The 122,418-nt window shown below is 44.2% G+C and overlaps 5 protein-coding genes and 5 non-coding genes across 16 annotated transcripts; 7 read left to right on the top strand and 3 right to left on the bottom strand.

The window, feature by feature from the left end:
- Window positions 1-741: 741 nt before the first annotated feature.
- On the top strand, window positions 742-16,770 carry LOC109865696 (cytoplasmic phosphatidylinositol transfer protein 1-like; the record flags this gene model as incomplete). Its single annotated transcript, XM_031799619.1, has 7 exons — window positions 742-910; window positions 1,414-1,421; window positions 2,205-2,276; window positions 5,724-5,822; window positions 9,123-9,278; window positions 9,377-9,440; window positions 11,393-16,770. Coding segments are annotated over 7 exons (921 nt in total), but the record flags the coding sequence as incomplete, so codon positions are not given.
- Window positions 16,771-19,796: 3,026 nt separating this feature from the next.
- On the top strand, window positions 19,797-30,523 carry LOC109865879 (nucleolar protein 11-like). The gene is made up of 18 exons (XM_020454370.2): window positions 19,797-20,004; window positions 20,452-20,565; window positions 20,704-20,760; window positions 21,010-21,158; window positions 23,243-23,300; window positions 23,473-23,614; window positions 24,274-24,474; window positions 24,764-24,840; window positions 24,979-25,102; window positions 25,449-25,543; window positions 25,650-25,715; window positions 25,898-26,082; window positions 27,558-27,683; window positions 28,091-28,321; window positions 28,527-28,605; window positions 28,836-28,928; window positions 29,030-29,137; window positions 29,681-30,523. The coding sequence occupies exons 1-18, from the start codon at window positions 19,858-19,860 to the stop codon at window positions 29,792-29,794; spliced, it is 2,166 nt and encodes a 721-aa protein (XP_020309959.1). The 5' UTR covers window positions 19,797-19,857; the 3' UTR covers window positions 29,795-30,523.
- Window positions 30,524-32,661: 2,138 nt separating this feature from the next.
- On the bottom strand, window positions 32,662-32,743 carry trnas-aga (transfer RNA serine (anticodon AGA)). The gene has a single exon. It is a non-coding gene; the product is annotated as a tRNA-Ser (tRNA).
- An 841-nt stretch (window positions 32,744-33,584) lies between these two features.
- Window positions 33,585-88,913, top strand: LOC109865269 (nucleosome-remodeling factor subunit BPTF). 7 transcript variants are annotated; one of them, XR_004204500.1, is made up of 33 exons: window positions 33,585-34,526; window positions 36,769-37,591; window positions 43,307-43,527; window positions 50,043-50,288; window positions 50,814-51,005; window positions 51,514-51,863; window positions 52,993-53,211; window positions 53,670-53,818; window positions 54,753-54,884; window positions 61,861-61,990; window positions 62,528-62,663; window positions 63,020-63,343; window positions 63,592-65,497; window positions 66,481-66,605; window positions 72,613-72,765; window positions 72,982-73,132; window positions 73,414-73,453; window positions 73,536-73,761; window positions 74,047-74,190; window positions 76,870-77,000; window positions 77,338-77,452; window positions 77,651-77,862; window positions 78,237-78,462; window positions 78,753-79,333; window positions 80,092-80,174; window positions 81,142-81,367; window positions 81,517-81,785; window positions 82,325-82,498; window positions 83,120-83,312; window positions 83,705-83,789; window positions 84,786-84,972; window positions 85,557-85,948; window positions 86,578-88,908. XR_004204500.1 is itself a non-coding variant. In XM_031799614.1 (32 exons), the coding sequence occupies exons 1-32, from the start codon at window positions 34,013-34,015 to the stop codon at window positions 86,612-86,614; spliced, it is 8,697 nt and encodes a 2,898-aa protein (XP_031655474.1). In that variant the 5' UTR covers window positions 33,585-34,012; the 3' UTR covers window positions 86,615-88,913. The 7 variants fall into 7 exon arrangements, 6 of the variants coding, with proteins under 6 accessions (XP_031655474.1, XP_031655473.1, XP_031655475.1 ...); XM_031799614.1 differs by lacking the exon at window positions 85,557-85,948 and having other exon boundaries at window positions 73,539-73,761; window positions 86,578-88,913; XM_031799613.1 differs by lacking the exon at window positions 85,557-85,948 and having other exon boundaries at window positions 86,578-88,913.
- A 1,446-nt stretch (window positions 88,914-90,359) lies between these two features.
- Window positions 90,360-99,108, bottom strand: LOC109865268 (uncharacterized). The gene is made up of 5 exons (XM_020453371.2): window positions 99,026-99,108; window positions 96,310-96,930; window positions 95,809-95,895; window positions 95,254-95,445; window positions 90,360-93,744 (listed from the first exon to the last, which is right to left on the bottom strand). The coding sequence occupies exons 1-5, from the start codon at window positions 99,087-99,089 to the stop codon at window positions 93,557-93,559; spliced, it is 1,152 nt and encodes a 383-aa protein (XP_020308960.2). The 5' UTR covers window positions 99,090-99,108; the 3' UTR covers window positions 90,360-93,556.
- Window positions 99,109-100,946: 1,838 nt separating this feature from the next.
- trnar-ccg (transfer RNA arginine (anticodon CCG)) lies at window positions 100,947-101,019 on the bottom strand. The gene has a single exon. It is a non-coding gene; the product is annotated as a tRNA-Arg (tRNA).
- Window positions 101,020-101,280: 261 nt separating this feature from the next.
- LOC109865692 (importin subunit alpha-1) lies at window positions 101,281-107,391 on the top strand. The gene is made up of 11 exons (XM_020454067.2): window positions 101,281-101,378; window positions 101,689-101,805; window positions 101,887-102,027; window positions 102,496-102,584; window positions 102,693-102,961; window positions 103,370-103,464; window positions 104,802-105,065; window positions 105,342-105,575; window positions 106,158-106,340; window positions 106,742-106,891; window positions 107,189-107,391. Exons 2-11 carry the CDS (start codon window positions 101,740-101,742, stop codon window positions 107,276-107,278), a joined length of 1,581 nt encoding a protein of 526 aa, XP_020309656.1. The 5' UTR covers window positions 101,281-101,378; window positions 101,689-101,739; the 3' UTR covers window positions 107,279-107,391.
- LOC116355571 (small nucleolar RNA SNORA71) lies at window positions 102,995-103,120 on the top strand. Its single transcript, XR_004204579.1, has one exon. It is a non-coding gene; the product is annotated as a small nucleolar RNA SNORA71 (small nucleolar RNA).
- LOC116355590 (small nucleolar RNA SNORA84) lies at window positions 105,126-105,260 on the top strand. Its single transcript, XR_004204596.1, has one exon. It is a non-coding gene; the product is annotated as a small nucleolar RNA SNORA84 (small nucleolar RNA).
- Window positions 106,499-106,633, top strand: LOC116355591 (small nucleolar RNA SNORA84). The gene has a single exon (XR_004204597.1). It is a non-coding gene; the product is annotated as a small nucleolar RNA SNORA84 (small nucleolar RNA).
- Window positions 107,392-122,418: the final 15,027 nt, after the last annotated feature.

Here is a 122,418-nt window from a genome sequence, read left to right as displayed (position 1 = left end):
TTTGGGGGACAGGCTGTGAATAGTCGGCCTGTCAACATTTCTTTGGCGTTTTGTTTCTTTTCATATCAGCTGTCAGTCATGTAGCTGACTTCTCTATCGATGTGTGATCAAAGAAAATTGAATTTCTACGGCTTTTATTAGAGATTGGAGGCTTACATGCACTCTCTCTCTCACACACACACACCAATCTCTATGCCACAACGTGGACACTCACTAGAGCCTTTGAGTGAATGTCCCCTTCAGCCTTCCCTGCCAAGGCTTGTGTGTTTCGGTGCAACTGCGTGAAAAAGAGAGCTCAACCTCTCCCACCGAACCTTGCTGTTGTAATAAAAAACACAAACCCATTGAGGCAGTGTCGTGAGGGTATAGACGGCTCTGGTAAGTGCTGCTGTCTCTCGACATCTTTTTCAATAGTTTAATTTTCAAGCTTCTTTTGTAACACGCCCACTCACCTTGAGAAGGAAACAAGGAAGGAAGAGAAACCACTCCAACTTTAGAAATGATGGCTCCAATTAATCAGACATGATGCATCTCTTCTCCTCTCTTGCTTTTAATTTCTCCTCTCTCTTCCATCTCTCTCTCATCTCTCCTTCTCTCTCCTCTCTCCTTATCCCTCTCTCTCTCTCCATCTCTTCTCCTCTCTTGCTTTTAATTTCTCCTCTCTCTTCCATCTCTCTCTCATCTCTCCTTCTCTCTCCTCTCTCCTTATCCCTCTCTCTCTCTCTCCATCTCTTCTCCTCTTGCTTTTCATTTCTCCTCTCTCTCTCTCTTCTCCTCTCTTGCTTTTCATTTCTCCTCTCTCTCTATCTATCCATCTACAGTAAATTGCCCAGCTGGGCTCGAGCAGTGGTGCCCAACATCTTCTACGTAACAGAGAAGGCCTGGAACTACTACCCCTACACCATCACAGGTGAGCGCACGCTCAACACCGCTCAACCAGGATCCATTCATACCATGCACCAGTAATGCTTGTGTTAGGTCAGAAATGAACTCTGACCACGTATCGACCATAACCCTAGCGGAAATGCACCGGGCTAACCTCAACCTAATCTAGTTACTGTGGCACTGAGCTCATAGCATGGCCAGGCTAGCTACTTATAATGTAGTGTGCACACAGACCACCCCCCAAAAAAGTTATAAGAGAACATTCTGGCAACGTTTCTGTCCGGTTCCCATTTGGTTTTGAAATAACTATTATTCTCGTAACGTTATTAGACCGTTAGGTCAGCACCATTTCCCAGAAAAGCTTCTTCAAAAGACCGTGGAAAAGGTTCAGCAAGCGTTTCCCCGGATGTGTGAGCTGGGTTGTTTCTGCGTTGCTACCGTGTTGTCGCGTCATTGAAAAGCCCTAAACTGTGTTGTGTTTTCTCCCCTCTCTGCTTCCACGCGTCCCTCCTGCGCCTGCCTCTCTAGAGTACACAGTAAGTATCTCTTCCTTTTGATTGGTCACAGAGCTGTGAAGAGAGCCACCGCAGTCCAGTAATGGGCGGGGCGTCCGGACTCATTCAATGCAGCAACATGGACAGATTGTAATTGTAATGTTTTTAATATTGTATAACTGCCTGGATTTTGCTGTAACCCAGGAAGAGTAGCTGCTGCCTTGGGGATCCATAATACATACAAATGATGCTTTATACACTGGTAGTTCACAGAAAGCGGTAAGAACCAACATCGGTTTCAACCCATTATAAAACTCTACCGAAGCTGTGTTTTAATGTCTGAGAAGGGTTGAAGACCGATGACCGTCTGCCACCTGTTACATAATGTCTGAAACTTCTAAAGCCTTTGAGCTGTGGCATTTTCAAATCCTCTGAAAGTGATAAATGCCACCACACTGAGTCATATGGCTTAATATAGAGAGGAGGAGAGCAGCAGCGAGGAGAGGATGGAGGGGGAAGGGGGGTGGAGGGGAGACATGGCTTTGACAGTGACAGAGCCCGTTTCAGGCGCAATAAAAGGCTGTGTGAGTCATGGGGGGGGGGGGACACGAGCATACTCCCATACGTTCATCTTCCCTTTTTCTGAACAAAGAACCAAACGTATCAGTTGGTGGGGACATTGGTACAAGAAGTCTAGAGACTAAATGTCTATGCCACACAAACCATTCTGAAACTAAACACCAATTTCAGGTGAAAGCTGTTGTTTTTCCACCATTTTCAAGTATCTCACCTGAGACATTTTTTTCTGTTGGTTTTGTTTTGCAGTGTTCTTTCTTGCCCAAGTTCTCCATTCACATAGAGACGAAATACGAGGACAACAAAGGCAGCAATGACAACGTGAGTGAAGACCGTGTGTGTGTGTTGCTCTGAGGCCTTCAGTATGATAAAGTCATTCCATAATAGGGGCCTTATGGCCCCTCAGTGTCTGCCAAGTGCAGCTCTGCTAATTGAAGAGGCCATTTCATGTATACTCTGTCCTTCTCTCTACCAATTCACAAACTCCTTTCTCTACAGAACAATATCTCGACTATTATGTAAGTGTGTGTGTGTGTGTGTGTGTGTGTGTGTGTGTGTGTGTGTGTGTGTGTGTGTGTGTAAGGAGTTGTCAGTCTTGGCCTTAGAAAAATCCACTCAATGTCGTAAGAGAGAGTAGGCGGGCATCAACCTGTCTGGTCATTTATCGTGTGTGAGACCCACTTCCATGGACAGACGATGTTAGTGAAAGCCCTGCAGGTGTAAAAAGAGAGGATGTTATATCAGACTGAATGTAAAGGAGAGGATGTTAGGCAGACTGAATGTAAAGGAGAGGATGTTAGGCAGACTGAATGTAAAGGAGAGGATGTTATATCAGACTGAATGTAAAGGAGAGGATGTTAGGCAGACTGCATGTAAAGGAGAGGATGTTAGGCAGACTGAATGTAAAAGGATAGGATGTTATATCCGACTGAATGTAAAGGAGAGGATGTTAGGCAGACTGAATGTAAAGGAGAGGCTGTTAGGCAGACTGAATGTAAAGGAGTGGATGTTAGGCAGACTGAATGTAAAAGGAGAGGATGTTAGGCAGACTGAATGTAAAAGGAGAGGATGTTAGGCAGACTGAATGTAAAAGGAGAGGATGTTAGGCAGACTGAATGTAAAGGAGAGGATGTTAGGCAGACTGAATGTAAAAGGCAGACACTCTGGTCTCTACATCTGTAATCCGACCCCAGCCTACCTCTCGTCTCTAACAACTGCTGGCCAGTGTCCCTGTGCGTGCACACACACTTGCACACATACACGCTTGGAGTCATATCACACATGCGCACATATGAAGTACACATTTGGTGTCGCGTACAGACACACAGACGTATGTGTTTGCACGCACAAGTTCCACTAAAAGCTCCCATGTGACTCTTTCCACGGACATGCAGCTTCAGGGCTGACCAGCAGCACAAGCTCTGCATCTTTTACAACACTGTATAATCTGGTCCGAATTTCAGAATCTTCTCTGCCAAGATGCTGTACGTTGTGAAATAATATGCAGCCATGTGTTTCTGTGCTCACGGTGTTAGGAAAGATAATGTCAGGTTGTAAAAAATGTGTTTTCGCGCTCACAGTCCCGTTTCCTGACCGAGAAGGGGTTGAATGTCTGTTTGGATTCAGTTTGTGTTTGTGTGCGTGCCTGTGTGTACATCCATACACGTGTGAATGAAGTGCGTCTGTGTGAATGACAGTGTGTGAATGAAGTAGTGTTTGTGTGTGAGCAGACTGCATATTCTGTCTGAATGAATGGAGGGTGTGGTTAGAGGATGTGATTGACAATTCCACTGTCGTATCAGGTAGCAGACTGTGACAGGGCAGGGCTGCCGTTAGGCTTGGAGAAGAGCCACTGCTTTAAATACTGTTCCTAATGGTTTATGGTTGTCATTATCTCTCTCTTTCTCCTTGAGACTTCACCATTAGACAGTTGCATAGTTTCTTTCTCTCCCTCTTACTTGCTCATTTTCATTCATTCTTGCACACTCTCTTTCTTCCCTCCACCTCCCTTGTCCTTTCTCCCTCTTTCTTCTCCCCTCTACCCAACCTTCCTCCTCTACCCAACCTTCCTCCTCTACCCAACCTTCCTCCTCTACCCAACCTTCCTCCTCTACCCAACCTTCCTCCTCTACCCATAGGCAATCATTACCAACCCATAGGGTATCATTACCAACCCATAGGGCAATCATTACCAACCCATAGGGCATCATTACCAACCCATAGGGCATCATTACTAACCCATAGGGCATCATTACTAACCCATAGGGCATCTTTACTAACCCATAGGGCATCATTACTAACCCATAGGGCATCATTACTAACCCATAGGGCATCATTACCAACCCATAGGGCATCATTACCAACCCATAGGGCATCATTACCAACCCATAGGGCATCATTACTAACCCATAGGGCATCATTACTAACCCATAGGGCATCTTTACCAACCCATAGGGCATCATTACTAACCCATAGGGCATCATTACCAACCCATAGGGCATCATTACCAACCCATAGGGCATCATTACTAACCCATAGGGCATCATTACTAACCCATAGGGCATCATTACTAACCCATAGGGCATCATTACTAACCCATAGGGCATCTTGAAGTTTTGGCATTGGAGACTAGTCCAAATATAGCACATGAATTGAACCAAAAAAATCTACTGATCATATTGCTTCCAAATATGATATTTAGTTTGTTAAGTCATACATAATTTGACAGTTTTCTTTATGTAGTTATTATTCCTCAATAAGGTAGAAATATATTATAAATGTGGCACCATCACAGCCACGTTGTTCCCGATGGACTCTGATTCATAATCATATTTGGCAGCAAGGCCATATGTAGCTACAATACCCACCCACAGCTACGAGCGTGAAGCCCATCTCTCTTCGGTTGTGATCACTGGTGTGAAGCTCTTATTTCTTGACATTCGTACACTAGTTATCCATATACTCGGCAACTTCCAATACATCCGCCGCTAGCTGGAAGCATGATGTGGAACATAGACGTTGAAACACACTTTGAAATGTTGCACTCTGCCCTGTCTGAGCATTCGTTCACTCATCCCCTTAGGCCTAGCGTACTGGAGTATTCCTCTCTTATAACTGAGCCTAGCTCTGTCTCACACGCACTCTCTCACTCACACACACCTCTAGCTCCTAAGATGGAAACAGAGAGTGGCTAATTGGTGTCTGTTTGCCCTGTGGCTATATATGAGGTGTCTGTCTGTCTGTGTGTCTGTCTGTCTGTGTGTCTGTCGGTCTGTGTACAGTGGATGTCAATCAACACCAAGCTTAGAGCGCTCCCTTCTGGCTGCGTTGCACAATGACATGTCCCTGCAGTAGCCTAGTGGAGCAGCTAAGGTAAAGTGGTCCGTAATCTAATACCTAAGATCAGGGCCTGTATGTATCACGCATCTCAGAGTAGTAGTGCTGATCTAGGATCAGGTCTCCCCGTCCATGTAATCTTATTCATAATGATCTAAAAGGCTAAACTGTTCCTGGATCAGCACTCTTACTATGAGATGCTTAGTGAATATGGGCAAGGATAAATCAAATCAAATATCTGACCCTGTGGATATTCTGACCACTCTGGCTGAAGTAGAATGGACAATGACTAGCTTCCGTCAAATAACACAAAGATTTTGGAGGCATAATCAATATCAGTGAGCCGTGTAGTTTTGTGAAGAGAGGATGTTGTTGATGCCTGAAGTCATAGATCACTAACTGTACCTCTGGGGAATTTTTGTTTGTTTTCAGATCTTCTCAGACAGTGAAAATAAAGACCAGGAAAGGGAAGTGTGTTTTGTGGATATCGCCTATGACGAGATCCCTGAGAGATACTATAAAGAGTCTGAGGTGAGTCTGTCGTGTGTGTGTGTGTGTGTGTGGTTTTTAGAGGTAATGGGGGGATATTACGGGTTATTGCAGCCGAGGCAGGCTGTCTCTCGGTAGTCAAACACTGGTACTTGTAGTCTTATTATTGGTCTGAAAATAGAACCAGCAACATAATTCAGACATGACAGTGGATACAAGGACATTTACCGACACTCAGTAATACTCAAAGATACAATGATACGACAGACGGACACCATTTCAGTCTTTCAGTCTATTTAGAGGTCGACGATTAATCGGCATGGCCGATTTTAATTAGGGCCGATTTTCAAGTTTTCATAACAATCGGTAATCAGCTTTTTTGGACACCGATTGCATTGCATTCCACGAGGAAACTGCAGGCTGACCACATGTTACGCGAGTGCAGCAAGAAGCCAAGGTAAGTTGCTAACTAGCGTTTAACTTAACTTATAAAAAAAACAATCAATCCTCACATAATCACTAGTTAACTACACATGGTTGATGATATTACTGGGTTAACTAGCGTCTCCTGCATTGCGTAAAATCGATGTGGTGCCTGATAATCTCTCGTCGAATCACAGCCTACTAACAAAAGCGCATTCGTGAAGAAAGCACAATCATAGCACGAATGTACGGTTGAAGTGGGAAGTTTTACGTACACCTCGGCCAAATACATTTAAACTCAGTGTTTCACAATTCCTGACTTTTAATCCTAGTAACAATTCCCTGTCTTAGGTCTGTTAGGATTACCACTTCATTTTAAGAATGTGAAATGTCAGAATAATAGTAGAGATAATGATTTATTTCAGATTTTATTTATTTCATCACATTCCCAGTGGGTCAGAAGTTTACATACACTCAATTATTATTTGGGTAGCATTGCCTTTCAATTGTTTAACTTGGGTCAAATGTTTCGGATAGCCTTCCACAAGCTTCCCACAATAAGTTGGGTGAATTTTGGTACATTCCTCCTGACAGAGCTGGTGTAACTGAGTCAGGTTTGTAGGCCTCCTTGGTCATGCACACTTTTTCAGTTCTGCCCACAATATTTCTATAGGATTGAGGTCAGAGCTTTGTGATGGCCACTCAATATCTTGACTTTGTTGTCCTTAAGCCATTTTGCCACAACTTTGTAAGTATGCTTTTTCAGTTCTGGTCATTTTGGTTTTGGTCATTGTCCATTTGGAAGACCCATTTGCGACCTAAACTTGAACTTCCTGAGTGATGTCTTGAGATGTTGCTTCAACATATCCACATAATTTTCCTCCCTCATGATGCCATCTGTTTTGTGAAGTGCACCAGTCCCTCCTGCAGCAAAGCACCCCCACAACATGATGCTGCCCCCAGATGCTGCTGGAAGTGGTGTTGGAGGGCAAGTAGGAGGCACTCTTTCCTCTGGTCTGAAAAAAATATCCCATGCCCCAGGACACTGCACTGTGTAGGGTGCCGTCTTTCGGATGGGACGCTAAACGGGTGTCCTGACTCTCTGAGGTCATTAAAGATCCCATGGCACTTATCGTAAGAGGTAGGGGTGTTAACCCCGGTGTCCTGGCTAAATTCCCAATCTGGCCCTCAAACCATCCCCAGTTTTCAATTGGCTCATTCATCCCCCTCCTCTCCCCTGTAACTATTCCCCAGGTCGTTGCTGCAAATGAGAACGTGTTCTCAGTCAACGTACCTGGTAAAATAACGGAGAAATAAATCAAAGAAAAAATTAGCAGAAGCTTCCAAAGTCATGACATCATTTTCTGGAATTTTCCAAGCTGTTTAAAGGCACAGTCAACTTAGTGTATGTAAACCTCTGACCCACTGGAATTGTGTCAAATAATCTGTCTGTAAACAATTGTTGGAAAAATGACTTGTGTCATGCACAAAGTAGATGTCCTAACCGCCTAGCCATAACTAGTTTGTTAATATGACATTTGTGGAGTGGTTGAAAAACCTATTTTAATGACTCCAACCTAAGTGTATGTAAACATCCTGTAACAGCAATATTTAGACTTAGGGTTGCCACCCGTTCGATAAAATACGGAACGGTTCCGTATTTCACTGAAAGAATAAACGTTTTGTTTTCAAATTGATCGTTTCCGGATTTGACCATATTAATGACCAAAGGCTCATATTTCTGTGTTTATTATAATTAAGTCTATTATTCGATATTTGATAGAGCACTCTGACTGAGCGGTGGTAGGCAGCAGCAGGCTCGTAAGCATTCATTCAAACTTTACTGCGTTTGCCAGCAGCTCTTAGCAATGCTTGAATCACAGCTCTGTTTGACTTCAAGCCTATCAACTCCTGAGATTAGGCTGGCAATACTAAAGTGCCTATTAGAACATCCAATAGTCAAAGGTATAGAGAGAAATAGTCGATGCGTCATAATTCCTATAATAACTACAAGCTAAAACGTCTTACCTGGGAATATTGAAGACTCATGTTAAAAGGAACCACCAGCTTTCATATGTTCTCATGTTCTGAGCAAGGATCTTAAACGTTAGCTTTTTTTACATGGCACATATTGCACTTTTACTTCTCCAACACTGTGTTTTTGCATTATTTAAACCAAATTGAGCATGTTTAATTGTTTATTTGGGACTAGATTTTATTTACGTATTATATTAAGTTAAAATAGGTGTTCATTGTTCATTCAGTATTGTTGTAATTGTCATTATTACAAATATATATTTAATCATTATCGGCTTTTTTTGGTCCTCCAATAATTGTTATTAGTATTGAAAAATCATAATTGGTCGACTTATAATTGGTTTTGCCCTAGTCATCCAAATATCAAACTATTTTATTGGGTTGGAATTTGATTCAAATAAGTTTAAATTTAGTTATATTCCCGAATTGAGTTTGTATTGCAGGTAAACCCACGATAGACTCCGCAATACAGCTCTGACCAGATCATGCTAAGCTAACTTTAGCGTCACCTTCTAATTCTCTCCCCATACACCTCTTCCATATCTAATTTTCAGTGTTAGAAATTAGCATGTTAGCATATAGCATCTGTATAAGTATAGTTAGACTGTTGAATATAGTAGATGCAGTAAGCGGTGGTTGAATGATAAATTGCCTCAGCCCCTGAGATTTAGGGAAACATTTCTGGAGGGAAGCATTCCTATTTAACGTTAGCTTTCTATTTGTAGCTTTCCCATAATGCATTTCTCTCAGGGCGCAGAGGTTTGGATTAATTACGGAGATCTACGTTTGTGTGAGTGCGTGTGTGTGTGTGTGTGTGTGTGTGTGTGTGTGCGTACATTCATGTGTGTGTGTGTGTGTGTGTGTGTGTGTCCACACCAACAGGACCTGCGGTACTTCAAGTCAGAGAAGACGTCGAGGGGCATGCTGCAGGAGGGCTGGAGGGACACCCAGGAGCCCATCATGTGCTCCTACAAGCTGGTCACCGTCAAGTTTGAGGTGTGGGGCCTGCAGACGCGCGTGGAGCAGTTTGTACACAAGGTCGGAGGTCACTCACACACACATAGCAGCCACTTAATTTTTGTAGAACTGCTCTGAGATCAGTGTTCTCTGACCCCCTCTATTGTCTCTCCCTACAGGTGGTGCGTGATGTGCTGCTCCTAGGCCACAGGCAGGCTTTTGCCTGGGTGGATGAGTGGATCGGTAGGTCGACAAGCACTGCTCAATTGGTCCTCTCACTAACTAGTCACTGGGTAGTGTTCAGTAGGGCAATTCATTTTTTTTATGTGTTGAAAGTTAAATGGAATGAGTGCTACTTATTGGACAAGACTAGGTAGTCCCTTCCAGTTTTTCTTCTGTACCAAATGAACATGGCCCAAGTTAAACACTGGGACCTATGAAGTCACTCTTTCCTTCAAATGTCATCAATAAGATTTGACTCCGTTTGGGAGCTACGTTGTTACTGTTGATGCCGTCTCGAATCTACTGTCTGTATCATTGTGTGTTTATAGAACTAAATAAGGCATGTGAAATCCTAAACAACATCCAACTCCCCATCACTGCATCTAACCCTGCTCCATCATATGCGCTGGCTGACCTCTCTGATATCAATAACCCAACTTAGAACACATACCCTAGAGGGCAGATTCAAAGCCCAGTCATGGACTAAGAAGGAAGCTCAATTGGCATAATCCGTGTCTGGGAAAATCGCCCCGAGAAGTACTGTCATGTCCAGGATTGATCTGTGTTCACTAGCTCACTACTTCAGTCATACACAGACAACACCTGGACTGCAGTTCCTTCCATGTTTGTCTGTAAAACCAATTCTGTATTGGTGTTCAATCAAACAGTGTCCCTCCTTGTACACTGGTCTGTTTCTTCTTGCGTCCGAAATATTTTTCATTCTTGTTGGCATCTAGACTTGTACGATGTCTATAGTGAACACAAATGGCTGACTTTGATACAATTTCCTCAAGAGAATAGCAGTTGCTGAACGTATCGGGCGATATCACACAAGATATTGCACTCGTTGAATCATGACAGTTGTGTGTATGTGGGTCGTGACTGCATGGCAATGAGAGCAGTAGCAGTGATACTAGCAGGACTCTGATTAGCGCTCAGCTTTTTCCATGGCTGCAGGGTAAGTCCAAAACAAGCCATTACTGCTGTAATGGGACACCGCTACTCACTCTCTCCCTTCTCCTCTACTCCTGGGGGGGGGGGGGAATAACTTTCCCTCCTATGCACTATTTAGGATGATTCCCCCTCACCCAAATCCTCCTGATGTATTTGGGATGACCTTGCCTAGGACTGTTCTTTGGGAATGTCATTTTTTTCCGGTGATGTTCCCAACCCTTCACGTCTGACTCTGAGGGTTCTGGATCATTGACTCTCCCTCTCCTTTCCCTTCTCCCTCTATCCCTCCCTTTCTCCCTCTTCATCTTCATAACCCAGCTTTGGCCTGACTAGCTTTCTCCTCTCGACACCAACTCTTTTCGGTCGTGGGAAGCTAGCTCTGCCCTCTCCACCTCCTATTGATTGTGCTTGAACTTCGACCTTTCGGCCCCTCCCAAAAGCACTAATCCACCACCCAGCGCTCTCTACTCACCCACGGCGTGCCCCTCCTCACTTAACCCCTCCTCTACCTTCGTCTTGAGTGTCCTAACGGGAAGACGCCAACATCTCCACCTCCCTCCTCCCCTCTTTGCAGATATGAACTTGGATGACGTGCGGGAATACGAGAAAAGTATGCATGAACAAACCAACATTAAAGTTTGCCATGAGCAGCAAGAGCATTCCACAAACTCCCCATCACTGGATGACATAGAGATTCATGACAAAGCCAGCGTATGTGTCGTTTCATTTCCTCTTGTTCTGTTTCATATTGATGTGTTCTGTTGTTCATGTCGACGTGACTCGGGAGGTAACCAATCACAATTCTGAAATAAGTGGTTCTTGCGAGCTTTATAGTTATAGTTTTCTAGTTTCTATATCGGGAAAACATGAGGTAAAAAATATTCACAACTTGAGAAAAATAAAAAGTGACTTTTGATTATGACATAACGTAGTGTGACGGCAGACTAAGATTAGAAAGAAGCGTTAGAACGCTTTGGAGTGCTGTCTCCCCCCCCCCCTCATTCTCTCTCTCTGTGCAGACATGACGATGGATGAGGTGAGAGAGTATGAGCGCACCATCCAGGAAGCCACCAATGAGAAGATCGGGATTTTCCCCCCGTCGATCTCCATCAGCGAGATGCCCCTGTCCTCCTGCACCCTCTCCGGCCCCGCCAGCGCCCCCACCACCCCCCTCTGCACTGACGCGCCTGAGTTCCTCTCCGTCCCCAAGGACAGAGCCCGCAAGAAGTCCGCCCCTGAGACCCTCACCCTGCCCGACACCGCTGCCCAGAACCAGAGTGGAGTCCCCCAAGGCTCTATGCTGGTGCCGCTTCCAAATCACTCCCCCTGGCCCTCCTCTGACTCTGACCAGGCTGAGTTAGGGGGGGAATAGGAGGAACGGGATGTTCTTTCCCCCATATGCCCTGCCACCTCATTGTCTTAGTAGCCCAGCAAGACTAGCCTCTACACCCCAGTGCCCAGTCCTCCAGGCCCAACTAACCATATTGCAGAGGTCAGTGCTTCTTACACATATCTCCAGAGGTCAAAGGTCTAACCACTAGTTTCCAATCTCCTACATCCTCAACAGAAGTCTGTTTTGTCAGCCTTCAAATGGATGGCTTCCTGAGATCTAGCCAATCAGCTGTCTGATCTACTGTAACAACCACCCAAGCTGTCCATCAAGAGAACATATCCACAAGGGGTTTTGTGTGCTGTCCTCAATTAGCGATCCTTGCATTCAACATAAAATATGTTATTGACAAAATGCCAGATGGATTTATTTTTAATTTTTTAATCCGGTCAGCTGATAAACCTTATGTAAATATAGCTGCCATAACAACATGAAAATAGAGAGACAATGATATTAATATTGTAATATTGTTTTGTTCACTTGAGTGAATGAACATCTTTTCAAAGAATTCTCAAATATCAAATTATAATTTTGACCTTGAAATAAATCAACTTTTAAATTAACAAAATGGAAGTAGAAGTACTGTAGTATACTTAGTTTTATTACTACAATGATTCACTAAAAAGATACCACCTTTAACCTGGACGGAGGAGAGACCATTCAAAACTGAACCCAGATCTGTGTGTGTTCATGTCTCTCCACTCCACACTCCAATTGAAACAGGTGGAAGGTCAGTACAACCACAGAAAGAGATCCCGTCTCAGGTCTCCAGAGTTCTGCTTCGGCCCTCTTTAGGAAGGGCAGGGAACATAACCATTCTCTCCCTGCTTTAAAACACAATTTTTATACCTGCATCTATACTCACCTGTCTACTTAACTAGCCTTTGGAACGTTTACACAACATTAGATAAGCCATGATAAAATACATATTGGGCATAAAGTTTGACATTGGAGAGTGATGCATTCAGTTTAATCAAATTGGTATAGCAACAGAACAGATATGACTAGGAAAAATGCTGTAAATGTACAGTTGATGTCGGAAGTTTACATACACCTTAGCTAAATACATTTGAACTCAGTTTTACACAATTCCTGACATTTGAATCCTAGTAAAAAATCCCTGTTAGTATTTGGTAGTATTACCGTTAAATGGTTTAACTTGGGTCAAACGTTTCAGGTAGCCTTCCACAACCTTCCCACAATAAGTTGGGTGAATTTTGGCCCATTCCTCCTGACAGAGCTGGTGTAACTGAGTCTGGTAGGCCTCCTTGCTCGCACACGCTTTTTCAGTTCTGCCCAAAAATGTTCTATAGGATTGAGGTCAGGGCTTTGTGATAGCCACTCCAATACCTTGACTTTGTTTTCTTTAAGCCATTTTGCCACAACTTTGGAAGGATGCTTGGGGTCATTGTCCATTTGGAAGACCCATTTGCAACCAAGCTTTTAACTTCCTGACTGATGTCTTGAGATGTTGCTTCAATATATCCACATAATTTTCCTCCCTCATGATGCCATCTGTTTTGAAGTGCACCAGTCCCTCCTGCAGCGGCCTTTCAGGTTATGTTGATATTGGACTTGTTTTACTGTGCATATAGATACATTTGTACCTGCTTCCTCCAGCATCTTCACAGGGTCCTTTGCTGTTCTTCTGGGATTGATTTGCACTTTTCACACCAAAGTACGTTCATCTCAAGGAGACAGAACGCATCTCCTTCCTGAGCGGTATGATAGCTGCGTGGTCCCATGGTGTTTATACTTGTACAGATGAACGTGGTACCTTCAGGCGGTTGGAAATGGCTCCCAAGGATGAACCAGACTTGTGGAGGTCTACAAATTTCTTTCTGAGGTCTTGGCTAATTTCTTTTGATTTTCCCATGATGTCAAGCAAAGAGGCGCTGAGTTTAATGGTAGGCCTTGAAATACATCCACAGGTACACCTCCAGTTGACTCAAATGATGTCAATTAGCCTATCAGAAGCTTCTAAAGCCATGACATCATTTTCTGGAGTTTTCCAAGCTGTTTAAAGGCTCAGTCAACTTTGTGTATGTAAACTTCTGACCCACTGGAATTGTGATACTGAATTAAGTAAAATAATCTATCTGTAATCAATTGTAGGAAAAATTACTTGTGTCATGCACAAAGTAGATGTCCTAACCGACTTGCCATAACTATAGTTTGTTAACAAGAAATTTGTGGAGTGGTTGAAAAATGAGTTTTAATGACTCCAACCTAAGTGTATGTAAACTTCTGACTTCAACTATAAGTGAACATTGAGCACAGTGGAAATTCCATGCTTGCGCAGGGCACTTGCTTCAACCTGGCCTTATTGTATGTGCTTGATTATCTTTGCATTGTGTTTTTAGAAATGCCGATAATGTTGCTTGCCAATGTTGGTACTGTACCCGTTTTGGTGGGCTCAAAGTTATTTTGAAGCAACAACGTTAGCGGCGGCCATCTTGTTTTCCCCTGCTCTAGCCTCATCAGGAACTTTTGGGGGGGAGGAAGAAACATTGAGGACAGAAGGTTTGTCTTTGTGTAATGCCCTAGCTACTATTTTATACAATCACATAGATGCATAAAGGGGTCTCCATATGCCGCATGAAACATTCAAACATGTATACATATGTAAAGTATTTGTGTACATAAATGGCAGGATATATTGTTGATGCGAAATGGTGGAGAAAGCACATGTGACGTTGTCCTAGGCTCTGTAGTGTAACCGTTGTATAGTAAAGCAGAGTTTTAGCGGAGACTGAAACGGAGCATGTTCTGAGAATACAACTCTCTTCTCAGTGCCTCTGCATGCAAAAGTCTATATTGTCTCGTCTGTATACAACATCCAAAACATTTAAAATAAAGGGAAGAAACGTCCCATTTTATTGTAATGTTAAAGGGCAATTCCACCACTTTTCAACCTCATGTTCGTTATCTCCAGCACAATACCAGTGTCTACACGTGTGAAAATGGTGCATTTCTACGTTTCGTAGAAAAAATATGAAGTGACAAAGTTCTACCCGATGACGTCAACCATTTTGAAAACTATGATTTTCAAACACTGACATTCGCGGTGACGTGGAGCAAGAAAATAGCCTCCCTCTGGCTAGAAACTCGTAGGTTTTGAAAATAGCCTCCTCTGGCTAGAAACTCGTAGGTTTTGAAAGTAGCCTCCCTCTGGCTAGAAACTCGTAGGTTTTGAAAATAGCCTCCCTCTGGCTAGAAACTCGTAGGTTTTGAAAATAGCCTCCCTCTGGCTAGAAACTTTTAATCCTACCCTGTGATGTCACCGAGAAGCATTTCTTTAGGACACTTCTTCCTGTCTTTGCAACCACAGATCACAGAAACATGCCGTTTTCACATATCTAGACACCGGTATGGTGCCGGAGATCATGAATATGAGTTTGAAAAATGGTGGATTTGCCCTTTTTAAGCCTAATTTTCAATTTATTGCAATGTCAAAACATTGATTTGAAATACAGCTTCATGTTAGTTATTTTCATCAAAATGTACAAGATATTGAGAGAAATAGCTGACGTTTGTCGTACCTGTTGACCATTGTTTTGTCCTAAAAGACATTACATTACATATGTGGGCATTTGCATTTTGTGATGAGAAAACGAAATGAGCTGTTAACAAATGTACTGACTGTTATATCTCTGTTTTTAGGGTTTTGTTGGACCAAAGTTATACAAGCCTACTTGTTTGTCAGATATAGACCACTCTACAGTGTCTAAGCCCAAAATGTCTCCTCTTTACACAAGACGCTCACTATCATTCTAAACTGTACTTGTCTTTGCCGTTAAATTTCCTGTAGGATACATGTGTTAAATGATATTGACTATCAGGAATAAAAAATAGATACAGGGATATGTTTGAGTGCCAGTAAGCTAATGCCTATATCAAAACAAATGCAAAATGACAAGTATATTATTTTTCAGAGTGAAGGACTAGGTTTTGTAAATAGTGAACTCTTTCATTTTCAGTTGCGTGCTCCACATAAATTCACGGAGACCTTTTGAGTGAGTTTATGTCGAGCACGAAACGTATGTGGAGCATGGAACCGAAAATGAAAGAGTTCACTATTTCTAAAACCTAGTCCTTCACTCGGGAAAAATAACCAACTCTTGATATTATACTTGTCGTTTTGCATTCGTTTTGAGAGTACAAAAGTTTGGTTTGAATCTGTAACATTTTACGGTGCAATGTCCCATTGTTAGTATTCTTTATCGAGCTGTTGAAAAATCCACAGGAGAAAAGACCATTGTAACTACATGGTGTACATTACAACCCTATGAGCAAAATACTTTTTTTTTAAATGTCCTTTTTGGTTGAAAGTTCTTTGAAAAAATACGTATTTTTCAACATATTGTGCTCACTGTGAAAAGATTTACTTTGAATTTGCGACCTCCCCATTGTAGTGTGCCTCAAACGTTCCGGTTGCTTTTGGTGATCCTACAGCTCTTTGACATAATGAAACATTATCTATGAAAACAATATTTCAATCAATATTTTTTGCTTTTTATCGGGGTGACTGTGTTATACTTTTTGAATTTATACATTGCATCTTGACTCGGAGGTTGGTTTTCTGTTATAATTCTCACAACTGCTGTAGTTTTGATTTGGTGGTTTGCTGTATTTCAAATGGCATCTGTTCATTCTAAGAAAAGGACCAAGCTTTTCGTTGTGTCCCTCCTGATGCGGCTTGCCAGGATGTCGCGCTGTCTCCCTAGCTCTGGTCCGGGTTGTCACTGCTGCTTCCTGACACTGAGCCTCCTGAGCAGGACGAGCGTTAGCAATCCACACTAACACCCTGGACCAGAGCTTACTCTCTCCCTATCTGAAGTGCCATCCTTGTTCGGCTACTGGAAGTCGCTCTGGGTTCTTCCACTGATTTATATGTTATATTTTTACTGCCCTCCTTGAAGTATATTTGGTTCTCCGTTGTAATTATTGTTTCACTTTTTTTTTCTTAATTCTTGTATTAAATAAAGTTTACTTGCTACTACACTTTGCCATTGTCGGTTGTCAGATGTGGTGCCTTTTTTGAACGTTTGTGTGTGTATGTGCTCGCAGGGGTTGGTGGGTGATTGCATGTGGGTTTGTGTGTGAGAAAGTGAAAGATAAAGAGCAAGGGGAATTAACATTTTGATATATATACACTACATGACTAAAAGTATGTGGACACCTGCTTGTCAAACATCTCGTTCCAAAATCATGGGCATTAATATGGAGTTGGTTCCCCCCCCCCCCCCCCCCCCCCTTGCTGCTATAACAGCCTCCACTCTTCTATTGGAAAGCCTTCCTAGATGTTGGAACATCGCTGCGGGGACTTGCTTCCATTCAGCCACAAGAGCATTAGTCAAGTCACTGATGTTGGGCGACTAGGCCTGGTTCGCAATCGGCGTTCCAATTGAGCCCAAATGTGTAATATAGGGTTGAGGTCAGGGCTCTGTGCAGGCCAGTTAAGTTCTTCCACAACAATCTCGACAAACCATTTATGTATGAACCTCGCTTTATGCACAGGGGCATTGTCATGCTGAAACAGGAAAGGTCCTTCCCCAAACTGTTGCCACAAAGTTGGAAGCACAGAATCGTCTAGACTGTTATTGTGTGCTGTAGCGTTAATATTTCCCTTCACTGGAACTAAGGGGCCTAGCCCGAACCATGAAAAACAGCCCCAGGCCATTATTCCTCCTCCACCAAACTTTACAGTTGGCACTATGCATTGGGGCAGGTGGCGTTCTCCTGGCATCCACCAAACCCAGATTTGTCTGTCAGACTGCCAGATGGTGAAGCATGATTCATCACTCCAGAGAACGTATCCACTGCTCCAGAGTCCAATGGCGGCGAGCTTCACACCGCTCCAGCCGACGCTTGGCATTGCGCATGGTAATCTTAGGCTTGTGTGTGGTTGCTCTGCCATGGAAACCCGTTTCATGAAGTTCCCGACGAACAGTTCTTGTGCTGACGTTGATTGCATAGGCAATTTGGAAATCAAATGTAATTTTATCAGTCACGTGCTGAATACAACAGGTACAGTGAAATGCTTACTTATGAGCCCCTAACAAAATATGCAGTTTTATAAAAAACGGATAAGAAATCAAAGTAAAAAGTAATTAAAGAGCAGCAGTAAAATAACAATAGCGAGACCACATACAGGGGGGTACCGGTACAGAGTCAATGTGCGGCGGCACTGGTTGAGGTAATATGTACATGTAGGAAGAGTTAGTAAAGTGACTTTGCATAGATAACAACAGTGTAGCAGCGGTGTAAAGGGGGGGGGGGGCAATGCAAATAACCCGGGGAGCCATTTGATTAGGTGTTCATGAGTCTTATGGCTTGGGTGTAGAAGCTGTTTCGAAGCCTCTTGAACCTAGACTTGGCGCTCCGGTACTCAGTCGTGAGTGTTGCAACCAAGGACAGACGATTTTTATGCGCTAAGTGCTTCAGCACTCTGCTGTCCCATTCTGTGAGCTTGTGTGGCCTACCACTTCGCGGCTGAGCCGTTGTTGCACCTAGGCATTTCCACTTCACAATAATAGCATTTTCAGTTGACCGGGGCAGCTCTAGCATAGCAGAAATGTTATGAACTGACTTGTTGGAAAGGTGGCATCCTATGATGGTGCCACATTGAAAGTCAGTGAGCTCTTAAGTACCGCCATTCTTCTGCTAATGTTTGTCTATGATTGCATGGCTGTGTGCCCGACTTTATACATGTGGCTGAAATAGACGAATCCGTTAATTTGAAGGGGTGTCCACATACTCTATGTATATATACAGTGGGGCAAAAAACGATTTAGTCAGCCACCAATTGTGCAAGTTCTCCCACTTAAAAAGATGAGAGAGGCCTTTAATTTTCATCATAGGTACACTGCAACTATGACAGACAAAATGAGGAAAGAAAATCACATTGTAGGATTTAATGAAATTATTTGCAAATTATGGTGGAAAATAAGTATTTGGTCAATAACAAAAGTTTATCTCAATACTTTGTTATATACCCTTTGTTGGCAATGACAGGGGTCAAACGTTTTCTGTAAGTCTTCACAAGGTTTTCACACACTGTTGCTGGTATTTTGGCCCATTCCTTCATGCAGATCTCCTCTAGAGCATTGATGTTTTGGGGCTGTTGCTGTGCAACACGGACTTTCAACTCCCTCCAAAGATTTTCTATGGGGTTGAGATCTGGAGACTGGCTAGGCCACTCCAGGACCTTGAAATGCTTCTTACGAAGCCACTCACTCGTTGCCCGGGCGGTGTGTTTGGGATCATTGTCGTGCTGAAAGACCCAGCCATGCTTAATCTTCAATGCCCTTGCTGATGGAAGGAGGTTTTCACTCAAAAATCTCACGATACATGGCCCCATTCATTCTTTCCTTTGCACGGATCAGTCGTCCTGGTCCCTTTACAGAAAAACAGCCCCAAAGCATGATGTTTCCACCCCCATGCTTCACAGTAGGTACAGTGTTCTTTGGATGCAACTCAGCATTCTTTGTCCTCCAAACACGACGAGTTGAGTTTTTACCAAAAAGTTCTATTTTGGTTTCATCTGACCATATGACATTCTCCCAATCTTCTTCTGGATCATCCAAATGCTCTCTAGCAAACTTCAGACGGGCCTGGACATGTACTGGCTTAAGCAGGGGGACACGTCTGGCACTGCAGGATTTGAGTCCCTGGCGGCGTAGTGTGTTACTGATGGTAGGCTTTGTTACTTTGGTCCCAGCTCTCTGCAGGTCATTCACTAGGTCCCCCCGTGTGGTTCTGGGATTTTTGCTCACCGTTCTTGTGATCATTTTGACCCCACGGGGTGAGATCTTGCGTGGAGCCCCAGATCGAGGGAGATTATCAGTGGTCTTGTATGTCTTCCATTTCCTAATAATTGCTCCCACAGTTGATTTCTTTAAACCAAGATGCTTACCTATTGCAGATTCAGTCTTCCCACCCTGGTGCAGGTCTACAATATGAAATACCATAACCTAGTCACAGGGGGGCACTGTCTTATTTTACTGCAGTTTCCCATTTTAAAACACTGCACTCTATGGTAGCCATGGGTAAGTCTCGCGAGGTTTGCTCTTTTCATTTTCTTCATCCAGCATGGCGGCGCTGTATGAGGAATTCACGTTGTGCGGACTTGTACAAACTCAAAATGCTTCAGATTCGCCAATTCAGGGAATTGAACGGGATGGAGACAGTGACCATGCCGTCGTCACCGATTCCACGAGATCTGTCACTTTATACAAGGTAATGTGGACCAATATACGTGGCTGAAATGTTGAACCAGCTCAGCTGATGGGGACACTCGTGTCCATTGCAGTGGGGGGGGATCCGAAGCGTTTCAAAATATAGCTAGCTACATATAACAATTTCTCCCTCTCTTACCAGTATTGCAATGGTGTTCATCAACTATCTAGCAACACATTGCGTATTCAGACGGTTTCCTTGAATCACTCGACATGCACATTAGGTGGACGTTAGCACACGTACTGTTCTTTCAATGAGAACAGTACTACTAGATAGCTGCTTGGCGTGGGTTTGTTTGGTTAGCTGACGTTGGTGCCACTGTCAAAAAGGTAGTCACGCAAGTCTTGTATTTGAATATGAACGTAACTTACCGCAATAATATGACAAAGGTTGTGTTTGTGTTGTAAAATGCATGTGTTGTTTACTTATGAGGTGCTGTGTTGACAGGTTTCAGACCAGAAGCCTTTGGGCAGCTGGACGGTGAAACAGGGACAGTTGTTGACTTGTCCTGCAGTGTTCAACTTTCAGACCAAGGAGTATGTAGTGGTCTCCGACAACAAGGTAACACTTGTGGACACTTTCCACCAACATAGAAACTGAACACATTTTAAAACATCTGGACTTGACAATTGGACTTGATTCTTTAAATAAAGTGGTTGTCTTCATGTTGTTCATGGTGAATAAATGTTTACTCACTAGGTCATCAGAGTTTGGAAAGATGAAGACCTCAATTTAGACAAAGCATTTAAAGCAACTGTAAGTATGAGCTCCCTCTCACACACGCATACAATTTCAACCTCTTCTGCTTTGACTTTGTCAATATGGTGACATACTCTGCAAATTGCACAGTAACACGAACTGTGCCTGTGAGAAGTCATTGTACCATAATTTAATCAAATTATGCCATTTCCTTTTTTATCTCAGGCTTTCCTCTGGCTTTGCGGTCACTTCCCGATGTCTCGCAGTTATTGTTCTTAACTAGCTCTGTGTCTGCATGTCTCTTAGGTGACTGCTGATGTATGGCGGGTCCACTCTGCCCCAGGGGGAGAGCCTGTGGTGCTTTTTCAGAGAGGCGCAGTCAGATTCCTGGACTCCCTCCTCTCCGCCCCCCAACAGCCCATAGAGGATGTCCTGTCAGAGGAGGAGGTCATAAGGTCAGACAATGGACACTAGTCTGGATCCATAACCTTCGTGTTGGTTGGCTTTAGTCCCACCACTATAGAGGCTGGTTGACGTATTGGATATAAATACGATATGGATGTAAAAATATATACAGGTGAAGTCGGAAGTTTACATACACTTAGGTTGGAGTCATTAAAACTAATTTTTCAACCACTCCACAAATTTCTTGTTAACAAACTATAGTTATGGCAAGTCGGTTAGGACATCTACTTTGTGCATGACACAAGTAATTTTTCCAACAATTGTTTACAGACAGATTATTTGACACAATTCCAGTGGGTCAGAAGTTTACATATACTAAGTTGACTGTGCCTTTTAACAGCTTGGAAAATTCCAGAAAATGATGTCATGGCTTCTGATAGGCTAATTGACATCATCTGAGTCAATTGGAGGTGTACCTGTGGATGTATTTCAAGGCCTACTTTCAAACTCAGTGCCTCTTTGCTTGACATCATGGGAAAATCAAAAGAAATCAGACAAGACCTCAGAAAGAAATTTGTAGACCTCCACAAGGTTCTGGTTCATTCTTAGGATTAATTTCCAAATGCCTGAAGGTACCACGTTCATCTGTACAAACAATAGTACGCAAGTATAAACACCATGGGACCATGCAGCCGTCATACGGCTCAGGAAGGAGACGCGTTCTGTCTCCTGGAGATGGTGCAAATCAATTCCAGAACAACAGCAAAGGACCTTGTTAAGATGCTGGACGAAACAGGTACAAAAGTATCTATATCCACAGTAAAACGAGTCCTATATCGACAAAACCTGAAAGGTCGCTCAGCAAGGAAGAAGCCACCAAAACCGCCATAAAAAAGCCAGACTACGGTTTGCAACTGCACATGGGGACAAAGATTGTACTTTTTGGAGAAATGTCTTCTGGTTTGATGAAACAAAAATACCACTGTTTGGTCATGATGACCGTTGTTAAGTTTGGAGGAAAAAGGGGGGGCCTGCAAGCCAAAGAACACCATCCCAACCGTGAAGCACGTGGGTGGCAGCATCATGTTGTGAGAGTGCTTTGCTGCAGAGGGACTGGTGCACTTCACAAAACAGATGGCATCATGAGGGAGGAAAATTATGTGGATATATTGAAGCAACATCTCAAGACATCAGTCAGGAAGTTAAAAGCTTGGTTGCAAATGGGTCTTCCAAATGGACAATGACCCCAAGCATCCTTCCAAAGTTGTGGCAAAATGGCTTAAAGAAAACAAAGTCAAGGTATTGGAGTGGCTATCACAAAGCCCTGACCTCAATCCTATAGAACATTTTTGGGCAGAACTGAAAAAGCGTGTGCGAGCAAGGAGGCCTAGAAACCAGACTCAGTTATACCAGCTCTGTCAGGAGGAATGGGCCAAAATTCACCCAACTTATTGTGGGAAGCTTGTGGAAGGCTACCCGACACGTTTGACCCAAGTTAAAACAATTTAAAGGCAATGCTACCAAATACTAATTGAGTGTATGTAAACTTCTGACCCACTTTCATGTGATGAAAGAAATAAAAGGTGAAATAAATCATTATCTCTACTATTATTCTGACATTTCACATTCTTAAAAATAAAGTTGTAATCCTAACTGACCTAAAACAGGGAATTTTTACTAGGATTAAATGTCAGGAATTGTGAAAAGCTGATTTTTAAATGTATTTGGCTAAGGTGTATGTAAAACTTCCGACATTTAATTGTTTTATTTTAACCTTTTTTTTTATTTTACCAGGCAAGTCAGTTAAGAACAAATTCTTATTTTCAATGACGGCCTAGGAACAGTGGGTTAACTGCCTGTTCAGGGGCAGAACGACAGATTTGTACCTTGTCAGCTCGGGGATTTGAACTTGATACCTTTCGGTTACTAGTCCAACGCTCTAACCACTAGGCTACCCTGCCGCCCCATCAACTGAACATTGTTTTTTAAAAACTTGCACCCATATTTATTTACATTGAGTCAGCGACTATGATAATTCTGTCCACATTGCTATCAATACTTGGCTCATTTGAGTAAACAATCGTTTTTTGTGTGAGATGCACACAGTTGACAATGTCCTTGTGTTGCCCCCTAGGTGGAGCACCAACATCGTGGCAGAGGAACAGCACTTTGTCCTCTTCACGACAGAGCAGGTAGAATATCCTTTCCTCGCGGTACACCAGTACGCTGAATAGCCGTGTACTCAGTGACCTGCCACGTGCAGGCATAAACGCAGTGCCATCTGCAGCACGCAATGTTTTGTGCAAGTATGAATTCTGTGCCACAATGTCGTGTTTAACACAGCTTCCCTGTTGTCCATCACAGAAAGGGGAGTGCTGCCTGTATGTGCAGAGGCTCAACCCCAACACCCTACAGAAGTATAGGCTGGAGAGAGAAGACTCTGGAGCTTCCCCATTGAGTTTCTCTGCCTCTCTCCGGGACAAACACCTCAACCTGCTCTACCTGTGTGAGTACGGCCGTCACTTCCCTGCCAAAGTAAATGTGTTAGAAATGTTCAAGTAGTAATGTTCATTCAGCTTCCAAGGTGCATTACGCGGAAATCTTTCTGGCATTTCCTGGTTAAGATTCTAATAGTTAGCCTATTTTCAGTTTGTGACAAAACAAGCGATATATAGTGTGGAGAATCAATGTACCATCTCAAATGCAGTGAAATATCTTTTCAACAACCAAAAATCTTGTGTTTTCAGCTGTTTGAAACTGGTGTGCAAAACCGAAAGTAAAAGACGGGAAAAATAAACTTAAGAACCGAATGCATAGAAATAGCGCACATAGAACATATGTACCACTTAAACTTGCTTTCAAAAGCGTGACAGATCTATAACTCTCATTTCTATGTGAGTTTGATCGAGTAGCCCAATAGGTTACATATTACAGCTTTAATGGTGTTTTTTTCCCCACTCAGATAATACTGTTGAAATGGTACTGCATTTGATATCAATGAAGCACTTAACAAACAATGAAACGCAGTTGTCGGACATCGTAGCTACAGCCTCATGATAGTATTTAGTGTTTTAATGAGAAACTTGCGCTCTCAGTGATGTGCTGGTGACATAAGGCTATGATTGACCTGACTTGCATCTCTGTCTTCTATCTCGCTCTCTCCAGACCCTAACGGCTGTGTGTACCAGAGTGTGGTGGCGGCGCGGGGGTATGTGGGGCTGGAGGGGGTGCAGGCCCTGCCTCGCAGCCTGCGCCTGAGGCTGGCCGTGGGGGAGGGAGAGCTGGGAGCTGCCTCGGCAGTGGCCCTGGACGAAGCTCATGTGGCTGTGGTGGGGGTGCCCCATCCCTCCGCCAGAACTGGCAAAGGTAAATATCAGGGTTGGGATCAATGCCATGTCATTTCAGGAGCTCAACAGAAATGTCTATTTTCCTCATGCCGAAAAGTGGAGTTGTAGTTTACTTCATGAATTGATTGAATCATGATTCTCACACACATTCGCCCAATCCAGCATCAACCCCCTAGATACGTACTTTTCAAAGTTCTGATTTGACGCTTGTAAACAACATGGTGATATCTTCCCTGTGTTTGCTTGGGAGCTTTCACCACACTGCTGACATCCATCCAATCCTTTTTATTCTTTTTTTTCAATTTCAGATTTCCTCTGCATCTGGAATACTAATTTCCAGACTCTTCAGGCTGGTAAGGAGATGGCGGGAAGAATCCATGGACAGGTAGGAATACTCAGAAATTGGAGTTTTTTTTTTTTTTGCCTCACAAACTTCAACCAAATGACTCTATGCTTGTATCTTGTACTAAAGACCCACTTCACTCCTATTTATATCAATGATCATTCCTTCATTTCCCCTCAGGTCTGGTGTTATTTAGGGAAGCTGTTTGTCCCTCATGGCAAGGCCCTCTCCGTCATTCCCTACGATTGTCAGAAGTCCTCTCTGGCCTCGGCCCTGGGGAAACTACGACACACTGGGATCGCAGGTAACGCGGCACTTCCTCAGTAAAACAGTCACCCGAGTGGCGTTAGTCGTCCTTGACAGTGCCTGGTTGAATCTAAAACAGCACCCTAATTCCCTATACAGTGCACTGCTTTTAATACAAGTCCTAGTGTTCCTGCTCAAAAGTAGTGAATCGGAGGCCATTTCAGATGAAGCTATATCACTCCTGTTTACACGTCATTGCATACGTTTCCCTCACCTTTCCCTCACCTATCGAATGTACTGAATCTGTACATTACTGTTTTGAAATTGCGTCTGAATAGCATCCCTTGAAATGTAATCTTAAACAGTTTAGTGAATTGGATTTTATTTAATTTGCGGCTTTGTAGTGTCCAAATCGTCGGTGGCTGTGCCCTCTTGGAACACCCTACTCCATGGGGATCAGCCACAGGGGCCCACCAAAATAGTGGAGACCAGGAAGAGTGTAAGTTAACCTGCCTTCCAGAATTGATTGATCCTAACCCAAGTACTTTACCACCGGAATGGATTCATGTTAATTTTCCTGTTCTGATTGGTCCTCCTCTGTACAGAAGCTGAGTCGGAAGAGCCAATCAGCGCAAGCCCTCACAGTGGACCAAGTACTGGAGCTCATCAAGGTATTTTAGATCTGCTATTCATTTTGCTCTTCTGTTTTGATAGTCTCAAACGGGTATTGATGTTGTACGTTGAGTGAATGACAAATGACCTGTCCCTTTCATAGCGTATTTCTATCAAATGTAATTGTTCTCAAGGAAATGTTAAGTTGGGTGTTAACTGTGTTCAACCTCAACCCCACCAGACTGGTCCAGTGGATGAGGTCCAGAGGGAGGTGGAGGCCCTGGTCTCCAGAGGCGATGCCCAGGACCTGCAGCTCTCGGTGGGCCAGCTGGCCTGCCACCTGGTGGCCCGAAGCCAGGCCGAGACAGCCTTCTACACTCCCGTGGCCCTGGCACAGCTGGTGCAAACACAGTTTCTTTGCCACAGGTGAGGGTGGCATTGAGTTGACTGGACCTCCTACGGGAGTATCGGTCCTTTGGACAGGGAGGTTATCAGGATGATGGGCTATGTTGGGTGCATGGAAAGTGAATGTGAACAGGGTCGTCAGCTCGTAGTAGTGTTGGTGCCATCCACTTGTTGGGAAAACTACTGCTCCTTATTGTACCGTGGGAAAACTACGGCTCCTTATTGTACCGTGGGAAAACTACGGCTCCTTATTGTACCGTGGGAAAACTACGGCTCCTTATTGTACCGTGGGAAAACTACGGCTCCTTATTGTACCGTGGGAAAACTACGTCTCCTTATTGTACCGTGGGAAAACTACGGCTCCTTATTGTACCGTGGGAAAACTACGGCTCCTTATTGTACCGTGGGAAAACTACGGCTCCTTATTGTACCGTGGGAAAACTACGGCTCCTTATTGTACCGTGGGAAAACTACGGCTCCTTATTGTACCGTGGGAAAGCTACGGCTCCTTATTGTACCGTGGGAAAACCACGGCTCCTTATTGTACCGTGGGAAAACTACGTCTCCTTATTGTACCGTGGGAAAACTACGGCTCCTTATTGTACCGTGGGAAAACTACGGCTCCTTATTGTACCGTGGACAGTTGGCCTTTGCGAAGGCAGAAGTTGCCATACATTTTTTTTGTCAAAATGGTACCACCTATTACAAGTCAAAAGTTGGTTGGTTGATTAAACTGTCACTCCAAAATGTTGCCCCTAATACAGTTGAATGGCAGATGCCTTCTATCTATTTTGATGGCCTAGCCAATGGCTTGTCTTAGCTAGATGTATCTCCCCAGAGACCACAAAAACAAAAAATCATGATAGGATCTTTTTTTCTCTCTCTTCAGTGTTAACCTTTCCATTCCAACAAAAGCTGAAGAGATTAAAACAGAACATCACTGAAAAGAATAATGTAATTCGAATAATTGTTGTAATTATTTTATAAATCCTTTGGTGTAGAAGGTCTGTTGTTCCCCACTGTGTTTGAGTTAGTAATCATTTCTTGACTGGCTCTATTCCCTCAGCATGCATTTTTTAACATCTGAATGAATAAAGAATCCATATGATGTTCTGAAATATGAACACAGAAGTACTGGACATGTTGAGCTCTTATTATGGTGGTGATTTGACGAAATTACAATCATGGTCTTGAATTTGACTTTTTTGTTGCTCGGTCTAGACTCGGACCGCTTGTCACCCTGCCGGTCTCAGTCTTGACAAAGTCCCCCCCCCATCCGGTTTTGGTATTTTTTTCTCCGGGCTTGGACTTGAATCGGTCTCGCTTTAGGTGGTCTCGAATGATGATAGGTGAAGACATTGTGGTGGGTGGGTACCTATCCAGTTTCCGCACCCATCAGCAGCAATGAAGGAAAGAATACTAGGATACTAGTATTTTCACACAGACTGTTGAGTCCCTTGGTTTGGTTCTGACCTGTTCTGTGTGTCTTTCTGCAGCGTGTGTCCCGGCCTCCTGCTGCTGTCCCTGGAGCACAAGGACTACTTCCTGTGTCAGCTGTGCCTGCAGCTCTTCCCAGACATCCCTGAGGTGGTCACGTGTGCCTGCCTCAAAACCTTCATCAGGTCAGTCTAACTCGATAGTGTATGGGGGGCGTCTTTTGTGACAACGTTGTGAATAAGATTAATTCTGGTGAAGCTCAGGCTAGTGTTTCCTACCAGTGCAGGAGCTTGGTTATGTATTTGTTGGCCTAATTGTTGTCCTCTCTTTTGATGCTTGAAGTTTCTATTCATTGTATACAATGCATATTTTTTTCCACCACATTGTAAACCAAGCGGTCTCTTTGTGGCTGTGTGTTGCTTTTAAATGATGCTTATTTTGAAGTACTTTATTTCTAGAACTTGTTTTGTTTGAACCATTTCCAATGCTTCCAAGTCTTGTTCCTGCAAATACAATAGTTTGTCAACTCATATAAATAGCCTGAAGTCAGGATCGTTGTTGTAACGGCCATGTGTCACTCTCCTTCCTCAAGTGTGCCAGACGGTGACGTGGAGATGGTCAGTCTGGAGCCAGACAGCGTGTCCTTCATGGAGGGCCTGGTGGCGGCAGGGGCCCGGGGGGGCCAACAGAACGGTTTCAGCCCGCCTCTGTTTGAGGAGGACAGCTGTGACGCCAACCACCAGCCCAAACCTCCCCAGGATAAGAAGAACCACACACTGCAGCTAGAGGCCTGCCCCGTGGGTCTACACAAGGCTGTGCTACTGTATCCTTTTCTAGTCTGGACAACCATCTCCCTAAACACTATTCCATTGCAAGACTACAGTAATATCTGCTTATGTTATTAGTGATTGAACAGTGTATTTGATAGACATACATTGACACACAGAATCATCAATAATCATCACTAGTCCATAGAAATGACTCTTAAACCTGTGTGGAGGTGTTATAACTTAACTGTGCTGCCATAGTAATGAGGTCCTGCAGACACCGTACAGTGACAACTTCCTGCTCCCCCACCTGAAGGACCTCGACACTCAGCAGGTTATTGTGAGTAGATACCTGTGTCCCATCTCCTTGACAATATGCCATCGTTGGGATCAATTCCATTTCATTCAAGTCGATTCAGGAAGTAAATTCCAATTCCAGTCTTCCTCGTTGAAGAAAAGTAAAATGTGAATTTCTTCTTCTATTTACTACCAATTTATGAATTGCAGTTAGCTATGAGGATGCATTGAAAGACTGATGGTTGCATCCTTCTGTTTCCTTTCCTCTCCTAGCTCTTTCTTCAGTACCTCCAGTTTGTCTATTTGAAATATTCCCAAGACGTCTACACACAAACGCCAGGTTTGAGATCGCCCACGATGACACAGGTTGGTACATGGAAGCATGAAAGTTATACAAGAGGTGAATGCATATAATGACATTTTATAGCATTTAACTTAATGTGTGTGTTCTGAATTTCCTTTTCTAGATCATTGACTGGGTGTGCTTGTTGTTGGATGCTCATTTCACAGTCTTGGTCATGGCTCCTGATGCCAAAGGATTGTTGTCTAATCTCCAAAGCTTTGTCAAGTCCCAGGTATATGCTTTCTCTTTGGTCCAAATTATATTTGAGCATTTTTGTCATAATGTGTTTTTATTGCCGTGAGAATAAAACCCGTTGAGGCACCCAGGGAGGAATGTTTACCTCTCCAGTGGTTCAAACTGGAAAAGCAAGTGTTGCAATTATAAATGCTAGCCGTTTTGTCAGAACTTCACAAAGGTAGACTCTTTTTATGATTATTTTTTTAACCTTTTATTTAACTAGGCAAGTCAGTTAAGAACAAATTCTTATTTTCACGTTGCTACATCGACGATATTAGGATGAGCACGATCCAAGACTTTGCTGACACACAGAGTATCTGCGCATGTGGTTTGCTCCACGCTTCTAAAACGTGCTAGCTACGTGACCAACCCAGCTGAGGAGTTTACACACGCGCTTCAACGCTCTTATTTGTTGCGGAAATTGACACACTACTGCAATTTACTTTGTGCATCTACTTCATCTCACCGACGCACATGCTGTATATTGTTCTTTGTTATAAGGTTTCATTTAACATCTATCCCCATCTACCCATTCCAGGTGAAACTATTCTCTGAACTGGGGAAGATTGAGAGCAGCCTTCAAGAGCTCCACAAAATGAAGCTGTCCAAGGACATCAGCCAGTACTCCATAGAAGTCATTGAGCTGTTTTAGGCTATATTTACAGATAATTTCTAATCGAACTTTGCCGTTGACCTTCTCTCCCCATTTCTCTTGGTCAGTTGCATCGTTGTGTTCCACTTTGTATTTGGGCCACGGGCCATTGCAAGACTACAGTAAAGGGCCATGGTTCAACTGCTGTTCAACTGCTGTATCATACCTACGTACTGTAGATGCCTACACTGGTCCCAGATCTGCTTGTGCTTTCATCGATGACCATAGGAGTTGGCTGTGCAGCGCCCAAACAGATCTGGGATCAGTCTAGTAGATTTTCAGGTGTGTAGAGCAAATAATTCTCTAGTTCTGAACTGTGGCATTGCCGAGGCCTCGGTCCCTATAGCCATGCGATTTGTCTGTATAATCTGAGGGTGGTGTGGTAGAAATATTTGCTAATATGAATTATGTAAACAATATAGTCCCATGATATTGCGACATGGCATAGATATTTTTAACCTATGGAACATACTGCCCCTTTATAGGAATATACAAATACCTGACATGTCTAAAAATGGGAATCAAACCTTCCATATGGTTGACAATCTTGTGGTTAAATGTTGTTGTATTTCCTGAAGGCTATTTGGACTGTGAATAACTCTGCATCTCCCAATCACATTGTAGTGTAGCACCATGTTTTCTATAGATACATTTTGTGTTGCATTCTAACAAAGTAAATTCTGAATTCATGACAGTATTTGTATTAAAAATACCCTATGCACAAAATGACCCTTGTCTTTGTCCCATCATGAATGGTTATATGTATGTCTAAGGTAAGATAACATGGTACCATATACAAAAGTATTGTGGACACCCCTTCAAATTAGTGGATTTGGCTATTTCAGCCATACTTGCTGGCAGGGAGGGGTACAAGTTAGATCTTAAAAGTGGGGGTAGCATATCAGATAAGGTCTCCAAACAGCCTACCTGAACGCTCGGAGGCGTCTGTATGGTCCTAAAGCACACTTAATTTGTTTTGTATCACATGCCATTGATAAAACTAGGGGGGACAAAAATACAATTTCAGAATGTGGGTCCCACCGTCCCCAGTGAAAGTTGTGCCCCTGATGACCCGTGTATAGGAACGAGCCACAGCCATGCAATCGCCATTGGCAGTAGAATGACCTTACTGAAGAGCTCACTGACTTTTAATGTGGCACAGTCATAAGATGCCACCTTCCCAACAAGTCAATTTGTCAAATGTATGCCCTGATAGAGCTGCCCCGGTTAACTGTAAGTGCTGTTATTGTAAAGTGGAAACATCTAGGAGCAACAATGGCTTAGCCACAAAGTGGTAGGCCGCAGCCTCAGAACAGGACCGCTGAAGTGGGTAAAAAATAAGCTGTCCTCTGTTTTAACACTGACTACCAAGTTCCAAATTGCCTCTGGAAGAAACGTCAGCACAAGAATTGTTCGTTGGGAGCTTCATGAAATTGGGTTCCATGGCCTAACAGTCGCACACAAGCCAAAGATCACCATGCCCAATGTCAAGCATCGGCTGGAGTGGTGTAAAGCTTGCTGCTATTGGTCTCTGGAGCAGTGGAAACGTGTTCTCTGGAATGATGAATCACATTTCACCATCTGGCAGTCCATGGACAAATCTGGATTTGGCGGATGCCAGGAGAACACTACCTGCACCAATGAATAGTGCCAACAGTAAAGTTTGGTGGAGGAGGAATAATGGTCTGGGGCTGTTTTTCATGGTTTCGGGCTAGGCTAGTTCCAGTGAAGGGAAATCTTAAAGCTACATAGTAAATCAAATCATATTTGTCACGTGCCAAATACAACCTTACAGTGAAATGCTTACCTACAAGCCCTTAACTGACAATACACTTTAAAGAAATAAGTGATAAGTAAAAAATAACAAAGTAACAAATAATTAAAGAGCAGCAGTAAAATAACAATAGTGTGGCTGAATACAGGGGGTACCAGTACAGAGTCAATGTATGGGGGCACCGGTTAGTCGAGGTAATTGAGGTAATATGTGCATCTAGAGTTAAAGTGACTGAATAGAAAATCAACAGAGAGTAGCAGCAGCATAATAGTCTGGGTAGCCATTTGATTAGCTGTTCAGGAGTCTTATGGCTTGGGGGTAGAAGCTGTTAGGAAGTCATTTGGACCTAGACTTGGTGCTCCGGCACCACTTGCCGTGCGGTAAGCAGAGAGAACAGTCTATGAATACAATGACATTCTAGACTATTCTGTGCTTTCAACTTTGTGGCAACAGTTTGGGGAAGGCCCTTTCCTGTTTCACCACGGAAATGCCCCCGTGCACAGAACAAGGTCCATACAGAAATGGTTTGTCGAGATCGGTGTGGAAGAACTTGACTGGCCTGCGCAGCACCCTGACCTCGAGCCCATCGAACACCTTTGGGATCACTTGGAACGCAGACTCCGAGCCAGGCCTAATCGTCCAACATCAGTGCCCAATCTCACTTATGCTCTTGTGGCTGAATGGATGCAGGTCACCGCAGCAATGTTCTAACATTGTGGAAAGCCTTCCCAGAAGAGTGGAGGCTGTTATAGCAGCAAATGGGGGACAAACTCCATGTTAATGCTCATGCTTTTGGAATGAGATGTTCAAAAAGAAGGTGTCCACATACCTTTGGTCATGTAGTGTATTTAATTTAGATATCCACATCAATATTTTTTGCAATACTGCTCAAGGCTACGTGGAACATGCAAACAGAAAATGAAGTATTTATTTTTTAACACTGTGTTGTACCGCCTTTTACATGACGACAGTAGGTAATGTCAAGATATTAATTACATTCAAATGGACGTAACGAATGTATAGAAGAAAGATGTAGGCATTGGAAGTACTGCCCTTTAGAGGGAAACTTCCAATTTACATCATCAAAAGACATCGTTGTCGGCAGGATTCGAACCTGCGCGGGAAGATCCCAATGGATTTCTAGTCCATCGCCTTAACCACTCGGCCACGACAACTTGATGTTTTTTACATTCAAAGACTCCCAATTTAACCCATATCCATGTTAATCCTGCTACTATTTATCGTTTTTAAGAGTGTCAGCTATTTTTTGAACGACCATTCACTTTGCCGACTGCTTCTATTAACAATGTAGCTATAACATCGAAATAATTAGACGTCTGCCTGCTGGAGTTAATACAGCAATGTGCTTGTTTTAAAGAGAAAAGCCTTGGCATAGATAAACTACAGAGAGCAGGCACCAGTACACTATACGTAGTAGGCCTGATCTAAATAGGTTACATTGAGAGCATACATAATGTAGCTAGGCCCTATCATAAGAGAGGGATTTAGGAAACATTGTCGCAACAAAGAGAAAAAAAGAAACAATGCTGCACCACAACTGCTACATTGGTAGGTTATGTCACCATCATTCATGGTGATGGAACTATTCTGATGCTCTTCGTTCTGATCCAGAATGTTGAATGACCTCTTCATAATGTCCGCTGTTTGCGTCAATAAGTAAACACAATATTTGAATATTTTTTCCCGATCCTATTTTTTAAATAAAGGCATTATCCAATGCAATGCAATACACAATATATTATGAGTATTTTTTGCCATTTAAATAAGTTTATTGAATAACTCCACTCTGCATTAGCAAAATTACAAATGGAGTCTCTTTGATAATAGCAACACATCAACTACCAATACCTACATGACTCAAATGTTGACATATAGTGAACTTATCCCTAATATGTGCTGGAACTCTGGAACTGACTTAATAACAACTTGGTTTCAAGATTCTGATCTTTCCCGTGTCCCGACTACGTATGCTGGTCTACATTCTGGCTAGAATGACGACGTCAGCTGCAAATGGACAATGCTGTTACATTGTAATTAAATCCATGTTTTCTTGATTTGTGTGACTTGACATGACAAGTGAACGTAAATAAACAATCGTGGGGGCATCACGTTCGCATGGATAACACATTTTATGAACTAAATGCGTCGACTGTAGAATAGTAGTCACGTGACCTCCGTACAGGGCCTGTTGTCTGTTTTCAGCGGAGGGAGAGATCCGAAGAAAAATGGCGACTGCAGGCGACCTAAAGCGGGAAGCCGGCCATTCTATTTGAACTTTCTACTAAAAATTGAGCCCGGGGCTTGGTGGGGCTAATTGAGACTATCGCGACGTTGGTTAGGGTTTCCGAGGGTGCCCGTTTTTTCGGGTTTGCGTGGACTAGTCGCGCGCTAAAATTGAAATAAAAAATAATACATCTGCTACAATGCGAGGGAGAAGAGGAAGGCCGCCTAAACAGGCAGCGGAGATGCAGGAGGTTTCCCCTGGGCCAGTTCGCGGTTCGAGAGGGAGAGGGAGAGGGAGAGGTAGCCGTGGTAGGGGAAGGGGCCGAGGACGTGGCCGCGGACGAGGCTCGGTGGTGGATACCGGTGATACAGAAATTCATCGGAGAGAGAACTACCATTCGTCCAGGGGCCGGAGGAAAGTTGGAGCAGCGACGACATCGCGGGGCAGAGGAAGAGGCAGGGGTTCGAGAGGTGGTCGGGGGAGACGGCCACTGTGCAAGGTGGTCTACGATGACAATAGCGACGAGGAAGAGGATAATATTAGTTTGAGGTCGGAGGAAGACGAACTTTTACACGAGAATCCCTCAGACTACGAAGAGGAGGCCGTGGGCAATGAGTCCGATTTTCTGGAAGAATTACCAGATGAGGATGATGCTAGCTACTGTACAGAGAGCAGCTTTCGGAGCCATGATAGCACGCACGGCAGCACTCCAGGTACGTTTGCTTGCAATTTAGAAGCATTTTTTTTCAAATGCTTTTAAAGTGTTACAGTTCTTATTTAGCACATTTGGTAAGCAATGTGCATTGTTCAAAATGGAGATTGCACTCATAAACAGGCCTTTGTTTAGGAGCTCTGGTGATCGTTTGCTAGTTCCCGCACAGTGAACACTACTGTCGCCTCGCATGTTTTCTGTTATAAAAAATCAGCAACTTTAGGCAAAAATGAACACGCATTTGACAATGGGGATTATTGTCAAACGGAATTGTTCATTTGCATAATTGCACCATTTTGCATAAAACATTATTTGCTGAGGCGTTAGTTCAAGATGAACATTTAGCTACTTTCCATTCATTAATTTAGCAATATCTGTTAACATATATGCGTCAACAAGCATGCCATGCTGCACTATCTGGCTACAAAATTTCACGTGAAGATTTATACCATTTGATCATTTTGTCGCGTTGTCTTGCATGGCATGAATATACCTTTTAAACAGTTCCTGTAGTAGATGTAAACAATAAATGCGCAGTTTAATCAACCAGTTGTAATTGATCCCCCTTCCCTTAATTTAAACCTTTTTTTCCTTTAGAAAGGCAAGTGTTTGCGATATATTTCGCGAGATTGTGGTCAAATCAGCTTGACAGGGACATAATCGCCAAGGCCCTTTGTTTTGAAAAGAGGCGCTCTAATTTCACCTGTTGCAGCTTTAACTCGTTATAATATCACGTAGTAAATTGTACGGTAACCATAGCAAAGCCAATCTATCAGTGTAAACGAGCAAGAGCAATGGCAAACTTATTTGAAAAATAATTGAACTGTAAAGAACAATAGTTTTGTTCTTGCATAATGTCTAACCATTTGTGTAAGTGACGTTGATGTCATTCATGTACTTTGGTCTTCGCATAAACAATTTTCAAGCCATTTGTGGATTATTAAGGAACCATTTTGTAATTCAATGCATAATTATATTTCCATAAAATTCTAGATTTATTGATATGGTATTCATCCTAAAATGTCTGCGTATTATTCATAAGTTGCCCCACATCTCATAAGCACAGATGTGTACAGCCTAGACAACATTGGTATTTCTTGAATCATAATTCTCTCTCTCCATTGCACCCCAGTGACTGATTAGGCCAATAACCTCCTACCCCAAATAGGCTCGCTTACCATGCGAATATGGCTGAATTGTGCAAAGAGTGGTTTATGTGCCTTTCGTATGACCTATAATCACACACACTCATTTTAGCACACTGAGTCACAAATACATGCTTACACATAGATAGAGACTCTGTGCATAGGGCCGAAGGAAAACGAAGGCAGAGGGTTTTGTACACAGCCCTGACTGGGGCCACACAGCTCAGGGGAGTGGTGCTTGTTAGTTATTTTCATGTCACCTCGTCTATGCCTACACCCTGTCTAATGTTTGAAATTTAATTTAAAACTATTAGTATGTTAGTTGTTATACCTAACTACTCCAGCTGATATCAGAGTGTGTGGATCCATGTTTCAGATTCTGAACTTGATCTGGGCCCATATTCATAAAAAGTGCTGATCTAGTATCAGTTTAGCCTTTTCGATCGTAATGAATAAGATTACATGGACAGGGGGAGCTGACCCTAGATCAGCACCCATATTCTGGCCCAGGGTCAGGTCATGCCGTCGATGAAGGAAGGCCAAATTCTCCACTGCACGGTGTATACTCATGTACCAGGTGCTAGGTTAGCTTATTTAAATTTTTAAGACTTGATAAAAAAAAAAATGTGCTGAGTAAATCTAAAGTTCTCTTTCCAAAGGGAGAAATTCTGTTTATAGAAAAGATTCAGACTTGATATACACAGTGGGATTTATGGAAGGGTAAAAAATACAAGTTGGTTATAACCAATAGGCTATACTTAAAAGTTGATACAAGGAAAGTAATGCACACATTCAGAGCTGTTATTCATAAACAGTAACAAAATAATTACACACTCAAATGTGTTGAATAAGAATCCCTGCCTGTTTGATAGAAACATCGACAGCAGTTATGGTTGATAGGAATTGTGCTGCCTGCTTTGGCTCATTCGGTATGTATCTAGCTTTGTCTTTGTTTCTTCACCTGCCTTTGTTGTGTTTCTCAGAGTCCAGCACTTAGTATTGAAGGGCCTTTTTTCTTGACCCCATTTTGTCTCTTGATTGATTTAAATTCTTTACATAATTTATCACTCTCTCTCTCTCCATCCCTCTCTGTCTCAGGCCGGAGGGGCAGACGCCCACACCGGCCGCGCTCGCCCATCTTCGAGGCCAAGGAGGTGCCCCCCCTTGAGCTGCCCAAGTCCTCAGAGGACCTTTTGGTGCCGGCCAGTCAGCTCCTCAACATCTCGGCCGTCTATGAGGTGCTGCGCAACTTCGGCTCGGTCCTGCGCCTCTCGCCGTTCCGCTTTGAGGACTTTTGTGCGGCGCTGGCGGGCCAGGAGCAGTGCACCCTGCTGGCTGAGACCCACACTGCCCTGCTCAAGGCCATTCTGCGCGAGGAGGACACATCCAACACCACGTTCGGTCCTGCCGACCTCAAGGACAGCGTCAACTCCACGCTCTACTTCATCGACGGCATGACCTGGCCCGAGATGGTGCGCGCCTACTGCGAGAGCGACCCAGAGTACCGCCAGGTGCTCCCTTTACTGGAGGGCGAGGAGTACCCCTACGAGCCCCTCGAGAGCAAAATTAAGGTCCTTCAATTTCTCGTGGACCAGTTCCTGGCCACCAACCTGGCTAGAGAAGAGTTGATGTCGGAGGGGGTGGTGGCGTATGACGACCACTGCAGGGTGTGCCACCGGCTGGGGGACCTCCTCTGCTGTGAGACGTGCTCGGCCGTCTACCACCTGGAGTGCGTAAAGCCGCCACTGGTGGAGGTACCCGAGGACGAGTGGCAGTGCGAGGTGTGCGTAGCACACAAGGTGCCCGGCGTGGTGGACTGTGTGACGGAGGCACAGAAGAGCCGACCATACATCCGCCAGCTGCCAATCGGCTATGACCGCCACCGCCGCAAGTACTGGTTCCTGGACCGCCGCATTGTGGTGTAAGTAGACAACAACAAACAGACGTTCACTCACTTCAAAATTATACTCAACAAAAATATAAACGCAACATGCTAGAATTTTACTGAGTTACAGTTCATGTAAGGAAATCAGTCAATTTAAATAAATTCATTCGGCCCTAATCTATTGAGATCAAGACGAGTTTTTCCCCACAAAAGGGCTTTGTTACAGACAGAAATACTCCTCAGTTTCATCAGCTGTCTGGGTGACTGGTCTCAGACGATCCCGCAGGTGAAGAAGCCAAATGTGGAGGTCCTGGGCTGGCGTGGTTACAATGATCTGAGGTTGTGAGGCCAGTTGGACGTACTGGCAAATTCTCTAAAATGACTTTGGAGGTGGCTTATGGTCGAGAAATTAGCATTAAATTCTCTGTCAACAGCTTTGGGGGACATTCCTGCAGTTAGCATGACAATTGCACACTCCCTCAAAACTGGAGACCTCTGTTGCATTGTGTTGTGTGACACAACTTCACATTTTAGAGGCCTTTTTATTGTTCCCAGCACAAGGTACACCTGTGTAATTACCATGCCATTTAATCAGCTTCTTGATATGCTACACCTGTCAAGTGGATGGATTATCTTGGCAAAGGAGACATGCTCACTAATAGGGATATAAACAAATTTGTGCACAATATTTGATAGAAATAAGCTATTTGTGGGTATGGAACATTTCTGAGATCTTTTATTTCAGGTCATGAAACATAAAACTAACACTTTATATGTGGGAGATTTAGTTCCCGGTTTCAACTGTACCGAGCAAATGGCAGAAAGTGTCTATGTTTCAGCGTGGTAATGCACGGCCCCGTGTCGCAAGGATCTGTACACAATTCCTGGAAGCTGAAAATGTCCCAGCCTGCATACTCACCAGACATGTCACCCATTTGAGCATGTTTGGGATACTCTGAATCGACGTATACGTCAGTTTGTTCCAGTTCCAACCAATATCCATTAACTTCACACAGCCATTGAAGAGGAGTGTTGATCACACCAGATACTGACTGGCTTTCTGATCCACGCCACTACCTTTTGTTTTGAAGGTGTCTTTGACCAACAGATGCATGTCTGTATTCCCAGTCATGTGACATCAATAGATTAGGGCCTTTCAACCGCCCCGAGAGGAATCCCGTTGACAGTTCTGTAGGGCCTTTCAATTGACTGATATACTTATGAACTGTAACTCAGTATAATCTTAGAAATTGTTGCATGTTGCATTCATATCTTCCGTGTAATAAATGGTTATTACAATTTCCTATTCTACATGGCAGATAATTATGTCTCTTCTAGACAATACATTAATATCTGAATATTCTGTAATGTTATCTCTCCATGGACATCTCTTCTCAAGCAATTGATTAGTTTGATCAGGTGTGATAGGACCAAAATATGCAATTGCTACGGGCCTTGGAGGAACGGATTGGGAAACACGGGGTTATGTGATAGCGTGGAGGGATGGGATGATGGGCTAGGGCTGTTGTCTCACCTGTGGCTGTTGTGCAGGACCGGGCCTGGTCTATAATTTCCCTGCCTACCGACGCCTTCTCAGTCTTTGAAAGGATGCTGTTGTGTGAACTGTTTGCTGTCCTGACACTAGGAGGAACATAAAAACCGTTGTCGTCACACTGTGAAATGAAGACCACGAAACTAAACTGAGTATAGTGTCCAAACTCCTTTTTAAACAAAAAGGATGAGTGTTGAAGGCCACTTCTAATGGCTACCCCGGTCTTTCTATCGAAAGGTCCTTTGGAGGACCATTTTTACCTAAACCAGTGTTTCTTAGGTAGCCTAGCGGTTAGAGGGTTGGGCCAGTAACTGAAGTGTCCCTGATTTGAATACCCGAGCCGACAAGGGGAAAAATCTGTCTGTGCCCTTGAGCAAGGCACTTAACCCTAATTTGCTCCAGGGGTGCTGACCTGCTATGGTTGACCCTTTACCTGGTCCTGGGGACATTTTTGTTTTTGGCCTTGCGCTACACAGCTGATTAAAAGGATCAACTCATTAAGCTTTGAGGATATCAATCAGGTGTGTAGTGCTAAGGCAAAAACGAAAATGTGCAGATTGGGCCAGGATCGATTCGTCTTGCTACCTTATAGGCAAGCAACAGGGACTTACATTTGATGGACACTGCTGATGGGAGCCAGTGGAGAGTGGGAAGGAGTTTTTTTTTATACAGTCTGGTAGGAGGCCACAATGGAGTTGTTAACTGTGACAGATGTCTTGGAGCAGGCAGGCCTTTCCAGGGAGGAAGAGCATCAGCTTTTGTCAATGTTGCCGGCGATGTCTGGTGAGGACCTGCCTTAGAACAGGCCTACAAGCCCTCAGTCCGGCCTCCCTCAGCCTATTGCGGACAGTCTGAGCACTGATGGAGGGATTGTGCGTAGAGGTCGACCGATTAATCGGAATGGACGATTAATTGAGGACGATTTCAAGTTTTCATAACATTCGGAAATCGGTATTTCTGGACACCGATTTGGCTGTTTTTTGTTGTTGTTTTTTTTACACCATTATTTAATCTTTATTTAACTAGGCAAGTCAGTTAAGAACACGTTCTTATTTTCAATGACGGCCTAGGAACAGTGGGTTAACTGCCTCGTTCAGGGGCAGAACGACAGATTTTCACCTTGTCAGCTCGGGGGATCCAATCTTGCAACCCTACAGTTAACTAGTCCAACGCTATAACCACCTGCCTCTCGTTGCACCCCACAAGGAGACTGCCTGTTACGTGAATGTAGTAAGCCAAAGTAAATTGCTAGCTAGCATTAAACTTATCTTATAAAAAACAATCAATCATAATCACTAGTTAACTACACATGGTTGATGATATTACTAGATATTATCTAGCGTGTTCTGTGTTGCATATAATCTGACTGAGCATACAAGTATCTGACTTGAGTGGTGGTAGGCAGCAGCAGGCTCGTAAGCATTCATTCAAACAGCACTTTCGTGCGTTTTGCCAGCAGCTCTTTGTTGTGTGTCAAGCATTGCACCGTTTATGACTTCAAGCCTATCAACTCCCGAGATGAGGCTGGTGTAACTGATGTGAAATGGCTAGATAGTTAGCGGGGTGCGCGCTAATAGCGTTTCAAACGTCACTCGCTCTGAGACTTGGCGTGGTTGTTCCCCTTGCTCTGCATGGGTAGCGCTACTTCGATGGTGGCTGTTGTGTTCCTGGTTCGAGCCCAGGAAGGAGCGAGGAGAGGGACGGAAGCTATACTGTTACACTGGCCATACTAAAGTGCCTATAAGAACATCCAATAGTCAAAGGCTAATGAAATACAAATGGTATAGAGGGAAATAGTCCTATAATTTCTATAATAACTACAAGCTAAAACTTCTTACCTGGGAAAATTGAAGACTCATGTTAAAAGGAACCACCAGCTTTCATATGTTCTCATGTTCTGAGCAAGGAACTTAAATGTTAGCTTTCTTACATGGCACATATTGCACTTCTTCTCCAACATTTTGTTTTTGCATTATTTAAACCAAATTGAACATGTTTCATTATTTATTTGAGGCTAAATAGATTTTATTGATGTATTATATTAAGTTAAAATAAGTGTTCATTCAGTATTGTTGTAATTGTCATTATTACAAATAAATAAATAAAATTGTCCGATTAATCGGTATCGGATTTTTTTGGTCCTCCAATAATCGGTATCGGCATTGAAAATCTTAATCGGTCGACCTCTAATTGTGTGTCCCTGGTGTAACTCGGGCAGTTGTTGTTGCCATCCTGTACCTGTCCCGCACGTGTGATGTTCGGATGTACCGATCTGTGTGCAGGTGTTTGTTACACGTGGTCTGCCACTGCGAGGACGATCAGCTGTCTGTCATGTCTCTCTATAGCGCTGTCTTAGGCGTCTCACAGTACGGACATTGCAATTTATTGCCCTGGCCACATCTGCAGTCCTCTTGCCTCCTTGCAGCATGCCTAAGGCACGTTCACGCAGATGAGCAGGGACCCTGGGAATCTTTCTTTTGGTGTTTGTCAGAGTCAGTAGAAAGAGCTATTTAGTGTCCTAAGTTTTCATAACTGTGACCTTAATTGCCTACCGTTTGTAAGCTGTTAGTGTCTTAACGACCGTTCCACAGGTGCATGTTCATACATTTTTTATGGTTCATTGAACAAGCATGGGAAACAGTGTTTAAACCCTTTACAATGAAGATCTGTGAAGTTATTTAGATATTTGCAAATTATCTTTGAAAGACCGGGTCCTGAAAAAGGTCAGTTTTCTTTATTTTTTGCTGGGTTTATTAAAAAAGTTATTGTTACTTATTTATTCATGTGTACAGTGTCAATTTCAATCAGGCACCGACGTTATCCACCTAAGAAACACTGATAACCCTGAATCCAAATTGAAGCAGAAGCGTGAGCAGTTGTCAAACGCGATCATGTTCAAGCTGGGAGCTTTGTTTACATGACAGGTGGCAATGATTGATTTTTATTGAAACGTTTACATGAATATTTGAGTCATTTAGCAGACGCTTTCATCCAGAGCGACTTACATCACTTGTTTAGCTTCTCTGGTAAGGTATAGGAAGGCCAATGCCCTCACTTGTTTGAAGGATAAAGACAATGTAAACACACAAATGTTACTAAGTGATAGCATATGCGCCAGCAATTAAGCACTAGTCACAGATGGTGTGGTAGCAGACTCCTTTAACCTGAGAGGAGTGTCACACACTCATGTACACACACACACCTGAACAGAGGGATTCGGAGTTAGCCTTCACTGTCTCATTGCCGCTCCCACTCAAGAAAGTGTCTTTCACCTGGTACAGCGTAATCGATCTACACCATCCCCATAGAGAGAGAATGTGTGTGTCTCGAGTGGGTGGTTGCATCCTAAGAGGATGCTGACTAGATTGTTGGAATACTGCCTAAGGCCAGTGAGACCCAGGCCTAGATCGTGCTGTGCACAAAACTGTCAAATGTGTAGTTTTGTTGATATTTGATGTGGGCCTATGTCTTATGCATGCCTAGTGCTCAAAGGTGTTATACTCTAATTTCCCTATAATCAGGTTTCCCAAGATTGCAGCTAAGTCGATGTTGAAACTTAAAAGCACATTTCCACCACTTCTCAACCTCCAGCACAATACCAGTGTGGACATACAGTGTATGTGAAAACGGTGCATATCTACGTTCTACCTGATGACGTAACCAAAAGTTGGAACGTTTTAAAAACTGGGATTTTCAAACACTATGAGATTCACGGTGACGTGGAGCAAGAAAATAGCTTCCCCTCTGGCTAGAAACTCGTTGCAGGTTTTGAAAAGCTTTTTTTTTTTGACCTTTTATTTCAGCAATCACAGAAACATGCCGTTTTCACATATCTAGACACCGGTATGGTGCTTTAGATAATGAGTTTGTAAAGTGGCGGAATGACACTTTTTAAGGAGAACTGGCACCATAGACGAGACGTGTATTAAATAGTTGTCAGTACTATGTCCTTACAATGGACAATTTACTATAGGTGTCTGCTTAAATGTTCTTCATTCTACTGCTTGTCATTTGATGATGGCATCAATTAATCAAAGACATCGATCTTTCTCCATCCTCTCTTTCTCTCTTATTCTCTCCCTCCGTCTCCCTACTCTCATGTTCTCTCTTTCCCCTCCATCTCCATCTTATCCCTCTCCCCTCCTCCTTTTTCTCTCCACCACCCTCCACCGGTGTCTCGCTCCCTTCCTCCACCCCAGTGAGGAGGACGGCGAGCAGGAGGACAAGACCATCTGGTACTACAGCACCAAGGTGCAGCTGGCTGAGCTGATTGACTGCCTGGACAAGGGCTACTGGGAGGCCGATCTGTACGCCACGCTGGAGGAGATCAGGGACGAGGTGCACACGCACATGGACATCACAGAGGAGCTCACCAATAAGGCCCGCGGCGTCAACAAGTGCTTCCTCACCGCCGCCAACGGTAAGAGATGTTGGATACGTTCAGATAGGGCATGTTTGTTCTCCGTGACCTATATCTATCTGACATGTAGAATACAAATCTCTATTAAGGACATTTCTGCAACGTTTACCTACGGAACACAGTACACTGGGGGTGTTGCACACACAGGTTTTGGGATTTTTTTTCATATTTTATTCTAGGACTGGTATTGTCATTTACAGTCATTTCAGAAGAATGTTTTAGCAGTTGTTTGCGTAGTTATTTACTATTAAACTACCGGTCTTACACACTTACAACGTGCCTGTTGAATGCACCTCTCTGTATGCTGTTAGAGCATTTATAAGTTAGTTATCTATCATAGTACACACCCTATTGTTTCCTTCCTTTTGAAGTCTATCATTGTGTTACTGTCATTGGAAGGGTGAAAGCTTTGCATTGAATCTATTGAGACCCCAGGGATTTCTGAGCACATTTTGGTAGGGTAAAGCTGTTATGTATTTGTTTTTCCATTGTAAAGTAAGTTTGGGCTTTTTCTTCAAATAAGACTGTTTTGTGTGTGTCCTAAATGGCACCCTATTCCCGATGTAGTGCACTACTTTTGACCAGGCCCCGTGGGACTCTGGTCAAAAGAAGTGCACTATAAAGAGAATAGGGTGCCATTTGGGATGCACACTTAGTCAAGAGCGGGTACTTCCAGTAAGGAGTGTTTGACTCTGATAAAATCAATGATTAGTTTGTCTGTTTCCATCAGTCATTGGTTGTTTGTCTGTTTCCGTCAGTCATTGGTTGTTTGGCTGTTTCCGTCAGTCATTGGTTGTTTGGCTGTTTCCGTCAGTCATTGGTTGTTTGGCTGTTTCCGTCAGTCATTGGTTGTTTGGCTGTTTCCGTCAGTCATTGGTTGTTTGGCTGTTTCCGTCAGTCATTGGTTGTTTGGCTGTTTCCGTCAGTCATTGGTTGTTTGGCTGTTTCCGTCAGTCATTGGTTGTTTGGCTGTTTCCGTCAGTCATTGGTTGTTTGGCTGTTTCCGTCAGTCATTGGTTGTTTGGCTGTTTCCGTCAGTCATTGGTTGTTTGGCTGTTTCCGTCAGTCATTGGTTGTTTGGCTGTTTCCGTCAGTCATTGGTTGTTTGGCTGTTTCCGTCAGTCATTGGTTGTTTTGGCTGTTTCCGTCAGTCATTGGTTGTTTGGCTGTTTCCGTCAGTCATTGGTTGTTTGGCTGTTTCCGTCAGTCATTGGTTGTTTGGCTGTTTCCGTCAGTCATTGGTTGTTTGGCTGTTTCCGTCAGTCATTGGTTTTGCCTCTTGATAATGTTCAGAGGTTTTGAGAGAACTGCTCGTCTACTGCTCTCTTCCTCTTTCAGTTATTCCCCTATGGTGAATGAATGGTGTTAAGAGATGAGCAAACACTTACTCTGGGTGTGTCCCAAAATGGCAAATGTAGTGCTCTACTTTTGACCAGGGCCCATAGGGTGCCTTTTGGGATGCTGTATTCTCTGTCTCTTGATGTGTGTGATATTCATCATCTGCATCATTTTCTCTGTTCGGTTAGTTCCAACGAGGCTGCCGATTTGACTCCTGCCCACGGCTGCACTTCACAATGTTGTCGGTCTCTAAGTTGGTAATGTGAGGGCACTGAACAGCACGGCAGCATACACACGCACACACACATTTCAGATCCATGGTATTGGGTGTGTATGGGTTTTACATTTATGACTCGTGCAAGTTGTGCACATTAGCATTTTGTGTGTGTGTGTGTCTGTACGTTTGCATATGTTAGGAGGGATATGCACATGCACATCATGTAAGGCTATAGATATAGTAGTCCATATACAGTGGGGCAAAAAAGTATTTAGTCAGCCACCAATTGTGCAAGTTCTCCCACTTAAAAAGATGAGAGAGGCCTGTAATTTTCATCATAGGTACACTTCAACTATGACAGACAAAATTAGAAAAAAAATCCTGAAAATCCCATTGTAGGATTTTTAATGAATTTATTTGCAAATTATGGTGGAAAATAAGTATTTGGTCACCTACAAACAAGCAAGACTTCTGGCTCTCACAGACCTGTAACTTCTTCTTTAAGAGGCTCCTCTGTCCTCCACTCGTTACCTGTATTAATGGCACCTGTTTGAACTTGTTATCAGTATAAAAGACACCTGTCCACAACCTCAAACAGTCACACTCCAAACTCCACTATGGCCAAGACCAAAGAGCTGTCAAAGGACACCAGAAACAAAATTGTAGAACAGCACCAGGCTGGGAAGACTGAATCTGCAATAGGTAAGCAGCTTGGTTTGAAGAAATCAACTGTGGGAGCAATTATTAGGAAATGGAAGACATACAAGACCACTGATAATCTCCCTCAATCTGGGGCTCCACGCAAGATCTCACCCCGTGGGGTCAAAATGATCACAAGAACCAAGAACCAAGAAGAAAAATCCCAGAACCACACGGGGGGACCTAGTGAATGGCCTGCAGAGAGCTGGGACCAAAGTAACAAAGCCTACCATCAGCAAGGGCATTGAAGATGAAACGTGGCTGGGTCTTTCAGCATAACAATGATCCCAAACACACCGCCCGGGCAACGAAGGAGTGGCTTCGTAAGAAGCATTTCAAGGTCCTGGAGTGGCCTAGCCAGTCTCCAGATCTCAACCCCATAGAAAATCTTTGGAGGGAGTTGAAAGTCCGTGTTGCCCAGCAACAGCCCCAAAACATTACTGCTCTAGAGGAGATCTGCATGAAGGAATGGGCCAAAATACCAGCAACAGTGTGTGAAAACCTTATGAAGACTTACAGAAAACGTTTGACCTCTGTCATTGCCAACAAAGGGTATATAAGTATTGAGATAAACTTTTGTTATTGACCAAATACTTATTTTCCACCATAATTTGCAAATAAATTCATTAAAAATCCTAAAATGTGATTTTTTTTTACAGGCCTCTCTCATCTTTTTAAGTGGGAGAACTTGCACAATTGGTGGCTGACTAAATACTTTTTTGCCCCACTGTATGGTAGTGCTGTTGGTCATTTATTTGTTTTTTAAACAACTAATTGACCATGTCAGTTCAATTATTTGAATTCTATTTCGTTCTGTTTTTTTCTGTGAGCTCAATGTGCACATGTAAGGTTTTGTAGTTATTTTCTTAGTCAACCTTGTGTGCTGTTTCGTTGGGTTCTTGAACGTAGCCCAGTCTTTCATTTTTGATAATTGATTTCATCTGTGTTAGTTACTCACCTGGTCTCATCAGCTCCTTATTTAGTTCAGTTCCTTCTGTTTGTGCCTTTGTGAGGTATTGTTCGTTTTGACTCTACTATGCCTTTTTCTTAGCTCGTTTTGAGAACCAGTTATAGCCTTCAGTCCTAGTTTTGATTCACCTGCCTATTTGCCTACCTGTGTATGTCTACTGCCTGCCTGTGACCACGATTCCTGCCTTCTGCGAATGCGAAATAAACACCTGCCGCGCCCTGCGCGTGAATCTACACCCTTTTCTCCCTAAGTATTCATTACAGCACATTGCGCTGCAGTTTCTCCAGAGATAAATCACACCATGCCCAAACTGTGCGCTGTAGTAGGGAGTTGTAGTTTCCAACAGGTCAATAATAATAATAGTTTCCAATAATTAACTACGTTGACCATAATCCATTGCACGACTACTTCTGTCCGGTCTGTTTCTTTTACCTGTGCTACGGAAGAGACAGAAGACTGTGCGATCAAGAGGGGATACATAGAGAGCCGTTTCTTCGAGGTATCTCTACCTGAAAATACATGATCTAAGTGATTGATATTGGTATTCAGCAGTCATAAAAGTATGCCTTTATTTACTTTGAAGAATTACTAAAATAATACATTTGTCAGGTATAGGTAGCAGCTTTATAGAGATGAGATGATGACTTTGAATTAAATAATACATTTGTGAAATAAAACAAATGTAATCTACACAACTGAAATATTTGAGTAAAGTAATGTGAACAACGAATGGTTAATTTGTGATGGGCAGTCACTACCAATGTGGGACTTTTATTCATAGTTTTATTATCTGTTTTTTTATTTTTTTTTATTTTACCTTTATTTAACTAGGCAAGTCAGTTAAGAACAAATTCTTATTTACAATGACGGCCTAGGAACAGTGGGTTAACTGCCTGTTCAGGCAGAAAGACAGTTTTATACCTTGTCAGCTCAGGGGTTTGAACTTGCAACCTTCCGGATACTAGTCCAACGCCTCTAACCACTAGGCTACCCTGCCGCCCCTGTTATAGCATTCAACCCACAGTGCATTGAATGTTTTAAAAAATCATTGAAACCGATATCTGAAATCGTAGTTATTTTTTGGTAATCGAACTGAAACGACCTCAAAAAGCACTAATTGCTCAGCACTAATGTATGTGACTATCATACCGCTGTCCCTCTCCCCCTGCCTCTGTCAGATTATCATAGTGGATTTACCCATGTCTTCCCAAAGCAAAATCCTAAATATTTCCACACCCCTCATATTTGGGTAAGTAGGCCCTAATCAGTGGGGCAGTGGCGGGTTGGCTGGCTGGTTGTGTTTAAGTGCCTCTATCGCCTCCTGTGCTGACTTGGCCTGGCTTTAGGCTCTGGGGACGGTGGCACTGCTCCAGCAGGCTTCACTGGGACGAGGTCCAAGATGGCAGGACTGAATGCCTCTGAGGCAGAGAGAGGTGGAAAGAGGGAGAGATGGTCAGATAGAGACTCAATGGTCATTGTTTGGGGGGGGTTGAGGAACAGTGGAAGAATATGGAGGCAAAAGGTCAAGAAAGGGGAGGGAAGGGATGGAGTGACAGAGAGAGAGGAGAGATAAAAGTGACAAAGAAAGCGAGGGAGTTGGAAGACGAGGGACATGGCTGTGCCGGGTGTCCTCCTGTCTTCTATACGTAGCCAAGTTACCCAGGACAGTCCGGCTGAGCCAAAGGTCCCTGGTTCTGAGCGTGTGAGGGGCTCCATTGTCTAACACCAGAGACCCTGCCAATGACTCCTCCTCTGCCCCGTCTGTCTCGCCTCTAATCTATCTCTCTCTTTATCCTGCTCGCTCTCTTTCTCTCTCTGCCCCTCTCTCTCTCATATCTCCTTCTCCCTCAATCTCTCTCCCCCTCGCCCCCCCCCAGTTAAGTGAATAATACTCAGTCATGTTGAAGGGCCATAGGAACCAGTACCCATTCCATGACATAACTTTACTCTCCAGTCCCAGTTTGGCTGGGCTCCAAACTGTTACCTCCTCTCCTTCATGACAACTGATCTGATTAAAGAACAAATGGGATGGTCGAATGTGATAGGGTGTTAAGGCTATCCAATCCTTTTACCTATAAGTGGCCTCGAGGGTGACGCCAATACTTGTGATGGACTTCGGATACAGACTGAGATCCAGTTCTCTGTTGGTGTGCCTTCCATTGAGAATGAATGGTTTGAAATCTCACCAGTGAGTCTACTTACGACCCGCTCCTGCACACACACTGTGGAAATCACATGATGTCTGAAAGAGCCTTTAAACCATTTTCTCTCTCACACCCACGTAGACAAACACCACACACACACACACTGGCATCAGGAAAGCGATGACAGATCCCAGATTGAGCCCCCTAGGAAGACACTTCAGGCTGCTGTCAAGGCTTCTCCACCGCCCACACACACACACACGCTCCGGCGACATATGACAGAGGAAGTAGGCTATCGTTGATGCCTGAAACAACACATTTTTCTTTGTCACCATCCCACTCCCCCGAAATATGAAATCACCAGCTTTGTCACAGAGTCCAATTTCAATTACTCCCCATGTGGTCCTGCCATAGAGGGGAAGTCGCACATGAATACAGGCTCTGTTTCTTTGTTCTACCACATTGAGCAGTTGTATAAACCGTGACAAGTTCTCGCTATGCGGCTATCATTTCAGATAAGTGTCATTTTGAGGCGGTGTTCAATTCCAAGCACAGGTGGGTGCTATAAGGTGCTCGTTGGCCATTCCTATAGTATAGCCCAGAGAGATGCACTGTTAGTGGCTGGCTTTCAAGCACAGGTGTGAATGTTTGATGCGTCTGGCAGAATTGCGCCGTGGTCAAATCAGAAGATGTATCGATTTCAGAGTGCTCTGTTAGTGCGGGATAAAGCTTTAGCGAATGCATAGGCTGACTGACTCTATACACACACACACACACACACCATCGCTTGCTGGCAAGAATACGAAGAATGCTCTGAGTTAGAACTGTTTTATGGGCTAGTCAATAAAACCGTAGTTTATGCTCAAGACCGTATGAGACAGTCGAGGTGTAGCTCAGGGGTGCGTAACGCAGCACCTGGATTTCTGCAGTCCTGCTGGTTTCAGTTTCTACACGACTAATCACCGTAACTCTGTGTTGTCCTTGATCGTGTTTGTCTACACACAGCTAGTTATTTGATCTTTTTTGGGGGGCTGAGCGTTTTTAAGGATGTTTAGTTTTCCCACAATTAAAGATTTAGACATGCATAATATGTATTTTAACGATCTAATCAATGAAATGCATCAATCCATCGGTGTCCCTTCTCCAGAGGAGATCCTGAACCGGCTGAGGGCCAAGCAGGAGCAGGAGCTGGAGGAGATGAAGCGCCGGGCGGCGGAGGAGAGAGAGAAGGCGGAGGCGCAGGGAACTCTCCGGAAGGAGGAGGAGACTGAGGGGGCGGAGCCAAAGGAGAAGACTGACGACCTAGAGAAGAAGGGAGAGGAGGAGGGAGCAGGGGAGGGTAAAGCTGAGAAGGACAAGGACAAGGCGACCAAAGAGGGGACTACCATCACAGGTAAGAGACACACACACACACACACACACTATCTAACTACAGCTACCGCTACATCGTGGTCCTACAGGCTTTACGGGCTGTTTGATATTACTGCGTTTTGATATAGAGCAATGTAGACCTAATGAATTATTGATCCGTTTCCCACTGCGCTTTCCTCTTTCTTAGCCAATTAGGAATCCCTTGTGTTGCGCTGTCAACCCATCGGAGACCACTTTGTCAACTTAAAACAATGCCTTCAGCAATACTGCAATACTGCTGATAACCCCTCCGTTGCACCAAGTTTTACGCAATGCCTACTAGTCTCATTACAATACAGCATCACGCTGGAGGTGCTTGTTGCGCATATTCCACACAGTCTGATACATACACTTTGACCAACTCTGTTTGAAATGTGTAATTTTTTGGTCTGACATCTTGGCAACACAAGTTCCAAGATAATTTACGTTCTAGCGAGAATGCAGTTAAAATGTTTTCAACATGTAGCATAGTTTGCCAAACTCTGAATATCTGCTTCTCTGATTGAAGCCGAGCTGGCTCCTTCTACTGGTGACTGCTCCATCCCTGAGGGGTGTAAGCCTGATCTCCCGGCTCCACAACCCACCCTCCCGGCAACAGAGGTCCCCAGCCCTGCCGTGGGGGGGCAAGACCTCCCTACCGGGGCCCGAGAGCCTGGGGACGAGGCCAAAACCAACATCAAGGGCATGCAGGAGGCTGAAGGTACCAAGGGGGTGGTGTCTCTGTGAACTTTGAACCCCATTCATGATCCCCTTCCATTCAATTCCTGTGCCTGGGTTGTTCCTCCCCACACATCCCGCCTCCCCCATGTCGGACCGCTCTACCATTGGTCGCTGTCCCTCTTGCATCCCTCATTTCATGGCTGTGTGAGGGCACTACAGGAATAATTTCCGGACTCCCTGGTGCTTATCGTTCAATTGGGTCGAGGCATGTAGCTGGATCGACATGCATGATTGTGTGGGATGTGGACTCATTTTGACATATGACTTCGACGTCTGAAAATAACAGTCAAACTTTGATTTTGCCGTATCCCTTTAAAGCATGATTTTATATAGTGACTTATGTTGTGATTTTGCCGTATAACATCCCTTTAAAGCATGATTTTATATAGTGACTTATGTTGTGATTTTGCCGTATAACATCCCTTTAAAGCATGATTTTATATAGTGACTTATGTTGTAATTTTTTTTTAATGTATTTGTGGTTTTAGAGAAGGCACGTTCTGAGTCTAGCTCTCCCAGGGGAGAGGGGGTCCCCAGCCTGAGCCAGCCCGCTCATCCCAGTGGTGAGGAGAATAGTAACAGCAGCACCATTGCCAGGGAGGCCCCCAGGGTCCCGGAAGAGCCCGACCTGGCTGACAGGTCCTCTCAGTCCTCTATCAACAGCCAGGACGACCAGGGGGTGAACGGCGATGCCGGTGGAAAGCGGTCGGCAGTCACGCCGGGCGGCCGCATGGTGACCCGCCTGCGTAACCCGGAGAGTAAGCTGAGCCAGCTGAAGAGCAAGAAGGTGGAGGAAGCCGTGAATGAGGCCAACAAGGGCTACAAGGAGGGCAAAGAGGTGATCACTATTAATCTACAAAAAATACTGATTAGCTGTTGGATTCCTAGCTATCCTTAGGTTGTTGCCCGGTGTACCAAACTTTTTTCGTAATCGTGGGCCAAATAAAAATCTAATTGATTTATATAGCCCTTCTTACATCAGCTGATATATCAAAGTGCTGTACAGAAACTCAGCCTTAAACCCCAAACAGCAAGCAATGCAGGTGTAGAAGCACAATGGCTAGGAAAAACTCCCTAGAAAGGCCAGAACTTAGGAAGAAACCTAGAGAGGAACCAGGCTATGAGGGGTGGCCAATCCTCTTCTGGCTGTGCCGGATGGAGATTATAACAGAACATGGCCAAGATGTTCAAATGTTCATAAATGACCGGCAGGGTCAAATAATAATAATCACAGTAGTTGTCGAGGGTGCAACAAGTCAGCACCTCAGGAGTAAATGTCAGTTGGCTTTTCATAGCCGATCATTGAGAGTATCTCTACCGCTCCTTCTGTCTCTAGAGAGTTGAAAACAGCAGGTCTGGTAGCACTTCCGGTGAACAGGTCACGGCTCCATAGCCGCAGGCAGAACAGTTGAAACTGGAGCAGCAGCACGGCCAGGTGGACTGGGGACAGCAAGGAGTCATCAGGCCAGGTAGTCCTGAGGCATGGTCCTAGGGCTCAGGTTTTCCAAGAGAGAGAGAGAGGGCGAGAAAGAAAGAAAGAAAGAGAGAGCATACTTAAATTCACACAGGACACCGGATAAGACAGGAGAAATACTCCAGATATAACAGACTGACCCTAGCCCCCCGACACAAACTACTGCAGCATAAATACTGGAGGCTGAGACAGGAGGGGTCAGGAGACACTGTGGCCCCATCCGATGATACCCCCGGACAGGGCCAAACAGGCATGATATTACTCCACCCACTTTGCCAAAGCACAGCCCCCACACCACTAGAGGGATATCTTCAACCACCAACTTACCATCCTGAGACAAGGCCGAGTATAGCCCACAAAGATCTCCGCCACGGCACAACCTAAGATATCTAAAAATATCATGCATTTATTTCAATCCAAGTGTCGCTCGTCTGTTATCAAAATATAATGTATTTGAATAACCTTTGATTTGACCCCCCTCTCCTCACTCCAGGTGCTGGTGGTGACCCCGGCGGGCGACGTGTCGCGTCTCAGCACCCGCAGCCTAACAAGCAAGGAGGTGGTGATGAAGGGCACACTCAGCCACTTCTTCAAGCTGGGCCAGGAGGGCAAGTACCGCGTCTACCACAACCAATACAGCGGAAATACGCTAGCCCTCAACAAGCCCCAGCACCGGGAGGACCTGGACAAGCGGCGACACCTCTCGCACAAGGTAAACTTTAAGATAAAACTTATTTTAAGATAACTTTAGCTTGCACACACCTGAAGGAGTCAACAAAAACTTGAACAAATAAACACTTGCGATAAGTTTTAAGTTCAACTTTTTAAAGGGATACTTTGAGATGAATTAATAAGGGCAATGAAGCCCTTTATCTACTTCCCTAGAGTCCGATTAACTTGTGGATAGCTTTTATGCCTCCGCGTCCACTATAAAGGAAGTTTGAGGTAGTGCTAACTATCCAATGCTAACTAGCGTTAGCGCAATGACTGGAAGTCTACAGGATAGCAATTGCGCTAGTTAGCAACTTTCTTCAAACCTCACGCAGAGACATAAGAATGGTATTCATGAGTTTGTAAAGCATTTTTAAGTTTGTTTTAGATGTACAGTGCTTTGTGATTTCCCCATGTAATGAAAAGCTCTCTACATATAAAACATATTTTATTATCCAGTTTTGCATGACGCCGGCAGGCGACTTCAAGTGGAACGGCTCCATCCACGGCTCCAAAGTGCTGACCATCTCCACGCTGCGCCTCACCATCATCCAGCTGGAGACCAACGTGCCCGCACCCTTCATGCACCCCAACTGGGCCTCACACAGGTACGGATGGAATGTGGGCTCTGTGTGTGTTTGAGATCCTAGTTCAGATCAAAATGTTTTTAACCCATAAGAGTCTAAGCTAGGGGTGGGTTCTACTAAGCTATTTGATTTAGAATTTTAAGACCCCTTGAAGTATCACAAAAAAGTGGAATGATTATATTTTTTTGCCTTACTGCTATTAGCCCATACAAACGCTTTGAATAGCAGATTCACTATATTGAACAACAGTCCCCCCCAAAAAATGAAAAGTGTCTGTCCTATACCTGAGAGAGAGAAGAAAGATCAGGAAACATACATTTTTTTGGACATGTATTTAAAAAAGATGCTCAAAGATGCTCGTGGGGGTCGGAGAGCAACATGGAGAACACCATCGTGTTTGTGAGAGTCATCTTTCTATAGTTTTGTAGGCCAAACCGTTTGGAATGCTACGGACGATTTTGTGAGAAGACCGATTTTCGGGGAAGGCTCGTGGTCTGACAAACACCGCTCTAGCTCTTTCACCGCAGATGCGGAAGTGCAACATAGGCGGATTAGGTGAATTGAGACTGATCCGATGCATAAAAAACTATCTCTAGCTTAAACAGAGTTTTTCATTTTTTCGTTGTTGTATTATGCTAATTGGATTTATGCAGGGGGCGTGGACATCGACCGTAGGGGGTTAAGTGTTCGTTTAACCATTGTGTGCTCTTCCTCGTCGGGGGAGGGGGCACAGGCTATTATTTAGATACTAATTTGTAACATAATTTGGTGATAACGTGTTTGTTTTTACATGTTCAATGAAGTTAGCGTGCGCTGCTCTTGTTCAGTTCTGACCCCAGCAGTCCCAGGTGACAGATGAAGTCACACTGTTGTGATTTGATGTCACCATGCTTCCACATGATGATGAATAACACCATTGTCTGACTCCCTTTGGCTTTGTTTTGGTTTTCATCAGGAACAACTGGATTAAGGCGGTGCAGATGTGCAGTAAAGCCAGGGAGTTTGCCCTGGCCATGGCCATCTTGGAGTGTGCCATCAAACCTGTGGCCCTGCTCCCTGTCTGGAAGGACTCTCTGGGACACACTAGGCGAGTAGACTCAGAGCACACGCACACACAGTCACGTCTTTCACTTTAATCTGGCATCAAGTCATCAAGGGAACCTAATTTACTGTGTTATGCCATCCTTACATTAACACTTCAAATAATTCCTTAATACCATTTAATCATACAAGTCTGCAGCCACTTCAAAGTCTGACTTCTTAGAACAAGTGCAAACCCTAGACCAGTGGCAGCTGCTGAATACCCAGGGTGGGGTGGTTGGAGATGTGAACAAAGTAGCAGAAATATAATGCCAAGTTCTCAAACTATCTGTAGTTTCTTTGAATAGATGTATATAAAGAAATCTGTACAACAGCATAAATACACCTATTTTACTTTTGCATGTAAAAATAATAATAAATGACCACTGTTAAAGTTTATGTTTTAAGTATCCCTATATTTCTGTTATTACGGCTCTATCACTCTGTTATTAGTGCGCCTGCGCAGGAGTCTTGTTGACGAACCTGGCCTGAATGCAATGGCAACTATGTATTGTGCTAAAACGGTTGAGTAAACGTTGTTAAACTGGAACCTTGTCGTTGTCATTTTGAATTAACATTGGCAGCAGAGGATGGTTAATAACTACAATGTGCCACCTTGCTTCGACGATAACAGGTCGCATGAAAGTGGGACTATGAACTTGGAATCTGGACACGGGTTACTAATCTGGACAAGAAAAAGCAAGCACTTGAGGTGGTATTATCGCTCGGAGGATGAGCGAGAGATACAGCACTGGAAATATCTGTTGAGAATTTGAATAAGGATGATGGTACGGGAACTTTGATTAGAGCGCTGGATTCTGTGTTTCTTAAAGATGCGAAATAACGTGCCTACGAGACATTCAAACGTTGACAGTGTTACTAGAGACATTTCGGTTGCAATGACGGACTACGTAACGTTAATTGATTTCGAACAGAGGTACAATAGGATGCGCATGTACGAGATGGTTCTCCAGGATGCAGTGTTAGCTTTCAAGTTGATAGATACTGCCTGTTAGCTTTCAAGTTGATAGATACTGCCTGTCTGGACAGTTGGCTTTTGACTGCTTGTACAGTGCTGACTTTTGCGTCAATGAAGTCGGCACTAAAAATAAATGTGGGTGAAAAGACGTCTATCGTGCCAATAACAGATGGAATGCGAGTGAGTGACGCAGCATATTATACTGAGCAGGAGAGAAAAGGCGCCAAAAAGTCACGTTCTCACGACAACCAGATGAGGGCGCCATTGCCCGGTACAAATCCACTGGACAGATATGGAAGGAGATTAAAATGTGCTTTTTGTCAATGTACTTACCGTTTGGTTAAAGACTGTCCTCATAAAATGAACAAGTTAAACTAACAGAGGAAAATGTAAACGCAGAGATAGAGCTGTGTAACATTACACTGTTTTCAAACCAATCTTCTTCATAGTTGAATCCTTAGGATCTGCTATGATTGATACTGCGTGTACACACACAGTGTGTGGTGCAAAATGGCTTGATAGCTATGTCAGTGAACTAAATATGAAATAAGTACAAACTATGATTGACACACTAAGCAACCGAGCTTTCAAATTTGGAGATGGGAGAATCGTCCATTCTACCAAGAGAGTTAGGATACTGGCAAAATTGGTCAGACTAAGTCACATTGAAATAGGTGGTCCCTACTATTAAAAACTCAATGCACAATGTTCATGGTTACAGCCCATACCAACTAGTGTTGGGGCAGAACCCTGATCTTCCCTCTGTACTGGTTGACAAGCCACCAGCACTAGGGACCAGTGTGAGTGCATGGGTGGGACAGCACCTTTCAGCACTACATACAGAAAGAAAAGCTTTCACTGAAGCAGAGTGTTCAGAGAGAATTCACAGGACTCTGCATTAACCTCTTCAACCCACGGATGAGAAGTATGAGACTGGAAACAAAGTGCACGACAAACGAGTTGACTGTCAAGAGTGGAAAGGACCGGGAGTAGTCATTGGCTAAGATGGTGTGGTGATAATTGTGAGGCACCATTGTCAGGGTGTATCACTCAAGATTGCGGAAAGTAAATGATCAACAAGATGGAGGGGCTGTTGCTGAGAATCAGCCTCCTACTGAAAATGACCACAAGGACACATTAACAGACACAAACCTACCAGATGTTGCATCCAAGGATATGGCCTCTAGTGATGCACCGATATGACATTTTTGGCCGATACCGATATCCAATATTTTCCTTGACAAAAACCCCAATATCGATAATCAATATTTAACATTTTAGCAGCCTTTTAAGCATTCTAGTACAGTTAAAAGTTAACACACACATGGATGCAGGGGTCTAAGGCATGGCATCTCAGTGCAAGAGGCATCACTACAGTCCCTGGTTCGAGTCCAGGCTGTATCACATCCAGCTGTGATTGGGAGTCCCATAGGATGGTGCACAGTTGGCCCAGCGTTGGCCGGGGTATGCTGTCATTGTAAATAATAATTTGTTCTTAACTGACTTGCCTAGTTAAATAAAGATTACACACACACACACTGCCAAAAAAGTTATTTTGTTAGGGTATTCTAGTGGTTAGAGCGTTGGACTAGTAACCGGAAGGTTGCAAGTTCAAATCCCCGAGCTGACAAGGTACAAATCTGTCGTTCTGCCCCTGAACAGGCAGTTAACTGTTCCTAGGCCGTCATTGAAAATAAGAATTTGTTCTTAACTGACTTGCCTAGTTAAATAAAGGTTAAAAAAATAAAAATTCATTTGTTTCGTTCTCATCCAGGATTTCTATGGAATGCAGTTTGGGTCTTTACGTGTCAAATATGCTTGACAATCAGGACCTGAATATGGCTGCACGTCATATAATAATTTAACATGTTCATACATTTTTGACATAGTTATTACACATTGATTACACTTTCACTTGTATTTCTTGTCACAACGATTCATCGATACGTATGCTATGATGCTGGTGAAGTTGTCTGGCGCACTTACAGTGCTGGTCTTCTTTTTTTTTTTTTAAGCTAGCCACAATAGTAGACTGCGGTTAGCCTTCAAAATAAAAGTATGGCATAATTCTACTATTACTATTCATTTGCATCACTGTCAATCACCTACTTTTATTTTGAGGGCAAACCGCAAATTCCACTATTGTGCCTAATCCTTATTGCTTCATAACACATAACCAAGTCCGGTTGAGCCTCACTAGCCAGATGAAGCTTGCTGGCTGCTTATAAAGTTAGCTTTGGGCAACAGGGTTAAGTAGCTGGCTAGCTATTTATTTTCATGAACTGAAGTTCAATTTCAGTGTGGCAACCTAGCTAATACTTACTCACAAGGATTCCAAAATCATTGCAAAGAATAATGAATATGACTGCAGTTTCCACTGGTCATTGTTTTCAGGCTGGTTGTATTGGTGCTAGCTAGGTACCAAGCTAAAGCTAGCTACCCCAAAAGTTGCGGTCGTACAAATGATGCTTTATTACCAACGTGGTATTGTAAACACATCGTTCGTGGGCCGTGTTTGCTTGTTTGCAGACATGTTTGTACAGCTTTAACAGTGCTACTGTATATTTCTTGACACGCAAAGACCCAAACGACGTTCCATGGTATGTATGTCTTGAAGCTAATAGCAGTGACGCTATTACTGTGTAACTCTGATCGGGTCAAACTTGGTCGACTCGTTGACTGCTCGATCCACACAGCAAACATTGTGGGCTAGGTTATGAATGCTGTGTTGCATGTTTAGCGCTAACTTTACATGGCGTCATTAAGACATGTACATACGTTATATAGGTATGCACATCAGCTTTCACATCGGTTTTGCACATCAGCGTTCAACTAGACATCAGCTGATACCGATGTTGGCATTTTTAGCTAATGTTCACCGATATATCGTGCATCCCTAATGGTCATTGAAACTGATACAGGAAATGGAGCATAGACCTTAAACCATGACACAGGTAAATACTATTGAGAGTTCAAATGAGGAAAACATTCAACAGCTACAATGGTTAAGAGAACATGGTTGTTCCAATCTGAAAACTGGACAAACTGTTAAATACATGGACAGAGAAAGTGGTATTCCACATACAGCAACCATCATTGGACGAGCAGGAAAAGCCAAAGGAAAACACCAGAACTGGTACAACTTGCAGTACTCTGAACCAGCTACACTTTCTGGTACAACAGGGTCAGCTGACCTGTCACTTTTTAATAAGCTGAACCAATGGAAAATCGAGAAACAAAGGACGTGTCTTTTGACGCAGCTAAACTAGATGAGCCCTGTAATTGGAGGAAAAATGTAGTGTTTGTGGAAGTCAAAGACATTGGCCAAGAATGTGTCTCAGAAAAGATGGGTGTGTACCCTTAAAGAATCCTTAACTGGAATAGTGCCTAAAGCACGTCTAGTGGCTAGAGGTTTTGAGGAGCTGGCTGCTAAAGAACTCCCAAAAGACTCACCAACATATGCGCCTCGGAGTCAGTCAGATTGCTGATGTCAGTGATCTGAGAGAAAAAATGGAAACTTCATTCCATAGACATCAAATCTGCATTTTTGAAGGGAATAGAGCTGTCAAGGGACATTCACATCCGACCTCCGCCTGAAGCTAACAGCGAAGGAACACTGGAGGGAAAAAAAGGTTTATGTATGGCCTGGCAGATGCATCCCTACTGGTACAATGTCAAGGCAGCAATGCTGAGTACAGGTAGAAAAATGTCACAAGTGGATCCTGCAGTCTTCTTATTGGCTTGATCAAGATTGCAATGTGACTGGAGTACTTGCCTGTCATGTTGATGACTTTATCTGGGGTGGCTCACAGACCTCTGCTACAACTGTGATTCCATACCTCAAAGCTGTTTTCCAGGTCGGCCACAAAGGAGCAGCTTGCTGGCTGTCTGATTTAAAAAGGGAACATCCAGTCTTTTTTATTGAACCTTTATTTAACTAGGCAAGTCAGTTAAGAACACATTCTTATTTACAATGGCGGCCTAGGAACAGTAGGTTAACTGCCTTGTTCAGGGGCAGAACGACAGACTTTCAGTTACAGGTCCAAAGATCTAACCAAGATCTGCCACGCCAACGGCGGCAGGTAGCCTGTGCTCCTAAAGGCACTCAGTAATGGAAAGTGGCACCTTGAGTTATACAAATAATTTTGTCACACAACCCATCTGTAATGGGTAACTTAAATAATAGTTGTGACGTTTAGGCACTCAGTAATGGAAAGTGGCAGCTTGAGTTATACAAATCATTTTGTCACACAACCCATCTGTAATGGGTAACTTAAATAATAGTTGTGATGTTTAATTATGTTTTTGATGTTTTATTCTTTAAAGGAAAGTGGGGGATTGTTAAATTCATGTTTTAAGTATCCCTATATTTCTGTTAATTACAGTGCTATCACTCCGTTATTAATGCGCCTGCGCAGTAGTCTTGTTGATGAACCCGGCCTGAGTGCAATGGCAACTATGTATTGTGCTGAAACGGTTGAGTAAACGTTGTTAAACTGGAACCTTGTCGTTTTGAACAGATTAAATTATTCTGTTTAGAACGAGCAGCCAGCTCACAAAGTGCACCAGGAAGAACGCAACAAGCATGCAGATGCAATAAGTGAAAACGCTATGTTACTGGGGATAAGTAGCTAACATAATGTCTCAAAGCATAGTGCGCTAGGCAGTTAACTTTTTGATTTGGAAATAACTTCATATTTTCAGAATTAGTCAGATATTCGTTTTGAAAGAATTGACATTGGCATGGGAGCTAGCAAACTGCTAGCTAGCTGCTTATCAAACTCATTCATTTTACCCCAAAAATCAACCAACTGTTTATCAATGTTTTAAAAAATTACTGTAGCTGTCTGTTTACTGGAGCTGTATTAATTAATTTGCTCATGCTTTGTGATACATGCGGTTTTATGCTTCTTCTTTTTTGTCCGCACATGTTTCCCTGTCACCTTCAGTACAACCTGATGATCACTGTGGGGGGAAACAATGCAATTGGCCAGCCACTGTCGTGCTTTTTTTGAGAAGGTTCTAGCTAGTGTATCCCTCTGTCCTTGGACTCTTGTTGGATAAACTTCTCCGGTTTATCAAGTCCCAGGCTCCCATGACTGTTAGGAATTACAATTAGCTTTTTGCTTTAGCGCAATCTGTACCTGATTTTAGTGCCAATCTAGCCTCGCGTGGGGAAGGAAGCCGTCTTTCGCGAGACATTTCAACTGTGTATCGGTGATTCGTTACATCCCCAGTGGGCCTCCCGAGTGGTGCACCGGTCTAAGGCACTGCTAGAGGCGTCACTACAGACCCGGGATCGATTCCTGGCTGTAAATAAGAATCAAATCTGGACTTGCCTGGTTAAATATAAAGTAAAAAATAGTATGAAGCAATGCATTCAGTATGCATTTAAAGTGATATGCGTGTATTAACATTGCCACACAGTGCCTTCCAAATGTAATCCTATTCCCTATATAGTACACTACAAAAGTAGTGCGCTACATAGGGAATAGTGAGCTACATAGGGAATAGTGCGCCACATGGAACGTTGCCCTGCTCTAGCAGCTCCTCTGTCCCCTCCCGTCCCTCACACTAAGACCAGTTTACCCAGAGGTGACTGGCAGCAGATAAAATGGCCCACCCCCGTTGCCCTGCTCTAGCAGCTCCTCTGTCCCCTCCCGTCCCTTACACTAAGACCAGTTTACCCAGAGGTGACTAGCAGCAGATAAAAGGGCCCACCCCCGGCATGTAGCACATTATTTATACACTAGGGGGAAACACTGCTACCTGTTCTACTGATGGGTAAAGACCCCAGTCCTCCTCCTCTTAAGACTTGATTATGTTATAGTAAGGGTGGGTGTGCAGAGTCAGTCAAGGGGCTCGCATCATTTGTGTGTGTGTGTGTTGCTTGGGGCCTTGCCAAGAGCAACGAGGGAGTTTACCCTCCTCTTGAAGGAAGCCGCTTTTGAACTGACCGTGTTTTGACTTTCTCTCTCGTCCCCCTTTCTGTGCCACCATGCAGGCTACACCGTATGACGTCCATGGAGCGGGAGGAGAAGGAGAAGGTGAAGAAGAGGGAGAAGAAGCTGGAGGACGAGGAGACCATGCAGCAGGCCACCTGGGTCAAGTACACCTTCCCCATCAAGCACCAGGTATCACACACACACACAATCACAAACACCCGACACAGACACACTCACTCAGACACCCACACACACACTTAAGGGCTGCTACACATGCACAGACACATACACCCTTTTCATTTGGCCCTTGTTTACCGACCGAGCCCGGGCCCTTTTAAGTCGAAGCGCTACCACTCTATTTATGACCGGGGCCGTTCACCATCACCCCTAATCGCCAGGACGTGTTTAATTGCAACTTCCTGCCTCCCAGAATGGCGAACGGTGCTAAAAAGCCCTTTGATGAGGCGTGAGTGTCCGTGAGCTCCGGGGGAAGTGTCAACTTTCACATAGTGGCCCTACTAGATGTGTTTACTTAATGGGTGTGAATACCCTCTGGCCCTCTCATTTCTCTTCCCTTTCTCCTCACTACTGTCCTCTTCCTTTATAGCTCGCTCCCCGCTTCTCTCTCTGCTGCCCGATTTCTTCTTCCCTTTGTATCCTCCCCCCTCTCTCTCCTTTTCACTTTTGTCATTCCGCTCTTTCCGCCTCTCTCTCTCCCGTGTGAAGGTGTGGAAGCAGAAGGGAGAGGAGTATCGCGTGACGGGCTGGGGCGGCTGGAGTTGGATCAGCAAGACGCATGTGCACCGCTTCCTGACCAAGCTGCCTGGCAACACCAACGCCAACTACCGCGCCGAGCTGGAAGGTCAGCAGGAGCGTTCTTGTTTGTGTCCTCTTCATAGAGATAGATAGAGCTCTCATCTTTGTATCTGTGCCTTTATGGCATCTGTGACAGCACTGGCAATGTCAATGTCAAAAAACTAAATATATCCAAATAGAGATCTTTATCCATCGCTATGATTTGGTTTGAAAGAAATCAAGGAATTCAGTGGACAAATGTACCCGTAGCTGTCAAACACCTCTTATTTCCTAATTGCCAAAAGTTGTGATAAATGTACGATTCAATTATTAAGTCACATGGGATAACGTCCCCTGTGAAATTGACTACTAATATAAATGTGGCTATGATAACTAAAACATGTATGTTTTCTTCCATTGCAGCTGCCAGACGTGGCGAGAAATGCAACCTGCTGGACTTGGGCCCAAGGCCAAGGTTGTTCAAAACAACTGTAGTTTCAGAACCCCAGGGAAGCAGAAGACCCGTAGAGAAAGATGGGGGTGCAACCACCACCACCACTGTCACCCCAGAGCCCTCAGCAGACCGCCTGTCAGGAGAGCAGACCAAGGAAAAGTCAGAGGAGGGAAAGAAAGACGAGAGTGACGGGCCAGCGAAGGTGAAGATGCAAGACTCCGCTGCAGAGGAGGCTGCTGACAAGTTGGAGTTGGACCCAAGCCTCTCAGACTCAGGACAAGACGATGAAAAAGGTTAGCGCTTTTATAGACGGTCATTGACTCCCTTGTTGATAGTTAGCGAAGTTAAAGCTAAATAAATGCATGCTATATCAGTCACACGTATTATTGAATCAATCAGATCTTATACTGCTCTACATGCCAATGTGAAGGGAGGCTCATATATTTACAAACTTGGGCACTAAGCTTCTTCGCCATTGTTCTGACAAGAGAGGATAAGAAAAACGATCCAGTAACTTGTGTCCATTTTGTTTTTCTCTCAGGGACCTGCAGCAGCCCGGGGACCGAGACTGAGACGACGTGCGTGAGGCAGGAGCTCGGTGAGGGGAATGTAAGGCCCTTCAACTACGACGTGGTGGACGTGGCCCAGGGCTTCCTGACGCGTGTGGCCTACGAGAAGAAGGTCAAGGCCTCCAAGCTGGACGGTCTGCTGGAGCGGCGCGTCAAGCAGCACGCCCTGGAGGAGAAGCAGAGGGCTCAGGGCTCTCTGGCCAAGCCTACCTCAGCGAAGACCACCCCGGCCCTGCCGCAGTCCCCACTCCAGCCCCAAACCCCGACCCAGGCCCAGAGTCCCACAGTGAAATTGGAGTTCAGCACCCCTTCGGTGCCACCTGCGCTTGCTCCGTTGTCAGTCAAAGGGGAGGTGCAGGCGGGCACTTCAAAGACCGCTGAGGGGTTCCCTCACCCAGCCAAAGAGCCTGCAGCTGAAGCATTCCCTAGGACACAAAACCAAATGACCCCCCAGAAACAGGAGGGAGACCTCCCTGAGAGGACTATAGGGCCCACAGGGGCCGGTTCAGGGAGGGAAGGCCTTAAAAGGCCCAGCAGCACAGCGGAACCAATGGAAACTCAGGGTTCAGGTGGGATCCACTACTCTGGCAGACCATCAGAGTCTACCAGCGACATGCCCGCTTCCACCGAGGGTGCAGGACCTGAAGTGGCCATTTTTAAACCCCACTCCACAACAATTCCTCCAAGCAGTATAACCCAGGAGAGCAGCCATAGTGCAGCTACCGTTCCTAAACCCCCCCAGAAAAGCACAGACAAGAACGGGAAGGGGCCCGAGGAGAGGCAGGGCAACGGACAGAGCAGCACTGAGGCCATCGCCACTGGGTCCCAGCCCTCCTCTCTACCTCAGATCAATGGAAATGACAGCATGGAGGCTAAAGCCTTGATCAACTCTTTACCAACTCCAAACGAGCCCTCCAACGCTCACACTAACAGCTCTGAGGTCAAAGTGAACAGCCTAGGCAAGGCGGAGGGAGAGGGTCAAGTAGTCTCGCCCCTAAAGCCCTTGCTCAACGGCAATGTGGCCCCTGTAGCCGAGATGACCGGGCCTGACAGCACGGAACCAAGGCCAGCTCTAAGGGTAGAGGTGGAGAGCAAGGTCATAGTGTCGGTGCAGGACTGCCAGCCCCCGGTGAAGGTGGCCAGGCTGGAAAACAACATGGAGGCGCTCGGATCTACGACCACCCAGCAGCTCAACAAAACCCAGCCCATGGAAGTTAAGCCTGATGCTGCCACGCCCAACAAAATGTCCCCCTCGTCGGTGCGCTCTGCGGAGGAGAGCAGCAACAGTGGGGTGGGATCCCTCTGTAAGACCATACTCACCCAGGTAACCACCACAACAACCACCACGGTATCCACAGAGTCTCGGCTAATGGCGGGGGTCTCAAGCTCTTCGGGGACGACGCCCGCGCCTATTGTCTCAACCACCGAGAGCAGCGCGGTGTCCACGCTCACCACCATGACCAAAACCACTGTGACCAAAATGCGCTCACCCACGCCCGACAGCCAATCGGATGAGAGCCAGAGCGAAACGGTGACCGAGTACAAGACCACGCTCTTCGCCGCCCGCAAGGAGTCCTCTCGTTCAACCTCCTCTGTTTCGGGGGTCGTGACCTCGTCGACCTCCACCAAGGGCCGCGTTCGCCTCCTCAAGTTCTCGCGCACCAAGAAGACGCGCTCGGGAACCGCCTTGCCATCCTACCGCAAGTTTGTTACTAAGAGCCAGCGTAAGAGCATCTTTGTCCTGCCCAACAACGACCTGAAGAAGCTGGCACGGCGGGGTGGCATCCGTGAGGTGTCCATCTTCAGTTACAATGCCAAGCCGGCCCAGGACATCTGGCCCTACCCCTCGCCCAGACCCACCTATGGCATCACATGGAGGTGAGAACACAGTTTTTGAGATTTCTCATTGGCGTCCCTGTTTTCAACGGGTTAGCGCTTCAACTAACTGCCATTATTTGATATGATTAAGGCCCTGAGTTTTGCCAGACTACCTGGCTAGAGAGAACTCAGGGCTTTAAATATATGGGTTTTCTAGTGCTCCATCTGATTTATGATTAGCGTTAGTTTCAGCCTTGCGCTCCATCAACTCTGAGCTATGATACAGTCACTGCACCACAATAACTGGGACCTCTCGAGAATTAATGCTCCGGCGAACGATATTCACGTCTTGTCCTGTTGATTTTGTCGGTTATGCCTTCTGTTTGCCGTTAGTGGGTTTGGCCCCTGTGACTCTGTCGTGGCTCTCGCAGAGAGACCTCAGGTTATTTTGACCACTGCCTTTTTACTGCTAGACGTGAATCATACTGGCGGTCTGCAAGTGTCAGGATATTCGCGTTGCGCATTAACCACTCGGAGGATGTTTTCCCTGCCTGCGGTCAGTCAGTCACACTGGACAAGGAGGAATGGCTTTCCCTTTCTACATCCCAAATGGCACCCTGTTCCCTATATAGTGCACTACTTTTGACCAGGGCCCTATGGCATACTATGGTATAGTAGTGCACTCTATAGGGATTAGAGTGCCTTTTGGGATGCACTCCTTTACTGTCCCAATATGTGTTTTTGTTTAAAAAAATTAAACATTTGTTCAACCTTTTTAAATGGCCAATTGAGGAAGCTTTGGAAGCATTACCAAAGAGACAGGTTCATAGCCAACCTCGGCAACAAGGAACTAACACGGTCATTTTACCTGGCTGCCAGGGTTGACTTATGAATTTTATGAACTCTGTGTGTGTGTGTGTGTACGTGCTCTTTTCCATGTACCTTTACGGTAGCAGACACAGGCTACGTGTGTTGGTGACCCCAGTTGTCTTTGCGCGTGCGTATATGTGTGTGTGTGGTAACCTGTTTGCCTCTCTCTGCAGGTACCGTCTCCAGACAGTGAAGTCCCTGGCAGGGGTCAGTCTGATGCTGAGGCTACTGTGGGCCTGTCTGAGGTGGGACGACATGGCCGTCAAGCCCTCCGCCGCTGTAGGCACCACGCGCACAGGTAGACCATCCTTTCTCTGCATGTATCTCAACACCCACCCACCCATATGCACTACCATTCAAAAGTTTGGTGTCACTTAGAAATGTCCTTGTTTTTGAAAGAAAATCACTTTTTTTGGTCCATTTAAATAACATTAAATTGATCAGAAATACAAGTGTAGAAATTGTTAATATTGTAAATGACTATTGTAGCTGGAAACGGCAGATTTTTAATGGAATATCTACATTGGCGTACAGAGGCTCATTATCAGCAACCATCACTCCTGTGTTCCAATGGCACGTTGAGTTAGCTAATCCAAGTTTATCATTTTAAAAGGCTAATTGATCATTAGAAAACACTTTTGCAATTATGTTAGCACAGCTGAAAACTGTTGTTCTGATTAAAGGACATTTCTAAGTGACCCCAAACTTTTGAACGGTAGTGTACATTGTAGGGGAAGTGCACAAGCTTGATGTAGTCATTGCGTGCTAAGAATATGGGACCAATTACCAAACTTTTTACGACACATATGAGTGCATTTGTCCAAATAGTTATGACACCTTTTTGGGGGGGGATTAGATACATAAAGGGCTTTAATTTAATGATACAGTGTCTTCAGAAAGTGTTCACACCCCTTGACAGTTTCCACATTTTGTTGTGTTACAGCCTGCATTTTTAAAATGATTCAATTTAGATTTTTTTTTTGCTGGCCTACACACAATACCCCATGATGTCAAAGTGAAATGATGTTTTTCAACATTTTTACAAATTAAACAAAATATTGTTGAAATGTCTTGAGTGAATAAGTATTTATCCCCTTTGATATTGTAACCTAAATAAGTTCAGGAGTAAAAATGTGCTGCCCATTCATTTGTAGCTCAAACAGTTCGGTTGCTACCAAACAAATGACATTTGTACCGGTTTCAGACTAGTCTCCTGACACTTGTAGGAGTCGTATAGCAAAACGGTATCTCCCTTTTCCATAGTGGCCGTAATAGTTTGTTGGCCACACCGTTCGGACTCTACAGACGTTTACGTGAGAAGAATGATTTTCTGGATGTGTCATGGTCTGACAAACAGCGCTCTAGTTCTGCCACCTCCGATGTGGAAGTGCGACAATGGCGGATGTGCTGGATTGAGACTCATCCAGTTCAATTAAACAGATATCTCTAGCTTTGCCTTCCTGAGTTCTGGTCGAATTGGACCGATTTACCAGTTTTCTCTCTGAAAAATGTAGTTAATTTAATCTGATTGTCATAAGGTTCCATGACTTTGTCCACACAGGGCATCTGAACACACAAAATACATTTGGATGATTTTCATTACATTCTGGGTGTTTTATTTAACTTTTGTACACCTGTGGTGTTCCTGGTCAAAAATGACCTGTCATTAGACATGAATGGGTGAGACTACAATTAGTGTATAAAATTGAGTTCAGGCACATGCCCATTCATCAGATGGACACACTTCCTCTCCCAGAGAGGGGCGGCAGGGTAGCCTAGTGGTTAGAGCGTTGTGGTTAGAGCGTTGGACTAGTAACCGGAAGGTTGTGAGTTCAAACCCCCGAGCTGACAAGGTACAAATCTGTCGTTCTGCCCCTGAACAGGCAGTTAACCCACTGTTCCCAGGCCGTCATTGAAAATAAGAATTTGTTCTTAACTGACTTGCCTGGTTAAATAAAGGTAAAATAAAAAAAAAAAAAATAAAAAGACCCCCACATGTATGTGTGTTTGAGCACACACACACCTCACTCCCCTTCTTGGCTTCCATGGCAACCCCACGGGAACCTTTCCCCAATAGATCCTTTCCCCAATAGAACCTTTCCCCCACGGGAACCACACCTGTTGACATTCTCACAAACAATCGCAGCATTGTTTCAATAATATAGAACTTTTCTCACAGCTCTGGTATATGAAGCTTTTTTGAGGCCTTGCTCACAATTAATTTTGTTGCAGCACAATGACCAAACAATATACTGTATGTGAGGCTCTTGATCGTATCTTTGATCATGACACTGGTGAGGAGGAGAGAGTCCTTGTTAAACTTTGACACAAATGAGTCTGATAAATAGCACAATACATTTCATCTGAGTATTTGTTATAGGCAAAATAATCCATACATTATGCTTTTTTTTAACTCAAAAGCGAGTTGTATGAGCTCAGGTCAATGAGGCCTACAGGCCATAAAGAGCTAATAGAAGTTCAAAACGTGTCTTGTTCACAAGAACTTAAGTTGATAAAAAGATTAACACAACATTAGGTGATAATATATGTATTATTATGAATTTATAATCAGCTATAATGGGGGGGTCATTTTGGACTGGGAACACAGAATTAATTAACATGAAACGAGCACAACAGGAGGGTTAAACTGACAGATTTTGATGGGGATTATTTTGTTATATAATTTAGATTACTCACCGGCTCGTCAATCGACTCAAGGGGGTTAACAAGTCACATAAGTTGCATGGACTCTCTGTGTGCAATAATAGGGTTTAACATGATTTCTGAAAGATGACCGCAACTCTGCCCCATACAATTATCTGTAAGGTCCCTCAGTCAAGCAGTGAATTTCAAACACAGATTCAACCACAAAGACCAGGGAGGTTTTCAGAGATATACCTAGAAAGGGAGATACCTAGTCAGTTGGTACAACTGAATGCCTTCAACTGAAATGTGTCTTCCGCATTTAACCCAACCCCTCCGAATCAGAGAGGTGCCTGGGGGCTGCCTTAATCGACATCCACGTCTTCGGTGCCCATTGGTAGATGCTTTTTTTTTTTTATATAAAAAATACATTAAATAACCCTTTGAGCATGGTGAAGTTATTAATTCTACTTTGGATGGTGTATCAATACACCCAGTCACTACAAAGACACAGGTGTACAGGTGTAACTCAGTTCTCAGAGAGGAAGGAAAACTGCTTAGGGATTTCACCATGAGGCCAATAGGGACTTTAAAACAATAACAGCATTTAATGGCTGTGATAGGAGAAAACTGAGGATGGACCAACACCATTGTAGTTACTCCAAAATACTAACCTAAATGACAGAGTGGAAAGAAGGAAGCCTGTACAGAATTTAAAAAATATTCCAAAACATGCAGGTAGCGGGGCGGCAGGTAGCCTAGGGTTTAGAGCATTGGGCCACTAACCGAAAGGTTGCTGGATCAAATCCCCAAGCTGACAAGGTAGAAATCTGTCGTTCTGCCCCTGAACAAGGCAATTAACCCAACGTTCCCCTGTAGGCCATCATTGTCAGTTAGAATTTGTTCTTAAATGACTTGCCAAGTTAAATAAAATAAAAAATGTAAATCCTGTTTGGTAACTAGGCACTGAAGAAACACTGCAAAAAATGAGGCAAAGCAAGGAAATTTTTGTCCTGAATACAAAGTGTTAACATTACTGAGTACCGCTCCATATTTTCAAGCGTAGTGGTAGCTGCATCATGTTATGGGTATGCTTATAATCGTTAAGTATTGGAGTTTTTCGGGATAAAAAAATTTATGGAATGGAGGTAAGCACAGGCCAAATCTGGTTCAGTCTGCTTTCCACCAGACACTAGGCGATGAATTCACCTTTCAGCAGGACAATAACCTAAAACACAAGGCCAAATCTACGCTTGAGTTGGCTTACCAAGAAGACTGTGAATAAATTAATCAATCAAATGTAATTATAAAGCCCTTTTTATATCAGCCAATGTCACAAAGTGCTATACAGAAACCCAGCATAAAACCCCAAACAGCAAGAAATGCAGATACATTTTGAGAATGACACAAATATTAATTTTCCGCTGCCTCAGTGTCTTTAGATTGCCAGATGTTACATTGGAATACTGAAGTTTAATTACAAGCATTTCATAAGTGGCAAAGGCTTTTATTGACAATTACAGGAGGTTGATGCAAAGAGTCAATATTTGCATTGTTGACCCTTCTTTTTCAAGACCTCTGCAATCCGCCCTGGCATGCTGTTAGTTAACTTCTGGGCCACATCCTGACTGATGGCAGCCCATTCTTGCATAATCAATGCTTGGAGTTAGTCAGAATTTGTGGATTTTTGTTTGTCCACCCGCCTCTTGAGGATTGACCACAAGTTCTCAATGGGATTAAGGTCTGGGGAGTTTCCTGGCCATGGACCCAAAATATCAATGTTTTGTTCCCCGAGCCACTTAGTTATCACTTTTGCTTTATGCCAAGGTGCTCCATCATGCTGGAAAAGGTATTGTTCGTCACCAAACTGTTCCTGGATGGTTGGGAGAAGTTGCTCTCTGAGGATATGTTGGTACCATTCTTTATCCATGGCTGTGTTCTTAGGCAAAATTGTGAGTGAGCCCACTCCCTTGGCTGAGAAGCAACCCCACACATGAATGGTCTCAGGATGCTTTACTGTTGGCATGACACAGGACTGATATGTACCGCTCACTTTGTCTTCTCCGGACAATATTCTTTCCGGATGCCCCAAACAATCGGAAAGGGGATTCGTCAGAGAGAATGACTTTACCCCAGTCCTCAGCAGTCCAATCCCTGTACCTTTTGCAGAATATCAGTCTGTCCCTGATGTTTTTCATGGAGAGGAGTGGCTTCTTTGCTGCCCTTCTTGAGAACCAGGCCATCCTCCAAAAGTCTTTGCCTCACTGTGCGTGCAGATGCACTCACACCTGCCTGCTGCCATTCCTGAGCAAGCTCTGTACTGGTCCCGCAGCTGAATCAACTTTAGGAGATGGTCTTGGCGCTTGCCGGACTTTCTTGGGCGCCCTGAAGCCTTCTTTACAACAATTGAACCGCTCTCCTTGAAGTTCTTGATGATCCGATAAATGGTTGATTTAGGTGCAATCTTGCTGGCAGCAATATCCTTTCCTGTGAAGCCCTTTTTGTGCAAAGCAATGATGACGGCACGTGTTTCCTTGCAGGTAACCATGGTTGACAGAGGAAGAACAATGATTCCAAGCGCCCCTCCTTTTGAAGCTTCCAGTCTGTTATTCGAACTCAATCAGCATGACAGAGTGCTCTCCAGCCTTGTCCTCGTCAACACTCACACCTGTGTTAACGAGAGAATCACTGACATGTTGTCAGCTGGTCCTTTTATGGCAGGGCTGAAATTCAGCGGATTTTTTTTTTAGGGGATTCAGGTAATTTGCATGGCAAAGAGGGACTGTGCAATTAATTGCAATTCATCTGATCACTCTTCATAACATTCTGGAGTATGTGCAAATTGCCATCATACAAACTGAGGCAGCAGACTTTGTGAAAATTTATATTTGTGTCATTCTCAAAACTTTTGGCCACGACTGTAGAAGCACGGTGGCTAGGAAAAACTCCCTAGAAAGACAGGAACCTAGGAAGAAACCTAGAGAGGAATGTTCCTGAGTGGCCGAGTTACAGTTTTGATTTAAATCTACTTGAGAATCTATTGCAAGACATGAAACTTGTTGTCTAGCAATGAACAACCACCAATTTGACAGAGCATGAAGAATTTGAAAAGAGTAATGGGCAAATGTTTCACAATCCAGGTGTGGAAGCTCTTAGAGACTTACCCACAAACACTCACAGCTGTAATCGCTGATAATGGTGCTTCTACAAGGTATTGGCTCAAGGATGTGATAATATATATTTATTCCATTTTGAATTCAGGCTGTAACAACAAAAAGTGGAATAAGTCAAGGGGTATGAATACTATCTCAAGGCACTGTATGTATGAAAATACCCTCAAATTAAAAGGTGACATTCTGTGCTGTCACATCGTATGAACAATTTGACCTCAGATCCAAAATGCTGGAGTATAGAGCCAAATTAAAGGTTTTAGTTTTACTGTCCAAATAAATACGTAGGGGAGTATATATCCTAAAATATCCACTATGAAGCCTATTTCCTCTGCTGCTCCTTTTGACTTTTTACTCAAATGTCTGAGGCTTTTCCCATGGAATATCATTCCTGTGTACTGTATTGAATGGCAGCGTATTAAGTCGTTACTGTATCATGTCTTGGGAGTTGTTCTCTGCATCTTCCTCCTCCTTCATCCTACACCAACCCAGCCCTATCCCCACTCATTGCCACAGAGACCTCCGAGACGGAGATCACCACCACAGAGATTATCAAGCGCCGCGACGTGGGGCCCTACGGCATCCGCTCGGAATACTGCATCCGCAAGATCATCTGCCCCCTCGGCACTCCAGAGACCCCGAAAGGTGAGGGAGCAGCAGCCGGCTAGAATAAAACTACACATGGAATGTAAAAGAGAGGATAGTGGTGATGTTTTTTTCTCATTAAGGTTGCTTAATTTTATGTCTTTCTTGACTCTCTCTCGCTCTCTCTCGTATTCTTCTCTCACTCCTTCCCCCTCTACTTTCTTGCACCACCCTTACCGTCCCCCTTTCTCTTGCATCCATTCCACACACATACAGAGACCCACACGCCACAGAGGAAAGGCCTGCGCTCCAGCAACCTGCGGCCCAAGAAGCCGGAGCCCAAAAAGGAAACTGGGCCGGTGGTGATTGAGTCCTGGGTGGCCGAGGAGGAGCTGGACCTCTGGGAGATCAGGGCCTTCTCCGAGAGGTCAGAGGGCAAAGGGCACAGGGGCATGAGATCTAGGGTGCATAGTAACTGCCTACTCCATGCTATTCTCTTGAGTGAACTGTAAATTCATACGGTCATTATCTTCTGTTATGAACTCACTTCGACTCTCTTAGACTAATAAAAAAAAAAAAATCATAATTTCCCTAAATTTGATTTACTATCGTTTTTGTATAGCCAACTGCATTCATTTGGGGGGAAAATAGTTATGTTCCAGTTCTTTCTGTGGTTTGTGTATGATACATTTATTTTTGTCTTCACAGGGTTGAGAAGGAGAAAGTCCAGGCGGTGGAACAGGCCAAGGTGAGTAGGACCACTAGCCGTGTGAATAATAGGGATGTTTTGTTGTGTTTTCTGGATTATTTCATGGTTTCTCTTGTTCTAGAAGCGTCTGGACCAGAAAACAGGCACTGGATCTACCACCGTCATCACCACGGGGAGCCCAGCCACCCCAGCTTCCACCCCCAAGGTAGTGACCCTGTCGGGCCAGGCCACCCCCGGAACAAAAGTAGTACTGGCTACCAAGATGGGCACCCCCGTCACCTTCCAGCAGAACAAGAACTTCCAGCAGTCGTTTGCTTCCTGGGTCAAGCAGGGGCAGCCCAGTGGAGGTATGTCAAAGGTCATAGGTCATTTTCTTTGTTCACAAGCCAGTAGATTGGTAAAGAGAATTATTTTCACTGAATCTCATTCAAATGTGTCCAAATTTTATTTATACTCAAGTGATATTTTTTACTTAGTAGGGAATCTTTGCAAATAGAAAGTAGTTGTGGTTGGTGTATGAATCAACCCCTGACAAACTAAATCTGTTTTAGTCAGCGTTAGCAGCTGTGCTTGTTTAGCAGCGGATGTTGTTTGACTCTCGAGCAGAGCCTCATTTGCATATTTCCCTGTAGCCTCGCCGGGCACGGTGGCCACGACGGCCGGACAGACTTTCCAGATCACGGGCACGTCCATGGGGGGCAAGGTGCTCACCGCCAAGCTGCCGCTGCCCGCCAACAGCAAGATTGTCACTGTCAACGTGCCAACCACTCAAGGAGGTACAGTGACTCCCCTGTGCCCACACAAGAGACACGGCGAGAGAGAGGTTTCACTTGAAAAACAGATATTTTGATTTCAATGGGACAACCTGATAAAAGAATGTTAAATTAAACAAGAGAGGGAGTGGTGTTGTTTTAAATGCTGTTCAAATGCATCGTTCATTCCTCCCTTTTTCTCCATGATGTCAAGGATGGATGACTGAAAGCAAAATGTTTCTCTCCCAACCCCCGTCTTCTCCGACCACTAACTTAACTTACCACTATTGACGGATGCACTGTCTCACACACCTGATGTGGCACAAGACTGTGGTAAGGTCTGTCCTCTTGACCAGGCTAGTGGTGCGGTGCCCACTCGTTGCCAGCCCCATTGTGGTGCCCCACCACGCGCCAACCCATTAGTCAGTGGCTCAGTCTGGAGTGGCACATCATGTCTATTTGTGCCCTGTCGGCATGGCAATCGAACGGGACGTTGTTATTTTAGGTGGGACAGAACGGTAGACTGTGTAGTCTAAGAACAGAGCCAGACCGTCTTTTGAAGTAGCACGCTAGCTAATTTAGAAGTCAATATTGACTCATCGGATGAGGTGATGGTTCATATTTTTAGAACCACTGTCCCGTTTGAGTTCACCTTTTTAACAGTGGGTTGATGACGAGTGTACAACACTGTTTAAAGGCACCGGCCTTCATTTGTTTATTCAGCCAAATGGCAATTTATTGAAATTCCCATTGAATATATGTAAGTATTAATGCTTCACGATGACTGACTTGGACTAGTACTTGGTTTGTTAGTGTGTGAGTGATTGTAGGTGAGGCAGTCTTCTAGTGGCTAAAACGGGGAGATGCCGAACTTATGCTTGTAGACTTATCTGCGCCGAAACGTTTTCTTACTTCAATAAGGCTGCTTAGCTTATTCGTCATTATTACTGGCCAATACGAATCCCCTGAGCTGACAAGGTAAAAATCTGTCCTTCTGCCCCTGAACAAGGCAGTTAAGCCACTGTTCCCCGGTAGGCCGTCATTGTAAATAAGAATTTGTTTTTAACTGACTTGCCTGGTTAAATCAAATTAAATACTAAAACGCATACGATGCAAAAACATGACCTTGTCCCGAACCCGTTTTTGCCTCCCGTATTTCACAAAATCTTTCCTGTTTCCAATTATCTATATAAAAGGGTGGTCAGGCTCATGACTACACTCCTTGAATATATATACAGTGGGGATAACAAGTATTTGATACACTGCTGATTTTGCAGGTTTTTCCTACTTATAAAGCATGTAGAGGTCTGTAATTTTATCATAGGTACACTTCAACTGTGAGAGACGGAATCTAAAACAAAAATCCTGAAAATCGCATTGTATGATTTTTAATTTGCATTTTATTGCATGACATAAGTATTTGATCACCTACCAACCAATAAGAATTCCGGCTCTCACAGACCTGTTAGTTTTTCTTTAAGAAGCCCTCACACAAACACACACAAGACACATCCATGTTTCAAGAGGATAGGCTACATCACTCCGCAAACAAACAGCGCTCCTGCCGAGGGACACCCTTGTTTCATCCTGTCGACCAGGAAGGAAGGGAGAGCGAGAGAGCTGGTAATAAAAGAGCAGTAGTATATTTTTCCAGCGTGACTGTTTCAATGCCTGTTTGTTTTGGAGCGTGCTAAGGAAGGCGGAGCTTGAGGTCTGGTTCGTCAGACAGGGAACCCGCTATAGAGAGATGGAGGATGGAAGGATTTCTCCTCCCTTCCTCCCCCTCCCTCCCTCTTTCTTTCTGTGTCTCTTGCTCGTAGCTCACCGACTCTCCAAACAGCTACTCTTATGAAGTGGGCGTTTGATTGCCGGTGCCAGAACTGAAACTCCCCAGTCTTCTACTGTAGCTGGTTTAACCTCTGCTATTTGAAGAGGGGAAGCCATTGATGTATAGCTGTATCGGTTCTGTATGTAACCTGATCGGTTTTGTGGTCAGAAAAAAAGGCAACAACAACAACAAACACAGAGCGAGGAGATGGTGAAGAGAAGGGGGGGGGGGGGGGGGGAAGACAACCATTTCAGATCTTTTGAGGAAACACATTTTCCTTTGGGTTGCCGTCCTGTGTCCACGTGAGTTCAAAAATATCGAAGCGCGGCCAAAGTAACGACTATGAAACACTTGCTTTGTCGGAGGAAATTAAAAACGTATGAATTCAAGGAAAATTCATCCATAATTTATGAGCGGGTCATACGTGATGGATTCAAACCAACATACCCCGTTTGAAGAAAGTTTTCACCTTGTTTACTTGCTGGGTTCATTTTGACTGTGGTCAAGATCAGAGAGGGTTGCACCTTGAAAGGAACTAAATCCACAAGTCGTTTATTGAGTGACGTTTTGATACATCATGAAATGCGCAGAATGGATAGTTTGTTTCTATACCTGATAGTAGGGAAACCGGTCTAGCCTTGAGGGGACATTTCAGTTTCCTTCATTTCGAAAAGTGAAAAGCTAGAGTGGGATTATCGTTTTTAACAGATGTTGAATTTTGAGTGGATTCATTTCTATCTTTTAAATGTGATGCATTTAATCATCAAAAGTCAGAATAACACACAAGTGTGTTCTGAATGTTTAACAAGTATTAGATAAATACCAATCCTGTATGTGCGGGTTCACAGTAATAATATGTCCTCTCCACTCCCCAGGTATGATTCAGAAGCAGGTGCTGGGCATCATTCCCTCAAGCCAAGCTGGCGGCGCCCAGACCTTTGCCTCGTTCCAGCCTCGCACCACAACCATAAACATCAGGCCGGGCATGCCAGGCTCACCACAGCAGGTAACACCCCATAGACCATCTTTCTCCATCTGTCAGTCAATCAATCACATCTATTTATAAAGCCCTATTCCCCTCATCAGTTGTCACAAAGAACTTTACTATAACCCCGCCTAGATCTTCAAATTCCCCCTTCCTTACCGACATCCACCCTGCTCCCTTGTCACCCCACACACACACACACATCCCTCTAAAACAGGTAATTAGCAGTAACACGTGATTGACGCTTTATTGAAAGAATTCCCTGTGCACTATTAACAGCAACCCTTCACTGGAGTCAGTGTCGTCCCTGTGGTATAAGGGGGAATCCCAGTGTTTCTGATCTTGGCTGTGTTTCTAGGTGCTCACCGCTGGAGGCCAGATCCGTCCGGGGATGACCGTGATCCGCACGCCCATCCATCAGACAGGCGCCATGGGTAAAAGCATCCTCCGAACCCCCCTCATGGTGCAGCAAGGTAGGCTGTTTGTATTTACCTACTCCATTTCACAGCTTGATAGGCCAGTTAGAATAGTGTCTGTCACTTACTTGTGTTCATGCAAGTTCTGACTCTTGTCTGTCTGCCTTTCGGTCTGTTTGTGTGTCTGGACTTGTGTGTGTGTGTCCCCACTTACGTGTGTGTGTGTGTGTGTGTGTGTGTGTTTTCCTCCTCCAGGTCAGGCGGGCCAGCAGGTGGTGACCCAGATCATCCGTGGGCAGGCCGTGTCCACGGCCATCTCAGGTGCCAGCCCCGTCACCACCGTGGCCGGACAGAGGATGGGCAGCGCCCCCAAAACCCCGGGCCAGCCCAACACGGCCCAGACGCCGCAGCGGGTACACCAGGGCCAGGTCAAACTCACCCTGGCACAACTCACCCAGCTCACCCAGGTACCATCAGCTACCCCATAATAACCTGATGTCAGGCAACAGTGGGGCAATAGGTTTCTGCTCTGCCCACCTAGTGTATCGTAATTCTGCACTTTTCAAAACGAGTATGTTTTGATTTTAGTCCTATTCAGCGGGAAAGATCGGAATAACTAATTTTCATGTGCTAGTTTAGACATGGTTTGTTTTTATTTTTATTTTTTAAAGAGTAGTGCACCCTTGCCTGATCATAGATCAGTTTGTCTAGCCAACTCCTATGGTCATTGCTATATATTGCCTGACAAACCGTTCTGGGACCAGGCTGCCGTTGTACCTCTACATTACCTCCAAAAACATCACCCCTCCCTCATCTCCCTGTCTCCCCCCCCCCCCATCAGAAGCAGCAGAGCCAGGCAGTAGAGCGGCCAGGCGGCGGGGCCCAGGGCCTGACGGTGATGATCCAGGGCCAAGGCCAGGCCACGGGCCAGCTGCAGGTCATCCCCCAGGGGGTCACGGTCATCCCCGGGCCCGGTCAGCAGCTCATGCAGGCAGCCATGCCCAACGGCCATGTCCAACGCTTCCTCTTCACCCCCATGGCCCCTGCCGCTACTCCAACCTCCACAGGTAGTCTAAAGAGCGAATAATAGTGTGTATTATTGATACGGATACAGACACACAGTCTCCATCATCCACTGCAGGGCTGTGGACACAAAATGGGGGAATGTTTTCTAACAGACAGTGAGAGGTTACGGTGGTATGTCAAGTGTTTTATCCTGTTTTGTGCCGACTGAACAGGACCCAGTACCCAAATGTTATATAGCCTACCAGCAGCCACACATACACTCGCAGGTCATTGGTTCATAGCCTGTGTGTCTTCTAAAGGTCTGCCCATCCCCTTTCTCTCCTCCCTTCAGCCCCTACCGCCCCGGGACAGACCACCAAGACCCCTGCCCAGCCCGCCCAGCAGGCTGCAGCTCCCATCCAGGCTGGCGCCGCCCTGGCCACCAGCACCCCCCCTTCCGCCACCCCCCAGGGCCAACTCCCCTCCCAGACCCAGGCCCACATGCCCATCCAATCCCCCACCCCCCTCCAGGTCAAGTCCCTCCAACACCCCCCCGGCACCCCCACGGGCCGGCCCCAGCAGACCCTTCAGCTCCAGGGCTCCCCCCACCAGCTCATCACTGTCCCAGGCCTCCAGCAACAGGTCCAGGTCCTGGCTCAGCTCCAGGCCCAACAGGGGACCTCCGGAGGCTCTCTCCCCCAGCAGATCAAGCTCCAGCTTCCCATCCAGATCCAGCAACCCGGGGTCGGTGGAGCCCAGCCTGGAGGTTCGATCCAGAACGTGGTGGCCATCCAGACGGCCAGCGTGCAGGAGCAACTCCAGAGGATCCAACAGCTGAGGGAGCAGCAACAGCAGAAGAAGAGGCTGGCGGCCGAGGCCAAGCGGGAGCAGGCGCTGGCGGCGGCCAGCCAGAGCGACATCATCCAGAAACAGGTGAGGGCGCAGGGGTCAATATCAGAAACGTGTACTTACGTGTGTTTTGCTCGCATGTCTGTGTGTTTGGATGATGGGGACGTGTGTGTGTTCAGGCAGCCAGCCAGACACAGGTGGTGTAACAGTATAGTAGGCCCGTCTCTCTTTGACATCAGCACATAAACAGTCCTCTCAAACAGCCTGCTCCCACGATTGTGGTTTATTTTCCAAGCTGTCCACCGCCACTGTCTTTGTCTGTTTTAGGGGTGTGCGTGCGTGCGTGCGTGTGTGTGTGTGTGTGTGTGTGAGCACGTTTGTGGCTTGCATGCACCCCTAGTCTAGTGCATACACACTATGGGTACCTCTGAAATGGCACCCTTTTCCCAATATAGTGCACTACTTTTGACCAGAGCCCTATGGGCCCGTGTCAAAAGTAGTGCCCTATATAGGGGATAGGATGCCATTTGGGACGTACCCTATGCATAAGGTTTCTTTATTGTGTGTTTATGCGTCTTGCGTTCTGCAACGCATGTATTTTGCCTGCGTTGTAACAAACACTTGCTTCCTGTATATTTGACGTCTTTGACGTTTCTGTTCTTTCAATGTGTGAGGCCTGAGTTGGAATGGCACCCTATTCCCTATATAGTGCACTACATTTGACCAGATCCCTATGGAACCTGGTCCAAAGTAATGCACTTCATAGGGAATCGAGGTGCCGTTTGGGACGCAGCGTGTGAGGCCTGAGTTGACCTCTGACCCCTCTGTCTCATCTGTGACAGGTGGTGATGAAGCAGAACGCCGTGATCGAGCACCTCAAGCAGAAGAAGCCCATGTCCCCCGCCGAGAGAGAGGAGAACCAGAGGTGAGGGACTAGGAGCTAGCTAGTGCTGTTGCCATGACGATCAGACCTTGTGTTGACCCGCCGTGTGTGTGGAGGTGTCATCCGTTCCCTCCCTGTGGAGAAAGCCAGGGGTTATATTTAACGTGTCTGGGTCATGGGAAAGGTTACCTCAGACAGACCATGTGTTGTGTCCTCCTCACTGGGTTTAAACCAGACCTACAGTCCTGGAGCAGGGCAAGCCAGGGCACTGTGGTTTGTATCCCAAATGGCATCCTGTTCCCTATGTAGTGCACCACTTTTGACCATGGCTCACACGGCAGGCCAATTTTTGGGGTCTTGTCTCCCTCCATCTCTCTCTTTTGTGGTCAGTCACGTCAGTGGACACAGTCTGGGAACCATGGTTGACCTTGACCTCCCCAGCGTGTGTGTGTGTGTGTGTGTGTGTGTGTGTGTGTGTGTGTGTGTGTGTGTGTGTGAGAGCAGTGGCTTCCTATTGCTAGTCTCTCTTTGCATTGCTCTCTGGCCCCACCTCTAAATAAACACAGTGAACAAAAACACTCTTGACATCTGTCACATGGCTACCGATTGGCTTACAGTGTTTTGTCTCGTAGTGTGAGGTTACGGGTGATGGAAAGGTTCATGATGTATGGAAACATTATACTTTACATTTCCTTCAAGTCCATTTAGATTTGATCACCCCCCCCAAAAAAAATATATTCACTTCAAATGTCCTTAAAATTCCTTCACTGGACTATGGATGAAAATGATCTTCATAGCTAACTCTCCTGTCACATTGTTGGGAACACTGAAATGAAGATGATCCACTGTCACCTAAATACAAAAACGTTTTAAAATCCCATCCACCACTCCCCTCAGGATGATTGTGTTCCTGGTGGTATTCAGCTTTATAAATGGCTATAAGCATGTATGAGCCTTTATAATGTCTTATAAGGCCTATAACATGTTGTCTCTATCCCCTTCCACCCAGGATGATTGTGTGCAACCAGGTGATGAAGTTCATCCTGGACAAGATCGACAAGGACGAGAAGCAGGCGGTCAAGAAGAGGAAGAAGGAGGAAGCAGGCGAGCAGAAGAGGACCAAGGCCAACGCCACCAAGCTGTCGTCGCTGCTCTGCCGGCACAAGGAGACGCTCAAGGCCGAGATCCTCAAGAAGAGAGCCCTGCTGGACAAGGAGCTGCAGCTGGAGACGCAGGTCAGACACACACACACACACACATACACGGCATTCTCCCATGAACATACTTGTACTCACGATGGACACATGGTAACAGAGCTGCACACAGATGTCCAACACACACACACACTTTTGATCTCACTCTCTACCCGTATCTCCTTCCACAGGATGAGCTGAGGAGGGACCTCGCCAAGCTGCGACGGGACAAGGAAAGGGCCCAGGCGGCCGCCGCCGCCGCACACACGCAGCACGCCCTGACACACACCTCCCAACTCAACCCGGCGGCCTTCGCCCACAAGCGGAAGCGGGAGGAGGAGAGGGACGCAGCGTCGACGGCTAACGCCAAGAAGAAGAAGATGATCACCACCACTACCTCAGACAGCAAGAAGGAGACCAAGCTCTACTGTGTCTGCAGAACGCCCTACGACGAGTCCAAGTAAGAGACCGGCTGTGCTCCACCCTATTCCCTATGCAGGGCCCTGGTCAAAAGCAGTACACTATACACAAATTAGGGTGTCCATTGGGCTCCAGTCAAAAAGTATTGCGCTAGGGAACATGGCGCCATTTGGGCCGTACCCAACGTTTTATGTTCCGCAAACGTGGCCCTTGTCTAAAAGCCGTTCTGAGGAGCGTCAATCTAGTTCAAACACGTTAAATGTATAGTAAGCTTCCTCCAATGCCTCTCTGAAGAGACAGTCAAAATGTATACCATTAACCATTTACCATGAAGCTCAAACATTAACACAAGCGAAGATCAATTTCACCTGAAACTATTGCGGTGTGTTTGGACTTTAACTGATAACTTCATTATTTAACTTTTTGAAATGCCCTCATCCAGGCAGTTGAAACACTCTGGCAACACACAGATGGCATCCGATACATTCCTAACAAACGTACCTGAAACCATGGGGGTTGCAATGACCTCGTTTGACCCCATAGTAATTTGGCATTCTTTCACGTCCTGTGTTCTCCCAGGTTCTACATTGGCTGTGACCTGTGCACCAACTGGTACCACGGCGAGTGTGTGGGCGTCACCGAGAAGGAGGCCAAGAAGATGGACGACTACATCTGCAGCGAGTGCAAGCAGGCCCAGGAGGGAAAGACCGAGGAGCTCTACTGCATCTGCCGAACGCCCTACGACGAAGCACAGTAAGTGCATAGGAGTGTGTGTGGTGTATGGGGTTCTCAGTGGCAAAAACGTATAGTGTTACCTATTAGATGGTGAAATCTGTTGACCTTTTGATGTTTAGTTTCATATTTCCTTTGACGTCTAGGGTTGAAGGTTGTTCTGTGTAACAGAGCTTGAATTCCTTATGTAAAGACATTGGCCCTCTGAAATCTGTCTTGCCTACTACTTACTAAAACGACATACTGTGTACTAATTGCACTACGTGCTATTTAGACGTTCTGTTTACTAAAAACAACCTTCCAAGCAACACGTATCAGCATACTAGGCTCATCCGTACTGAGAATGCGTCATCTAATGCGCAATTGTGTTGATTCCCGCCATTCGTTCATTTTGATAGAACACATCCCCTCTTCCCCTATACCCATGGGACTCCAAAGACTATTCTCTCCCTCAATAGTGTGCGGCGAATTCTACTCGATGAAAACCAGAAATTAGTATGTCTATATCACCCTGGCTTTTAAAGCAGACACACTTTCTGCAATGTTCCTTACAATCGGACTTGGAACAGAAACCAGGGTCGTGTTCATCAGGCACAATGAACGTAACCCACCCCTGCCACCCTCCTCCTCGCCCCCGCTCAGGTTCTACATCGGCTGCGACCGCTGCCAGAACTGGTACCACGGCCGTTGCGTGGGCATCCTGCAGAGCGAGGCCAACCACATCGATCAGTACGTGTGTCCGCAGTGCCAGTCCACAGAGGACGCCATGACCGTGCTCACGCCGCTCACCGACAAGGATAACGAGGGGTTAAGGAGAATCCTGCGCTCCTTACAGGTATGTCACCCCTTCCTTTGCTCCTCCCTTCGCCCTCGTTCCCCCTCTACCTAGCGTCGGGACGATACGGAACAAAGCCCTCCTCTGTTCTCAACTCTTATCTGATCTGTGACGCTGGTCCCCTGGGCGGCACTTGGACAACTGCCCTGGCTACAGGGGTTTTTCCACCCTCCTCTTCCTTATCTCCTCCTCTTTTTCCCTCTCTTCTTCCCCTCCTCCTCTCTGTCCGCATGGCACGGACGTAGCCAGAGCACATCTCTGTTGAACCAGCTGCTTCCAATGCCATTTTCAACCTCTTGTTTGTTTTCCTTGTTTATTTTCTGTTGCTGCTGCTGCACGTCTCTCAAGTGTCTCCTCTCTCTTTCTCCCTCTTTCTCCCTGCCTCTCATCAGGCTCACAAAATGGCGTGGCCATTCCTGGAGCCGGTGGACCCGAACGACGCTCCAGACTACTACGGAGTCATTAAGGAACCAATGGGTGAGTGGGGGGAAGAGTTCTGCCTATTTGCATTGATTCAACGTTGTAAAAAAAAAAAAAAAGAGGTGCTGTTGTCATAAATTGGAATAGTCGTCACAAGGGACTCCTAAGTTGTTACAAACACGCCCCATCGCCCCGCTCGAGAGGAAAGGCCTCCAACTCAGATCAAACTGCCCATGTAAAAGGCAGACTTGCGTCAACAGGGCCTTTTTTGAACTTCCACACAAACAAACCTGTTAATGAGCTGCCGGAAAAACCCCAGAGACTTCTACACTTGGACACGACAGTAGCCCCCTTCTACACTACAGTGCATTTGACCTGGGCCTGGAAACTCTAGTCCACCGCCCGCAAAAAATAAACCTTTTCACCCTGCAGAAGAAAAAGCCAAGTCTGGCCACGGCCGTCCGGTCGGCATAAGTTTGGTGTTTGTTGATGAAGTCTGATGACTGAGAAGAAGGCCCTCTTTGATATGGGCAAGGGGTCGGCCTGCTGACCGGGTGGGGGGTGAGGGAAGGTTAAGAATCGGATATGTTTGTTTAAAATGGAGCCCCGGGGCACAACACGGGAGAAAACCACTGCTGCCGTGTGGGGAATTGTGAAGGACCAGGCTTGTTGCTAGCTTACCTAGCTAACTATCGTGATAATTGAGTGTCAACTTTCAACTTCTTTCAAAGGCAAATTTCATAACAGTGATAACATGTTGCCAGAATCAACGGGTCGGCCGCTCGGTCACATCCCGTGAAATTCGCTTTGAAAGGGCCCGAGCCTGGCGATCGAGGGTCAAAACTAGCGTTGAGCTAGTATTTCTGACGGTCAAGTTGACATACAAGTGATGTATTGCGCTTTTCGACGCATACTTGATTATCTATCAAATATTTACACCACATAAACTGCAATTCCTTTTGAAGCGACTCTGTGAGGATGTCGGGGAAGAGTCAACTTGATGATCCCGGAGGTGATTCGTGTTCTGTTCTTGTCTTCCTCCCTTCTTTCTAGACCTTTCTACAATGGAGGAGCGGTTGCAGAAGCGCCACTACATCAGGCTGACGGAGTTCGTGGCGGACATGACCAAAGTCTTCGACAACTGCCGATACTACAACCCCAGCGACTCGCCGTTCTACCAGTGCGCCGAGGTCCTCGAGAACTTCTTTGTCCAGAAGCTCAAAGGGTTCAAAGCCAGCAGGTAAGACCTCTGACCTCTCCCTTGGCCTCGTCAGTCAACTCTGACATTTTCAACTCTGAGCTCATCCCACCCTTTTTTCGCCCCCCCCCCCGTCTTTGTCGTATCCGCCTGCGCTCCTCCTCCGTCCTCGCCTCTTCTTTGTGCTGTTCTCTTATCCCTCCCTTTCTCGCCCACCCCTTCTTTCAGACATAACCCCAACTTTAGGATGATTCTGTGAAGTTTGGTGTTTTGGGGGTTGTTTTTGCCTTCTGTAGTGCTTTGGTCTCTGTCACATCTGCCGTTGGGGTCCAACCTGAAGGGCCTTAGCTGCCACCAGACCGCCAGCCCTTCCACACAGATCTGTCTGTGGTCTGTTGTGTGGAGCCTGTTTGTGTACGCGTGTGGCTTTCTATTTGCATTCACTTTAGAGCTGTGTAGTAGCGATGTCCAATCCATGCTCAATGTCCTTAGCATCCCATCTCCTGTCTTTAGCACGTAGTTCTGCATCTATACCTCCTCCCCTGCATTGTGTGTTTGTGTCCTTATGGTCATGTGCTTCCACCTGCATGTGTTTATGTCATCCATTCTCTCTCCCTCTCTTACAGATTGTGATGTCATAAGTCTGGCCTTGTAGTTGGAATCTGAGCTGGGTGCCGGGGTCACTCTAAAAAAAAAAAACATTAGGCTATCCTGGACCTTGCTGTTTTTAATTCTTTAAAACAGCGTCAAACTATTTGTAAGAAAGTATATTTACAGTATAAACCACACTGTTGGTGTGTTTTTTTGTATTTTTAGAAGGAAAGACACTTTAAAAACATTTCTCCATTTGACAATGGCAGCCATGTTGGTCACAAACAGCAATCAAGGGAAACAACTGTTAGTTTTTTTTTTCCTACATTCAATTCACAGACAACAGATATTCGATGGAAGTTGAGTTCATTTCGGTTTATATCTCAATCCGGTGACTTGTGAGGCACAATATCAAGTTTTCGAAAAGGTTAGTTGACAACCTCATCGTTGGGATTAGATTTTGCTCAAATGTCGAAACTTATTTCTCACACATGTAATGTTGCATTCAAGTCAGTTCCACATGTGCAGATGACCTGTCATTTAATTTAACAGAGGACGGTTATTGTATTAATGAAGTGCAAAGATTGTACCTCCTCTTAGCTGGCCATTTTTAAAAAGATTAGCAACGTTTACCCGTCTTTTATCTGATTTATTCATGTATAATGTTATTGTTTTGTGTGCATATTATATCCTTTTGTGAAGGCGTATTATATGTTCAAAAGGAGAGAAAAAATGCTAAGATATATATATATATATATAGGTCATAGTATTTTGTGTAGCTTTGCAGTTCATTTCTGGTGAACTCGACTGTCCCACATTTTAAATGGTATGTTCTCACTGTATATACAAGCCTTCTAGAACATTAAACTAATGTAACACCAACATGGCTGCTCTCTCTCCTCAAACGTCTGACCCCACTGGCATCCAATAAGAGTTTTTGTATTCCCTCATGCACATTTTGTGATTTGTCAAGCTTTTAATTTTTTTTTTGTATTTTTTTTTTAAACACGTCAAGCGATCACATCAACTGTTTCCCCTTCTCTCTGCGTTCTGTAGGTCTCATAACAACAAACTGCAGTCTACAGCCTCTTAGAATACACAGACCGCACTCCTTCTAAAGCTTACTGTCAAAATGGCTGCCAATGTGGTTCCCCCAGAACACTCATACTCCAATGGGGAAGCCAGGCTACTTCTTACCTGTCCCCACACACATACCACACCTGTCGGACTTGGGAGTGGGAGTCACACCCCCTGTTTAAAACCAGCACACACTCCTCGAAGATCGTAGCCGACACGTGCTTCAGGCCGAACGGCCTTGGTACCAAACCGGATGAGCCCTCGCCGCTCCTCAACCACCTCTATGGCCGTGGAAAGAGAAGAGACTGGCAGTGGAAGGCTCCATTATCCAAACCCTTAGTGTTCATGATGGGTGATACCACATCCCCAACAAACAGGGGGAGGGAGGCTCAGACTTTCATTTCACAGCCTGGTTCCTTCCCTTCAAAACACTTCCGATCTGGTGGATGAAATGGAGGGATGGCGGGAGAAAACCCCCCTGATGTCAATAAGCTAATGGGCTGTTCAAGGGCAGTATGAAACAAGGCAGCAGTAGACTATTTTCAAGTTGTTAATTCCTTAACTAATCTCACATCTCTTTTGTATCAGCTATTCTTCCTTCCCTGGGGTCAACTCCCATTTCAGACTGTGTATGTCCCAAATGTCACCCTATTCCCTATATAGTGCACCACTTTTGACCAGAGCCATATGGGCCCTGGTTCAAAAGTTGTGCTCTATAAAGGGAATAGGGTGCCATTTGGGATGACAACCACTGACATTTTCCAGCTGTCTCTGTTTCCTCATTCAAAATGGGTCTAAATAGCACACACACACCTGGCTGGCTGCTTGTGTTTGGAACGAGCTGATCCTAGATCAGATCCCACATGGTGCCACCTTGAAGATGTATGTGCCCTGACCTCCAAACAGGCCATAGAGAGTCCAAGTTACCATTTCTATGTAATGTCTCAATGTGGAAATGCTATCCTGTTTGTAAAACCTTGTTTTTTCAGATGTTGAACCTCTGTTTTCCTTTTTCTTTGTTACCACCTAAGACGGGAATATTGGTGTATATGAAACAACAGCCGACATTGAGAAAACAAGCTCTATTTCTCGCCATGTCGAGGCTTCTCGAACATTTTTAATTGAAGACATTCATCCGATGAAAACAAGAAAAGCTCTCCCAAGTCCTTCGGCAGGAAAATAACAGAGGATGGACTTGGAGAATGCGAAAGCCGTTAAAAGGGCATATTTAACCTAAGTGTACTGACCATCCACACCGCAATCCCCCCCTCTCTCTCCCCCAATGGTTTGTCAAGAAGGTTGGATCACATGCATCTCTCAACTCACAGGCCCCCTATAAAGGATTAAGTCAAATGCTTTTGAGTTCTGCACTGCATCAAGTAAACATGCTGTGGTCTACAACAGTAAATCAGGAAGTCAACCTTCGTTGAAGAATCTTCATACTAAGTTGCGGTTTGTATGAAGATTTCTTTAGGAACTCTTGGCCATTTTGATCATATTTGGAACTCTTCTGTAATAATTGTGTCGGCAGTACTGTTTGTTGGGGGGAGAACATTTTTGGAGTTGTCATTGGTGCTCTAAATTAATCTCTAAGGCTTAGGTTTGAAGAGGGGTTGGGATTTTTCCATTTTCATTGGAATTATAGTTTACTTCCTAAATTGAAATGGAAATAACCGAAACCCTGGTTTGAAGTGCCAACAACTTTTTCGGAGGTGGACTGAGTTGAGAGATGAGGTGACCGAAGTCTGTCTGTCAGTCCTATTCACTGACCTGTTTGCATTTCAAACCATGCACTCCAGTTTCTATTCTTACATTCATCGTCCACCATTTTGTATTTCATGTTGTATAATATGGCTGTCGATAAACAAAGAGATTTTTATAGCGTTAGTACTTTTCTTTTTGACCGTCTTAACCAGCAACTAAGCCTACCTGTAGATTCAATAGTTATTCTCTATCTTTTGTCATAGTGGACTCTACATTTAGGTAAAATTGCCCTTTATATTAAAAGTGCTGCATATTGTGTGCATATTGATTTAAAACCGGGCGGGGAATGTTGACTCTTTGAAGAGTTTATTTTTATTTTTTAGAACCAACCAGTTCTACACATCTCTTAATAACTTCATCACAATATCTGTTGTTATTTATTCATATCGCTGAAAATATTTCATTTTTTTAGTAAATGTAAGAGGAAACATAACTGTGGGAAAATACTATATGTTTTTAACAGATTGTGGCAACTCTTATGAGATCCTTTTTTGTACTTGATAGGACATTTCATCCTAGATAATAAAGTCATGTTTTTGACATCAATTGTCCAATGTGCTGTCAACTTTCTTTTTACGTGCTTATGTTGTAATTAATTTGTGTTTAAGGGCCAGGAGTTTTGTCCGGATGTGTTTATCCTGTCAGGTCACTTGGTCAGGAATATGTAATGAATATTAAGTAGTTTGTACCTTTCTCATCCCTTTCCACGGTGGAGTTGGATTAAGTTGCCTCAGACACTCATCTAGAGGCAGCTTCTCTGCATTTCCTCCTGTCAATGTTTCAAGTATTTTTGGTTTTTAGTAGGATCCCCATTAGCCGCTGTGAAAACAACAGCTACTCTTCTTGGGTTCCACAAAAGATGAGACATTCGGGGAGGATTAGCTGATCCTAGATCTGGGCCTATAGGCAACTTCTACCCAGACAAGAGCAGGGGATGATGCCTGAGGGCCCCCCCCCCCCCACACACACACACACATTATATTTCCCCTGTACAAAAACTCCACCCCCAAATTTTTTTTGGGGGGGTATTTGTTTCTTTCGTTCATTGTTGATATAGTCGTGTATGATGCATTTTGCATCCTATGATTCTGTGTGTTTCATCATATGTTGCAAAATGCATCATATTGGCTAGATTTCTGTATTTTCAAAGTTACATAGCTTGAAAACTTGACTGCTGCCATGCAAAACATTTTGGGACTATATCAACGAATGGATTAATGAAAAAAATACCAAAAGATTTAACCTTCTCCTCTCACCAAGAGACACACACACCCCTCCCTCGCTCCCTTCTTCACGCTCCCCCTCCACTCCAAACCCCTAACTGAATCCAGAGCTTTGCATGGACACCAAATGGACTACAGATGACCACAAGTCCCATCAATTCCTCTCTCTGTGGCTTGGGGGCTGGAACTCTCTCGCTCTCTCTGTCACACAGGAAGGAACTAGGACAAATTCCCACCTCGTCCCTTACCCCAACCCCTTATCCCTATTCCTCTCCATAAGGAATGTTGTCCCGCTGTGATGGTAGCCGAGATGCGAGCGAGCTCCCGTTTCCTGCCCGCCTGCATCTGTTCCCTCCAGCTATGTTCCCAGATGGACTTCAAAGCATGGGAACGGCTCGGTTCAAAAATTATTCCCTAGGCCAGACAGAGCCCCTATTACACCACAATTATGACCCTGTTTTGGGGCACTTAATCACCAGGGGTTATCATCAGGATTGAAACAGTATTTTGTTTTACTATACACTCCAGTTCAAATCTGTGTGCACCATACATAGAGATCCTATAATTCACTAGAGAGGCTGATGTCATAGACCCTCATAATTCCAGAATGTGTTCATTATGGCAGCCATCTTGGTCAGGAATGAATCCAAAAGTGATTATATATGTCATTCTGTGGTGCCATTCAAGAATGTGTGTTTGCAAGACTTCGGCCGAGTGTTAGCCCCCACCGATAGCACATGAATAGACCCACAGACCACACCGACACCCAATGAGTAAATAACAAATGCATCTTTTATTAGTTCAATGTAGTATGAGATGAGATATGTGCACACAGTGCAAACCTTTGGCTTTTTGCTCATTTTAAGTATGAGGATAGTCAAAGATGACAGGCCAGACCAAGGGTCTGTGGCCTGGATGTCTATCTTATCATCCAGTCAAAGTTTTCCCTCAGGAATGGAGAGAGCCCGGGGTCTCTCTCTGTCTTGATGTGTGTACACACAGTGCCTTCAGGAAATTTTCACTTCCCTCGACTTTTTCCACATTTTGTTGTGTTACAGCCTGAATTTAAAATGTATTAAATTGAGGTTTTGTGTCACCGATTTACACACAGTACTCCATTAATGTAAAAATTGATTTTTTTTGTAGAACACTTTTTTAATTATTAAAAAAATGAAAAGCTGAAATGTCTTGAGTCAATAAGTATTCAACCCCTTTGTTAGGGCATGCCTAAATAAGTTCAGGAGTAAAAATGTGCTTAACAAATCACATAAGTTGCATGGACTCATTCAGTGTTCAATAATAGTGGTTAACATTATTTTTGAATGATTTCCTCATCTCTGTACCTCACACATAAAATTATCTGTAAGGTCCCCCAATCGAGTAGTGAATTTCAAGCACAGATTCAACCACAAAGACCATGGAGGTTTTTCAGTCTCTCAAAGAAGGCCACCGATTGGTAGATGAATAAAATAATAATATCCCTTTGAGCATGGGGAAGTTATTCATTAGGTTTTGGATGGTGTATCAATACACCCAGTCACTACAGAGATTCAGGCATCCTTCCTAACTCAGTTGCAAGAGAGGAAGAACACTTCTCAAGGATTTCACTATGAGGCCATTGCTGATTTGAACTTTTTGTCCCGAATACGAAGCATTATGTTTGGGGTAAATCCAACAACACACCACTGAGTACCAGTCTTAATATTTTCAAACATGGTGGTGGCTGCATCATGTTATGGGTATGTTTGTCATCGGCAAGGACTCAGGAGTTTTTTATGATAAAAATAAAGGGAGTATAGCTAAGCACAGGCAAAATCCTAGAGGAAAAACTGGTTCAGTCTGCTTTCCAACAGACACATTCACCTTTCAGCAGGACAATAACCTAACACACAAGGCCAAATCTACACTGGAGTTGCTTACCAAGACAACATTGAATGTTCCTAGTTACAGTTTTGACTTAAATTGGCTTGAAAATCTATGGCAAGACTTGAAAATGGCTTTCTAGCAATGATCAACAACAAACTTGACAGAGCTTGGAGAATTTTACAAAGAATAATGGCCAAGTATTGTACAATCTAGGTGTGCAAAGCACTTAGAGACTTACCTACAAAGACTGTAATATCTTCCAAAGGTGTTTCTAGCATGTATTGTCTATGGGGAGATGAATACTTACCTAATCAAGATATTAGTATTTAATTTTTCATAAATTTGTAATAAATGTTTTTTTTTATTCTTCCACCTTCCAAAAATTACAATAAAATCCATTTTAATCCCACTTTGTAATACAACAAATTGTGGAAAAAGTAAAGGGTGTGAATACTTTCTGAAGGCGCTATAACCTTTTCCTTCTTTCTTTTTCACCTTCCCTCCTTCACTTCTCCTCCCGCTCTCCTTCCCCTTCTCATCTTCCCTTTGCCACTCTCAAATGCCTCCTTTGAGCTTTTGCCCCATCGGATGTGTGTGTGTGTGTGTGTGTGCGCGCGTGTGTATGTTTGCGTGTTTGAACAAGTAAAGGCCAGAGGTGGCATTAGCTTTCCCCCCACCATCTCCAAAAAGAACCGGCAAGGAGAGACTCACTTTTCTGAAGCCCGTGTGTCCAGGTGCGCTGGGGATCAGATTCCCCTGATTAGATGTACAAAAACACTCACTAATACCACACGGTTCCCTTACGAAGTCTGTTTTCTCCATTGGATATTTCAAACTGTACACATCTTTAATATTAGAAAAATGGGTTGATTTGTCTCTTTTCTCTCTCCTCAACTTTTCCTCCTCTGGGGTTTGTTGTTGATGCTTTTCCAGTCTTTCATCCTACCCCCCCCTTATTTTTCACATACAGTAAAAGTGCATTTCCTGCAATCAAATGACAGGCACAAAAAAACAGTATGAAAATTTGACAGCTTTTCTTACAGGCATAAATAGGAGTTTGCTGTTATTGTATATTCAGTCAATAGGAAGTATTGTATATTCAGTCAATAAAGTTTCCTACCAAGTGCTAAAGGGGAAATGGGATTGGACACTTGCCATTGGAGAATCACCAGTGTGATTAGATCTAGATCTGAACAGATCGTCTTTCCCATGGATGATTAGGATAACTTGGAACATGGATGATTAGGATAACTTGGAACAAGCCAAATTGAAGATGTGCGGGTGTGTTCGTGTGAATAGTGGGGCTGGAGTTTGAAGTCTTCCTCCCTCGGGGTAAATATGGGCTTCAGTCACATGCTCATACACCATCTTCAAGTGTTGACACGGGACAACCAAAACATTCTGATGAAAAGTTGTTTTACATCGGATTAGCCAATGAAAATGTCCTCTACCTGAATTATTCCATTGAACCAGAACTCTGGGTTCACTGGCAGAATTTTTCAATCGTAAAATAAACCAATTTGAGAGGCACTGATCTGACCGATTCAACTACCAGGCATGAATAAAGTATCATTTTCAGTACTATGACATCTTAATAAATGACTAGAGTAGAGAAATACTAGAGAGCTCATCTTTTATCTTTGTTAAGTTTGCCCTCTAGCCAACTCTATGCTCATTCACAATAATAAGTGTCGTCCGTGTTTGGCCCGGGTAGGCAGTCATTGTAAATAATCATTTGTTCGAACTGACTTGCCTAGTTAAATAAAGGTTTAAAAACTAAATAATATAATAATCCATTTAGGAAATCTGATGGGGCAATACTTCAAGCAGAGGATGAAAGACGAGAACCTTTGATATAGACTCCACTTGTGTCTTCTATCAAGGAGGACGCAAAGTCTCAAGGTAAAGACAGACAAGCAAAAACATTACCACTCAACCTGGATTATGACACAAACAAGTGCAGGAGGTCCATGCCGGAAAAAAAACAACATATTGGCCTCGTCCATCTACGTCTCTGCTGAAATGCTGTAGGGGTTATAGGTCACAGTCACTTCATGTTGACGACTGCAATGTCTTTTCCGCCCCTGCGATAGTCTGTTTTGGTTTTACCTACACTTGGAGCGGGTGGCCTCCAGGGCTTTCTGGTGTCTCCTCTTGTTGAAGCGCTTGACGTAGTTGTTGCTACGCAGGAGGCCGTCCCCTGGCTTCAGTTTTCCCCCCAGCAGTGCCAAGAGGTCGTTGGGGAGGTGGCGCCTCCGGTGGTAGATCTGACCCATTACAATGTACCGGCTACCTATAGAATAGCATTGGGGGTAGAGAGGGTATCAGTGAATTCAGTATTTGGTCTCTCTGCTCAACTGGTAGACATAAGTTCAGTACCATTGACTATAGTAGCATACCACATAGCATGGATACATTTATTGGGAATCCATTAATATGCTAGTGTTGATATCGGAGCGTAGCCATGGTGGCACCTTAAATCCCTCAAATTCAAATCTGGACCGCAAAGCCAGTTCCACTGCTTTTTCCCCCCATTCTTCCCCTCTAATCAGGGACTGATTTAGACCTGGGACTCCAGATGGGTGCAATTTATGATCAGGTAGAAGAGAAAACCAGCAGTACCTCAGATCTCCAGGGTTGGACTTGAATACTCCTGCCCTATATGAAGCACTACTGTTGTCCAGAGAGCACCATATAGGGCAGGGCTCTCCAACCCTGTTCCTGGAGTGCTACCATCCTGTAGGTTTTCACTCCAACCCTGTTCCTGGAGAGCTACCGTCCTGTAGGTTTTCACTCCAACCCTGTTCCTGGAGAGCTACCGTCCTGTAGGTTTTCACTCCAACCCTGTTCCTGGAGAGCTACCGTCCTGTAGGTTTTCACTACAACTCTGTTCCTGGAGAGCTACCGTCCTGTAGGTTTTCACTCCAACCCTGTTCCTGGAGAGCTACCGCCCTGTAGGTTTTCACTCCAACCCTGTTCCTGGAGAGCTACCGTCCTGTAGGTTTTCACTCCAACCCTGTTCCTGGAGAGCTACCGTCCTGTAGGTTTTCACTCCAACCCTGTTCCTGGAGAGCTACCGTCCTGTAGGTTTTCACTCCAACCCTGTTCCTGGAGAGCTACCGTCCTGTAGGTTTTCACTCCAACCCTGTTCCTGGAGAGCTACCGTCCTGTAGGTTTTCACTCCAACCCTGTTCCTGGAGAGCTACCGTCCTGTAGGTTTTCACTCCAACCCTGTTCCTGGAGAGCTACCGTCCTGTAGGTTTTCACTCCAACCCTGTTCCTGGAGAGCTACCGTCCTGTAGGTTTTCACTCCAACCCTGTTCCTGGAGAGCTACCGTCCTGTAGGTTTTCACTCCAACCCTGTTCCTGGAGAGCTACCGTCCTGTAGGTTTTCACTCCAACCCTGTTCCTGGAGAGCTACCATCCTGTAGGTTTTCACTCCAACCCTGTTCCTGGAGAGCTACCGTCCTGTAGGTTTTCACTCCAACCCTGTTCCTGGAGAGCTACCATCCTGTAGGTTTTCACTCCAACCCTGTTCCTGGAGAGATACCATCCTGTAGGTTTTCACTCCAACCCTGTTCCTGGAGAGCTACCATCCTGTAGGTTTTCACTCCAACACTATTCTAGCGCACCTGATTCTAATAATTAGCTGGTTGATGAACTTAATCAGGTTAGTTGCTACTGGGGTTGGATTGAAAACCAACAGGAGGGTAGCTCTCTAGGAATAAGGTTGGAGTGCCCTGATTTAGGGTATAGGGTGCTATTTGGGATGCATTCATTAGTTCCTTAAGTTGACAGTTACCTAGTTTGATGTCAGGACAAGGCTTGCTACATTTGTAGGTGTCCAGGACAAGGAGACGCACTTTGAGAAAGAAGCTGTCTGGAGTGACGTAGAGGCGGCTCATCTTGTAGAAGCCATCGCTGCTCACCATCAGTGTGAGGAGTCTAATCCCCTTACGCACCACCTCTATGTCGTGAACGACCCCATTGACGGCTGAAAGGCAAACGGTCAAATGAAAGTAAAGGTCATTGTTTGGAACTCTAAAGTGGAGAGTAGCACAGAGCACTCATAGGGACAGATCTAGGCTCAACAAAACTGACCCAAGATCAGCGTTTTGAGGCAACTTCACCCTGCACCATGGTGAGAAGACTCTACATGACCAAAGTCTAAACTACAGCATGATTGGCAGGTTTCAAATAGACACCACCAGACATTGTGTCATACCCTTATTTTGTCCCCTTTACCCATCCCTTCACTTCACTTGGTCTTTATGGACAGATCACTGGAAGATGGTGGCCAGGCCACCCATCTCACTTTCATACAATAGTCTAACCTCGTTCACACACACACACTTACCAAATTCACTGTAGCAGTAGTGCTCTCTCTCCTCCTTCTCCTTCCTGCACTCACTCATGCAGACGGCCTCGTGAGGGAAGTCAGACTCTGCGAGAGAGGGAGACAAAGAAAGGAAGAGAGAGACGGAGATGAGAAGGAGAGAGTGTGACCGACCGTGCCTGCTTGTGTGGAGCCAGACTTCATTCCAGTGTCATTCGAAGGACCAGAGTTGTCATTACAGAACCCAGGCGTTGCATTCCGCAGGAGGGGGATCCACATTCCCCGTCCTCGCCCCTTAATTACTACATCATAAATGATCTCACTTAGGCATATTTAGCATTGATATCATAACCTCTCACTCCACAAGACTTCACACAAAGGGACACATTCACTCCGGATGTAGGCAGCAATTTGTGGCTGGAGAGGTAATTAGCTAACTATATCGAAATCGCAGCAGTCTCGCACTGTCACAGCTCACTTTGTACCATACATAGTGTGGGGGTGTAGTGTCATTTTCGGTACCTCGTTTCAGAATGTCGAAATGGTAGAGCAGGCTGGAGGAGCGACGGTTGAGGAGCACAGATGAGCGGCTGTTATTCTGGGTGGCGCCGCCGGACTGGTACAGACTGGACTTCCCCCCAGGGCGGTTCTCCTCCGGGTCCAGCTTTCTGGTTGAGGGGTCCCTGCGAGGGGAGGGGGCCGAGTGAGGTTGGCCCCTGGGTCTGGAGTTGGGGTGACTGTCCGGGTCACTCTGTGGGGGGTTGTTGAAGTTGGTGTGGGGGTCCCGGTGAGGGTCCACGTTTACTTTCTGTGTGCGGTTGGTGGCAGCGGTCAGTGGCATTTTGGGAAGCACTAGACTCACCTCGCCGCGGTTCTTCTCGCTGTTGTGCTCAATCAGGCGGTCAAATTTAGGGCCCTTCTTGCTCTTATTGTGGAGGCCGGGGCGAGGGTCACTGTGCTTGGGCCAGACCCCCGAGGGAAGGGGGTGGAGGGCATACTTGGAGTCCCCGACTTTGCTGCCCTTTTCCAGGAGCTCGTTGATGGGGGGAGAGGGGTCTTTGACCCCTAGCCTCGTGCTCTGATTCTGGCCAGGTAAAACACTCTGGCCCTTCTCAGGGGGGGTGCTGATCACGGAGAATAGCTCTGGATAAAGCAAGCGAGGACAATCCAGTTACACCCAGCAGTTTATTGTAACTTTATAATATCAATGGCCCCTTTTTCATACCTCCATCATATAAGGTTATGAGTACAGTTGACTGCTCCTTAATATAAGCAATAGCTTGAGACTATCAATATTCTTTTTAACTGTCAGAGCTGGGTAAAAATAAAAAATAAACATTCCAGTTCTCTGCCCCTTCCACTTGGAATGAACTACCAAAGGGCATGAAATGACAGGTGTTTGTGTCCTTGAATGTGTTTAAAGCTAGGGTAAAACCTTTTGGTGGCCATGAAGTGGAGGGCTGTCAATGTTCTGACCCCAGGATGCACCACACCTCCCCAAAGTATCTTGCCTGCTCAATCTTTAAAATGTATGCTTTTAAAACTGTAATGCTCTGCGTTTTATTATGTTGTAAATGTGTCCGAAACTTTGCGGTGATATTTGGCCAGGTCTCTTGTAAAAAGAGATATTTAATCTCAATAAGACTAACCTGGTCACTTAAAATAAATTGAGTATGTGCACTGAAATAAAGCATGCTAAATGCACTGCACATATTCAATTGTGATTTTGTTTTGTTTTAAATATTCACCATATAATATAATCTACTGATATTACATAGTTATTTCTAAAGACATTTTCATCCAGACGTTATAAGTACGCCAACCCAAGCCAAACACTTAAAAAGTAAAGTAAAACATTAACAGGTTAATCATTGTAGCCTCAATGATCAAAATCGACATTATGAGGTGGCAGGTAGCCTAGCTGTTAAGCATGTTGGTCCAGTAATTGAAAGATCACTGATTCGAATCCTCAAGCCGACTATGTGAAAAATCTGTTTATGTACCCTTGAGCAAGGCACTTAACCCTAATTGCTCCTGTAAGTCACTCTGGATAAGAGCGTCTGCTAAACTACGTACATTTCTAGTGGCAGTATGCTTTGTAATACGAACTAGATCTAACTTCCTGACAACGATAGTTGTAAAAAATTGTCAGATGACAATGTCACTCTTTTTGTTAACTCCAGCTTTATGATGTGCACATTTCAGATGATTATATTTTTGTAAAGTGACCTATACAAAGATTGAATTAGATATGTCCGAGATGTATAGGTTTATTTGTGAAAGACAAAAAAAATGATATCAATCATAAAATGTACTTTAATTCCATACATAAACATACATAAAGTCCTGCCATCCAGGAACTATATCAGGCAGTGTCAAAGGTCAGAAAAAATGCCAAGGACTCCAGACACTCAAGCCATAGAGAGCTCTCAAACCAACAGGCTGAGAGACAGCTTCTGCCCCAAAGCCATATGACTGCTAAATAGCCAGACTGCTAAATTATTGGATCCCAAACTCTCTGCACTGACTCTACCTTGCACTGACTGACCCGACGCACACTTGCTAGATGTTATATACACACACACACACACACTACACTGTCACACCCACACAAAACCCTAACAAACGCACACACGCATACCAACAAACATACACTTTTACACTCATAATTTTCTGCTGCTAATCTTTTCTTTATTTGACTCGTATTATTATCTATCCGGAGGCCTCGTCACTTTACCTTGACTTCATGTGCGTACTGCATCTTCCTCAAATCCGTCGTACCTCTCTCTGCACATTGAACTGGTAGGCTACTGGTACTCACTGCATATAGTTCCCTTCTTGTGTATTTTATTTGAATCCTCGTGTGTTAGTTACTATTTTGTATTATTATTTTTAAACTCTGCATCACTGGCAAAGTTTCGTAAGCAAGCATTTAGTCATGTCTATTACATAAGCTGTATTCAGCGCAAGTGATAAATAAATAAAATGTCGATTTGATAAGCCAATACATATATTTCTTTATTGCACCTTTATTGCACCTCGGAGAAAATCACCATGTCATCACATTTACAATATATATATTTTTTAAGTTTAAGTGTATTGGTTTTAAAAGCAATTGCTATTTCCTAATGGATCTTCTGATCTACAATAACACTGTCACCATTCTTCTCCTTAAAATGTCAAATGTAAATGTGATTAGACACAGTTGGAAAGCAGCAATAATTGTTACTCGACTTACCATTGTCCTCCGCTTCAGAAAATGTCAACGCAAGTACCAGCAGGAGTAGAATGATCACTGTCATCCTGAAAAGTACTTTTGGATCAATTTCGAAGTCTGCTGGAGTGCCTCTGAATTCATGAGGTTTTATATGCCTGGAATGGAAGGCGTGTCACTCCGACGCAGAGGTAAACAAAGTGACATCAGAGACACTTCATTCATGAAGCCATAGAGGTCCTATTAAATTCCGAATTATATGCATGCAACACCCTTCGGTCTTTAGTAGGCTACTGTGTGTGGGGCCTTTGGAAAAAAACGTGGCCCAGACTTTAGCCTTTAATTCCACTAATTACTGATGGTAATGATTATTAAGTGATTACGGATTGTCATAGCCTGTCGCATTTGAACAGTATATATTTTTTAAGTAACATGGTTTTAAAGTTCACAGTTAGCCATTGTTATGTAAATTGCATCTGAAAAGTACCCGTGGCCTGGCTTTGATCCTCAATACAGATGATCCATTATATTGACCAGATACTCTAGTGCCCGCTCAAACAGTGAAAATAAATGTCTTCCAAAAAATGGGAGGCAGTCGGGAGGAGGCAAGATCAGGTGGGACAGATTCTTGTGTGAACGTTTCCACTAGTTACTTCAGCCACAAAGTCAGAACATGTTTAGAATAAATATTCTTTAAAACAAAAATGCTGTTTTTGGTCTAAATTTAAGGTTAAGGTTAGTCATAAGGTTAGCAATGTGGTAATGGTTAGGTTTAAAATAGCATTTTAAAAATAGACATTTTAGAAATAGGCGTGTTTTGTACTTTGTGGCTGTAGTAACTAGTGACGACCAGGCACAATTCCGATATAACGTGTTTTTCTCAAAGTTGCCAGGATGTCACGTGTCCTACTTATATCAGTACACTCGTAACAACGTAATCATTACGAAACGTATATTCGATCAAATAATCCACACGTAGCAAATAAGGCATTACATGTTTTTGTTAACTAAATTCAAAAACTTTAAAATGCCACCTGCTGGAGTAGACAGATTTTGGACCCAATTAATTCAATTCAATTCAAAAGGCTTTGTTGGCATGGGAAACATCTGTTAATCTGCCGGAAATGAGAGAAGGTCCGCTAGATCCATCGCCCAGTCAGACACCGGTGCCGGTGTTGTGCCGAAAATCTCCCCCTCTGACAGAACCCCCCCTCGCCTGAACGCGCACACACTCAATTCTTCATTGCTGCGGCTTGCCTGCTAGTTGAGATTTCTGCTCTTCACTCCGTTGTCAGTTTAGCCTACATTTCACTGATCTTAGTAGCAGAAAGCATTTTTAGGCTGCGTTTCATTAAAACATTTTTAGGGCGGTTTGATCGCGGGGAGGCACTTGTAATGTCTGCAGTTTTCAGTTTGGCTATTTGTTTCATGTGTATTAGTCTATAAATAAATCTCTTTGCCTAATACACTGTCAGGGTGGAGATTTCGGCATAACACCGTACTGCATAGATGGAAACAGAAAAGTATGTGCCTGTTGGGTGAAACACCGGGATAAATACTGTATAGAAATTCGTCAACTAATTGATTTATTCTGTTTGCCACTGTGAATGTGTAGCCTATACCGGTAAAAGTCATACGCATAGAACCACTGCCCCCTTTTGGACACAATGTCACAAACTTTGAGGCGACGCTTGGATGCTTGCGGTATTGCAGATTTCAAACATTAGCATTAAAGTCGTGATTAAACCTTATTGCTACGTATTTGATTGATTTGTATGGTACATTTTCGTGGGTCAAGGCTCCATATTTTAATGCAGTAACATTTGTAAGAGACAAATTGGAGTCGGAGTGCATTCCCCGGTTTTATCATCCATGTAGCTATTAACAATAATTTGCTATCATTTACTTCGTTCTGTGTCCTTTCACGTAAAACGGAAGCTAAATACGACCCAGATGGGACTCGAACCCACAATCCCCAGCTCCGGAGGCTGATGCCTTATCCATTAGGCCACTGGGTCATCACGTTCCCACTTATCGCAGGCACAGTTTATAAAATTAAAAACATGATGATAAAGGCGTGTAAAGTTCTATAGAATTGTGTATATTTGGTTTCATGATCAACATATTTACTGCCAATTTTAGCTCAACTACTGTGCTCTGCGACATGTCGCAGGCAAATATCGTCAAATTTCGTGAAAAGCTGTGGTATCGTCTCGCGATAACAGCGCATCACCACTAGCGACTCATTTCCGACTTTTTCAAATAAGGGCCAATGAAGAGGTGCTTTGACTCGAATGGGCCAATCACAGATCGAGAAAGCCGGAAATTTAAAGGTGGCCTCACGTTTGACGTCATTGCTAGTAAGAACAAGAACAAGGTGAGTCTGGTCTTCATGCGTTTGTTAGTTATTGTTTATTTTAATGGTTATAATATAGCACTTACTGGGTGCATTCGATATAAATGATATGCGTTGATATATTGTTAAATTATTACTTGTTTTCTGGTGTACTGGTTATGATTAAATGGTCAGTTTGCGCGATTTCAACCGGCCACATGGTGATCTACGTTAGATTATAGTTTGCCAGGCAGCAGGAAAGCGACACTGTCTTGCTAGCTAGGAAAAACGTTGGTTATTTTTTTTAAAGCACGCACATAGCTAACATTTGAACTTTTCCCCATCACGTTAGTAATCAATACTACAGCGAAGTCATCGCCTTGTTCAATAAGCTACGAAAACAATGTCGACAACTGCCAACGACGCCGATCGTATCACCCAATTCAAAAACAAGGGCAAAGATACCAACGTAAGTTGATACCGCCTTTGTTCCCTAATCTTGATTGACACATAGTTTACAGTATTTCAACTTGACATTATTTATGTTCAGGAATTGAGGCGCAGGAGAGTCGAGGTCAACGTTGAACTTCGAAAGGCAAAGAAAGATGACCAGCTTCTCAAAAGAAGGAACGTCAGTATCTGCCCCGATGAGCCTACGTCTCCACTCCAAGAGAAGGACCAAAATGCACAGGTATTATTTTGCATCCATACTGTAACTACCCTTATTTGAAACTCAAACAGGCAGCGGAAAGCTTTGGATTATGACTGTGCACAGGCCATCAACAAAGGATGAGCAAGCCAGAGATGGACATTTTCTCAATAGATTGATTTGGCGCCTTGTTGTCCTGTACGCTGAGGCCTTGTTATTTAGCGCTTATATTCGTCACTTTGTTCCATTGACATGGATGTGTAACCGATGTGAAATGGCTAGCTAGTTTGCGGGGTGCGCGCTAATAGCGTTTCAATCGGTGACGTTTCAGTCTTGCTTTGCAAGGGCCGCGTTTTTTGTGACGCGGTGGGTAAAGATGCTTCGAGGGCGACTGTGTGCAGAGGGTCCCTGGTTCGAGCCCAGGTAGGGGCGAGAAGCTATACTGTTAAACATGCAGACGCTCCACAGATGGCATGTCACGTTATCTGTAATCCTGTCATGTTTCCATAGCCTGCACAGCACTGGACGGTTGAGGAGATTGTGGCTGGTGTAAATAGCCAAAGCCTTGATCATCAGGTGCAGGCTACCCAGGCAGCCAGGTAAGTCAGTAAGCGTTTCATTGGAAACTGGTTTTGAGTAATCACTGTTTCTGTTCTGTTGCCTTGTCTGTCCCTAACCATTACTTTTGACCTGGCCGTTCACCACAGGAAGCTGCTGTCCAGAGAGAGACACCCTCCCATTGATCGCATCATCGGCGCCGGGCTCATCTCAAACTTTGTCAGCTTTTTGGGCCTTGCAGAATGTCCTCCCATACAGTTCGAGGCAGCCTGGGCCCTGACCAACATCGCCTCTGGAAACTCTGACCAAACCACCGCAGTGGTAGCCGGAGGAGCCATCCCCGCCTTCATCAGCCTGGTGATGTCCCCGCACCCCCACATCAGCGAGCAGGCTGTTTGGGCCCTGGGAAACATCGCTGGTATGAGAAGGCACACTATTTTTTTTTTTTTTTACCTGTATCGAAAGTGAATATGGCATGACTGTTGCCATTGTCATTGATAGTACAGGAACAATAATCTGAAAGATTTTCCCGTGTTTGTTGGAATAACTTCCTGTCAAACCCTGTATCTTTCAAACATCTTTGTCTGCAAAACTTGAGTGTGAAACTTCATGTTAATGTTGAACTGGAAATTCTGATAAAGATTATTGCTACCATGCAGGTAACAATATCAATTTATCGGCATTATTATTTTGAAAATACTACTTGATCGTGTGTTAGTTCAATATACCTTTTGCAATAAGCCTTCTTACTCTGTGGTTGTATGCCGGATCAACTGTCTTCTGTGACCACATTTTTAACTCGGCCTGTTTCCTCCCTTTTCCTCAGGTGATGGTTCCATCTATAGGGACTTGGTCATCAAGCACGGTGCAATTGAACCCCTCCTGACTCTGCTGGCTGCTCCTGACCTGTCTGTGTTCTCTGTAAGCTGTTTACATATAATGAGGAAAAGCTTGTGTTGTTGTGGAATTTGTTAGCAAGTGCTGCAGGAAATACCACTCTGTCATCAGCTACAGTTAAAGTCGGAAGTTAACATGCGCTTAGGTTGGAGTCATTAAAAATCTTTTTTTTTTTACCACTCCACACTTCTTGTTAACAAAGTCAGTTAGGATATCTACTTTGTGCATGACACAAGTAATTTTTCCTACAATTGTTTACAGACAGATTATTTCACTGTATCACACGTCCAGTGGGTCAGAAGTTTACATACACGAAGTTGACTGTGCCTTTAAACAGTCATGGCTTTAGAACTTCTGATAGGCTAATTGGCTTAATATCAGTCAATTGGGCGTGTACCAATAAAAGCCAGACTACGGTTTGTAACTGCACATTTGGACAAGGTTTGTACTTTTTGGATAAATGTCTTCTGGTCTGATGAAACAAAAATAGAACTGTTTGGCAATAATGACCATTTGTTTAGAGTAAAAAGGGGGTGCTTGCAAGCCCGAAGAACTCCATCCCAACTGAAGTGCAGAGGTGGCAGCATGTTGTGGGGGTGCTTTGCTGCAAGAGGGACTGGTGCACTTCACAAAATAGATCGTGTCATGAGGAAGGAAAATGATGCGGATATATTGAAGCAACATCTCAAGACGTGTCAGGAAGTTGAAGCTAGGCTCAAAATGGGTCTTCCAAAAGGACAGTGAAAATGGCTCAAGGACAACAAGGTCGAGGCATTGGCGTGGCCATCACCAAGTCCTGACCCCAATCCTATAGAAAATTTGTGGGCAGAACTGGAAAAAGTGTGGAGCAAGGAGGCCTAGAAACCAGACTCAGTTACACCAGCTCTGTCAGGAGGAATGGGCCAAAATTCACCCAACGTATTGTGGGAAGCTTGTGGAAGGTTACCGAAAACGTTTGACCCAAGTTTCACCATTTAAATCGAATGCTACCAAATACCAATTGAGTGTGTAAACCTCAAACCTGCTGGTAATGTGGTGAAAGAAATTAAAGCGGAAATCATTCTCTCCTATTCTAACATTTCACATTTCTTAAAATAAAGTGGTGGCCCTAACTACCATGCGACAGGGAATTTTTACTAGGATTAAATGTCAGGCTGTGAAACTGGGTTTACATGTATTTGGTGACGGTGTATGTAAACTTCTGACTTCAACTGTATTTATGATATCGTGCTATATACAGTTGACTGCTTTAGCTTTCTTATCTTGGCACATTACCTCAATTTGATGCATCCATAAATCTAAATATAGCTGTTAACTGTGTGGCTTATTGATCTCTAAAGACATCTCCCTGCTCCCTCTAGGCTGGTTACCTGAGGAATGTGACATGGACATTGTCCAACCTGTGTAGGAACAAGAACCCTGCCCCGCCATTGGCGGCCGTGCAGTTACTGCTGCCCACGCTGGTGTGCCTGCTTCATCACAACGACAAGGAGGTGCTGGCTGACACCTGTTGGGCCGTGTCCTACCTGACAGATGGCCCTAACGAGCGCATCGAGGTGGTAGTGCAGTCCGGCCTGGTGCCCCGCCTCGTCCAGTTGCTCGGCTCTGGGGAGCTCACCATCGTGGTACGTCCCTTTGTCGCGGTTACAAGGCTTTTTTTTTTGTTGTCCCTATACTCTCTGTTTGCCTTGTGGTTCCTAGAGACAGCTGCGCTGTGCTGATCTGTGGGTTTTGATTGACTGGCAAATATTAATCTCTGTGATTTATGCATGGGAGCTACCACTCCAAGTAGCTTCTATAGCCCGGTTGTTGAGACATTCCAAGTTGCTGAGGAAAGCCTGTCAGACATCAATCAACTGTGAAGCTTGCATCCAAATCCTAATTCCCCCCTCTTTTCCCAGACTCCCTCTCTGAGGTCGCTGGGTAACATTGTGACTGGCACAGATGAGCAGACTCAGTGTGTGTTGAACTCCGGAGCGCTGACAATGTTCCCCGCGCTTCTCCGCCACCACAAGTCCAACATCCAGAAGGAGGCGGCCTGGACCCTGTCCAACGTCACTGCTGGCAAGGACACCCAGATCCAGGAAGTCGTCAATGCCGGCCTCGTGCCACTGCTGGTGGACGTTCTCAAAAAGGTATGACAAGGGTTTGTGGGTTGTTCATTAGGGGGCAAACCATTCAGGGGCTAGTATACATCAAGGGCTGATGGACTAGGTTGATTTGTCCTTTTAGGACCTGATCCTAGGCAGTTGCCACATGCAGCCCCAGATTTTACCTCTCCGTTTTGACTGTTCTTCAGTTTCATGCCTACTGACCGTACGCCTGGTTTATGTCTTGTGCTGCTCCACAAACATCAGCACTCCTTGCCGACAGCAGAAATGAAAGCTGTGAATTAAGTCTATACATGAAGGGAGCCCTGCCCATAGAGTGATGGGGGGCCTCTAGTGGCCAAAATGCTGCGTTAGCATGGGCAGTGCCGTTGAGAGCTCTCTCAATTTGACTGGGTGGGATTTCATTGGCTGATCCCTCCTGGTTACCCTGTTGGTGTCATGTCCAACTGGGTCATCAGGAATGATCAACCAATCGTGAAGGAAATTTACTACTCTGGTGGATATTGCCTCGACGACCGTGCTGTCATAGACACTATAATGGCACAAATAAAAAGATGAGTCCTTGTTATCTCTTTGACCCTGCCTCGTGTCTCTTTCTTCAACCAGGCAGACTATAAGACCCAGAAGGAGGCGGTGTGGGCTATCACCAACTACACCAGCGGGGGAACGGTGGAGCAGGTGATACACTTGGTCCAGGCCAACGTGCTGGAGCCCCTGCTCAACTTGCTCTCTGCCAAGGACAGCAAGACCATCCTGGTCATTCTGGATGCCATAACCAACATCTTCCTGGTAAGTCAGTTCCTGGTATGTGAGAAGAGACAATGGGTCGTGCTTTTAATTAAGTCTCATGACACGCTCAGTATGAAGGTCAAGAGGTTCCTATTGCAACCCAGAATTCTATCAGTAACACATTATGGCTAATGAGCACCCTAGAACACTGACAGTTTGCCTTGTGGTTCCTAGAGACAGCTGGACTGTGCTGATCTGTGGGTTTTGATTGACTGGCAAATATTAATCTCTGCGATTTATGCATGGGAGCTACCACTCCAAGTATCTCCCATAGCCCGGTTGTTGAGACATTCATGTTTTAGCATTGATCTGCTATTTTCAAATTTGACTTATGTTTATTGGTTTAAAATTCGAAATGGTTTTGTGTGTAAAAGCCCATAATAAGTGACTCATGCTCTCAGGCAGGAGAGAAGATCGGCGAGGTGGAGAAGCTGTGCGTGATGATCGAGGAGTGTGGCGGCCTGGACAGGATTGAGGCTCTGCAGTCCCACGAGAACGAGATGGTCTACAAGGCATCTCTCAGCCTCATTGAGAAGTACTTCTCTGGCGAGGTGAGACATTTACCAAGCAATGACTAAGTCCATATACACTTATGTCCTCTTTAGCTCGTCTCCTTCAGGTCCATTCTAGGAGACATTGAACATGAGCTGGGTTTATTCCCCAAGTTGGCCTTTTCACATCTGACCTTATAGCCTTTTACAGTCGCAATAATGTGAACATGTGTTATTGGTATGGTGCAGCAGATTGGTAGAGAACAGCTTTGTATAGTGAAACGCGGGCCATGGTAAATCAGTGGTTGAAGTTGCAATTCAAACTTGTTCTGGTGACACCATCTGTCTTGCTTTCAGGATGAGGAGGATGAGACTGTTGCTCCGGAAATCACAACTGACGGCTATGCTTTCCAGATCCCTGAGAACCAAAGCACTTTCAACTTTTAAATGTCCTTGTTTCCTGTCTTTCTTTTTCTGTGTCCTGTAGTCCCTCCCAACTTCACAAGTGTACAGACATTTCTTTGTTCTATTACAGCCTGTAAATAAACTTTATTACAATATGTGCTGTCAAATTGGTGGGTTATTGGTAAGCTTGACGCTTCCAGCACTTTATTATTTTAAATTTGGGGTTCCTGTAGTCTACACCACACTGTATTTACTACGTCACATGCACATGTTGTACGCGGCAGTGCCCAGCATTCTAAACATGGATTTTATTTTTTGATTTGGATAAAACATTAAATTGTGTATTCCCAGGCTAAATGGTCGAGCACAAACAGCTGTTGGAGGGGTTGAACACCAGGCAGAGTCATGATTGGCTGATACAGTATGAGGAGTTAAGCCTCATGTAGGATTGAGACTTTAACCTGTCATTCTTCAGAGTACATGCTACTATTGTTACCCATGGGAGGACACAGCCTGTTCCCCACTGGTGAAGGGGAGGTACATCCCTTTTGGTAAAGGCTTGCTCAAATGAAATATCAATGCAATTTACATCTAAACGTACTCTATGAAATGCTCACCATTCAAATACAATGGCGGTCAGTGTCGTTTTAATGAAAGTTTGCCTCCAGCTCCTATCCACCCATCTATTTAGTGTCTGATCCCAGACGACCTGTGGAAGATGACAATCGATCTCCGACCATATCACTCAACCGTTGCCAAACAAACAATTCGGTGTGCAAACTGGGCAAAGGTTCTGTATTCCACTCTTTCTGGACAGGGTGTGAGAAATGACAATCTTACAGATTTGGTGTCAACCGGGAGGTGGGCCTTATGCCCCAAGCCAGGCTTTTCTGCTGGTCTTGGCCCTCACAAACAGGGGCTCCACTGTTGGTTTGTTCTGGACCACAGGACTTTGAGCTGGTCCGTTGGGTACCACAGGACGTTCAGTCTCGGGGCTGATCTTCATTCCGGGCCCAGTATGTTCAAATATCTGCTGCGTGGATCAGTGACAAGTGAAGTACAACACCAGCTCAAGTATCAATCATTTGTTACTCTCACCTTTCACACCTGCCAGGCCTTTAGACTCACTGCTGTTAATATTTACCTCTTCCATGTGTGTTGAAGCCTGCTGATCAGGTGGGTGACCACAGCGATATCTTGGCCTTATGAAGGGTGGATGTGGTGATGTTAGAGGATAGGTCTAAACCAAGCAACCAAAATAATACTGTTTCAATAGTAACTTGAGAATATACTTGTGTAAAGGTACAAGAATGAGCTTAAGGCCCAGTGTAGTCAAAAACACAATCATCCTGTATTTGATATTTCCACTAATAGTTTGGGCTGCCGGTAAATTGCTTAATAGACCAATAAGAGTTCCAAACCTCTGCTAATATCAGTTTTCCCCTCCCCGCTCATACCACTCCCAGCAAATTCTTTGTAGAGAAATTGCTCTTTCCTAAGAGTTTATTTTTGCCCATTTTAATTGAAAACATCCAAGGTAATCTTACCCAGAAATTATTTGATATTGAGATTAAAAATGGCTGCATTGGTACTTTCAGTAAATTGCTCATCTTAGTAAAATGTGATCCATTTGAAATAAATGTATACCGTATAATGTATACCAATGTAAGGTGTACATGTTCAGTATGTTCTCAATCCAAAACTCCCCGGCATGCTCCTGCAGCGAAACAACTTACCCTTCCCGTGCCTCAGCGGCCTTGGTCACATCTATCCATAGGCTTTGTAACGGATCTCCCCCTTCTGATGGTTTTACCACTATTCTGGTTGTTGTTGACAGAGTCTCTAAATCCTGCTGTTTAATCCCTCTCTGGTCTACCTACCACTCTCCTGGTCGCTGAGGCACTGTTCCAGCAGGTCTTCCGTTACTATGGCCTTCCGGAGGACATCATTTCTTACCACGGCCCCAAATTCAAGTCCCATGTTTGGAAAGCCTTCATAGAGAAGCTGGGGGTCATTGTCCACCTCACTTTTGGGTACCGGCCTCAGTCTAACGGGCAAGTGGAGAGGATGATCCAGGAGCTGGGGAGATTCCTGAGGGAGTCACTGCCAGGACATGCATGGGGAGTGGGCCCGATTCCTTCCTTTGGCAGAATACGCCCAGAATTCATTACGACACTCCTCCACTGGGCTGACTCCTTTCCAGTATGTTCTGGGTTATCAGCCTGCCCTTACTCCGCGCCAGACCGAAGTTCAGACCGAAGTGGTTCAGGTGTGCAGAAGAGTTATGGAACAATGCCCACTTGAGACTCCAGCCCGCTGTCAGAAGGAGCAAGCGGATCGCCACTGCTCTCCACCAGGAACCTCCTGCTCCGCTTGCCCTGTAAGAAGCTGAGTCCCCAGTTTGTGGGGTCCTCCGGAGTGTCAACAAGGTAACTTACAGATCACATTTCTCACTAATTACCTGATTTCACCATCTTTTCATGTTTCCCTTCTCAGGCTGGTGGTATGACGGTATTTGACTGTATTTTTTGTTTTTGAATAATAAAGTTACACATTTGCTAAAGAGTGATCCTAGGGTTGCAACACATACATTATATGTGATTTCAATGAGTCTTTCTCCATTCCGATTGTTTTATACTGTTCAATTCAACTTACACCAAAACAAATTTCAGCACTTTTATCATTTCTGCCTTTCCTGCACTCAATTGCAGTGGTGGAAAAAGTACCCAATTGTCATACTTGAGTAAAAGTAAAGGTACCTTAATAGAAAATGACTCAAGTAAAAGTGAAAGTCATGCAGTAAAATACTACTTGAGTAAAAGTCAAAGTATTTGGTTTTAAATATCCTTAAGTATCAAAAGTCAATGTAATTGATAAAATGTACTTAAGTATAAAAAGTAAAAGTATACAAATGTCAAATTCCTTATTTAAGCAAAGCAGATGGCACCATTTTCTTGTTTTATTTTTTTACGGATAGCCAGGGGCACACCAACACTCAGACATAATTTCCAAACTAAGCATTTGTGTTTAGTGAGTCTGCCAGATCAGAGTCAGTAGATGACCAGGGATGTTCTCTTGACAAGTGCACGAATTGGACCATTTTCCTGTCCTGCTAAGCATTCAAAATGTAATGAGTACTTTTAGGTGTCAGGGAAACGTATGGAGTAAAAAGTTCAGTATTGTCTTTAGGAATGTAGTCAAAGTAAAAGTTGTCAAAAGATATAAATAGTAAAGTACAGATACAAAAAAAAACGGCTTAATTAGTACTTGAAAGTATTTTTACCTTAGTACTTTACACCACCGCTCAATCTTGATCATTTCCGAACTGCCACGTAAGGGCTGCACCTATTTTATTTTTAACCAAATGTTGCAATTGCGATTTGACTTACGAATTAGAGCAAAACTGTTGGAATCATGGAAATAGAATGACTAATCTAATTCAATCGTTAGAATATAATAGTGGGCACTTTGAATAGTGTTGTTTGAGATGACAACGAATTAAAATGCCAGGGAGGATTTGTGACAGTGTAGGAATGTAAGTGTTGATACGTGTTTCCTAGGGGACCCTATAAACTTTGGCTACATTGCATGTTTTTCGTTACTTCATGTTGTTAACATGTTCATGCTTTGCATATTTCTCTTTGATTTAGAAGATACTGTTTCACAAACAACATGCTGATTTAGGTCTTTTCGGGCTGTATTAGCTAGCTACGTTTGCTCTTACTCAGTACCTTTATTAGCTACCTAGCTATTAGCCGGTAACAATTAGCGTCTCACAAGATTTAGGGCTATTTGCTAAGAAAATACAAACTAGTTGTTTGCTGATGTAAGCAACACAAACTAATAGTGACAGAACGCTAATGGATTTATATTAAGAAGCAAAGTGAAAATAGCATTGTTATCATCAACACTTGAATTTGCTACATTGACCATGCAGATCGAACGCAAGTGTATCGTGGTTGAAGAACATCAAATATGCTCCTTGAGTGACAGGGGGCGTGGCTAGGTCAGTGGAAAGTGGCGCGGAGAGAGATGACTCAAGTAGCGAAGTAACCTCAAAATGGACATTACATATGGCGTATCACATTTAACAAACCAAACATTCAAATACCGGTATAGAAGGTCAAGTAAACACCCAAACCAGTCCCTGCATCAATACCGGTATATCATAATTTACCAGTTGAGGACTTGAGAGGCGTCTGTCCTCTTGCTCAGTTGTGCACCGGGGCCTCCCACTCCTTTCTATTCTGGTTAGGTCCAGTTTGCGCTGTTCTGTGAAAGGAGTAGTACACAGCGTTGTATGAGATCTTCAGTTTCTTGGCAATTTCTCGTATGGAATAGCCTTCATTTCTCAGAACAAGAATAGACTGACGAGTTTCAGAAGAAAGTTATTTGTTTCTGGCCATTTTGAGCCTGTAATCGAACCCACAAATGCTGATGCTCCAGATACTCAACTAGTCTAAAGAAGGCCAGTTTTATTGTTTCTTTAATCAGAACAACAGTTTTCAGCTCTGCTAACATAATTGCAAAATGGTTTTCTAATGATCAATTAGCCTTTTAAAATGATAAACCTGGATTAGCTAACACAACGTGCCATCGGAACACAGGAATGATGGTTGCTGATAATGGACCTCTGTATGCCTCTGTAGATATTCCATAAAAAAATCTGCCGTTTCCAGCTACAATAATCATTTACAACATTAACAATGTCTACACTGTATTTCTGATCAATTTGATGCTATTTTAATGGACAAAAAATTAGCTTGTCTTTCAAAAACAAGGACATTTCCAAGTACCCCAAACTTTTGAACGGTAGTGTACAATCATGTACAAACTGTCCAAAATTTCCCCACTGTGTCTCTTACAGCCTGTTTGAGTGTGTACTGGCGGCTATTAATTGTTCCACAGGAAGGTTATCTCTAATCACAAACAACAGATGATTTAAACACAAGAGTAGTGGACCAGGCCTTGAAGAGTGAGCAGCCTCTCATTTAAAATTAGTCTCAATGCTCAATCCCTCTGTTATACTCCTTCAAATTACTAAAATATTGCATTATTGGATTGCTATCTTAAAGCCAATTATCATTAACTTTGTTACTTTCACTAGTCTCCATCAACTAAAACCCTTCTACTCTTTCCAGTAGAAGAAATCGGATCACTCGGATGACTCTCAAACAATGTTATGCTTTTCCACCTATTGCAAGGGTTAAAACAAAACAAACATCATAACTTTCTCCATATTGGAAGGCATTGTTTTCATTTTAGTATACCTTCAAAAAGTGACTACATTTTTATGTTACCAATCTCTGTTGGGTATTAATTTTCTGCTTCAATATTTATTAAATGTCTGTTATTTTAAGATTCATATGTAATGCCTTGGAGGGATCCATATGTATTAACTGGGTTGGAACTGTCTCAGTCCCCAGTAGATGTCCCTCTCCGTCCATAATAAGTCTGGCACCTGAGAATTGGTTTAGAACGTCATCATTTGGGATAGCAACGAAAACTTAATCGGGAGTACAATAAATTGTAGCCTTTTAAGTTTAGTTAACAGAAAATCATGTTCAACATTCATTGATTCTATTTAACATGGTATGGGCTTATTTCAAAATGCATTACCAGGGTGGAGGAAATCTTCTAAGCGTTCATTAGTTCTATTGGTCAGGGAAAGTCAAGTCTCGTACAATGCTTTAACCTTATCCATAAAAGGACCACTCTGAACATTCCTCAGAATACTTTTTTCACCACTTACGTACGTCTATGTGTGGGTGTGCTAGTTGCATAATATTATTTTTCTTTTCTTACCTCATCAGATCATCATAATAACCATTTTACATTTGTGTTACATCACAAATTCCTCATCAAGACGAGTGTTCTATTCATACAGGGGTATGTTTACACAGCATATATATGTTTACCATATTTACACAGCATATTCGGAAATAGTTCTCTCTTCTTTCATATCTCCATACATAATAACGTTATACATCAAACTCCACTGATGAGACATGTTATCCTCATGTAATCTAATGTCATGGCAACCTCAGACACATGTTACCCTCGTCACTAATGAGACATGCTATCCTCATTTTGAACGATACGTTATCCTCTTTCCTAACGAGATGTTGTCCTCTGAGACATGTTCAGTATCTGATTTCGGAGACATGTTATACTCTACCTGTAGATCCAACGGCGGTGTTGGACATACCGCTAGATAACGTTACAGATCAGCTCACACAGAACTGGAAAAGTCAGCTCACACAGAACTGGTTGTGGCATTAGTTCACCTCTTTCATACATGACAGCTCTCAGTCACTCAATACTTAATAGCTCAATTTCATTCCTCTTATTATCCACATTTCAATCTTATTATCTTAATAGTAAGTCATTTAAATCCATATATTCTCAAAATTTGAATTAGCTCTTGTTTTTTTGTTTTTTTATATATATATATTTTAACTTTTACCCCTTTTTCTCCTCAATTTTGTGGTATCCAATTGATAGTTACAGTCTTGTCTCATCGCTGCAACTCTTGTACAGAGCCGTGCGTCCTCCGAAACACAACCCAACCTAGCCGCACTGCTTCTTGACACAATGCCCAGAAGCCAGCCGCACCAATGTGTTGGAGGAAACACTGTGCACCAGGCGACCGTGTCAGTGTGCACTGTTCCCGGCCTGCCAAAGGAGTCGCTAGTGTGCGATGGGACAAGGACATCCCTGCCGGCCAAACCCTCCCCTAACCCAGACAATGGTGGGCCAATTGTCTGCCGCCCAATGGGTCTCCCGGTCGCGGCCGGCTGCGACAGAGCCTGGACTTGAACCCAGAATCTCTCGTGGCACAGATGCGATGTAGTGCCTTAGACCACTACGCCACTCGGGAGGCGCAATCAGCTCTTGTTATCCAAATACCAATCTTTGTTAACATCCCATATCTCACAGTCACACAACTTTCACATCCACATTCACTTAGTATTATTCCTAAACACACTCGGTAATCAGTTTTCTTGCTGCTACTCACTATAAATATAAATAACACCACATACTCAAAAATACCTTGAGTTATTTATTAGTGGCTGCAGACCACAAATAAATGTCTAAATGCCTAAAGACAGGTGTCAGCGGGGCTTTTCATGGTACCGTTACGCCCTCACTCTAGTCTTCTCTTTGGGCTAGGTGTCCCGCTAGCGTTCCACTACGACAACATCCGGTAAAATTGCAGAGGGCGAAATTCAAATGACAAAAATCCTAATATTAAACATTCATGAAAATACAAGTGTCACACATCATTCTTTAGCTTAGAATCTTGGTAATCAAACCACTTTTCCGATTTACAATAGGCTTTATGGCGAAAGCATAGCATTTGATTGTCTGAGGACAGCGCCCCGCATACACCTAGAGTAAAAATATTTTCCAAACCAGCAGAGGCGTCATAAAAATCAGAAATAGCGATAAAATAAATCACTTACCTTTGAAGATCTTCCTCTGTTTGCAATCCCAAGAATCCCAGCTACACAACAAATGGTTGTTTTGTTCGATAAAGTCTTTATATATATATATATATCCCCAAAAAGTCTGTTTAGTTGGCGCGTTTGATTCAGTAATCCACCCGTTCAACCCGTTCAACATGCAGAATCCCAAAAGTTACCGGTAAACTTCGTCCAAACAAGTCAAAAAACATTTCTCATCAATCCTTGGGTACCCTAATATGTAAATAAATGAAACAATTTAAGACGGAATATAGTATGTTCAATACCGGAGATAAATAACGAAGTGAGTGCCCTCATTCACCCGCGCCACAAGACTAGAGTCCTAATGAGGGACACCTTGGAAAAACTACAACTACTTGTTCATTTTTCAAAAAACAAACCTGAAACCTTTTCTAAAGACTGTTGACATCCAGTGGAAGCCATAGGTACTGCAATCTGGGCGATTTTTGGTTGGAAATTCAATAGGCCAACATAGGAATGACTTGGGAGCTCAATAAAAAAAAATCTGAATGGATGTTCCTCGAGTTTTTGCCTGCCATATCAGTTCTGTTATACTCACATACATTATTTAAACAGTTTTAGAATCTTCCGAGTGATTTCTATTCAATTCTACCAATTATATGTATATCCTAGCTTCTGGACCTGAGTAACAGGCAGTTTACTTTGGGCACGTCAGACAGCCGAAATTCAGGATACTGCCCCCTAGCCCAGAGAGGCTAAAACTATTGAATAGTCTTCTCTCTTTAAGACTATGGGTACCTTTTTATGTATTACTCGCCTTGATTTTCTTTTTGATCATTTTTGTTTCTTTTTATACAGATGAACACTCAAAGTCTATCTTAAATGAATCAATGTTTTTTATCAGCGCACTGCAGAGGTTCCAACCAACTCAATGCATCATAGTACACATGTCAATCAGAAACTCTGAATGGGCAGTCCCAGCAGTTGTTTTATTCTTTATTTATCCATTATTTTACCAGGTAAGTTGACTGAGAACACATTCTCATTTACATTAACGACCTGGGGAATAGTTACAGGGGAGAGGAGGGGGATGAATGAGACAATTGTAGGCTGGAGATGATTAGGTGACTGTATGAGGGACAGCTTGGGAGTTTAGCCAGGGGATCTTTAATGACCTCAGAGTCAGGACACCTGTTTAATGTCCCATCCGAAAGACAGCACCCTACACAGGGCAGTATCAATCACTGCCCTGGGTCATTGAGATAAATACATATTTTTTAGACCTGAGGAAAGAGTGCCTCCTACTGGCCCTCCAACCCCACTTCCAGCAGAATCTGGTCTCCCATCTAGGGACCAACCAGGACCAACCTTACTTAGCTTCAGAAGCAAGCCAGCATTGGGATGCAGGGTGGTATGCTGCTGGCTATATATGGCTATGCACAGACAAGTTATATTTGCATGATTTAGCATAATGAATTCATCATTACCATTTTATTTAATTCATGTGACCAACAAATACTGGTTCATAACATGTGACAGACCAATACCTCACAAGGCTTCTTCTCTCTAAGCCGAGACCTTGAAACTGAGATATATTTAGTTCGTTCTCAAAACAAGATCTTGTCCTACTGCCAAATTGCAGCTACTGATAGAGAGGATTTGTACAGTCAGCCACTATTAGATAGTTAGTTATCAGAAAAGCACAAACATAAAAATTCCCTTACATGACTGAAGCAGGTTTTCCCCTAGGATTTTCCTCCATCCCGTTTCTTTTTATCCTGAAAAACTCCCCAGTCTTTGCCAATGTCAAGCATACCCATATCACGATGCAGCCACCACCATGTTTGGAAATAGGGAGGCAGTTACTCAGTTATGTGTTTGTGTTGGGTTTGGCCCAAATATTCAGGACAAAATGTTAATTTCTTTGCCAACGTTTTTTCAGTTTTATAGTACCTTATTGCAAACAGGATGCATGTTTTGGAATATTTGTATTCTGTACAGGCTTCCTTCTTTTCACTATGTCAGGAGTGTTAAAATGGTGCTGGAAGGAATGGCAGCAGTTTTGCGGACACCCAACCAATTGTGCTATTATGTGTTTTTTTCGTGTTATTTGTAACTTATTTTGTACATAATGTTTCTGCAACCATATCTTACGGCAAAAAAGAGCTTCTGGATATCAGGACAGCGATCACTCACCTCGGATTAGACAAAGATTTCTTCTACAACAAAGACGACGCACAAGACATTCTCCAAACACCCCACAGGACTGACATCCCCGTTATTTGCAAAAGGAAGCGACGCAGGAATGGAGGACAAAGAGCCGGACGCCTGGTCAGGATCTGGCGAAGGCGACTGGGAAAGCTGCCGTTACCGTCAACACTACTAACCAACGTGCAATCATTGGACAATAAATTAGACGAGGTACGATCACGAATATCCTACCAACTGGACATCAAAAACTGTAATATCCTGTTTCACGGAATCGTGGCTGAATGATGACATGGATATTCAGCTAGCGGGATACACGCTGCACTGTCAAGATAGTACAGCACACTCCGGTAAGACGAGGGGGGGACGGTCTGTGCATATTTGTAAACAACAGCTGGTGCACGAAATCTAAGGAAGTCTCTAGATTTTGCCCGCCTGAAGTAGAGTATATTGTGAGAAATTGCAGGCCACACTACTTGCCTATAGAGTTTTCAGCTGTACATTTCATGGCTGTTTATTTACCACCACAGACAGATGCTGGCACTAAGACCACACTCAGTCAGCTGTATAAGGAAATAAGCAAACAGGAAACCACTCACCCAGAAGCGGCGCTCCTAGTGGCCGGAGACTTTAATGCAGGGAAACTTCAATCAGTTCTACCAAATTTCTATCAACATGTTAAATGTGCAACCAGAGGGAAACAAATTCTAGATCACCTGTACTCCACACACAGAGACGCGTACAAAGCTCTCCCTCGCCCTCTATTTGGTAAACCTGACCACAACTCTATCCTCCTGATTCCTGCTTACAAGCAAAAATTAAAGCAGGAAGCACCAGTGACTCGGTCTATAAAAAAGTGGTCAGATGAAGCAGATGCTAAACTACAGGAGTGTTTAGCTATCACAGACTGGAACATGTTCTGGGATTCTTCCGATGGCAATGAAGAGTACACCACATCAGTCACTGGCTTTATCAATAAGTGCATCGAGGACGTCGTCCCCACAGTGACTGTACATACATACCCCAACCAGAAGCCATTGATTACAGGCAACATATGCACTGAGCTAAAAGGTAGAGCTGCGGCACTCTAACCCGGAAGCTTACAAGAAATCCTGCTATGCCCTGCGAAGAACCATCAAACAGGCAAAGCGTCAATACAGGGCAAAGATTGAATCACACTACACCGGCTCCAAACGCTCGTCTTATGTGGCAGGGCTTGGAAACTATTACAGACTACAAAGGGAAGCACAGCTGCGAGCTGCCCAGTGACACGAGCCTACCAGATGAGCTAAATCAGTTCTATGCTCGCTTCGAGGCAAGCAACACTGAGAAATGCATGAGCGCATCAGCTGGTCCAGACGACTGTGTGATCACGCTCTCTGTAGCTGATGTGAGTAAGACCTTTAAACAGGTCAACATACACAAGGCTACGGGGCCAGACAGATTACCAAAACTTGTGCTCTGGGCACGTGCTGACCAACTGGCAGGTTTCTTCACTGACATTTTCAACATGTCCCTGATTGAGTCTGTAATACCAACATGTTTCAAGCAGACCACCATTGTCCCTGTACCCAAGAACACAAAGGCAACCTGCCTAAAGACTACAGACCTGTAGCACTCACGTCCGTAGCCATGAAGTGCTTTGAAAGGTTGGTAATGGATCACATCAACACCATTATCCCAGAAACACTAGACCCACTCCAAATTGCATACTGCTCAAACAGATCCACATTGACTACAGCTCAGCGTTCAATACCATAGTACCTTCAAAGCTCATCACTAAGGTAAGGATCCTGGGACTAAACACCTCCCTCTGCAACTGGATCCTGGACTTCCTGATGGGCCGCCCCCAGGTGGTGAGGGTAGGTAGCAACACATCTGCCACGCTGATCCTCAACACTGGAGCTCCACAGGGGTGCGTGCTCAGTCTCCTCCTGTACTCCCTGTTCACCCACGACTGCATGGCCAGGCACGACTCCAACACCATCATTAAGTTTGCAGACGACACAACAGTGGTAAGCCTGATCACAGACAAAACAGCCTACAGGGAGGAGTCCGTGTGGTGCCAGAATAATAACCTATCCCTCAACATAGCCAAGACTAAGGAGATGATTGTGGACTACAGGAAAAGGAGGACCGAGCACGCCCCCATTCTCATCGACGGGCTGTAGTGGAGCAGGTTGAGAGCTTCAAGTTCCTTGGTGTCCACATCAACAACAAACTAGAATGGTCCAAACACACCAAGACAGTCGTGAAGAGGGCACGACAAAGCCTATTCGTCCTCAGGAAACTAAAAAGATTTGGCATGGGTCCTGAGATCCTCAAAAGGTTCTACAGCTGCAACATCGAGAGCATCCACACTGGTTGCATCACTGCCTGTTACGGCATTTGCTCGGCCTCTGACCGCAAGGCACTACAGACGGTAGTGCGTACGGCCCAGTACATCACAGGGGCTGACCCCAGCCACCCCAGTCATAGAGTGTTCTCTCTACTACCGCATGGCAAGCGGTACTGGAGTGCCAAGTCTAGGACAAAAAGGCTTCTCAACAGTTTTTACCCCCAAGACATAAGACTCCTGAACAGGTAATCAAATGGCTACTCGGACTATTTGCATTGTGTACCCCACCCCCCTAACCCCCCCAAACACTCTTTTTACGCTGCTGCTACTCTCTGTTTATCATATATGCATAGTCACTTTAACTATACATTCATGTACAGTGGGGCAAAAAAGTATTTAGTCAACCACCAGTTGTGCAAGTTCTCCCACTTAAAAAGATGAGAGAAGCCTGTAATTTTCATCATAGGTACACTTCAACTATGACAGACAAAATGAGAAAAAAAATCCAGAATATCACATTGTAGGATTTCTAATGAATTTATTTGCAAATTATGGTGGAAAATAAGTATTTGGTCACCTACAAACAAACAAGATTTCTGGCTCTCACAGACCTGCAACTTCTTATTTAAGAGGCTCCTCTGTCCTCCACTCGTTACCTGTATTAATGGCACTTGTTATCAGTAAAAAAAGACACCTGTCCACAACCTCAAACAGTCACACGCCAAACTCCACTATGGCCAAGACCAAAGAGCTGTCAAAGGACAACAGAAACAAAATTGTAGACCTGCACCAGGCTGGGAAGTCTGAATCTGCAATAGGTAAGCAGCTTGGTTTGAAGAAATCAACTGTGGGAGCAATTATTAGGAAATGGAAGACATACAAGACCACTGATAATCTCCCTCGATCTGGGGCTCCACGCAAGACCTCACCCTGTGGGGTCAAAATGATCACAAGAACGGTGAGCAAAAATCCCAGAACCACACGGGGGACCTAGTGAATGACCTGCAGAGAGCTGGGACCAAAGTAACAAAGCCTACCATCAGTAACACACTACGCCGCCAGGGACTCAAATCCTGCAGTGCCAGACTTGCCCCCCTGCTTAAGCCAGTACATGTCCAGGCCCGTCTGAAGTTTGCTAGAGAGCATTTGGATGATCCAGAAGAAGATTGGGAGAATGTCATATGGTCAGATGAAACCAAAATATAACTTTTTGGTAAAAACTCAACTCGTCGTGTTTGGAGGACAAAGAATGCTGAGTTGCATCCAAAGAACACCGTACCTACTGTGAAGCATGGGGGTGGAAACATCATGCTTTGGGGCTGTTTTTCTGCAAAGGGACCAGGACGACTGATCCGTGTAAAGGAAAGAATGAATGGGGCCATGTATCGTGAGATTTTGAGTGAAAACCTCCTTCCATCAGCAAGGGCATTGAAGATGAAACGTGGCTGGGTCTTTCAGCATGACAATGATCCCAAACACACTGCCCGGGCAACAAAGGAGTGGCTTCGTAAGAAGCATTTCAAGGTCCTGGAGTGGCCTAGCCAGTCTCCAGATCTCAACCCCATAGAAAATCTTTGGAGGGAGTTGAAAGTCCGTGTTGCACAGCAACAGCCCCAAAACATCACTGCTCTAGAGGAGATCTGCATGGAGGAATGGGCCAAAATACCAGCAACAGTGTGTGAAAACCTTGTGAAGACTTACAGAAAACGTTTGACCTCTGTCATTGCCAACAAAGGGTATATAACAAAGTATTGAGATAAACTTTTGTTATTGACCAAATACTTATTTTTCACCATAATTTGCAAATAAATTCATTAAAAATCCTACAATGTGATTTGTCTGGATTTTTTTAGTTGAAGTGTACCTATGATGAGAATTACAGGAATTACAGGAATTACAGGCCTCTCTCATCTTTTTAAGTGGGAGAACTTGCACAATTGGTGGCTGACTAAATACTTTTTTGCCCCACTGTACATACTACCTCAATTGGGCCGACCAACCAGTGCTCCCGCACATTGGCTAACCGGGCTGTCTGCATTGTTTCCCACCACCCGCCAACCCCTCTTTTACGCTACTGCTACTCTCTGTTCATCATATATGCATAGTCACTTTAACCATATCTACATGTACATACTACCTCAATCAGCCTGACTAACCGGTGTCTGCATGTAGCCTCGCTACTTTATAGCCTCGCTACTGTATGTAGCCTGTCTTTTTACTATTGTTTTATTTCTTTACTTACCTATTGTTCACCTAACACCTTTTTTGCACTATTGGTTAGAGCCTCTAAGTAAACATTTCACTGTTAGGTCTACACCTGTTATATTTGGCGCATGTGACAAATAAACTTTGATTTTATTTGAAATAGGTCATTATTGTGGAGTAACTACAATGTTGTTGATCGACCCTCAGTTTTCTACCATCACAGCCATTGAACTCTGTAGCTGTTTTAAAATCACCAATGGCCTCATGGTAACATCCCTGAGCAGTTTCCTTCCTGTCTTGTAGCTCAGTTCAGAAGGAAGATTGTATCTTTGTTGTATCTGGGTGGTTTAATACATCATCCACAAAATAATTATTAACTTGACCATGCTTAAAGAGATCTTCAATGTCTGAATTGTTATTGTTACCCATCTACCAATATTTATGAGGCTTTCGAAAATCTCCTTGGTCTTTGTAGTTTAATCTGTGCTTGAAATTCAATACTTGACTTAGGGACCTTACAGATGTTGTTTGTATGAGGGACAGAGGAACGGGTAGTGAGTTGATGTAAATTGTTATGTGATTTGTTCAGCCAAATTGTACTCCTGAACTAATTTAGGCTTTCTTAAACAAAGGGGGTGAATAGTTCATTTGTAAACTGTATAATTTTCTTTTCACTTTGACAAGTAGGGAGTCTTTTTATTTGTTTTGATCAATGACAAAAAATATCACAATTAAATCCATTTCAATCCCACTTTGTAATGCAACACAATTTTTTTTAAATCTATGGTTGGTGAATATTTATGATATCCACTGTAAGTCTCACGTAGCAAATTAGTAATTACATTTTTTGTTGATCAAATTTGACACACTCATTGACTTCCATACAAAAATTCCTCACATCATGGTCTTATTTTCGTGAACAGATTTTGGGGGGAGTAAACCCTCTTCCTGTTCAGTTTATCCCAGTGTTAGATCCAAGGTAT

The sequence above is a fragment of the Oncorhynchus kisutch genome, linkage group LG20 (assembly GCF_002021735.2).
Source record: "Oncorhynchus kisutch isolate 150728-3 linkage group LG20, Okis_V2, whole genome shotgun sequence".
NCBI lineage: Eukaryota > Metazoa > Chordata > Actinopteri > Salmoniformes > Salmonidae > Oncorhynchus > Oncorhynchus kisutch.
Note: the sequence above shows the minus strand (reverse complement) of the source record. Positions and strands in the feature narration are given on the sequence as shown.

What these genes read in the sequence shown, in the direction of transcription:
- LOC109865879 (XM_020454370.2), top strand. Translation starts at nt 19,858, where the DNA reads ATGGCGGCGCTGTATGAGGAATTCACGTTGTGCGGACTTGTACAAACT. An exon ending in GATCTGTCACTTTATACAAG is followed by an intron (nt 20,005 to 20,451) that starts GTAATGTGGACC and finishes CTGTGTTGACAG; the next exon opens with GTTTCAGACCAGAAGCCTTT. An exon ending in CCTCAACCTGCTCTACCTGT is followed by an intron (nt 23,615 to 24,273) that starts GTGAGTACGGCC and finishes CGCTCTCTCCAG; the next exon opens with ACCCTAACGGCTGTGTGTAC.
- LOC109865269 (XM_031799613.1), top strand. Translation starts at nt 34,013, where the DNA reads ATGCGAGGGAGAAGAGGAAGGCCGCCTAAACAGGCAGCGGAGATGCAG. An exon ending in CGCTACTCCAACCTCCACAG is followed by an intron (nt 78,463 to 78,752) that starts GTAGTCTAAAGA and finishes TCCTCCCTTCAG; the next exon opens with CCCCTACCGCCCCGGGACAG. An exon ending in GAATCCTGCGCTCCTTACAG is followed by an intron (nt 83,313 to 83,704) that starts GTATGTCACCCC and finishes GCCTCTCATCAG; the next exon opens with GCTCACAAAATGGCGTGGCC.
- LOC109865268 (XM_020453371.2), bottom strand. Translation starts at nt 99,089, where the DNA reads ATGACAGTGATCATTCTACTCCTGCTGGTACTTGCGTTGACATTTTCT. An exon ending in TTTCGACATTCTGAAACGAG is followed by an intron (nt 95,896 to 96,309) that starts GTACCGAAAATG and finishes CCTCTCTCGCAG; the next exon opens with AGTCTGACTTCCCTCACGAG. An exon ending in CTACTGCTACAGTGAATTTG is followed by an intron (nt 95,446 to 95,808) that starts GTAAGTGTGTGT and finishes TTTGCCTTTCAG; the next exon opens with CCGTCAATGGGGTCGTTCAC.
- LOC109865692 (XM_020454067.2), top strand. Translation starts at nt 101,740, where the DNA reads ATGTCGACAACTGCCAACGACGCCGATCGTATCACCCAATTCAAAAAC. An exon ending in CAGGCTACCCAGGCAGCCAG is followed by an intron (nt 102,585 to 102,692) that starts GTAAGTCAGTAA and finishes CGTTCACCACAG; the next exon opens with GAAGCTGCTGTCCAGAGAGA. An exon ending in GGCCCTGGGAAACATCGCTG is followed by an intron (nt 102,962 to 103,369) that starts GTATGAGAAGGC and finishes CCTTTTCCTCAG; the next exon opens with GTGATGGTTCCATCTATAGG.